The following is a 144179-nucleotide window of genomic DNA, read 5'->3' as shown; positions in this document are numbered from 1 at the left end:
GGGCCTTAAATGTCAAAATGGTTTCCGCTGATTATCTTGAAAAGTATGTATCACAAAGTCTTCATATTTCACATAGTGATTGGTCATCACTAGTAGATGACCCCTATTGATTTTGGGGTCACAAGGTCAAAGGTCAAGGTCACAGGGGCCTTAAATGTCAAATGGTTTCCGCTGATTATCTTGAAAAGTATGTATCACAAAGTCTTCATATTTCACATAGTGATTGGTCATCACTAGGAGATGACCCCTATTGATTTTGGGGTCATTAGGTCAAAGGTCAAGGTCACAGGGGCCTTAAATGTCAAAATGGTTTCTCGCTGATTATAATGAAAAGTATGTATCACAAAGTCTTCATATTTCACATAGTGATTGGTCATAACTAGTAGATGACCCCTATTGATTTTGGGGTCACTAGGTCAAAGGTCAAGGTCACAGGGACCTTAAATGTTAAAATGGTTTCCGCTGATTATCTTGAAAAGTATGTATCACAAAGTCTTCATATTTCACATAGTGATTGGTCATCACTAGTAGATGACCCCTATTGATTTTGGGGTCATTAGGTCAAAGGTCAAGGTCACAGGGGCCTTAAAATGTCAAAATGGTTTCCGCTGATTATCTTGAAAAGTATGTATCACAAAGTCTTCATATTTCACATAGTGATTGGTCATCACTAGTAGATGACCCCTATTGATTTTGGGGTCACTAGGTCAAAGGTCAAGGTCACAGGGGCCTTAAATGTCAAAATGGTTTCCGCTGATTATCTTGAAAAGTATGTATCACAAAGTCTTCATATTTCACATAGTGATTGGTCATCACTAGGAGATGACCCCTATTGATTTTGGGGTCACTAGGTCAAAGGTCAAGGTCACAGGGGCCTTAAATGTCAAAATGGTTTCCGCTGATTATCTTGAAAAGTATGTATCACAAAGTCTTCATATTTCACATAGTGATTGGTCATCACTAGTAGATGACCCCTATTGATTTTGGGGTCACTAGGTCAAAGGTCAAGGTCACAGGGGCCTTAAATGTCAAATGGTTTCCGCTGATTATCTTGAAAAGTATGTATCACAAAGTCTTCATATTTCACATAGTGATTGGTCATCACTAGGAGATGACCCCTATTGATTTTGGGGTCACTAGGTCAAAGGTCAAGGTCACAGGGGCCTTAAATGTCAAAATGGTTTCCGCTGACTATAATGAAAAGTTTGTATCACAAAGTCTTCATATTTCACATAGTGATTGGTCATCACTAGTAGATGACCCCTATTGATTTTGGGGTCACTAGGTCAAAGGTCAAGGTCACAGGGACCTTAAATGTCACAATGGTTTCCGCTGATTATCTTGAAAAGTATGTATCACAAAGTCTTCATATTTCACATAGTGATTGGTCATCACTAGTAGATGACCCCTATTGATTTTGGGTCATTAGGTCAAAGGTCAAGGTCACAGGGGCCTTAAATGTCAAAATGGTTTCCGCTGATTATCTTGAAAAGTATGTATCACAAAGTCTTCATATTTCACATAGTGATTGGTCATCACTAGTAGATGACCCCTATTGATTTTGGGTCACTAGGTCAAAGGTCAAGGTCACAGGGGCCTTAAATGTCAAAATGGTTTCCGCTGATTATCTTGAAAAGTATGTATCACAAAGTCTTCATATTTCACATAGTGATTGGTCATCACTAGAGATATGACCCCTATTGATTTTGGGGTCACTAGGTAAAAGGTCAAGGTCACAGGGCCTTAAATGTCAAAATGGTTTCCGCTGATTATCTTGAAAAGTATGTATCACAAAGTCTTTATATTTCACATAGTGATTGGTCATCACTAGTAGATGACCCCTATTGACTTTGGGGTCACTAGGTCAAATGTCAAGGTCACAGGGGCCTTAAATGTCAAAATGGTTTCCGCTGATTATCTTGAAAAGTATGTATCACAAAGTCTTCATACTTCACATAGTGATTGGTCATCACTAGTAGATGACCCGTAATGATTTTTGGGTCACTAGGTAAAAGGTCAAGGTCACAGGGACCTTAAATGTCAAAATGATTTCCGCTGATTATCTTGAAAAGTATGTATCACAAAGTCTTCAAATTTCACACAGTGATCGGTCATAAATAGTACATGACCCCTATTGATTTTGGGGTCACTAGGTCAAAGGTCAAGGTCACAGGGGCCTTAAATGTCAAAATGGTTTCCGCTGATTATCTTGAAAAGTATGTGTCACAAAGTCTTCATACTTCACATAGTGATTGGTCATCACTAGTAGATGACCCCTAATGATTTTGGGGTCACTAGGTCAAAGGTCAAGGTCACAGGGACCTTAAAATGTCAAAATGGTTTTCGCTGATTATCTTGAAAAGTATTCATCACAAAGTCTTCATATTTCACATAGTGATTGGTCATAACTAGTAGATGACCCCTATTGATTTTGGGGTCAAAGGTCAAGGTCACTGGGGCCTTTAATATCAAAATGGTTTCCGCTGATTATCTTGAAAAGTATTCATCACAAAGTCTTCATATTTCACCTATTTATTGGTCATAAGTAGTAGATGACCTTCATTGATTTAGATGTCATTAGGTCAAAGGTCAATGTCAAATGGGCCTTAAATGTCAAAATGGTTTCCGTAGATTTTTCCATAATTGAACACTTCAATGTACCCATTTTTGGCAAGTTTCTGTAATAAAATTACCAATTATGTGAGTCAATGGCTAGAAAGGGGGGTATATGTGTCGTTCGACATTCTTGTATTAATATTGGGATATGAAATAAAAAAATGAATAATTAAATTGAAACATTAGATTACAAATTGGTAAAATTCGTATAACATTCTATTTTTGTGAACAGTGACATTAACAATCAAAGTTTGTTGTCATATTTTATATTTTCTAAAAGTAATTTTCACAATTATTGTTCAAGTGACATTTCAATAATACATGAAATTTAAAGATAACATTTTCTTTTAGTATAATTTTATATACTCGTAGTTTATGCCATCTACCAGTTTCTACTAACAATCTCTGTGAAGTGTTACCTGGGTTATATGTAACGATTGTTTGAGAAAGTGTTAGATTTTTCATTATAATATTGATCTTGTCAGATATTGTCAGTATAACATTGATCTTGTCATAAAGCTCTCATCTGTCCCTTAAATGCAATATTATACTATACCTTACGTATAACTAACTTTGTCATATAAGTTTTCTAGAGTTAGATATTTTCACAAATCTGTTTTTTAACCCTCAGTCTGTGCCTGACATAGTGCATTTGATCATGGGCATCTTACATTATTCTATTCTTATACAAGATAAGCTACGAAGAGGTCATGCGACTTCTGTAATCGTGTTGATCCAACCATAACCCCCCCCCCCCTCCCCTGCCCCTACTTAACAGGTGAACTTGATAATTACTGTTTATATTAAGTTTTTATTTGAATTATTTGAAGCTGAATGTTGTGTGAAAATTTCTTTTAGTACAATTTCTTTGCACATTTTTGCATGTATATTTTTATCACATTTTATAGAATATGCCTTTTTATATTTGTATGATATTTTCATCACTTGTTTTCATATATTGATAAGCTATATGCATGTATATGAATCAATTATTACCTGAAGGTACTATTTGTTTATTGTTACACAATAAAGAGCTGCACTGAAACCCAGTGCAGAAAATAAGAAAATATGAATTTCTTTCATCAGGGTAATTTTAAGGCATTCTGCATAATTTGAATGATTATTCGAACAAAATAGAAATTTTGCACTAATTGTTTTGGTCAAGACTTACATCGAAATGGTACATTGTTAATCAAAAAGTATTTTTTTAACAAGTTTATTTAATTGAGCTATAACCTTATTGCAACACTCTCAAAAAAAATTAGTCTAGTCAGGTCATGTAAAAACACCATTCCTTTGCTCTAAATGTCTAGTAAGTATGTATTGAATATTCCCTAGAAATTTCTGTTAAGATTGTGGTTGCTATCCATTTTAAAGGTATTAACTTTGAAATGAATTACATGTCATTTTAAATTCTTATATCTTTTTTTTCCTTTTAAATCAATTAGTGGACCCATTTATGTTGTGTGGGTGAAAGAGTTTTATATGTGTTCACATAAACAGAGAGTATTGTATCAATTATTTTAATGGATAGTGTTAATAATACTAAGCTAAAGTCTCCCTGATTACTTATCTGTTTATATATGAAAATCATTTTTTTTTGGTAGTTTATTGTCTGCGTATGGAATAATACAGCAGTGGTCAATAGCTATAGACCCACACTCCTGTATAAATTAAATGTTTATTACCATGCAATGAGAAAATGGTTAAGTTTTACGGGAACCAAACAAGAAGTTGCTGCACTTTTGCGTGTCACTAAATTATCATTCCCAATAAAATCCAGCTCTTTTTTTATTGATTTTCTTTCTGATTTAAAATATTTCATGCTTAGTCGTTCATTGTCTTGTAATAAATCAGTTAGGCCTTCCCAGCCTTGCCCTTCATGATTATGTTCCAATGAACTTAATATATATGTAATTTTTCTAATGACAACGCACTCAAAATTGGTATATTTGTCATAATTAGATTTTTTTAAAGTTTTTATAGACCCACACTCCTGTATAAATTAAATGTTTATTACCATGCAATGAGAAAATGGTTAAGTTTTACGGGAACCAAACAAGAAGTTGCTGCACTTTTGCGTGTTACTAAATTATCATTCCCAATAAAATCCATCACTTTTTTATTGATTTTCTTTCTGATTTAAAATATTTCATGCTTAGTCGTTCATTGTCTTGTAATAAATCAGTTAGGCCTTCCCAGCCTTGCCCTTCATGATTATGTTCCAATGAACTAAAAATATATGTAATTTTTCTAATGACAACGCACTCAAAATTGGTATATTTGTCATTATTAGATTTTTTTTAAGTTTTTATGAAAACTTATATAGTTATGGAAGTATGTATTATAGAACATGTTGTAGGTTTCTATGGAAACTTTAATCATATTTACAGTTGGCTGCTTTAAAGCAATTTTGTCTAATGGTATAAAATTAGGAAAAAACCATCTAGTTCATGAAACTTTTAAAGTACATTTTTTTAGCAAATCTAGGTTGTATACATTGCATCTATTACAAAATGTCAAGTTTTTGCATAAATAAGTATAAATGATGTTAGAACACAGCTGTGTCCGGTATATATGTAATTTTCTGACAGATTTTGATTTTATTTCGGTTGTTGCAATATAAAAGAACAGAAATTAATCATGAATTTTTGTGTCCTCATTTTTTGTTATATCTTCGACATTAAACATCTTTTTTTTGTGCTATTCAAAATTTGACTTTCATATTTCACAACGTGTTTTTGAGTAGTAATGAATAATTTGTAGTAATTAATACCCTTCATTGAAAAATATTGTTGTTTTTTTACTAAATAAAGACAGTTAATTAATTGCATATTTTTAATCTTTCTCTGTTTTAGCGGTATTTCCTCTACGTTCAGTGACATTTAACTGTCTCTTACTGAGTGGCCTCTTACCACTTTGCTTTGAAATTGCTCAATGAATTCTTATTAAAAAACATTTAAGCTAATTGTATATTGTTTATATATTTCTGAAAAACTTTAATTTAGTATTTTGTTTTTTAGTTTCCAAAATGGTACTTTTTTGGCCATTTTGCTTAAATGTTTTAGTTATTTAGTATTTTGTACATCACTTGTGTTTACATTTTGCTACTTTTATGACAACTTAATACTTACTTTAAACAGCTTTTTTCGTATATAATCACCAACAATACTTAATGTGTTATCCACTCTAGGCTTCATTTACATTAGGTAAAGGAATATTATGTCTGAAAAACAAATATTTTTTTCTACTGTTTTTAGAGGACAAACATGGGTTTTATAATATCTATATAACGGTTTTAGAAGATGTTATATGCTATCACCTGTGGAAATTAGCGCTAGATGTGAAAATTATTTATGATAAAAAAGTAGCACAACTCATGGAATCGGAAAAGTGTTAGGGTAGTGTTAAAAGTAATTCTAGAAAAACTATACATGTATACTTTATGTAAATATTATATAGACGTCTTATGATAGTGTAAAAAGTAATCATAGAATAAAAAGGTACTTAATATACAATATATAGACGTTTATATATTAAACATAAAGTGTTTTTTATTTCTCTTGAATTACTTTTACACTATTTCATCACTGTGGAAGTACCTGTGATTTAAACTTTTACACATATAACTTAATCATTATAATTGTACTATTTCATAAAATATAGGCAATAGAAATGATAGATGGTTTGAATGGTTTTATTTACAAATAAGTAACTCTTTTGAATCTTTAAAAGGACACTATCAATAAGAAATAGGTTATGTGAATAAAATTATAGAATTTATTGGTTCATGTGAATGAATTCTTTTTTACATTTGACATTTTTTCTTTTCCATTCTTGGCCATTATGTAACTTTATCATGATTTTATACTCTTTATTGTTACACTGGTATTTAAAAAGAAATCCATTGACACATTTTGATCATGTTTTTGCCATGTTTTGTAACTTATAAACACATGTTTTTGTTGGTGGTATTTTATTTTTTACTCTCGCATTCAAATTCTTGACACAGTATTATAGGGAGTGAAAAATTCTTGCCTGCTCAGCAAAAATAAATATAAAAGGGAGTGAAAAAATTAAAAACTTATTTTTCATGTTTTTAAAAAGATAGAAAACAGCTTGAAAAGGGTTGTAGCGGGGGTTTTGGTGTTGCTTGTTTTTGAAATTTTTGTATTTGAATATATAAAGTCTATTGTTCAGACTAAATTTTGTCTTTTTATTTATTTTGGGAATTTAAAAAATTTTTTTTTGTACAAACGTTTGGCACTTTTCAGAAAGTTAACACACAAGATAAAGGGTTTAGCTCAGGAAAGGACACTGTCCAATTGGGTGTTTTTCATAAAAAAATCACTGATATTTGTTATTTATTCATGGATGCTTTTTGACATAATTGGACACACTGAGAAAATGAAAAAAGTTGTTAATGTTTCTATATTCTTTTAACATTCTTTATAGTAACTCATGGGTCAAAGGTCGGGGATCATATGTGAACCTGGTTAACTTGTCCCTGAAACAAACTCTGCTTGAGTCATCCCTGTTGGTCAAATCGTCTGGCGTCATTAACGTTTTGCTCAAGTTTAGATTGGCTTATTGACTTCAAATAGTGACAACAAAATATCATTGCATAATGATACAGAAAGACAGTTGTATATAAGGAAACTTTTGACTTATGTTTGTTATAAATACATATATTGTTTATCTGTACTACATGTATATGATAATGTCATGCGCTTATAGATCTCTTTGTATTTTTTATATATATATTGAGAGGAGTTTGTTTGTTTTAAATGATATAATATATTTTTGTGAGCAGGTGTTTGAACCAAGTTTGAATAAGATACGAAACTTTGAGATTTATTCTTATAGTTTTTCACTTTGATATATTTATAAATTCTATTTTTAATGTATTTTATTTGAAACTTGTTTAAAACCAATAAATCTCCTCTATTTTATGTAAATTTACTTAATGTATATAAAAGTTAAGGAAAAGTTTGGGAGAATATAATCAAAAACATTTTCTCAAAATTGTAGAGTTTTTTGTTTAGTCCTTGTTATGTACGTGAGATAGAATGATTTACGCCAACCTCCGACACATTTATGATAAGATCTATTTCTGTATCAGGTTCTATGGTGTTCAACAAATGTGATTGGTTTGTATCACCGCAAGCTTGGGTCAAAAATACTTTGGGTCGCCCCAAAAGGGGGATAATTTCGAAAATTTGGGAGTAAACTACTTAGGGTCAAACAAAAAACGAAAATCAAGGTAAATTGCTACATATTTTCACCATGTTCGTCAGTCATTTAAGTCATACGTTTATGTGTCTTACTGAACCAAATTTAAGGTTTTTTTTTTTGAAGATTTAACAAATGTTTCTGTTATATGTACCGCCCAAAATTACTGCTATTCTAAATGAGAAGGTATGAACTTCGTTCTTTTCTAAAATTATCTTAAACTTTAATGGACGTTAGTTTCATCTTAATATGCACTTATTATCTCGATCAGTGTGATGACTACTTATAATGTGGCATCAATCTTGATAGTCATCTTAGATTATTTATTTTTCTCAGTGGAGACTGGCTGAATACTTTTTTCAATGCAAGTCGTCTCCACAACATTCAACAGAGAAAGAACTGTAACTAATTGATAAATGTAAAATATATTACCTCCTTTTAAAGAACTTGAAATATGGTCAATCCTGCATTTTTGGATGTTACTATTTTCCGAGAGGTGGCTTACAATTTTTTTTAACTGAGGTCCTCTTAAAATAATATCTGTGAAATAATACTAAATCAAACCAATAAGTTTTACAGTTTTTTGTTCTATAAACAATGCTTTTTACAAAAAAATAATGGCAGAAATACAAAACAAAAAGGGAACCACTCACGTTTCTATGGTGTTTTCTTAGGGATTAAGAGGTATTGTTAGCTTTATATCATTTATATTTAGAATTATTAAAAGAAGGTGAGTAATATTTGGACACTAAATTCTAAATTTATATCATAATTCATTCAATTATTTTATACCAAAATCGAGTTTTGTATTGTGCAGTGTAAATTACATTACAATAATAAATCATTCATAGTGTCATAATTAGTTTTGTTTTATAAACTTTTATCAGCTGAACTTCTTAAATAAATTTGTCCAGTTTTGAAACTGACTATTATACATTTCTGGGGATATCAAAAACAAAATTGAAACATGAAATTGAAACATTAGATTGAACATTTTTAAAATTCGTATAACGTTCTAATTTTGTAAACAATGTTGTTAACGATCAAATTTTGTTGTCATATTTGATCTTTTCTAAAAGTAATCTTCACAATTATTGTTCAAGGGACATTGCAATAATACATGAAATCCATCATCTACTGCTAAAAGAGATATTATATTTTTCTTTCATTATTGTTTATGCCATCTACCAGTTTTTACTAATAACCTGTTATGTCACATATGAGCTATATGCAACGATTGTTTGAAGATTATTAATTTTTCATTATTTTTGATTTTGTATTAGCTTCATCTCTCCTCAGTGCCTAATTCTCTCCTACTTTAAAACTTACATTGTTTTAATTTTTTGTGAGAAAAATTTTTTTCCCCAAATCTGTAATTTTTTTCATGTAAGATTTTATTGTTTTGAATGTACAAATCCCCTCAAGCTGGCCTAACATGTGACTATCAGGGGGATTTTATAGCTTCTATTCTCCAAACGGGTGAGCTACAAAAAGGCTTGCTTGGAAATCATGTAAATCCACCACCCCACGCCCCCTGACCCCCACTTAAGAGGTAAACATAAGATTTACTGTTTAAGTCAAGGTTTTATCTGAAGCTGAATGTTTTTTTTGAAAATTTTTAATTGTACAATTTTTTTTGCACATTTTGCATGTATACTTTTTCTTCACTATATTTTATACAATATACATTTTGCTAAATTTGCATAATTTTTTATCACTTTTGAATTTTTTTCATAGTTTCATATATGTTTGCATGTATCTGAATTAATGATTACCTATTGGTGCTATTTGTATTTTGTTTAACAATAAGATGCACTGAGGTCCAAAAGTCTAAAAAAAACTTTAAAATTTGAATTTCTTTCTTACATTAACTTGTGATGGAAAAATATCCTAAAGATGATAAAGAAGTATGCTTGAATTTAAATTTAAAACTAAGCTTTTATATTTTTCTTAGACTAAATCTAAGTAAAAGCATCTGAACACCTAAAAATTGTGGGCCATTCTTCACAATTTGAATGATTATTTGAACAAAATATGGTGAGAAATTTTGTTTTCAATTTATTGGTCCAAACTTATATCAAAAGTGTATATTGTTATCCAGTTAAGGGATTCAGTTGTTACAAATTTATCTTAATTTGATTTTGTTGGAAGCTGTAAACTTAATGAAACACTCTAAAAAAGATATAAAGTCCTGTCATGTCAAAAAAGCCTCATTGGAGTTCCTTAAATCATTGACTGCTGGAGGGCTAAGATTGATAGAAGCAGAAATCCTTTTAAGTTGTTAACTTTTGTAAATGATATACATATATAATTTTGTACTTGCTTTATATCTATTTTTACCTTTCAAATCAATTAATGGGTTTATGTTATGTGGATGAATGTGGTGTATATGTGTTCACATAAATAGAGAGTAATGTATCATTTTTATGTATATTTTTAATGATACTTAGCTTAAGTCTTCTTGATTATTCTACCTGTTTATATATAAAGATTATTGTTTTTTTTCTTAGCTTATTGTCTATGGAATTATACAACAGTGTTGTCAATAGCTAAACTAAAAGATTGAATATTTATAGGTCTATAATACTGCAAATGAAAACATATTATAAACCCACACTCTTGTAGACATTATAAATAAAATCTTTAATTACCACGAAGTGAGAAAATGGTAAGATTTTACGAGTAACAAAAAAGAAACTGCTGCACTTAAAATTGCGTGTCACTAAATTGTCATTCCTAGAATTATAGTTTCAAAATTATCACTTAATTACTTTCCCATAAATTTTATAAGATTTCCTGGAAATTTAACTCTATTTGGTGTTAACTTCTTTTTTTATTTAATAAGCATATTGTTAAACCAATTAAATATGTTTATTTGCCTAGAATTAATCATGTACTGACTATAAATGACTCAGGTATTTTTTAATTAGTATCAGGTAAAGATATCCAGTATATTACCTCTCAGCTTACTGATGATCTCAGCAGTGTGAGTAAGTGGCTCACTGATAATAAACTTTCCTTACATCTTGGAAAGACAGAGTCTATTTTATTTGCGTCTAAACCAAGACTTAGGTCATGTGATCAACTAAATATTGTATGTAATAGTACTACAGATAACATCCACCAATAATGTTAAAATACTTAGGTCTGACCTAGATCAATGTCTATCTGGTGAGTCATATAGCAACCAGGTAATTAAGAAAGGCCAATGCAAAACTTAGTTTTTTATATAGAAAAAGTTCATTTTTAAATAGGTATAGCTAAACAACTTTTTTTCTTCATTAATAATAAGTCATTTTGATTATGCGTGTGCCTCCGTATTTAGGGTTGAGTCAAAATCTAAAAAATAGCTTTCAGGCCATCACAGAATAAGTTGGTGAGATTTTATACTTAATCTCAGTCCCCGTACTCATATAGGAAGGCTCCATTTTTTGAGGAAGTTGGTTGGTTACCAGTACATCTGAGGGTAAATTTCCTTATTCTTTGGTCAATTGTACATAAGATACATAACAATAGTGCACTAGTTATTTAAATGAGCATTTTCAAATTGCAATGAGGTACATTCTTACTCACTCGATTTGGGAGATAGTAACAGTTATTCTATTCAAGAGTTAAGGGTTTCGGTAAGAAAACATTGTATTAATGGTGTCAGGAATGGAACAGGTTACCAAACACATCTTAGGTGCATAAGCAAAGTCGTTGATAATTTTTAAAAAATCTCTTGAAGGAACATTTTTATGCAATCAATATCTGTTTAGTCATTTTAATCTAGTCATCTTACCTAGTTTTTATATATATATTTTTTATGTTTAGTGCATATTTTAGTAGTACCTATTCATTGTCAAACATATCTGTCATAATAATTATGATTATAATACATGTGTGATAAATTTTGTAATGGAAAATACTTATGTGCAATAATTGATATAAGAAATTGTAATTGAATAATATATGTGCAATACTTAAAAATTAGTAAATATTTTGCCTTTCTGGTGTCATATGATAAATTCTAAGGACCACAATGGAAATAAGTCGGCTTATGCCTTCTTTTTGTGTCATCCTTGGTATTGAATATATGGCATCAACACATGCACTTTCATGTTAACATGTATCTCTTGATGTCGACATTGAATTTGTAGTTGTTTTATGACATGTATTTTTACCAGAATAAAACTATCTATCTATAATGTATTTATTCTGATCAAAATCCATTTTTACTAACGAAATATTGGATAAGTTTTCATTTTCATTAATCATTTCAATAGTACTTGTGACAAAGTCTGTTAATTAAATAAGGAAAATGAATCATTACATGAAAACATTTAATTTAAATAAACTAGAGCACCTGCATACGGTGTTAATGCTCATTTTTAGTTAAAAGAGAGCAAAACTCCATAAATATTGCTTTAAGAATTATACCCCTTGTCGGACAACTGTTGCTTGTCATGATAAGTAAATATTCCAAGCTCTCTTTTTGTTGATGCCTTGTGAAAATTTTGAATTATGAGCTATATCAAAGATTTTTCACTTTGACAATGCTAACGCAGCGCTAGTAATAGCCTAATTATTGATCAGCACATAAATACAAAATTGGTATAAGTGGTTTTTGTACTAGTCTAGATGTCACTCAATTCCAGAAATAAATTACACAATGAATATAGTTTAATAACATGTTATAAAATTTGATATTTCTGAATTCAATAGGATCCGCCAGACACATTTGTGCAGGAATGTCATTTATTTATAATTCAAAATATCTTGCCATTATCAAAAATATTATAGAATTTACAGAATATTGCAATATTATACAATAAATGCAATATTAGGATTCGTTAAATACATAATCAAAATCAGATATCACTTCAAATTGAAATAAACGAGAGCCCGGTTTGAGCCTGGTGATGCTCCCCGAATAGGTTTTGGACACAGAAAAGTACACCTCTTGTAGTTTCAGAGTTATGTCCCTGGGAAAAGTTCAAATTGCAATAATTCCAAAATTACGCAAGGCAGAGTAACTGTTCTTTGCACTTCACTTCTAATCAATGTGATCTATCAATCTACAAAGTTTTTGATGATATCTCTTATGATTATCGAGTAATGTCCCGGACATCTTCAAAAAGTAAAAATAAACAAAGGGCAATAACTACAGAATTTGGCAAGACAGAGTTATGATTCTTATGCACTGCACATCTACCCATTGAGATCGATTCACCTACAAAGTTTCATGTTGATATCTCTTATAGTTTTAGAGTTATGTCGCGGACAAGATTTTTCTATAAGGGGAGATAATTTTTAAAAAATGGGCAAAATAGAGTTATGGTTCTTTGACACTGCACTCCCCCCTCAATGCCCTCTACCACTGTATGAAGATTCAACAAATTATCTCCAAGGGTTTTTAAGTTATGCTCCGGACAAGACAACGGATAGACGGACGGACAGAAAGACAAGGCGCCGATTATATGCTCCCCCGAAATTTTTCGGGGAGCATAAAAAATCACTTTGAAAATGAAATATCGATACAGAAAATGACCGAATTGTGATTCCAAATTAAACCTTTAGGGTGTTGATACATTGTTTTCAATAATACTTTTCATATTCCTGTTTCAGTTAAGAAGAGTGATTTCTAATCCGGACATTCAACTGGTTCTTTTCTTCTACATTTTTTTCCTTTTTCTACATTTCCTGCTTTGTTTCTTCTTTTTCCTTCTTTTCATTTTTGTCCTACTTTTTCATCTTTTTCCTACGTTTTTGCTAAAACCTCATACTAAATCAACATTTTGCATAGAAAATGATAATTGAGAAAAAAAAACCAATCATGTAAACAAGCAGTCTATAGTGGCCTGTATTTTTACCTTAACTTATTATATTTACTTGTTATAAATGACAGGAGTTTATTCTTATTGCAAAATATATGTCCATTATCATCAATCACCCACTAAGCTCAAAGGGAAAGCACAAGTTATGTAATCCAAGATTGTGTTAAAATTGGCACTAAAGTCCAGATAAACACAGATTTTTTTCTACACTATATGTAATTAGGTTGAAAACTCAATATTTCAAGAATTATCTCCCCTATGAACAACTTTAACATCACTACTGGTAAAAGTAAGATATTACTCGTGAAAATGTAAAAACACAGAAACAGAAAAAATGGTATTATCAATTAAAAATTCACAAAAGATATCAAGTTTGTAATGACCTTTGAATCTTTTTCTGCTTACATTGAAGGAAAAAACTAGGTAACCTTGAAGGAAAAAACTAACTTAGAGGAGATAATTTTCTATAATATATGAAGGTAATATTGATACAAGTACGTATACCGTCACCTTACTTCGCTTAGTAACAGGTCAACTCCTGATGTAATTTGATAGGAGTTAACTTGTTACTGCCCTAAGATGACAATACGTTGATATCTAATATTCATACTTATTCGATACCTTTGTATCCTATTTTACCCCTACTTTAAAAGGGTCTCTTTACATCTTGTTTAATATCTAAATGTTTTAAAATTTTGAAGATTAAAAAAAAAACAAAAAAAAACAAAAAACAAAAAAAAAACAACAAAAAACAGGAAAGTTTTCAAACAGACAATTTTTTACTAATGAAAGATTATGTGCTGCAGATGGCCATACATTTCAACTATGATGTATAGCAAGTAACAACAATCTTTTCCTCTTAAACATTACATAGATATTATAAAACCCATGTTGCTCTCTAAAATAACAAAACTATTTGTTAATATAATATGCCTTTAACCAATGTAATACATGAAGCCTACTAGAGAGGACTTTCTCATTCTTAAATCATAGCTGAATTGAGTATGTATTAATTTGACATAAAAGTAGCAAGAAGTAAAAGTGATGTACAAAATAAAAAATAGATTACTAAAACCTTCAAGCAATAATGCCCAGTAGTACCATTTTGGATGCTATAAACTGTGTACTAAAAGCTTTTCAGAAATACATTAAAAACACATATACAATTTACTATTTTCCTATTATACTATTTTCTTTTGGCCAAAAACTGTTTCCCACTTTTTGTATTGAGGCCAGTTGAAGACCGATTTTTTCTTTATTCTGAAAGATATTTTAATTAACATATTATTCATATATTAACTTTTAATGGATGATTATTGCTGTCACGAACCTTTTATCATGAATATCTATTTAATTTTCAATTACATAAATAAATTAAAACTGGTGATTTTAGAATAATATCTTGAAGTAGTGGTTTTGAATTAGAATTAGAATTAATATGATCATGAAACCTTTTAATTATCTTTTGTAACAGTTATTGTGTTCCACATTTAATTGTCATTATTGACCTAGAATGTTTTTTTCTATTATTCAAGATATATTTGAAAATTACAAGTTAATTTCTTTACCCTACATAAGAAAAAAAAGTTTGAATTTGAAATTAACTGTGAAGAAAATAGTTTCCGCTTTATAAAGAAACATTGAAAGTATGTTTACCTTTGACTTAGTTTTGATTATTGTAGGGTTTCCTTTTCTGTTATAAAAATGGTAAAATGAACATTGTGAGTAGGTGTATATAAGGTGTATTTATACAATATGATTATCTTTGGATCTTAACAAAATTAATCTAAATACCTATAAAATGTGAAATTCAGCTGTTTATTAAATGTACTTGTCAAAATTCTGTCATTACTGTCAAGATATGATGAGCACCACAAAACCAGCAATATGTTCATTTAAAGTTGGTTGGTGTTAATATTATCTAAGTGATGTGTTTGACAGTGTATATCATGGAATTGTATATGGTTTTAAAACTGGCTAAATTTAAATTTTAACACAACTGCCTGCTTGCGTCAACTGATTCTGACCATGACAGCACACACCAAATTTATCCAGCACATCTAAGGCCTCTGATCAAATATGCACTTTTTTGCTATTCAGCTAGTATATAATTTGAAATTTTTCCCTTAACATTAAATCTTTTTTCCAGATTGAAAGATGGACACTTCATTTAAGTTAAATAGCTCGGTACGTGTTTAAATTGATTATGTATTATTCAAAATGTAATAAGAAAAAATTAAGAGAAATGAAAATCTATGACATAGTAACAGTGTTTTTTGCAACTCCAAACTTCTCCCTAATAATTTTTGCATACTTCGGCAAGTTATATGTAATATATGTTAAAAGTAAGTCTTCTATAGCTATGCTAAATCACTGGCTGAAAATCTTGACAACATTGTACTCTAGGTTTCTATTTAAACCCATCACAATATTTTGTTAAGTTTTCATTAATACTTCTACAATTATGTAGGAATGTACTTTCAATCATTAAAAAGTATGTATTTTTAGCCGTCTCCACATGCTTTTTTTCACACAATATTCCCCTATTAAACATGCAAGTCAAGTGCATTATTACACAATATATGCACAACATTATATAGACAAGGAATGCTTTCCTTTCCTATGATGTCAGATTTGGCGTCAATTGATTATTGATGTCTATAAAATAACTACTTCGCTCAAAGAAATCCAACATATTTTTATTAATTTTCTTTCTGTTGGCATTTTTAGAGTATTTCATGCTTAATCGTTCAATGTTTTGTAATAAATCACTCAGACCTTATAAGTCTTGCCCATCATAATTATATTCCAGTAAACTAAAAAAATGTAATTTTGAATGACAACACATTCAAAATTGGTATATTTTTTCTAATCAGATTTTTTTTAAAGTTTTTTATAAAAACTTATACAGTTTTGGAAGTGAGTACTTTAAGTCTTTAGAACATGTTTTATGTTTCCATGAATAGTTTAATAATTCAGCAAGTTGGTAAGCTTCTTTTCAGAAATACATCTAGTTCTTGAAACTGTAAAAGTACGGTTTTTAGCAATTCTATGTTGTACATGTATAGATTTGTGTCTGTTACATAATGTCAAATAGTTGCATAAGTAAGTCTAAATGATGGTAATATACAGCTGTGTCCCTATATATGTAATTTTCTGGCAGATGTTGGTTTTTTATCGGTTGTTACAATACAATAGAACTTGGTGATATTATAACCAATTAATCTTTGTGTCCTCACTTTTTGTTATATCTATTAAACATCTTAAGGGGTGCTATTCAAAATTTGACTTTCACATTTCACATGCTGAAGGTATTTCAATGTTTTTGAGTAGAAATTAATAATCTGTAGCAAAACGTTTCAGCAGTATTTCCTCTACGTTCAATGACCTTTAATCTTATCTTACCTAAAACCTGTGTGATAATAACAAGTGCAGGGGCTAAGTAGTTAAAGTTTCTGATTTCAAACCACTTGTCCCTAAGCCTTGCAATACTTATTTGTATTGGAAAAAACATTTAACACCTCAAAAATTGTATATTGTTTATATATTTCTGGAAAAAAAACACTGTAATTTGGTATTTTGTTTTTTAACTTCCAACTGGTACTTTTGGCCATATTGCTTTAAAGATTTATTTCTTTAGTATTTTTGTTCATCACTTTTGTTTATTATTTGCTACTTTTATGACAACTTTATACATACTAAATACTTTTTTCTTTCTTTATATGATCACCAACAATGCTTTATTTTGTTTTTAAGAATGAGAAGGCCACTGTAGGCTTCATTTACATTAGTTAAAGGAATATCATATCTCAGAAACAAATGTTGTTTTCTTTTTTTAGAGGGCAAACATGGGTATATTATCTATATAATGGATTAAGAGGATGTTATATAGTATCACCTGAAAAAATGTGGAATTATTTATCATAAAAATGAGAAAAACACTTTGACTCTTCGGATAATGTAAAAAGTAATTATAGAAAAATATATACATTATGTAAAATATGTAGGCGTCTTATGATAGTGTAAAATGTAAGTTTTTGTCCTCTCGAATTACTTTTACACTATCGCAACACTGTGAAAGTACCTGTGAACTTTAAGTAGGATGTTTACTTTTACACAAAATACTTAATCACTATAATGGTACTATTTCATAAAAGACAATAGAAATAATTCTTGGCCCTTTTGTAACTTTATCATGATTTTATACTCGTGAATCTTACACTGGTTTTTTAAAGGAAATCTATTGACACATTTTGCTCATGTTTTTGCCATGTTTTGTAACATATTCACACATGTTTTTGTTTATTTTTGCATTTTAACTGCCACCTTTTCCCCCTCTTATTCTAAAGGCTTGGCACAGTATTAAAGCGTGTGAAAAATTCTTGTTTGTTCAGCAAAAAAAGAATTGGGAAATATAGAATTGGGGTAACAAAAATTGAGAATTTCTTTCAGTCTTGAGAATAGATAAACAGCATGTAGATAAGGGATTGGTGTAAGTTGTATTTCATAAGGTTGTATTGGAATATGTCAAGTGTATAAAGGAAGGCCTATCTTTTTCTTATTTGATAATGTCAAAATAACATGAATGAAGTAGTAAAGTGTTCATGTTATTTAAACAAATTTCCTAAGTGACTTTGTTATAATATCTTGTTTTGTGGAGTATTGTTTGCAAATCAAAAGTTTTTACTTTGGACAGGTTTTGATATTAAACAAATGTATAACGTGCTTAACTAATTTCTTTTCTATTTACGTGTATATATTCCATGAAGCTGCATTGTCAACAATACATACAGTGATTGTTATAAAATGGTGTCTTTATTTACTAGGTTGTAATTTACACAAACACTTTTATCCGCAGAGTGTAAATATATTTTATGCAGTCCGTCACCCCCTAACCCAAAGTACGAGGAAGCATTGAGATGATGTATAACACACAAGATCTATGTGGACTGTAGCTTAAAGGTCAAGGTCACACTTTCTCTATGAAGGATTTTTTTCATAAAAAGTCACCGATGTTTGTTTGTTATTCATGGATGCTTTTTGTCATAATTGGGTTCACTGGGAAAATGAAAAATTAGTTAATGTTTCTTTATTTTTCTAACACTTTTTAAAGTAGGTCAAAGGTCAAATGTCTGCTGGGCCATGCCTGGAAAAGCATTTGTGAATTTTGGTTAAATCAGCCCTAAAACTAACCTTGCTCGAGTCATCTCTGTGGTCAAAGCATCTGGAGCCATCAACGATTTGTAAAAGTTTAAAATGATTGATTGAATTAAAATACACACGTGTAGTTCTGCTTTGACATGACAACACCTAGTGATATGACTTTATAATTGCTCATCCATATGATCTCTAAGTCCCAAAATGATAATTGTTATACGTCCTGATTTTTTTTTATAAAACATGTATTGCATAATGATACAGAAAAACAGCTGTATGTAAGGAAATATTTTGACTTATGTTTGCTATTAATGCATGTTTTGTTTAACCATTATATGATTGTGATAATGACATGTGCTTATAGACCTCTATGTATTCTTTGATATATATTGAGAGGAATGTTGTATGCTTTGGATGACTATGATAAACAATATTTTTGTGAGCAGGTGTTTGAACCAAGTATGAAGCATAACACACTTTGGAATGCGAAATTTTGATTTTAGGTTTCTCGCTTTGATATATTTATAGATACTATGTTCTAATGTACTTTACTTGATACTTGCTAAAAACAAACAAATCTCCTATACTTTATGTAGCTTGAAATCATGTATTTGAATTTTAAGGAATAGTCGGGGAGAAAATGACCAAACAAAGAATTTCTCAAAATTATAGAACTTTGTTGATGAGTCTGTTTACAAGATGGCATGCAGCTTTTATTGTACATTATTTTGTTATTTTCTATTATTAGTTTTACGGATTTGAATATGTCAATGACCCATTATGGAATATGAAATATTGATTTTGTAAAGTAGAAAAATTTGTCAACGATTTGGTCATTGATATAACTTTTGAATAAACATTTTGTATTATATATATTTAAGCCAGCAAATTTATGTCATATCAATATTTATTCTCAGCATATCACCTTTTTATAGATAGCTAAATAAGAAACTTAATTTTTAGCTCATCTGAGCTTGCTCAGGGTGCGGTTTTAAGGTCATCCGTCCACACTTGTTCGTTAACACTCTAGAGGTCACTTGTTTTGTTCAATCATCATCAAACTTGGTCAGGATGCTTGTCTAGGTCATTGCTCGGATGATATTGAACATAGGTCAACCAGGATGAAAAACAAGGTCACCAGAGCTAGAAATAGAAAAACCTTGTTGACACTCTAGCGGTGACATTTTTGCTTCAATGATCATTTAACTTTGTCAGGATGCTTGCCTAGTTGATAGTTTGGATGATTTTGAACATGAATGATCTTGGATAAAAATTAGGTCACACGAGCTGAAGAAACGAAAAACCTTGTTAACACTCAAGTGGTCACATTTAAGCCCCAATCATTATCAAACTTGGTCAGACTGCTTGTCTAGAGGATAGCTCAGATTGGTTTGAACATGGGTTATTCCGAATGAAAATCTAGGTCAACGGAGCTAAGAATAGATAAACGTTGGTAACATTATAGCGGTCACTTTTTCGACTCAATCATCATCAAACTTGGTCAGAATGCTTGCTTAGGTGATAGCTCGGATGAGTTCGAACATGAATCATTTCGATTAAAAAAACTAGGTCACAGGAGCTAAAAATAATAAAGCATTTTTAACACTCTAGCGGTCACATTTTTGGCTCAATTGTCATCAAACTTGGTCAGTATGCTTGTCTAGGTAATTGCTTAGACTGTTTTGAACATGGGTCATCTCCGATGAAAAACTAGGTCACATGAGCTAAAAATATAAAAATTGTTAACACTCATATAGTCGCTCTTTTGACTCAAGTGTCATCAAACCAAGTCAGGAATCTTGTCTAGGTAACTGCTTGAAGTAGTTTGATTAAGTACTGTAGTTATCTCGGATGAAAAACTAGGTCACAGGAGCTAAAACTAGAAAAATCTTGTCAACACTGTAGTGGCTACTGTTTTGATCCAAATATTCTGTAAATAAGTCTGAAAGTTTGTTTTGATGATTTTAAGATCAAGTTCGATTGTTGGTTACCTTGGGTCAAAGACTAGGTCACACTGCCCAAATATGGGAAAACATTGTTAACATTCTAGTGGTCACATTTTTGACTCAGTTATCATCAAACTTGGCCAGGATGCTTGTCTAGGTAATTGCTCGGATCTGTTTGAACATGGGTCATCTCGAATGAAAAACTAGGTCACCAGAGCTTAAAATAGAATTTTATTTACACTCTAGTGGCTTCTGTTTTGATCCAAATATCCTGTAAATTAGACTGAAAGTTTGTTTTAATGATTACTAGGTCAAGTTCGAACAAGGATCGTCTCCCATGAAAAACTAGGTCATCGAAGCTAAAAATAGAAAAACATTGTTAATACTCTAGTGGCTACTGATTTGATCCAAGTATCTTGGAAATTGGTATGAAAGTTTGTTTCATGATTTGTAGGTCAAGTTCGAATATTGGTCACCTGAGTACTAAAACTAAGTTAAACTGCTCAAATATGGATAATCATTGTCAACACTCTAGTGATCACACTTTTGAGTCACCTGTCCTAAAATTTGTTCAGAATGCTTGTCTAGGTAATTGTTCGGATGAGCTCGATGGGTCAGGTAAACCATCTAGAGCCATTATGACCCTCTTGTTATGTTTAGTCAAGACCATAGATATCAGCCGATATTGAACCAATTAACGCATGCTTTATATTATAGTCCTGCATTTATAGTCAATTTAATTAAATGAAGATGAATACATCGTACATTAACTATTCACAAATATTTCGATTTTCTTTAGTGTGATTCCTGGCTGGCTATTCTGTTTACATGCAGACCTTTTTAGTTCTGGTGAAGTTATAATCAAATATTTACCCTTAATCTGTGAATTTGTGTAACAGATTTGCCAAGCTTTTAATTTGGAACAGGCCAGGCAAACTTTAAGGGAATTGAAATACATAGATTGAGCTACAAACAGTATAAATCCTGATTAAAATGCACATATGTATAGACTAGCATGGATATATATATACTTGCAACAAACAGAAATTCCAGTCACTAACCTGTTGCAACAAAAAACAAATCTTGAAATCTGTTGCAACTTGCTAATTATGAATAAAATATAACAAAAAAACATAATTTTCAATCTTTATTTATTGTAAATTCTTTTATATATCATTTCTACTCTCTTTAATAACAATGAATAGCCAGGTAATGAGATTTTTATTTTGAAATAATGACAAAGTATCTCGCAGATCCTGGTTTTTTTTAAAAATTTTCCCTCCATCAAAATAATACAAAGAAATAATATACTAATAAAGATGGAGAGCTACTATTTTAAGTACAGAGTAATCTATATATGTTTGACTTAACTTTAGAATGTCATATATCTGCCTTAGCCATCCATGATTGAAATTCTATATGTTTGATATAATAACAGGTGTGGATACATCTCTTTTATCAAAATCATGAATTTTGGTGACCACGTCTTATTTTGCATGTTATATTTTTTCAACAAACAATGAACAACAAGCGTACTGTTCATCATTCAATCTTTTCTGTTAGAATATCCTAACCAAGATTCAATGGTAATATCCGATATATGAACCATTCAAGACGTAATGGTAATATATCCAGAGATATGAGCCATTTAATATGTAATGTTAATATATCCAGATATTTGAGCGTTGTATGACCAGTTCACATTGTCGATATGACTTAAAATTCTTAATGAAATAAGCAAAAATCATCTTTACTTAAAACAAAAATAAAAGCTAAGATTTACGGAAACCACAGCCTAGTAGCAATGGCTCCAATCTCTCCTCACTGAAGATTAGGTTGACATTTTGCACTTTCTGTATAATATGCTTTATTAACGTCTAAAGGTTTTGTTAACAACAGCCTACGAGCGTTCATACCGGGTGTAAAAAGTCTTAACAACGTTGTTTTACGCAAGACTAAAATGACTCCAAAGGAATAGGTTATATGGAAAGGGATAAGTCAAATGCTGCCTAAAGAAAGCTGTGATGAATGTGAAATGATTTGTCTGGAAAGGATCGCAATGTTATTTTGACTTCAATTCAAAATACTAAGTTACCATAACTATACAAAGCGCCTTAAACCATCGGCAAATTATGGTGTATATCTTTATTATTTCCTCAGCAGAACTCGAGTGCATTTCTCCGGCTCCCTTTCATTTCACAGAAAACAATTAACATGCTATTAAAACATTATTTAAAAACGATATAAAACTCATAATTGCCCTCTCGAAAGAAGTAAACATTTATTCGTTTTTGAACATTAATGTGCCTTTGAGGTTGATATAACAAATACTGATATAGATGATTAAGTTCCTTACTTGTAATGTAATTTACACGGTGCATAAAAACAATTTAAATATAAAGATAAACAAAGTTCTGCCGCTATTAATCTAGAATTTATTCTGCTAGGCATTAAAGACGAACATTTTTGTAGACAATAAATTTAAGCTGGGTTCTATCCCAGATTTAAGTAAACCATTCAAGAGAAGTTGAACATGTGGCAAAAGCATGTGGTAACTTAAAGAGGGATGATCCAGAAATACCCGGAATTAAACTTTAAAATTCAATAATATTGATTAAATGTTTATATATCAAACTATCAAACACTTTTTCTCTTGTCGATTCGTGACTCTTATTTTTAAAATTAGCCCTTGCACAACAAATATCAGACATACAGACAGTGTATTTGGTGCATTTGTTAATAAATTCATTATCTAAAAGTTCAAAAACTTTAAATTACTTCTAAAAACAACCACTCAAAGATTAGAGCATCTGAACATGTCAACCATGACCATGATGACTGTCTTGCTCAGCTGGACACTTACCCATCGAAATCACCCTGTGACGTTATCAAAATATAGGCGCTCACACCAATAAATGCTCGCATGGTTATTTTCTGTCTGACATGATGAATATATGTTCAACGTCTAATGTAAATTCTTACAGCATAGTGATTTTTTTTGGCTTAATTGTAAGTGTGTTTGGTAAATTATAACATCTATATCGAATATTTTCAAGTTATTAGGTCATCAGCTGATTGTAGGGTAAGCACATTTACACCTGTTCAATTACACATCTAATGTCTAATAAAACTTGTGTAGTTTTCTGATGGTGTATGTCCTTGCAGAAGTATTTATACCAGACATTTATTTAGGTCACGAATTAATGGGAAGGCACGATCGATGAGAATAATGCATATACATTTATGTTTTTCTTAGCAAGCATAGTAATGCGCATACGGCGCAGTCTAAACGTTGTTACAACCTGATAAGCATTGACATAAAAAAAGCATTATATCCTGCAAAGGTTATGTATTTTATTTAAGATTTGTCAAAAAGTCTGAAAAAAGACTTGAAATATTTGCTTAAAAAATTTAGGAATTTACGCCAACCTCGACAAATTGTTGATAAGATCTATTTTTGTATTAGGCACTTTTGAGAACTAAATTTCAATCAACGCTGCGTTCTTTGAATTGCGCCGCATTAGCGTTATATAATGTGGCCTGAGACGGTACTGGCTGTCAGTAAATCAATTGTATTTTGCAACTGAAAAGATGAAACAAACTTTTCGCAGGTATATATTTAATGAAGCAAAACATGAAACTTATTATAAATATAAACGAATTTAGGAGAATTCATGATCATCCCTCGTATTAAAAGATGAATATGTTTTTTTATTTAAACTGTCTAAATGTCACTTGCATGAATTGTACAAGAATAAATTGCCTTGATCAACTGCATTGTTAATATTTATAACCAGGAAGATGAGATACGTTAAGTGTCACCGCACTTTTTAGTCAAAAGCACTTTGGGGTTCAACCCGAAAGTGCGGTAAAATTTCACAGCAAACTAAGGGGATGAAACGCACTTTAGGGTCAAAACCGAGAAATGAGCCTCAAAGTGCGTTAATGTGCTACATTACATTGTATTTTTGGTTCCAAATTTCTGAAAGTGTTAACTGAGTTCTACTGAACTATGAGTTCAACCATGGAATTATTCAGTTCAGATAACGTTTGATATTTTATGAATTACTATACAATCAATAATTCTTACTTAGTGTCATTTAAATTCTGATTTAACAGTAATTTAAAACTATTCTTTCATATTCTGATATAGCAGTAATTTAAAAACATTCTTTCATAGTGTCATTTAGATTCTGATATAGCAGTAATTTAGAAATAATCTTACTTAGTGTCATTTAAATTCTGATATAACAATAATTTGAAAATGTTCTTTCATAGTGTCATTTAGATTCTGATATAGCAGTAATTTAAAAAAATGCAGTGTTGCTTATTCAATGTAAGTGATAAATATTTCATGAATTTTGCCACAATATCACAAAATGTGATTTTATCAATGTATTTCTAAATAAACAGACGGTGACACACAAAAGTGCTGGCATCAATGATCCCAAAGAACCAGAAAAAATTTAAAACACTGAACTGAAGTACGGTGCAACTTTTTACAGCTGCAACACATCACTTGACACCTGCTGTTGTGAAGTATACAAATCTGGAAACAAGGTGATCCCTCGGAAGCATTATCACAACAAAATTACAAGAGAACTGCAGACTCGCAATCATTGAGTCTGTACATAAAATTGAAACATTAAAATGAAACATTAGATAAAAGTTGGTAATATTGGTATAACATTCTATTTTGTGTTTTGAAAACAATTCAAAATCTGTTGGCATATTTGATCTTTTTTAAAAGTAATTTTCACAATTATTGTTCAAGAAACATTCCCATAAAACATGAAATTGATCATCTACTTTTAAAAGAGATATTACATTTTCTTTCATTATAGTTCGTGCTATCGTCCAGTTTCTACTTATAATCTCTGTGAAGTCATCTGAAACCTGATAAATCTGTCCCAAATATAGCAATGATAAAAAAATCAGAAAAGTAAAAATCACAAAATACTACATTACGTATAGGTTTAAGTTAATTAGTACGTATCTTTGTAAATATATTTTAACAGTCAATTGACAAGACTGATTGACAGTTTGCCGTTTTACCGTAGTAAATGAGTAACGATTCATTTGAAATACTGCAGTCCTATTGGACAAAAAATAATTTCAAACTTTAAGCTTAAGGATTGTAACAAAAACGTAACAGTCTTATATAAATGTCCATTTACACTCGATGTACACTATCAAGTTCTTTGAAAGTCAATGCCTGTGAGGGAATTTGATAAGTGATATATAGCAGTGACACGATTAGCAAAATGACATAATAAAACATCAGATGAGTATATCATGTAACTGTGTGGCAGGTGAGTGCTTTGAATTACAATGAGAATAATAGAAAAGAAAAACGGTTATTTGAAAAATATCATGACTTATTTTTACAATAGATTGCTAATTTCAATACAGTTAATTTCACAATACACATGTTGTTCTAAAAGAAAACAGTCTTGAATCTAATCGTATCAATATAGCCTCGCTTTCATTTCCAGACTCCACCTCGCACCCCATGAAGTCTCGTGTTTTACTTTAATAGTATGAAATATCTTTATAAAATCCATATAATATTCAATCCGTTGTTTTCATTTTTTCGAGAATCCAAAAGTCCATATCTAATTCTTATTGTAACTGAAGTAAAAAGTGTCCAGTCAGGAAGTGTTAAATAAAGATAAACAATACTGGTTCTATTGACTAATGCTCAGCTGCAAAACCTATATTAGATAAGGCTAGATCCTCATCCTCCTATACAATACCAAATTTGCGTTTGAGATTTAAAAGGGCATGCAAAAAGGCACGTATAAAATGAAAGGTCAATAGTCAATAAAACTTAGCTTATTATTTTTGTTTCTATATTTTGATATACAATATATCGGAAAAGTGTGACCTCTGGGCTCACATTGACATATTTTTCTGATCATTATTGTAATATACAATTTGCATTTTACGTACGAGTAGTTCTGCCCTTGGAAATAAAACTCTTTCTCTATATTATTTGGACACCTACAAAAGCGAAACATTTCCATAAATAGAAAGTTCAGTTCAGTGTAATAAGCTTATATGCCCTTCCAAATTTATTCAACAATCATGTACATTATTCAAATTATGGTATTTTTGTCTTCCCTTGAAGACACAAACTTATATTCTCGACATACAATGTCTTGATAATAGTTAGTTCTGTACTAGAACTTACTATCTCTATCGACTTGTCCTTAGACCATCGAGAAAATAATCTATTGTTTTGATATGACCTCACGCTTTTTCCACTACTTAACATACACTAAATAACTAGACAGATAATGTCAGAAGATATTAGGAAAAGAAAGCAATTATATTTTCTCAAATATCAGATTTTGTTTTCTTAAGTAAACCACTGAAAAAAATAGAATATACCGTTTAGTGCTTGGATGTCATTGTGTGCTAAAAAGGTTAACCAAAGCAGATGATTTGTTTTTAAATCAATAAATAATATGTATTTTCATGGTCTGTTTTGACAATAAAATCTGTGGATAGTATACAAAATAAAAACACGGTAAAAACATTGTTTAGAAATCATTAAATTCCAAAGACAAACGGTTGGAATAGTACATAATGATATAAATTTTGATGTTGTGGTTGAACTGCATCTGTTAGTTTCTATTATTAACAAAATTCTCATGAAGGGACCTAGAACATTATTTATTCGATGAAATATCAGGAACACTTCACTTACTTTCAAATTAAATATGTTTTTTTTTTAATTATTCATATTTTTTTATTTCTCTTTATTCTACAATGCAAACAATTAGATTCAAGAAATAATACAATACTATCAAAATTGATATACATGTTATAACAGTGTCCTGAACTAAAACACACAAATTCTTACATTTGCAAAGCACTATATGTATTTTCTTATTATATGGTGTTTTTTTTAACTCTACACAAACGTTCAAATTTTTAAAGAGTTAAGGTACATAACAATTATAAGCGTCAAAATTTTCCAAAATATATGTAAGTGGTGATTATCCAATCTCGTGCTGAGTAAGCAGTAATTTAATATTTCCGATCTTTAAAAGCGGAGATAAAGAAGATACAAAAATTACAGGGGTATTAAATTGATAGATGCTATTTTAAATAATGTACTCTCAAGTTCTTCTGAATTGCTACACCGAGTGGTCTAAAAGGAACAAAAATAAACATCAATGCGGCTCCGAAACACAGGGTCAACCTTTTTCGAATTTGTAACATATTTAATAATGTATGTACATGTTTGTAAAAGCGGCAATTAAATACAAGACATATATGAACCCACTTTTCCGAATAGCGCGTAGTCGCAAAACAATGAGATCCCGGCTCAAGTTTACTTTTTTCTTTTATTTCGTGAATGATCTAGGTAATAAAATAAATAATGATATTGAAGGATTTTTATGAAATAAAACTGTTTGTTATTTTGTTTTCAGACGACGCAGTATTTTTGGCGCACACGCATGAAGCCTTTCAATGAATGCTCAATAACACGCAACTGTCTCTCTCTGTCTATAATCTGTTTATTGTTTTAATAATTTTGAAATAAAAGCCATACATTTCATAGGCAAATGCAGGCTTTTTGATAGTCTTGTTAGTTCTATTTTTATCATTGGGCTGAAGTATTTGGATGCATACAATCTCCGTACAAGCGCCGTAGCTAATAACGGCGTTTATTCGGCGATTCTTCTGCGCTTTCACTGCGATCTTGTTGCGTTGTAGGAGATGATAACTGAGTTGCTACGGCGTCTTTACTGCGATTCCACAGTGCTCTTTTCATAACGCCGTGTGACGGCATTTGTTTTGAGCATGCTCAAAATGCGCGCCGTCGGTCGGTGTTCTAAACGATAGTTATCACTGCGATGCTATGTCGATGCTGCGGCGATGCTTGCGATCTTACTGCGCTCATCTCGGCTTCCTGAATTTTCTTTGGTCGCCGTGAGAACGCCGCCCTAGTGTGTCAGGGGTTAAATGGTTGTAAATATTGTTTCATTTCTATTATATAAGAAAGGAACAGAATTTTTAAAATTAATTATATAAACAAGACTGGTATAAAAAATGAATAATTCAAGTTGGTTATCGTTCTATTGTATCAAACATTTGTAATTTTAACACACACATTAAAACAAAATTTTGTTGTGAGTGTTACAATTACAAATATGTTCTGAATTGCGTAAAAGCAACACCATTTAGACTGTCAGCAGATATTAATCCGACTGAAATAGGTAAACATAAAGGAACGAAATAAACTTTAAATGTCACATGAATGCAAAAGAAATTCCATCTTATATGTCCGAATTGTAAATACCGAAGGGAACAATATCTAACAAGAGCCATGTCAACATGGCCATCCCCCGCCGAATGTGTTTGCTCATTCGAAGAATGTATATGTAGTAGAGCAGAATAATTCCATTTTAAGAGGTCTTTTGGTAATGAAAACTGATGGCTATAGTGATTACAGATTTGAAACCTATGTGAATACTGATGGCTGAAAATAACAAAGGGCAATTACTGAAAAATAATGCAGGGTAGGTTATCATCCTTGTGTGCTGCATCCCTCCTCAGTAAAATCTATCCACCTATGAAGTTTCAAGTTGATACCTCAAATACTTTTTTGAGAAAAAATTGAATTGAACAATTAAGTATGAAAAATAACAAAGGGCAATAACTCAAAAATTATAAAAGGTACAGTTATCATTCTTGTGCAGTGCACACCTCCTGAGTGAGATCTATGCACCTGTGAAGTTTCATTTTGATATCTCAAAGGCTTTTTGAGTTATGCTCTGGACAAATATTAATTTTAAAAAAATAACAAAGGGCAATAACTCAAAAATAATGCAGGGCAGAGTTATCATTCTTTAGCACTGCATTCCTCCTCAATGAGATCCATCCACCTATGAAGTTTCAAGATGATACCTCAAATACTTTTTCAGATAAGCTCTGGACAAAATAGCATGAAAAAAACAACAAAGGGCAATAACTCAAAAATTGTATAGGGAAGAGTTATCATTCTTGCGCACAACATTTCTCCTCAATAAGATCTATCCTTCTATGACATTTCATGTTGATATCTCAAACACTTTTTGAGTTATGCTCCACTCAGGTGAAAAATTAGGTATGAAAAATAACAAAGGGCAATAACTCAAAAATTATGAAAGGAAAAGTTATCATTCTTGTGCACTGCACACCTCCTGAGTGAGATCTATGCACCTTTGAAGTTTCATGTTAATATCTCATAGGCTTTTGGAGTTATGCTCTGGACAAAAATCAATTTTGAAAAATAACAAAGGGCAATAACTCAAAAACCATGCAAGGTAGAGTTATCATTCTTGTGCACTGTACTCCTCCTCAATGAGGTCTATCCACCTATGATGTTTCAAGTTGATAACTAAAATACTTTTAGAGATATGCTCCGGACAAAAATTTCGGACGGAAGGACGGACGGACGGAAGGACGGAAGGTCGGACGGACGGACGGACGGAGACTTTTACTATATCCTCCGCCGAAAATTTTCGGCGGGGGATAAAAACATATTCCTGCAGTAGGCACATTAAAACAATTCAAATTACTGATGACAATCCTAGAGAGCTTATCAATTTATCAAAATAATTATTTTGCCTCTCCAAAAATTTGGTATAAAATAAACTGAAAATGTAACTTAAGAGGTTAATTGATTGAAACATTGTTTTGTACCACTCTTCTGTAAACAGTTTAACATTGTAACACGTTTATCCCTTTTAATATGTAAATGAACGTACATGTATATTGACTATGTTTGCTCATGCAATTTTATGCCAAATAAAGATTATGTTATGTTATTTGACTAACAACGCTATCACTTCTAATTTGATTGTCAGTTTTACCTACTTAAACTTATAATCAAGTAGAAATCTTAATCAGAGGTCAGCCTTTACTGCAGCACTATTTTCAATTCTGCCGTGTTGTACGACCTATTCAGATTTGATTTTGACAATTATGATGTTCACTAAGTCAAACTTTAACAAGTAAGAAATGATAGCTAAGTCGCTACCACCCATTCCCTAAGCGTTTCCTAGACTTATTAACCATTACGAAAGAGCACACCAATCGATAGCATTCATGAAAGATTTTAATACGCAAACAATTAAGATCATTCGCCCATTTTTCAATTTTGCCGTGTTGGTTATGCAAGTGCAAGTTATGTTCCTGGAAACACACAAAAGACATAAGTATGCTTTTAAGAAAACCCTTAAAGATTCAATATCACATAATTATGAACTGTCTATTTTCTTTTAACAATAATAAGAAATGTTCGGTAAGTCGCTACCACCCATTTCCTAAACGTTTCCTAGACTTAACACTTATTAACTATTAAGAAAGAGCACACCAATCGATAACATTCATGAAAGGTTTTAATACGCAAACAATTAAGATCATTCGCCCATTGGATCTTTACTTATTACTGACATTTCTCTCTATACATCTTTTCAGATAATTAAATTTATACTAAATACCGCCTCATCTGCCAATAAATTGATGTTACAGTTTCACACTGCTATAAATATAGTTGCTTTCCTTGACCAATGTATTATACTTCTTCTCACTAAAAGCTTACGGTACTGATTTAACAGAAATCAGATATATCCAAAAAATATTAACGCTCAAATACGACACGGATTTCGATAAACTGCTACAAGCCGATAAAAGTTGCTGAGACTTGCTACAGATATATAAAATGAATACTAATAACGAATACTTCGCAACGGTAAGTTAATGATATTTACAACCTGACTTTGTATTTGTTGTCCATTGACAAAACAATTATCGTTAAGTTTTGAATAATAATAAGTTTGATTTAATTGTTCAGTGTAAGCATTATCTCTTGGATAAAATATGTTTCACCAGTATTATTTAAAAGCAATACAAAAGTATATTAACAATCAATTTTTAAAAAAGTTTTTAGTTTATATATACATAATATTCATTTAAAAGTGTTAGAATCATATGAAAAATGTGGCATATTTTTGCGAGTTTTATATGGATTGTTATTGAAAATTTGTGGGTCATATCTTAAGTAAGTATTATATCTTAATGTCCATAATTTTCACATGTATTTTGGGCACTGTTCCTAATTTCAACCTGTTATTCTCGGGTCTATATAATTAAATATCAAAGGATAAATACAATGACAAAACAAAAATAACTGAAATTGCAGCATTCTTTAAATTTTAAAGATTTTGTTTCTTTTGTGTAAGATTTTGATACAATATGCACAGGGGCAATATACAATGTACATGTATATGTACTTGCAAGTTGATATAAGACATTCGTAGTAAATATAATTGATATTCATTTTTTATATTTTGTATCTTCTTAAAGAAAACTTCTTTGTTTTAAAAATAGATATAAGATAAAAAGTATACTGAACTCAGTTGGTGTAGTTTTAGATTATCCAGTTTATATCTAAAGATTTTTATATGAAAGGAAAATATAAAGATCGCTACAATGTTTTATTGAAATATAGGAAATCTCTCTGAGAAGATTGTGTTTTAAATGTATATTTTTTGTTCTATTTATTAAGCTAGTCATATTACATAGTTATTTTTATAAGAAAATCAATTTAAGTGTATTTCAAACTGTTCAGATAAAAGGTTTAGTATTTCGGTTATTTAAAAGCAGACAAATATAATGTTAAAATAATAGGCTCTGTTTGTATTACACATAGTTATATATACATTAAATAGCTAAAATTAAAGGTTATACCGTAGTTTAAGACAAAAATAGTTGGTTCATTTATTTTTACTCTTTTTTTAGTAAATATTGAGCTATTTTAGCAAGATAGAATTGATTTTTGACAAGCCTTTAAGATAATAGCTTTAATAACTTTAATCACGTTAAGTAACTCACCTATTTTAACATAAATGCACAAGCATTGTATAGAAAAGGATTTAAAGCAATAAGTATTGTTCTCAAACTGAAAAAACAACAACATTTTTTACAATAATATATTGCAAGAAGAAATTGAGTCAAAATGAGAATATACAAGACACAGCGTGGTTGTTTTCTACAATGTTTAAATGAAAGATTGAATGCTATTTGTTTCTTTCATTTCTCACAAAAAGAATTTTGTAAAACTTTAGTTAAGCGTCCATCGACCCTCGTACAATGTAGCTATTTAATATATATGGAATAGGGGAAGGTACCCTCTTAATTTTTATAATTTGTTTCAATGTCATTGAAAAATGTAATTCCACAAAGCGAATTCACGGGTCAATCAAACGCCCACGCATATTCAAGTATTAATGCTATTCAAATAAAACAATCCGAGTGCGATGAAAATCCACGAATTTATATTTCAATATAATCTCTCGTTTGTGTGTTATTATGACGACGTTTATTTGACTGCATATATATACTTGGCGACATGTTATATCTTATTTTGATTATTAAGTCATCTCCTATAACATATTTGTTACAATTCAAATTGTTTTCTCAATAATTTGTCAATATTGATATCAATTTCGTTAACTGTTTACAAAAGTATTCGCTTATAAATGTTAATAAAACTTCCCTCCCACACCAAAGAAAACATATAAACAATGTGCTTGACCATTATAACGTTGGATTCTGGTCAATAAGAAAATATTGGGCATAAAGTTGTAATGATTTATGGAAATATTATGATAACGATTCAAATGTAGTTAAGGTATTCGGCTAAATATACAATCCTTTACCGATCCCCTTTTAATGAATGAATGGATTTTGTTAACGTAAATGTCTATTACTAAGCATTTACAAAATTAAACTGGTCCCAAACGACGGTTTAATTTGACCGATTTGATTTGGTAAATGCTTACTTATGACCACTAACTTATGAAAATATTTTTACAAGCAGTCGATTTACTAGTCTAAGACTGAATAACAGTTTGCCGATTTATTTTACCAAAGCATATGTGTTATGATTCATCTGAAATACTGCAATCCTATTGGGCAGAAAAGAATTTCAAACACTAATGTTATTTTTAACCTTAATGTTCTGACATGACAAAAGCAAGGGTGTTTGTGTGCCTTTTTGCTATTCATTTCGTTTTTGGATAGAAAGACCTTCTTCCTTGCGGAATTCTACTTTCGATAAAATATTCCTTTCGTTTTCTGGTTTTTGTTTAAAAATAATTTGCTGTTTCGTACGACAATCACAAATTATCTGCGATTTTAAAAATACTTCTTTTAAAGTTACATTTAATAAATTTCATAAAAACAGAAATAGCAACATTTCATTAATAAATTGGGTTTTATATCGACTCCAGATGTTTTTATTTTGTGTCCAGACAAGCAAAAATGAGTATTATAAGCATGAAAATGGACAACCTCATTGTGGCGAATACGGAAGTATAATTTCTGTTTGCATGAGAAACTCCGCCTTCAGATCATCCGTACATCAATATAAAATCAACAAACATGACTATAAGTAGCAGTCCTAATTTTACGGTATATCTCTGCATTGTAACGATATTTTCATACAAATTTAATCTTTCTTTTATGAGATGATTACTACTGAACCTCAGGCCTAGCGACCGTGAAGTTAAACGGTTAAAATGTGTTTGCACAAGAATCATATTTGTTGTGTTCCGGGTAGCAGCTATAACACTGTGACGTAGCGCATAAACAAGCTGATTATAATCCTCATTAGCATGTTAAATTTCGTATACGAACTTTAGTGTTACCGTGAGGTTTTTAAAATCCTTATTTATGAACAATATTTGTTGAGATTTACAACAAGACTGTTAAAAAGGTTAATAACACTTTAGAATCCTTGGTTTTTAGGCCAACGACAAAATTATTTTTACATATATATTTAATGTAGCTTTAAGTAGAAATTAACATGAACGTTTCTTAGTTTTCAACATACTTGGTAGATTTATTAAGATCTCTTCCCCCATACTCGTATATGTATTCTATATAGGTTGCTATTAATTGTATACAGTATGTTTGCATTTTCATGCAATTTTAATTTGTATTTATTCAAAGCCGGTCACGGTCGACTGTATTTTGTAGAAGGTCCGTAAGGCCCCTAAAGATGAATGTATTTCTCAAAACATTTTTCTTTTTTTTTCTTTTTTTTTGATGTCCAAATGTAATATCTTTTTGTTCTCAATGTCATCAGTTTCCTCATTAACAAAGCGTTTCGAACTTTATCGCAAGATTTGCATTCAAACACTGAGTCTCTCAAAACGTACGATATGTTATGCTTTTGTTGTTTTTGTTTTTTGCTCTCGGTATTTCTATCCTTCAACGTTAATAAGGGTCAGTCTAGTTTTTAGCATGGATTCCTGGTAGGAACGATGATTTTGAAAGTTATGGGGGTGAAGTCTTTGGATTTATTAGATAAAAAATATATATGCGTATATCTGTCTGGAAGGAGGGTGATCCCTCGGAAGCAAGAATCACACCAAAATTACATGAAAATTGCAGACTCCGTTTGACTGAGTCTGTACATGAGGGATAATGAAAAAGCGCAACATCCTTCGTGCCCTTAGCACTACACAATTTCCGATGCTTAAAAATGCCGGAATCCCCCCGAAGGATAAAAAAATATAAAAACACTGAAAACTACAAGCTGAAGGCCATGTTATAGACACAAAGAATGGCAGATTTTACATCGCATTTCGGATACCAATAATTGACATGTTTTATTGGCACGTACAACAAAGTATTCAAAATAAAAGTAAAATATTTAGATAACTAAATGATTGAAAATACAATAATGGTATACAAATAATGACAAAACCGGGTGAGAATGATATCACTGGCTTGTCTTATCGACACGTACAACAAAATATAGAAAATATTAGTGAAAAAACCTTGATAATTAGATACTTTTAAAAAAGCAATTATAGAATAGAAAATAATTACAAATTTGAATAAGAATGATATGAATTGCAAAATGAACTCTAAAGAATCAATCTAGATTCTCTAATAAAAGAAATATCAAGTATTTATTGCGATTGTTTTTTGTCATGAAATTACATAAATGAAGATATCATCATCTGCTGTGTCTCGAATATTCTAGAATATCGGTAGTAAATCGTCTATAATCTCATATTACAAAACATTCTTATCAAATAAAAAACTCATCACAAAAAGAACACAACCACAAATAGAAGATCATTCTTAACACAGACACAATATGACATTCTGAAAAGATTAATACAATTGTATATACATCTAAAAAAATGTGCTGAAGTAGAATCATGGTATTATTTAAGGCACAATTTGCTCCTGAAACCAAATACATCAATACTAAAAAGCCAACAACGCCAAAAACCAACAACGTTTTTTGAAAAGGACACACATGCGTCTAATAAAGTCTAGATAATAGTTTTAGAGCATGTTAGGTGCTTATCACCTTGAGAAAGTAACGCTGAATATAAAATTATTTACAGTAAGAACAGTAATGTAGAAAAAGTAGAATTTTGGCTGCCATACAAAATACTAAATCAATATAACTGTACTTAGTACTAAAAAGTTATAAATTCAAAAGATTATTCAGGAAGTTGGCCAATGACTTTTTGGAATATATAAAGTTACACCAAAAAATTAAGATGATTTTAATACTTTTAAATAAATCATCCCTGAGGCATAATGGGCTTTTAAATGACATTGTAACAACTCAGACAAATGGCTAAAGGTAGGATTGTGCGTGTAAAAACAAAAAGTAACACCTTATTATATTTTAATGTCACAGTTCATGATGCTTGCTTAAGGTTGAATTCTCCTTATTATTTACCTCCACATTAGAGAGTATTTAAATATGCTTCAAATATTGTCGACTTGCCTTGAAACTGCGAAAGGTTTTTATTTAAGCTGGATGATGGACGTGTCTTATCAATTTATTTTAAGATATTTATCACTTGCAGTTTGACCAATCTCCTTCTAATAGAATATATATATCAATGTAGATGTAAAGGTTACATGACTCTGTTACGTAAAGATAACAGTTCCATTCGCGAAAAACAACATTTCTCGTCTGCAGCGCATAAAAGTGTAAAATTTAGCTGTCATAATCGTGACCTTGTAACTATATTATACAAGGCACGTGGTCATAGCACGTAAAAACTTGCAAATAAATACATTTGAACAATAAAGTGATATTGTGCGTAATACAATGTGACAAAATATCATGAATCAAACAAAAAGCATGCAAACATTACAACAAAACAGGCATGAATCTACCACATTTTCTGTAAACATAAATCAAAATCACTTACGAACATGAGCATTCTGCTATGCTATATTATATTAATTTTATAAAAGTGCACGTTTGTAACAACGGTTTCAATTGGCTATATTAAAGATGATTAAAGACCTTTTTACGACGTGGTTCGTTGCTATATTAAATCAACCGGATGTAGTATATTCTCACGCATGCGCAGTCTCAGTAGGGCAAAAAATCATCGCCCTGTATAAAAATGTAGTAGACGTTCATACGATACAATTCTGAGTTAGTTGACAATAAAAAGTAATATGTATATATTAAAAAGCTTTTAACTAAACACAAAATATGCCTTTAGAGTTTTGCAGCTATGAAAAGACAAAGAAAAGATGATATTTATTTTAAAAATCCCATTTGAGACACGTCGGACTTGAATGTCCTTGAGATAATTGCTGTAAAAAAACTTGAAATATGTTTAATATCGTGAAAAATGATCTACTTTCTATAGAAATAATTGATACAAAAACTACAGAAGTTTATATAACATAAAATCTAAGTTAATTATCATTCTGAAAATAAGGTCAGAACATGTTTTTAGTATTCAGTTTGCCTGGCTGATTTGACTGTGATGTCAAACCGTCACATATTTACATTTAATTTGTTTTACAAAATCTTGAGAAGTTAACAACATTTCATAGATGGGTAGCAAATAAAACACATTTTTATCCGGTTTATCGTAACACATTTTCAAAATCTAGGAAAATGCATCCCACACTATTTGTCACTTCACAAAATTAATTCCAAACATTGACATGATATGTATATGTAAGTTTTTTTTAATAACGATTATCAAAATTGGGTAGTAAGATTTGTTATGGTACTAAAATGTCCCGGTCGAATGATATTGTATGCTAGTTGAAAAAAAAACAACCGGTCATGTGCACATGACCATGTTTGTGTGACACGTCAATCAATGTAATCAAAGGAAGTGTAAACTACCAAGTGTGTAATATTACGCAATACACGGGTAATATATTTCAAGTCACTGATGAAAATGTCGTCTAATGAAACTTTAATACCTTAACCAGAGGGCTTTTGTACATGCACTTTTATATTAGTAAGTCCGGCATATTTTCTTATATCTATTATACATATCAAACCATCTATCATACATAACAAACCACGTTTTATGTGCTTTATTAATGCCAAAATTACTGTGTTTCGTGTGACATAACTTGAAAAGAAAGAGAATATTAACCATGTAATTCGCTTTCACGACAACTACCTTAGAAGTTCAGTGCTTTAATGATGACACAAGCATACCTTAACTGAAGACATATCCAAGCGACGCATTTCAGAACACTTAAATGCAAGACATGGTTAATTCTTATGCTTGTATACGAAGTTTTTTTGTCAGAATCGAATGCGACATTCAGGGTCTTTCAAATCTGAAAAACCCTGAATTTATGCGTTTTTAAGTTAATTACTTAATTTCACCATTGTTAGTTATTTACCAAAATAAACTATTCTAAACGTATGGTGATTAATCATTTAGATTCAATCAAATGGAAGTTACCGAATACTGATAAAATCAAATATTTTGTTGATGCTTTTTGACCTTCGCAGAATGCTACTTCCGTTTCTATGGACATATCGTATTGTGAAAAGGTCTATATTATCTATTTATACGGCTGTTGCAAATTCAAGAATGTGTTTTTAAGCCTTACCAAAGAATCCTTTTACCACTGTATGCAGTTTTATCATTTTTGTCTAGCTGTTTGTCTAACCATACAACTGTTTACACTTGACCATTTAAACTGTCAAAATGTATATCTTTTAATAACTTGCATTATAATTTATGAAAAAAAATCACAATATTTTCTTCATATAGATGAAGGGAATATCGCGCAAGTGTTTCATCATTTTGAACATTAAACCCAACAATATTTATAAACAAGCCAAACATATTTCTTCTGTTTATTTTCAGATTTTACTCGGATGTCTTGCCTTTGTGAAAACCCAAATCTGTGTAAGTATAATTAGAGTCACACACTTCCTGTAGCTTCCTTAATCAGCCAAAGAATGCATTAAAGCTTTTTATCAGGCACTGGTTGCACTGTTTATACAGTATAAGTTGATGGGAACAACTGTCTGAAACGATTTGCCACGTATAGCATATAGCATGCATTGTCTGTAACTACTTCCAAAATGAAAATGAATACTACCTGTAATCACTTTTAGGAAACAAACACATCACATATCTACTTTTGTTCTAAAAGTAGATAGTCAGTAAGTACCACTTATAACAAATGAAGACCGTCGTAGCTAACATTACTAGGAAATGAACACCGTCGTAAATAACATTACTAGGAAATGAACACCGTCGTAACTTACATTACAAAGAAATGAACACCGTCGTAACTTACATTTCTAGGAAATGAACACAGTCGTAACTAACATTACTAGGAAATGAACACCGTCGAAAATAACATTACTAGGAACTGAACACCGTCGCAACTTACATTACTAGGAAATGAACACTGTCGTAACTTACATTACTAGGTAATGAACACCGTCGTTACTAACATTACTAGGAAATGAGCACAGTCGTAATTTACATAACTAGGAAATGAACACTGTTGTAACTTACATAAGTAGGAAATGAACACAGTCGTAACTTACATTACTAGGAAATGAACACAGTCGTAACTGACATAACTAGGAAATGAACACCGTGGTAACTTACATTACTAGGAAATGAACACCGTCGTGTTACAGGAGTATCATTAACTCAAGATTTGACTGTGATATACATTTTTATGATTTATTAGTATTTTTAAACATGATTATATTAAGGTTTGCCTCTCTATGTCATGCCGCCAATACAAAGGACCACAATGGAAATAAGAGCTTTTTTGCCCTTTTTTGTGTTATCCTTGGTTTTGGTGAGCATGTCATAGTTTTACTCGTATGTGATATAGTATTTAATAATGCTCATTATTTTATCCTATGTTATATTGTCAACTATGTATATGCTTCCTTTGCCGAAATAAATCTATCTATCTATCTATCTATGTAACTTACATTACTAGGAAATGAACACCGTCGTAACTTACATTACTAGGAAATGAACACAGTCGGAACTATCACTTTGAGGAAATAAACACCGTCCGTAAATACTACTTTAAGTAAAAAAAACGCCATTAGTAAATGCCACTTAAAGAAAATGAAAACAGTCCGTAGCTTCTTTAAAAAATAATTATAAACATCCCATTTCAACTATTAAATGAAAATTACATCGTTTTAAACTACCATTGAAATTGTTTCGAACACCGTCCGTAAGTACGATTTTAAGAAAATTAACTGTACCTACCTCTTGTAGAAAATGAATACCTTTTTTCGGTGGCATTACATCTCTGTGATGAACATCCAGACTGTAATACAGTCCGACCCACTTATATTTTCTTGTTTTAACAACAGAAGTGTTCATCTGAGGACGTGGCTCTTTGAACATGACTTCATTAATATATTTTACGCCTGTAGTAATGTGCTTGGGATCCATAATGACTTTTAATGAATACCGAATTTCTTAATAACTGACTTTTAAAGTTTGACCATTTTTTCCTACAGGATTTGAACTGCGGTCCAGGATACCGATGTGCCTTAAGATTAAGCACGTGTGATTACCCACCTTGTCCTTCATTTCCAACCTGTGCAAGTAAGTCACGTGGACATCGGATGCGCGTTCTTTTCTGTTCTATATATAGTTTTTTGGTAGTATTTCATACATCAGTTTACAGCGAAATTGTGCTTTCCATCTATGTACGCTGTTCATGTATTGCTGTTGCTTCCTTTTTTTCTTTCTTTTTTTAAAGGTTAGATCTTTTGGTTTTCTCTTAATTTTATTAGATTTATTTGAAATAAATTCAAGACTTGGAATTTTCGCATTCATTGTTATACATGCAAAATCTGAACGTACATATTTTTAGATTATACTACCATAGGTTTAAATATGTAAATTATTATATGGGAATAAATCCAAGTTGCGTGCATTTCTGTTTAACTATATCTTAACAAATGCTTCTAGATTTTATTTCATTTCCGTTGCTTTATATTATTTGTATGCTTTTAATTGTTGTGCCAAATCAATTTATGAGCCCTGAATATCATAAGATTAGCTGATGAAATTTATACTTATTTGTAGTGTCATTTTTGTTTTGTTACTTCCCTGTGTGTGGTTTTATTTTTCTTTAATTTTATAGACGAAATGTGTCTATAAGACACCGCAAAGGTTTCAATACACATGAATTATTTGTTGTATTACACAAGAAAAGATTAAATTAAAGATGAGCAATTAAGAAGCAGGAATATTTTTTTTATTTTTTTTTCTATTAATTCTAAACTTTGAAAACGTGCTAAAATTTGTGTTTGCTTCATTCTCAAGTTTAACAATTTTCAAGTTTTCTACAGACAATGTTTGGGCTTACAACAAGCGACATTTTATGCAATGGCTGATTTTATACACGGAAGACCTCAAATAACACGCTCCTTATTGTAGAATCATTGAATATGCAACAGTTAAGGACTCATCAATGTTGATAAACAAAATTTAAAGAAGAGATGTGGGGCATATATATCACATTGGGCCTTTTTTTTGAAACGGCTGATAATGCTTTTGTATTTGTTTCATGGCGTTTTATACGTTTTGTTGCACAAGATATACAGGCTTATGGTTTATTTGTAGTGACTACGCCGCAACCACAGGGTCATGCATCGTTGATGATTGGAGGACGACATTCTAAAAGTTCGTATAGACATCAACATCGTCGTCGTCACTATAGTCATCATTCACTTATTGAGTCAGTGTCGTGTAAGCATGTTTGTCTGTCTGTCTGCCTGCATGTCTGATTTTTTTCTTTGCCTATTTATATATTGCTTGCCATTCTTTTAAGTGACTTTTTCCGTTTGTTCAGTGATTTTGATATACAAAATGTATTAATATCTACATTGACATCCGTTTCAGTCGTTCACTGTTTCAATAATATTTTGTCTGATAAAGAATGAGTAGATATAGTCCTTCATTTTTTAAAGTTATAAAGTTAAATTTTACCTTTATTATTGAAAAAGATTTCTTTCTCTTAAATTGTCACTGCGATATACCGTACCCCGGATATTGCTCAATATTATGAGGACTTTCATCCCATTTCGCGACTTTGAACGGGGAACGAAGGTAAGTTCAGCAACGATTTTTTCCAAACTAATGGCTATTTCATTTATCTAAACGGGTTTTATATATCTAGAGTTATTTTTGTAGCTCTAAAAGACATAAAAGTATTACAGGTATTTGTGAAATTGATTAAACTACCCCTAAACGATCCGCTGCTCACTAGAAAAAACTGACCGCGATGCTGTAGTTATTTTATAACCAATTTTAAAAAAAATTGAATCGAGCAATTTTTTTTATTCACAATCCAAGTATGCTTTGTCCAAAATTCAGGCAAAAATTGTGAAAGTACAAAAAGATACAGGCCAAAAAAGATACAAGAAAGTGTACCGAGTATTGATTTTAAGTGTACAGAGTATTGCAAAATAGCCCAATTTTAGTGTACAGTGTATTGCAAAACAGAATGAGCACATTTGTATGGAAAATCGATATTTTTGTCTATTATTTTTGTCTATTTTACGTCTGTTTATCGATTCCATCTTATTTTGCTGATAATGTACAGTTGATATGATATTTATTCAAATATTTCAGATTCAACAATGCATTTTCAGTGTTATTACTGTTCTTTTTCTACGGGCAAATACAGAGATTTAATTTCCAATTTGATTGAAAGTCACACTATGGGTGAAATAAAATGTGTGCAGAGTCGCAAGCAGGGTCGGGAGCAGGTAGAACCATCAAAATCTTTAAATACATGTCTCAAGAAAATGTGTGTCTGAAAAGAAGAAGAATACAAAACAAATTAAGATGACATCAATTATAGGTTTTTACAGGGCAAGTTTGCCTTAAGAAACATATCGACACACTTAGTAAAATATTGTCCCGCGGGCTTATGCCGTCCAAGTATGCCGGTATCGTCTTAACATTTTAATGCATGAGGATATTGCGAAAAATGGCTGTTTTCATTGAATTAAGCCTCCTGTTACAAGTTCAAACTGCTATGAAACTATAAAAAAAATGCTTCAATACTGATCAAGCTGGGCACAAATGTTGGCTGAACCATAGCCTGTGGAATAGCATGCTCAATTTCAAATTCCAGTTACCATGGCAACGAGAGGACGTCTAAAATTGCAAAAAAATCTCTATTTTGCGTTGTTTTCTTTTCCCATAAAAACTGATTTCAAGTGCAGCAACTTCTCAATTGATTGAGATAAAGTTTAAGTTAAGGCTTTTCGGCGTTGAATACACGGCACTTTTAAATCGATCTGAGGCCATTATACCCCCGCCCCACAAGTCCAAAATCTCGGCGATTAGAGGGGCTACTGCCCCACTTCAAATTCCCTAACAGAAGGGGCACATCCCCCCTGTGGCACCCCCTTGATGTACCTCTTTATTGAGGTTTTACACTATTTGAGGCCTCAAAAGGGGTGTGGTGTGAAGCCTTCACAACACGCATTTATGAAGTGAAAGGTTATAAGGAACATAACCTTTTTATTGCATCTGCTGTCCTTAATCATAATCTTATTAAAATCCATTATTCGGTTTTTGAGGTGTACATACGGTAACTCGTTGCTAATGACGTAACAATTTTCACGTGCAGACGGTCTGCCGTTGCTAGAGTGCATGTGCAAAATGACCGAAATTTACCTTTATATGGATTTTTGGCATAGTAGGAAGTCGGTTGATATTAGATATTGGCACATGTCATGGTTCAGAACTGTTCATTATTTCGGGATGATGATAAGAAAGCGGCGGGATAGCTCAGTCGGTAGATCTCGAGCCGCGGTACGGTATTCCAAGGGTCCCGGGAATTAGTGAACAGTTTTGAACCGTGACACACTTCCTCAATACCGTCTATTATTGAAAATCTTGAGGCAGCATACATGCACTTTGGATGCATTTCTTACTATTTAAAGTAAGATATGCAATAATTATTAACAAAGTCTGGAAAGGTTGTTCCTTCGATAGCAACGAGAACTTTGTAAACACAGAAAATTGCTGGGTACGTTTGACTGAGATTTTTCATCAGCAGAAAATCTGGATTACTTGCAGATGTTTCCAGTAAAGTACCTCCGAGCTCTGCCTATTCTGCACATATAGTATACACAATAAGATATATTTAAGATTAAATGTGGTAAATACTCTGTGTTTACTACTTGTATTTACTCTATATTAATAACCAATATTCGTTACACTAAAGGCAATACTCGTGACACCAGCGGGCAACTCCAACGCAATACTCGGTACACTGACAGGTGTATTTATTCTCAAAATGCACTGTCATCTGAGGTTCTATTGTTGATTGAACATTTAAAACATATGCATTATCATCATTAACACATTTCACTCGATTCAAGTTTTTCTTTTAAGGAAGTATATGCAGAAAAACATCAAATTTAACTGATCCGAGCTCATTTATCACGTGAGCAAAGAGACAAATTATACCTCCTTATTACATTTCAAAGCTATTACTAAACATTTTTGGGGTTTCAGTAACTAGAGAAATTATCGAAGTATCTGTTTTGCTATAAAATTTATATCAAACCAATTCAAAATGACTAAATATCGTCACTGAACTTACCTTCTTTCCACGTTCAAAGTCGCGAAATTGGATGAAAGTCCTCATTATATCGAGCAATATCCGGGGTACGGTTTACCGCAGTGATTGTAGTATATAATTGATTTTGTAGAAAAAATCGGACGAACTCACTCATTCAGTTCTTTAAATATGTTTCAAACAAAATTAAGAAAGATAATAAGAAAGACGTAATAATGATTAGATCACATGAAACTCTATTTATTCACAATAAAGTAATAATAAAGTTAGTTCATCTTGTAATTTGTTGCGACATACAACTTCTTAACAAGTTGTTCAAACTGTTAAAAATTATAATTTAATCAGTGAACGAATGAAATGGATGTCAATCTGTAAACATTTATATATCAATATCAAAATCAATGGAAACTGTTGAAACAAGGCGATATTAGTTCTACATCCAGTGGACATTCGGTAGTGATTCTTTTCTCCGGCTATTGTTAAATAATTTATTAACCTACCTAATAACATACTTTTCAAATCTTTGTAAAGAAACATTAAAAGTCGGAATAGAATATTATATAAATTAAGTTGGTAGTATAACTGAAAAAGAAAATATAGGCACGTTTGTTTATGATCGTGACTGAAAAACAATAGGTGTTAATCTTAGGAATAAGAGTGTATTCATATTTACTGCACGATTTCTGAAATGATCTTTTTTACGCGTGTCATTTAACATGAAACCGTTGTTGTTGTTGTTTTTTATAACAATAGTGTGCTCTCTGATTAGTAACATTTCAAAAGGGCACTTTTAACGCGGTACATTTACTTAAAGATTAACAATCTTGGTAATTCTATTAGATATAAATTGTTCTACAAACTATTTCCTTCTAACATTTTAATGACGACATTGTATACATTTTCATGAGCTATTTCATGTGGTCTAAAAATTAAGAAAAAAATCGAAAATGGAAATGACTTGAAATGAATTAAAAGGGGAAGTCCTTTAATGAATGTTACTTCTTATTTATTTGTTACAGTGTCTTTTTAATAGAAGTTGAAATGCTTGAAAATAAGGTGCCATGGGATGATATTTACTGCAATTTGTTACATCCCCATCATATTTCATTTGGGGCTCATTATAGCACCAACAATTCGGCGCGGTATGACCAGATATGTTTCATTGTTCTGTTGAACCCAAACAAACAATATGGAAACAAAACTGAACTGAATGTCTCTTTAAAGCATTTCTTATTTTGAGAAATCCATTTACAATTTCAATGATTGGTTATTTTGTCACAATTTATATGATATCTAAAGTGGTAACATTCATGAAAAAAAAAATATAACATAAATATATATTACATATAATAAGCAATAAAATTTGTTCAATACATTTAATTTTATTTTGTTTTTGATAATTTCTACATCAGAATTAATGATGGCACTTAATAAGATTATTTTGGCCGCACAAAAAAAAATATACATATATGTATCGACCGTCATCTTAAACTTCACCTTTAATATTTCAAGGATGCGGATCGGCAATAAGTCAGTACTCAGTTGACATCTTCAGAACAATTTAACGTAAAATGGAGTTGACATGTAGCATCAACGCACTTTGGGGTTCATTTCTCAGCTTTGACCCCAAGGTGTTTTTGACCGTATCTAGTGCTGTAAGGTTTACCTCATTTTGCGGTTGGATCCCTAATGCGCATGACAAATGCTTACAATGCTTAAGTTCTTTAAACTGAAAACCTTGAAATACTTAACATGGAGTTTAGGATGACGGTTGATATTTATAACTCAAAAATAATGTTTCTAAGCCTTAACCATTTAAAATCTGATGTAGCAAATATTGAATAAAATGTATTTGACGGTTAATAATTAATCGTGATACAAATTAATCAATTTTATTATTTATCTTATTATATCACGAAATCGTGACGATGTAACAAACTATTTTAATTGTAAATATATCCCTTATAATAGCACATGTTTCGAAGAGCATTCTGTTCCGACAGCCATTTAGAGATAAGTTTTGGTGCTATTAATTAATTGATTGGAATATTATAGATGTATTGTAGTTTACATCATCTCATTGCATCTTTTCAAACAATTCATTTCTGTTTGAATTACTTGTAAATGGCATTCATCATAATTTAGGGCTACTGCTGTAAATTTATTTCAAGTCCATTTCACAATTTACATTGTTTTTAAATATTTGAACCACATGACATCGCTTATGAAAACGTATACAATGTCAAATATCTTTAGAATTTTAGAAGAAATATATTTTGCAAATCAATGGACAGCTATACAGAATGACCATGATCACTGGATGAGTAAGTTCCGTTGAGTAAATGTTTTTCTGATTGCAATCTTGTAAAGTATATGTATTTCTGGTTGCCATTCTGTAACAGCCTGCCGTTTTGAAATCTTTTATACGTTTGTCAGGTATCAGTCATGTTACTTTATGAAAGTAACTACATGTTCTAATATTGTTAACTTTAAAGTATTCTTAAATATACATTAATATGTTTCGTTATGACGTATTGTAAATTCTTTGGCCATTTTGGACTCTGTCTTGTAAATTGCAAGACTGAGAAATTCAATATAAATATTGTTGAAAAACACAAGACATACGTGAATTTGATATAAATGTGCACTTATAATCTTGATCAGTATATTGAATTTATATTATTTGGCATCAATCTTGGAATCCATCTTCAATGTTTCATTTTTAATTGCAATGGTTGAAAGATGGCCTCAACGGTATTCTTTTCAATGAAAGTCTTTTCTACAACATTCAACAGAGAGAAAACTATAATAAATTATAAAGAAATGTTACACACCTTTCATATAACTAGACATAGGAAGAATCCAGATTTTAATGGGTCGTTTTCAAATCCTATGGTATTAGGAACATTGCAATTTGCAAAATGTGTGTGATACGCAACCGCTACACTTATCGGCCCATACTGGTGATTCAGATGCAATAGTCAAATACTATGTTACCTAATGTATTACACTCAATGTATATCAACCATATTCATGTACAATGTATATCTTACTTTTAGGCCTCGATTCTTTGAGACACAAAACTTAACATAAAAACAATCAATTGCAAAATGCAATACTTAGGTTTAACCAACATAATTATTTAAAATAAAAGAAAAAAAAAAGAAAATAACACAACACTTTTTTGTTATTCGACTTGATTAATACATTTCGCCCATTGGAATTAACTGCAAAACGTTACTCCAAAATATCACCAAAATTCATTTGTGTGTCTGATAATTTCAAATGTACCTGTGTAACTCACTTTGAGGTCAACATTTGTTTTGGGATTAGACCTCAAAATACGTTTGGTTCCAAAGTTCATTGATATGGCTCATTATTAATTTGTTACAAATAAAACAACTCTTGGTAGAGTCACCGACCTTTCGTTAGATGGTTGTTGGTTCTATACTCATAGTGGTCAGGGAAAAATGAATGTAGTTACCCAGAAAGATTTAAAAAAACAACTCTTTTTAGAACATAAAAAAACTATACATATTTGTTTAGACAGGCCAATTATGTCGGAACATAGAAAATGATCATCTATTTGTTGAAAAAGCTTTTATTTCTTCTATTTTATTTCATATTTGTTAATTATTCGTTTGCTGTTTCTTATATATATAAATTTGTTTATTAAGCAGCCAATGGTCTTCCAGCGTGGGGCCTTGCAAATACTGAGAGACCTGGGCGGTGCCCTACTTCCACTCCAACCGGCCCGTGCATTAATTCCTGCAGAATAGACAGTGACTGTCCTCAACATCAGAAGTGTTGTGAGAATGATTGTGGTCGAACCTGTAGAACAACCATTAATAGTAAGTATTATATCAATCCATATCATGCTTGTTATCTTAATGAATGGAACCGCGAACGGTGCAGAACAGGATATGACGCCACTGATCTTGGTCTGCATTGGTGTCAATGTGGCCATACCACGTGACTTTTCGGGTAATGTACACTCAGGTTTTTCACCGATTCAGGTAGGTTTTTCATCAATAACTTTGCTCTTACTCAACCAATTTTGGTCAGATAAGACGCAATGTACCAGGAATTATATCAGCTACCCAGAGTAAATCAACGTTTGAAAAAACCCTGAATGATTTTTGAAAACATTCGAGTACAGTTTTGTTTTCATAGCCGGGACGAGGTAACGGTACACAACAAGCGTTTTCTAGCAAGTCGTCCGTTCTTTTTGAAAAATATGTTAAATCTTACAGATTTACTTTGTTTAATGTATCACGTGAATGAAGTGATGTTGTAGCATATTTTCATATTGAAATGGTACTGAACACACTCTATGTTAAAAGGTACGGTACACACAAAATTTTAGTCTATTTGAAATAAGTCTGAAAAATATATGAAATTTTGTTTTAAATTATTATGGGAGTGTTTATTTATTTTTCAAATTTACTTATTTTATTAACCCTACGCGAGTCTTATGGCCCGTTTTACAAGATATCATTATACATACAGTTTGATGTCCACATGATTACTTAAAAACAAAAGAACGTTTTAATAGAATATCGCGCACAATCCAATTAAAAATGTTTTGCAATTAATAGTTTTGTTGTAACATGTTCATATTACAGTTAAGTTAATGTGGAAGACGTCATCAGTAAACATTTGAGAAAACAAAAGTAGATACATGTATTTGAAATCTAACTAAAAAAAAATACAATTTTAACATACACTTTAGATATCAATGTTTAACGTCCTTCATAATGAAATCATTTTGATTATCTTGTATATCAATGTTATTAAGGATGAATTTTGCTAAGAAGGTGAAGCCGGTTTTGAATCTATTTTTCATGATTGTGATGTGATTGTAACATGTGCTTTCTTCTGTGGTTACATTCTATCTTTTATAACATTATTTTTTTTCTTTGCAAAAATATTCTATATTTCCATACGTTGGAATAATTGTGTCGTTTGACTTTCAAACGACATTTGAGCCGCATCACGACAAAACCAACATAATGGGTGTGCAACCAGCATGGATCCATACCAGCCTGCGCATCCGCGCAGTCTGATCAGGATCCATGCTGTTCGCTATCAGTCTCTCTACTTGTTATAGGGTTGGTAAATATAGTGTAAAAATGCTTAGCTGATATGCTCAGCTGGCTAAGCAATCTAGCGGGACATTCCAAAATATAGTGTAAAAATGCTGCGCTAAATTGCTCAGCTGGCTAGGCAATCTAGAAGGGCATTCCTAAATAAAGTTAAAAATGCTCAGCTGGCTAAGCAATCCTGAGCATTCCTAAATATAGTGTAAAAATGCTCTGCTGGCAAGCTCAGCTGGCTAAGCAATCTAGCAGAGCGTTCCAAAATATAGTGCGAAAAATGCTCTGCTGGTATGCTCAGCTAGCTAAGTAATCTAGCAGGGCATTCCTAAATATAGTGTTAAAATGCTCAGCTGGCTAGGCAATCCAGCAAAGCATCTGAAAATTAGTGTAAAATGTTCTGCCGGAATGCTGAGCTGTCTAGACAAACTAGCAGGGCATTCTTAAATAAAGTATAAATTTCGTTGGTCTGCAACTGATTATTTGGCACTCGTAGACTTTCTGAAATATTTAGTGCCAATGCAGATAATGACATTTTTTACTTCTACGGGACCCTAAAGTGTCTACATTTGTATTTTTTTGGTCTCCGACTGATTCTTGGACGATCGCAGACTTTCAGGATTTTTTGGTGTTAATGCACATAATGACATTTGTGAATTTATAGGACCATCCTGAGTCCATTTCGTTGGTCTGCGAATGTTTCTGGAACACTCGCAGACTTTCAGAAATTGTCGGTGCCAATGGAGATAATGACAGTTTTACTTCGAAAGGACCCTCCTGAATATATTTCGTTGGTCTGCGACTGATTCTGAGTCACTTGCAGACTTTCAGGAATTTTGGTGTGAAAGCAAAAAAAATGATATTTCTGCCTTATTGGGACCTTTCTGAATCCATTTTTTTTTAGGTCTGCGACTGATCCTGAGACACTCACAGACTTTCAGGAATTTTTGATGTCAAGGCAGATAATGACATTTTTTACTTCTAGGGACCATCAAGGGTCCATTTTTTTGGTCTGCGACTTAATCTTGGACAGTCACAGACTTTCAGGAATTGTTGGTGCCAATAGAGATAATAACAATATATGTCATTTTTAATCATCCAGAGTCTTTTTCGTTGGTCTGCGACTGATTATAGGGCACTTGCAGACTTTCAGGAATTTTTGGTGCTAATGCAGATAATGACATTTAAGGGTAAAAATGCTCTGCTTATGACTAAGGGGTCCTTAAAAGTAAAAAGTCATGATCTGCAATGGCACTAAACATCCTGAAAGTCTGCGAGTCTCAAGGCATCAGTCGCAGACCCAAGAAATGTACTCTGGCGGTTCCCTTAAAGTCAGAAATGTCATTATCTCCATTGGCATCAAAATTCCTGAAAATCTGCAAGTGTCCCAAAATCAGTCGCAGACCAGCGAAATGAACTCTGGGGGGTCGCTAGAAGTCAAAAATGTCATAATTTCCATTTGCACCAGAGATTTCTGAAAGTCTGCGGATGTCCCAGATTCAATCGCAGACCATAAAAATGGACATCATCTCTATTGGCACCAAACTTTCCTGAAAGTCTGCGAGTGTCCAACAATACGCTGCAGGCCAATGAAGTGGACTCTAAAAGGTCCCTAGAAGTCAAAAATATAAATATTTCCATTGGCACCAACCAAAATATGAATATTTCCATTGGCACCAACCATTCCTGAAAGTCTGCGAGTGTCCAAGAATCAATCGCAGACGACCAAAATGGAATCTTGAGGGTCCCTAGAAGTCTTAATTGTCATTATCAGCATTGGCACCAAAATTCCTGAAAGTCTACGAGTGTCCTTCAAAAAGTCGCAGGACAATAAAATAGTCTCTAAAAGTTCCTTAGAAGTCAAAAATATCATTATTTCTATTTACACCGACAATTCCTGAAAGTATGCGAGTGCCTCAGAATTGCCTAGAAGTCGAAAATGTCAATAAAACTTTGGCAACAATAAATCCTGGAACTCAAAATCAGTCTGCCAACTGAGCATTCCACCAGAGCATTTTTTAACTATATTTCGGCATGCCTTGCTAGATTGCCTAGCCAGATTAGCATTCCACCAGAGCATTTTTACACCATATTTAGTAATGCCCTGCTAGATTGCCTAACCAGCTGAGCATTCCCACCAGAGCATTTTTTCACTATATTAAGGAATGCTCTGCTATAGTGCCTAGCCAGCTGAGCATTCCTGCAGAGCATTTAAACACTTTATTTAGTAATGCCCTGCTAGATTGCCTAGCCAGCTTAGCATTCCACCAGAGCATTTTTACACTATATTTCGTAATGCTCTGCTAGATTGCCTAGCAGCTTAGCATTCCACCAGAGCATTTTTACACTATATTTAGGAATGCCCTGCTAGATTGCATAGCCAGCTTAGCATGCCAGCAGAGCATTTTTACACTATATTTAGAAGTGCCCTGCTAGATTGCCTAGCCAGCTTAGCATTCAAGCAGAGCATTTTTACACTATATTTAGTCATGCCCTCCTAGATTGCCTAACCAGCTTAGCATTCCAGAAAAGTATTTGTTCAATATATTAAGTAATGCTATACTAAATTGCCTAGCCAGCTTAGCATTCCAGCAGAGCATTTTTACACTGTATTTAGTAATGTCCTGCTAGATTGCCTACCCAGCTTAGCATTCCAGCAGAGCATTTTTACACTATATTTAGTAATGCTCTGCTAGATTGCCTAGCCAGCTTAGCATTCCAGCAGAGCATTTTTACACTATATTTAGTAATGCCCTGCTAGATTGCCTAGCCAGCTTAGCATTCCAGAATAGCATTTGTACACTATATTTAGTAATGTCCTGCTAGATTGTCTAGCCAGCTTAGCATTCCAGAAAAGCATTTGTTCAATATATTTGGTAATGCTCTGCTAGATTGCCTAGCCAGCTTAGCATTCCAGCAGAGCATTTTTATATTGTATTTAGTAATGTCCTGCTAGATTGCCTAGCCGCCAGCTTAGCATTCCAGCAGAGCATTTTTACACTGTATTTAGTAATGTCCTGCTAGATTGCCTACCCAGCTTAGCATTCCAGCAGAGCATTTTTACACTATATTAAGTAATGCTCTGCTAGATTGCTTAGCAAGCTTAGCATTCTAGCAGAGCATTTTACACTATATTTAGTAATGCCCTGCTAGATTGCCTAGTCAGCTTAGCATTCCAGAATAGCATTTGTACACTATATTTAGTAATGTCCTGCTAGATTGCCTTCCCAGCTTAGCATTCCAGAAAAGCATTTGTTCAATATATTTAGTAATGTCCTGCTAGATTGCCTACCCAGCTTAGCATTCCAGCAGAGCATTTTTACACTGTATTTAGTTATGTCCTGCTAGATTGCCTACCCAGCTAAGCATTCCAGCAGAGCATTTTAACACTGTATTTAGTAATGCTCTGCTAGATTGCCTAGCCAGCTTAGCATTCCAGCAGAGCATTTTTTCACTATATTTAGGAATGCCCTGCTAGATTACCTAGCCAGCTTAGCATTCCAGCAGAGCATTTTTAAATGCCCTGCTAGATTACCTAGCCAGCTTAGCATTCCAGAATAGCATTTGTACACTATATTTAGTAATGTCCTGCTAGATTGCCTAGCCAGCTTAGCATTCCAGCAGAGCATTTTTACACTATATTTAGTAATGCCCTGCTTGATTGCCTAGCCAGCTGAGCGTTCCAGCAGAGCATTTTTTTACTAAAGCTAGGAATGCTCTGCTAGATTGCCAAGACAGCTGAGTATTGTAGCAGAGCATTTTTACACTATATTTAGGAATGCCCTGCTAGATGCCCAAAACAGCTGGGCATTACAGCAGATCATTACCTTCCCTATATAAATTGAAATGCCTTTTTGCTTAGCTCACTGTTCACTGCTAACTTCTCACATACCAAAATTTTGTGTGTATAGTACTTTTAAAAATAATAGTGTGTTCCGTGTCATTTCAATATAACTTTAAGAAAATATTCTAAAACATCACTGCATTGGATCCTGGATACAGGATACATTGGACATTTTAAATCTATAAGATTATGCATTCATTTTTCTAAGAAACAGTAAAAAAGAACGGACGACTTACTTGAAATCGCTTTTTGTGACAATGAGTGTGTATTGCTACCTGCAGCTGGACCCCAACTGTACACGAATGTTTTCAGAAACCATTCAGGTGTTCAAAACTTTGATTTACAGTGGGTAGCTGATATAATTACTGGTACTCTGCGCCTTATCTGATCAAAATCGGTTACGTAACAGCAAAGTTATTAATAACAAAATCATACCTGAATCGGTGCGTGTACCGTACCCGAAAAGTCACGTGGTATGGCCACATTGGTCGCCAGCATGCTAACAATTTTCAGCTAGTTGTATGATTAACTCAAAAGCGACAATGAACGAAACTATTACAGTTAAGTATTTTCGCTATCTATGCCTTTTTGGTGGCTGATTTGGTACACTTGTGTGCGTCGACAAAGCGCGAATGGCGCTTACGAAGCACACCAGAACAGTGCGTTGTCGTGCGGCATGTTGTCTCGATATCACATTGTCGCTCGATTAAATCAAAGGATTGGCTATTTGCATATAATATAAGCGAAGCGAAATGGCGACATTCTGATGACGCGCCGAACGACTACGCGTGTGCTTTGCTAGCGACAGGACGTCAAGACGACGGTGCGACAGCGCGACAAGACGAAAAGGCGATAGCGATATAGGTTGTGTTGTCGCTATCGACAACGCAATGCGTAAAGTGTACCAAATCAGCAACCATACACAAGTACATTGGTTTGGTAACGAGTTCTTCCAATTTAAGTTGTAAAGATGATAGGTTTTTTCACTCTGGAATAAGGCAGTAGGCCATACTGAACTTACCAGAGCATAGATCAGCCATCGCATCGTTTTTGGCAGGCTATGAAGGCATTCACCAGTACTAGTAGCCATCACACAAGGATCTGATACAATTAACATGCAAGAACAAAGGTACAGTGCGATTGATTGTAGAAATGATTTCATTGATTAGTCAGAACGAAAGGGACCTGCACCGTCCGGGAATCCGACCAAGATTGCCCGATTCAAAGTCCGACGCTCTGCAAGCTAATCGGACGGTACTCGAAAATAATTTAAGCCTTACTCATTTTTTATACTGAGTACTCATGTTTGTTATTGTTTTGTAGATGCTACCAGAAAGCCCGGCACGTGTGCACGGCGACTGAGTCACGTGACTGGCTCGTGCCAACGTGAGTGTGATGTCGACTCAGACTGCTTAGGATTAAAGAAATGTTGTACCACAAGCTGTGGTGCCATTTGTTCCGATCCTTGCTATTATTGGCTTCAACCCAACCAGAGGTCAAACAACTGGAAATTACCGTTTATATGCAGATATTAATCCTACCATTCACAACGATATAAGATCTGGCGGAACTGTTTCTTAAAATAATGATTAAAGGCACATTAAGTCTCAGAAAAAAATATAAAAAGTTTTTATTTCTGCAGAAATGGCAGACATGAGTTTTATAATGTTTGAATAACGGTTTTAGAGCATTTTACATGCTTATCATCTGAAGACTGGAGTGCTGAATGTAAACTTATTTGTCATAAAAGTAACAAAATGTAAACAAAGTGGTACTTTGACTTACATACAAAATAATAAATCAATTGCTATGAAAACAGAAGCAAAAGCTTGTTCAGGTTATTGTCCAATTAGTTTCTTTTTAGAAACTATAATGGGACATCAAAACTATATGGTTTTTTAGAAATTAAAAGCAATTCTTTGGGATTAAAGGCATATTAAATTATTAATAAGATGCCGTTTCATATTGTAGAGGAGATGATAAAATTTTTATTTTTTATAATCAGTTCAGAATACATTTTGTATCATAAAAGAGGAATAAATATACTTTGTACGTACATTAACATCAGCAAAAGTGCGAGCCGAAGATGTATTTAAAAGGTGCATAAGCGTTATTTGTGCATAGAAATATACGTCTGATTTTTCGTAATTTGCTTTTCTTATAAAGGAACCTGTTTGTCATGCTTTTTACGTGCAAATGCAATAGCATTTTACAGTTATGTTTTAATGATGACATAACCGTTATTTAAATCAGCTTTTTATACATTGTGCCTTGTGTCAAGCATAATTAAAGAACAGGCATGCAAAAATGGCTCACGCCTCGTTATTGCATGTTTTCTACTCCTTAAATATATTCTTGCGTGCGCAGATTTTATGCAAGAATAGCTGGCGTGGCATAGTTCACATGACAAAGTGCTCCATAGCATTACAGTGTCCGAACAGTCACGTCTTTCCGTCTGTCTTACAGGACACAGTAATGCTATAAGACCCGGAGTCTTGTCTACTATTTCTTATCTTAAACATTTAAAGATTGGGTTCTAAAGGGAAATATAGAATAAAATAATCCCTAAATTTATTGACCATGTTAGAATAGTATTACGCAATTAAATGCAATGTTATGCAACTCGTCATATAAATACTGTATGTGACCTACACTCATTCTATATTTGATACTTTTACTCCTAACTATTTTTTGTAATGTTGATATCCAATAGGCCAATAGGAGGCCAATTGGAATAATTTCAAGGGTACCACGTGACTAAAAATTTTGTACTGTTATATAGGTACTTTTCACAATGAAAATCTAAAAAATAAAAAACCTATAGAAACAATGTCCCAATTAAGTAATTGTTCGACGTAATAAAATAAATGACACATAGGATTGTGAGTAACAGCAAAAATATCACCCCGTAAAATAATGTTACCCGAGGAGTTACAGTATTTTCCTCGGGATGATATAAATCTTGCACTGTTAGTCACAAACAGACATTTTATTAATATATATGAGCCGCGTCTTGACAAAACCAACATAGTGCGTTTGCGACGAGCATGGGTCCAGACCAGCCTGCGCGTCCGCACAGTCTGATCTGGATCCATGCCGTTCGCTATCAGTTTCTCTACTTGTAATAATGTTGGTAAGCGAACAGCATGGATCCTGATCAGACTGCGCGGATGCGCAGGCTGGTCTGGATCCATGCTGGTCGCAAACGCACTATGTTGGTTTTGTCGTGAGGCGGCTCATATGTACTTTCTAACTCTTGAACATTTAAATCATCTAACATCTGAGTGGGCGAAGAACATATTGGTGTTGTTTTTTTTACTCTGCTCATATGACTTTTCTATCCATGTTAACTTGAATATACCAAGAAAAAAATTCAGTTGAATATCTTATTAATGTTTATGTAGAAAAAGAGCTCAAATAAATTCACTTTATAGAACGTAATTCGATATTCTAACCTAATATTTCCACCACAGTCTAACAATAAAAAAGTCGTTAAATAAGATAACTTTGCTGCTTGTGTGTATTTTTTTCTAAAAATCACAATTGCCTATCTAATTTGTCAGATGATATTAAACAAAGTCAACGCAACTTTCTGTATTTCGAGAGCATTATTCTAGCGACAAAAGTGTCTTTCTTTCAACCAAAGGGTTCGTAGGTTCGAATCTAAGTCAGATCACAACTAAATGTACCTTCCTGTTATAACATCATTTTCGGTTAGTTACAGGCATTGTCTAAGAAGAGATGAATTACAACATATCGATTCACAATAAAGCTAAAATAAAGAAGTTTAAATTAAGTTTTAATTCAATATGTTATAAACCTCTACCATGCTAACTTGTTCTCAATGGACGTATTCAGTTTTAAAGATGAACAAAAAAAAAATAAAGTAAATAATCTCAAAATGAGAGACCATTTTCTTTTGTGTGAAGCTTTTAAAAGAATCTTTATTATTTTCTTATACTTGTAATTCGCAAAGATTTGCGGAACAACTTCCGATTCGTGATGACGTTAATTTGAATCCGTTAGTTTGAATTATATAACATTTAAAGCAAAGACCTGCATTGTATTGTATCAGCCCTAGTTGTAGTACTGACTGAATAGCAGACAGTGCGGATCGTGATCAGTTGGCACGGTTTCCAATGGTCACATTAGTAGAATCATTTGTTGCAAACAGGCTCTCGGATTATATATATTCACGTAACAAGTATTTTTTCTGTTGCTCAATTTTATATGGATGTTACATATGTTATATGGGTACACCATTATGTTATATGGATATCCCATATTTATATGTACCACTGCGTTATTTCCAAATGAAGAACTTTAAGAATACAGAGATTTGAATATTATTTAGCCGCTAATGTTTTGTAATTTAAGTAAAACAAAGGGTTTTTATAATAGCAGTAATTCGAGTTGTCAATGGAAAGTATTTATTTTTCTAATCTTTGCATAGAAACAAAAATATTTGGATGTGCACGGACCGGGAGTGGCACCGAAGGTCTTACTGCATCAGTAATAAAGCAGAAAAACGCATTACGATACCGACTGTGTTAGTGAAACGTAAAGACAAACTGTTCCGTCACCGCAACAGCCACCCCCCCCCCCGCCCCCACCCACAAAAACTTACAAGCAGGCCGATTCTTTATGGGCGTGATGCGTATCATTTCTTGAGCGGTAGTTACTATATTGTGTACACTGAATATATCTATTTTTTATATAGATATATGTTTGAAACTATAAGAAATTGAAATATCATGTATTATGATCATTAATATATGTAGTTTAAAGTTTTAGATCTTTATTATGTTATTATAGCAGTTTTTATTCTTGCATTATCCAGTGCTTGACGGCCGGCAGATAACAAAACTTGTATAATTTTACAGTAAGCTCTAGTCTGTATCATGTTGTTGAAATAAAGAAGTAAAGCATTCATGAAGTTTACCTTTCTTTCTTTATTATTTTTTTCTGTATTCTTCTTTTTGCCCTAGATCTACTAGATCTATCAATAAGCCTTAACATAACAGATATGTAACAAAATTGATAACAATAAGTCATTTATTGTATCATAACAATACAATATTATAATATCTCATAACAAAACATAAAAATACAAAAAGCGGAACATGTCATACAAAAGTTAACGCGTGTGTCCTACTACATCTATTGAAGGAAAAAGGGAATATAAAAGAAGAAGCTTAACAGTTAAGCAATATCTTAAAAGTGTGACAAAATGACGTCAAATTAATAGTAAATGTAAACTATAAACTTGCAGGCGTTTGTCAAATGAAATATGACACGTGTGGACATGTGACCTAATGATATCATACTATATACTATACAAACGTCATAGAAACGTAGACGATCTTTAGGAAGGAATGTCGTATTGTGATCAAATGACGCCAAATAAAACAGAAATGAGAAACAAACATGGTGCCTTTTTATCAACAAAGAACTTCATAACCTTTCACTTGCAGACTTAATTAAATGAAACAATATTACTGATATGATTCCCTTTACTTATTATTCCTCTACAATACTGTCTTCCGAGTCAGATGAATCTATTGGCTGCGGCATCTCGGCAGCATCATCAAGGTATTGAGTCCAGTCTTGTACTCCGTACCTGTCAGACTGCTGCCTAGATGTGCCTAGATACCAAATCACCGCAGCCACATGTGAACATGTTCCAACTGTCCGTGCACCAGCCTTGCACTGGCAGTACCAAGCCTTGACATGGTCTGAATCATACTGAATCCAAACAAAATAAGACTTGGACGATACATGACGACTTTGAAGCCTTACCCTCAACAAGTCTTTTGATTCTTTATACACCAAAATATCACAATCTCCATCAAGGTACTCTTGTGCATATGACTGGCAAAGTTTCATTTGGTAGGTACCAAGAGTCAAAAGACTAAGAGTAAAATCATCTATGGAGGGGAAATTGTCAATTTCTTGCACTGCTTGCCATTTTGAAATATTTCGCTTATACAGTTCATTTTCTTGAACATACGATTGTAAGTGGTTAACATTCTGGATTTTATCTCTCATTCTCTCTGCTACAAGTGTGTCATCCATCAAATCTTTGGTTGCATTTAGAGGTGAAAGGTATTTGTTACATGTGGCACAAATAATGCGGACATAATCACCAATGTACGGAACTTGATTGGTAGGCAATACATGGTCAAGATACTTCCATCTCTTTATTCGAGCATTTGATGCTTCAACTTCCCATCTGACCTAGAAAAACAAAAAAATATATATCAATTATTAAAAACACATATGTGATAAAAAACTGCAAATCAATTGAATTGGTGTATTTATTCTAAAGAAAGTTGGATATCATAAAAAGAGCCACCGCAGAGCGGGGGGCAACGCTCGACTTTTTTACTTTTTCTAATGGCAAAAAAACAGTTAAAACAAATCTAAAAAAGAAAAAAAGGGTATTCCTTTTTTTTACATGTCTGTCTAGTCACACTTGTTATTTTGTTCAAGTATGAATAGTTCCGATAAATAATCTAAGATAAAATAATTAAAGAAAATATAAGCAAAATTTAATGATCAGACTTTGACAGTTAAAGGGACTCCACTGAGGTTTAAAAGCCTAAAACATAACATTAGAATTTCTTACATAAATTAACTGGGGCGCTTTAAACAGAAATATATGCAAAGATAGTTAAGAAATATACTTTAAAATAAATCGAAAATTGTAGTTTTATGCTTTTCTTAGTCTAATTTGAGTGAAAGCGTTTAAACGCTTTTCATTTTGGGTCATTTTTTTACAATTTGAATAATTATTATGGAAAAATCAAGTGAGCGAATGATCTGAACGGTTGCACAAAGATTCGGGGTCTACACCTATATCAAATGGTACATTTATCTGGAAAAAAATATTTTCAGTCCAATCATGTCAAAAAAACTCAGTGGAGTCCCTTTAAGTTCATTTAAGAAAATAATGTGGTAAACGATAAATCATATATACCTTTGTTACTAACCGACTGTGGTTAGCGTCCATGGTTGTTAATTGTTTGGCACCCTTCGGCATGAACTTTGGCATTTGTGCTTTTATTCCCATCTCCTCCAGCACTTGCAGGGAGTCACGAAATCCACGGTCTACAACAAATATATCATTTGGCTGAGCCCAATTTTTGATTTCCTCTATGTTATTCCTTACTGCATGGTTTAAAATTCCTGAATCACTATTTTTAGAATCTACAAGATATGGTCCTAATACGGAAATAAAGTATCCAGTGGTGCTGACTATTACCATAGGTTTAACAAGTGGCCGCCCTTTATGTACACTATAAGAACGTCTTTGGAATTTGAAGTTTGTACTTTTTCTAATATATATGTATGTTCCATCTAAAACAATTATAGCTTGGCTGGCATTTTCTGCAAGTAGTGACTGTGATAGGGAACGAGTATGGCTTTTTATAATTTCTTCTCTTGATATGTGCTGGAAGCCAAGATATTTAGGAACAAGTTCAGAAACAAGCACTTTTCTGATTGTATGTACTGCTCTTCTTATGCTTGATTTAGATACATCAAAAAGTGTTGAAAGAATTTTGTTTGATAATCCAGACTTAAGTTTAAACATAAATATACCCAGTGTAGTAATGTGGCTTCTAACTGGCGTATTTCTAACATGCTCTTCAGTAATAGAGCTTAAATCTAAGAACTGGTCTTTGTTCAAACCTGTAAGATTGCACAAATCTTCATTTGAAAAATGACATTCTTTTAGACGATGAATTGAGTATACACTGTCTGACATTATTTATAACATTCACAATTGTAGTCCGGTTTAATAAAACAGACTCTAATGTTTTAACGTTATCTAAAGCATTTGCTTGAAAACCCCCTCACGACTAATATTCAGGTGAGCAGGGCAACACCTACTGTCAGCTGTTATGAGGATATTATGCTTCACAAGTGTTTCTGTTCTAAGTTTTGATGGAACAACAATTAATTTAGATCCTACTTTCTTACAAATGAAACAGTATGAATGACTTTTTGAAATTGTTTTAAGCTCAAAGAAACCGATGGTGGACTTGGCAATTGTTGAATATCATTCTTTTCTGCTGTAACAGGAACAGGACATGCTGATATGATGGGTCTTTGGTTATGCTGAGAAGGATATGCCGGTCGGCTACATTTTCCACATATGTAGTCAGATTTTGTAGTTTCAAGCATGAAGGTTTTTCTAAGATATCTTATTAGATGTGGATTCACAGGCCTCCTTTGATGTATCTTTAGTCTTTTCCCGCACAAAACGCATGGAGTTGGAGCCATCCTAGAATAGAATATAAACATTATAGGATTTAATTAAATAAATTCAGTGTCAATTGATACATCTAGTTTAATGAAAAAGAACTATATTAAAAATTTCTCCATTATCAATTAAAAAAGATAAGTTAAAAATAATTGATTGTAGATCTAGTATTTCTTTGGTTACTAGTTTACCAACACCATTTCGTTTGTAGAAATTATGAAAATATTTTTTGAATAGGAGCCTTAAAATATTAAATCTAGTATGACAACAATGAGGAATAAAAAAAAGAAAAAAAAATGTACCTCGATCGAGGTTTTGAACTCTGATCCTCTCACTCGCTACGCCACCGTTACAACCACTGCGCCATGAAGGATTTCGTTAACCTATAAGAGATAATTATAACTATATAATTATTCTACCGTGTTTAGTTGAAATTAATTCACCTGTATAATTTATTTTACAGGCGATAATGTATTTCATAGATTGTTATTTGATCACAAATATCTATTCCGGCTGTATAACATTATTTCGTGGTTTTATACCAAGTCATATTTAACGGACAAGAATTAGGCTTATCGTCTGCAAGTTCAAGCAGATCAACACTTTTAATGGCGAAAATCTAATTAAAATGGCACAGCGAAAGAAAAAGAAACATGAATTTTATAGAGAATATGTTCAACATACCTTTACATGTCTACGTATGTCAAGTAATTCAACAAATTGCCGCATATAACAATGAAAATGTGCACGTTGTTTATAACAAAGTACTGTCAGTAAGAGTAGCGCCCCTTGCGTCGTGTAGACTACACTTCTAACGCATAACAAGTTTACACGGAATTCAATTGTCAAACTTCAAAATTCATGCGAGTGAGTAATGAAAATATCATTAATGCATGTTAGTTCTAGCTACTGTCATTTGTTTTATTTCATTCAAATAAAATTTACAAATACAATAGCAATCAATGAAAGAAAAGCCTGCAAACAAAAGCTTGTAATTCGACCCGAGTCACTCGTAACTTTGACCATCGGCCAAGTATATTACATAAAAATTAAGAATGAAGGCACGATTTCGACACCTTGAAATTTCGTGTGCCAATTAGTTGATATTGAAGTAAAGTATGTGTGAAATATCTAAGTGTCGGGAAAATGCCTTCATATTTTTTCCAGTTGAAAGATATGGCGAAAATGACGAAAACACGTGAAATATTCAACATAGGTGTTTTTATTTCGTATTTTACTCCTTCCAGAAATGAATTTAAATAAAATTTTAGACCATATTTAGAATGAATAAGTATCATGCTTGCGTGTAATGTTATTAGTTTTGTTTTATTGCAATCTTTATATTTTACTAATTTGCTGGGCCAATTCACATGTTTCGTGAATAATTTAACTGTACCACGTGACTAAATATTTTATACTACTATAAGTGAAAATCTGAGAAACAATGTCCCAACTAAGAATTTGTTCGAGGTAATAAAGTAAGTATTACATTGGTTTGTGAGTAACAGCAAAAATATCAACCCCGTAAAAACACTGTTATCCGAAGTGGTACAGTACAGTACTTTCCTCGGGATGATATAAATCTTGCACTGTTACTCACAAACATATATTTTATTAATATTTATGTACTATCCATCTCTTGAACATTTAAATCATCTAACCTCTGAGTGGGATAAGAACATGTTGTTATTTTTTTGTCTCTGCTCATATGACTTTTTTTATTCCATGTGATGCGAAAAAAGGTATTTTCGGTCGTTAACTTGATTATATCAAGAAAAAAAATTAATTCAATATCTTATGAATGTTTCTGTAGAAAAAGAGCTCAAATGAATCCAGTTTATAGAAAGTAATTCGATATTCCGACCTTAATGTATAATATTTCCACCCACCACAGTCTAACAATTTGCCGCAAACAGGCTCTATATTAAAGTCATAAGTAATTTTTTCTGTTGCTCAATTTTATATGGATACACCATATGTTATATGGATACACCATATGTTATATAGATACACCATATGCTATATGGATACACCGTATGTTATATGTAAACACCATATACTATATGGATACACCATATGTTATATGGATACACCATTATGTTATATGGATATCGAATATGTGCCTGCCACTGAATTATTTTCAAATGAACTTTCAGAATACGGAGGTTTAAATATTGTTTAGCTGCCAATTTTTTGTAATTAAAGTAAAATTATGGGTTTATTTGTAATAGCAGTAAATCGAGGTGTCAATGGAAAGTAATTATTTTTCTAATCTATGCATAGAAATAAAAATATTTGGATGTGCCTGGAATAATGCACGGACCAGGAGTGGCACCCCCCCCCCCTCCCCATAAATAACTGACAAGCAGGCCAATTCTTTATGGGCGTGATGCGCATCATTCCCTGGGCGGTAGTTACTATATTTGTACACTGAATATATCTTTTTTTTATATAGATATATGTTTGAAATTATAAGAATTTGAAATATCATGTATTATGACCATTTATATATGTAGTTTAAATTTTTAGATCTTAATTATGTGATTATAGACTATATTATTCTGTTTAAATTCTTACATTATCCAGCGCTTGACGGCCGGCAGATAACAAAACTTGTATAATTTTACAGTAAGCTCTAGTCTGTACCATGTTGTTGAAATAAAGAAGTAAAGCATTCACGAAGTTTACCTTTCTGTCTTTATTATTTTTTTCTGTATTCTTCTTTTTGCCCTAGATCTACTAGATCTATCAATAAGCCTTAACATAACAGATATGTAACAAAATTGATAACAATAAGTCATTTATTGTATCATAACAAAACAATATTATAATATCTCATAACAAAACATAAAAATACAAAAAGCGGAACATGTCATACAAAAGTTAACGCGTGTGTCCTACTACATCTATTGAAGGAAAAAAGGAATATAAAAGAAGACGCTTAACAGTTAAGCAATATCTTAAAAGTGTGACAAAATGACGTCAAATTAATAGTAAATGTAAACTATAAACTTGCAGGCGTTTGTCACATGAAATATGACACGTGTGGACATGTGACCTAATGATATCATACCATACAAACGTCATAGAAACGTAGACGATCTTTAGGAAGGAATGTCGTATTGTGATCAAATGACGCCAAATAAAACAGAAATGAGAAACAAACATGGTGCCTTTTTATCAACAAAGAACTGTAATCTTATCTTATATAAGATATTAAGCGTACTTTTGAGTGGTCTGAAGGGGACGTAGATATACGACGTTAATCTACGGCGTCTTAGTTGCGACCATGTTGATAAAACGCGACGTAAGCGTAAGATCGGTCGTACGCCCAAATCTTAGTTAAAACTGGGCATACTAACGTTGATTAAACGGCATCGCATCTTAATAGAATACGTTTGAAAGAGAAACAGGCGCTTTGGGATTTATTAAAAGAAAGTAGATTTTACCATAGCGACACAGATACTTGGTCTAATGACGTCATATCCGGAATAAAAATAACAAAGAGAAAAAGACATTATATCAAATTAAACGTGGTAAGAAAAAGCAGATACTATAGCTTATGACGTCATATTTAAGAGGAAATAATGACACAGTCCATAAATAAAAATGAAAAGAATAAAAGGACAACACAAATGCTGATCGTGATACGTTATCTGAGCATTTAAAGAAAGTTAACAATAAAACAGAATCTGATTAACCCATGAATATCATAAATAGACTTGTCCATCTTTCTATCTGGACATTGCCATTCATCTTATCTAGGAAAAAATCAACTAAAATGATGAACAGTGCAGAACATGACAAGAAGGATGTACCAGTTGATCTTGGTCTGCACTTGACGCATGGGTAGAATCAGTTACAGCCAGGGGTGTAAGCGGTGTGCTATGTAACACCGCAGTTTGTGATCAAACGCACTCTTGGGTTGGTTGGACCCCAAAGTGCGGTGTTACAGTGCTATAAGAACGAGACATGCTATGACTATAGCATTTGTCCATTAGGTTTAGGGTTCATTTTAATTAATTGCATTTTTCAAGCCCCATATACACAGTGTATGTCTAATACCGCTGGAAAGTTACACACAAAATAACTCAGGAAATGTGGAACAGTAGCTCAGAATTTGTGCACGGCTTTGGCAAAAACCAGTACAACGGTAAGTAAACGGACCAAAGTAGTTTAGAGTAAATCAAATTAAAAGAAAAGATTAAACGCATTTGACATGACTAGCGATTGCCTGAAAAAAGTGCAGGGATAACAGTTAGATTCAATGGAACATTAGGTGATTAGATGAAAATGAGATGTCTTTTTAAGTATGAAAATTATTTTAGAAACTAACGCTATATAGTTTTCTAAAAAAAATGAAATATTTCATACTTGTGACTTGGATATTTGCATTTATAAAAAGTGTATGTCAGTCCTCTCATCAGCAGAAAATTTCAATGAAAAGGGGTTGGGGTGAATCCTCTTTGAAGTCATTTTGCAAACGATTTGGGTGGCTACCCCTATATAACAAGCATTTTTATGTGTTAGGCATTTAATTTTCCTAGAAGAAAATCACCTCTTTAGCAGAAAAACTCAATTTATATATAAGATAAGCGGCCTTTTTCATAATGTAAGTCAATGAGAAAATCAATTCAAGATTCTGACATTCATGTATTTTAATTGATGGGCAACTAGCGTTGCTTCGGAATTGGCGTTATCTTTTTAAAATCGTCTCTCATTTTACTTGCTTTATCAGCGTTATATGACACGTTGTCTCTTGTATACCGTATATCAAACACAGTAATGTTATAAAAACTTTATTTTATAAATAGATATCGATGAAACACATATACGATAACCAGTTCGTTATTCTCACAAATAATCTTGAAAAATAAATCCTGCAAATATTCTTTAATGATGCTTACAGTTTTCACTTATGCACAAATTCATTTCTCTTTATTGTTTTCATATGAATCACACTGGATCATTTTTTTACCGAGTAGTTCATTTTTGGCCATGGCATTGAACAATTTTGCCCTGCGTTACCGGATCTGAGATTATAAAGAAATTATCTTAGCTCAAACTCAGATCTCAAGTATGTGATTGGTCAGTTCACGGACCAATGAAAACCCTGAGATTTGAGACAGCATTCTTAAAATAGTTAAATAACCCTGACTCCCTGAGCCCTGGATACAAACGGCGATATATATTAAAGCATAACGTTGTAATTTTAAACTTTAGCTGCCAAGCGCTACAACTTCAAAATATCTATATACCTTTATAGAAATACCTGTATGCTGTTTAAAATCCGTCAATCTGCTCTATCTTTCAACTTACTTGAATTTGGTGAAAGCACGAAAGCACCTGTTTGTTCCATACTGTTTCTATGCTTAGGTCTTACTTCATAGCTAATTCTAAAATCTCGTTATGTTTAAAAGTACACTATCGTTTCAAGTAGTTATCATTTTTTCCTTCCAAAGAAAGCTTTTATCTTCAAGAATGGCTCCTAATTCTTGTGTGAAAGGTGCATAAAGTTGTTCAAGAATGGCTCTGGTTTCATTGAGCATCTTGTTAGCTTTGTTTTTAGTGACATACTGCCTTTTTGCTGTAGCTATTAGATCTATTTCTTCTCCTGTCAACTTCCCTGCAAAAAACGAATAAACACTTTGGTTATTTTCCCGTTAACTGAAGCACTTTTTCCCTGTCACGTGACTTTAACGTCATTTTAATGTTAAACGTTAACAAAAGCCCGGTTTGAGCCGGGTGATGCTCCCCGAATAGGTTTTGGACACAGGAAAGTACACCTCTTGTAGTTTCAGAGTTATGTCCCTGGAAGTTCAAAGTGCAATAATTCCAAAATTAGGAAAGGCAGAGTTACTGTTCTTTGCACTGCACTTCTAAATCACTGTTATCTATCAACTTACAAAGTTTCTTGTTGATATCTCTTATGGTTTCCGAGTTATGTTCCGGACAACTTCAAAAAGTAAAAATAAACAAAGGGCAATAACTCCAGAATTAGGCAAGGCAGAGTTATGATTCTCATGCACTGCACTTCAAACCCATTGAGATACATCTACCTACAAAGTTTCATGTTAATATCTCTTATAGTTTTACAGCTATGTCCAGTACAACATTTTTCTAAAAGGGGAGATAATTCAAAAATGAGGCTTAACAGAGTTATGGTTCTTTTGCACTGCACTCCTATTCAATGAGATCTATCTACCTACAATGTTTCATCTTGATATCTCTTATACTTTTAGAGTTATGTTCCGGACAAAGTTCAAAGTGTTGAAATTAACAAAGGGCAATAACTCTAAAATTATGACAAAAAGAGTTATTGTACTTATGTACTGCACATCTACCTATTAAGATCTATTCACCTACAAAGTTTCATGTAGATATCTCTTATAGTTTTAGAGTTATGCCCCGGACAAGATTTTTTATAAGGGGAGATAGTTAAAAAAATGAGGCTTAGAAGAGTTATGGTTCTTTTGCACTGCACTTTAACTCATTGAGATCTATCTACCTACAATGTTTCATCTTGATATCTCTTATACTTTTAGAGTTATGTTCCGGACAAAGTTCAAAGTGTTGAAATTAACAAAGGGCAATAACTCTAAACTTAGGACAAAAAGAGTTATTGTACTTATGTACTGCACATCTACCCATTGAGATCTATTCACCTACAAAGTTTCATGTTGATATCTCTTATAGTTTTAAAGTTATGCCCCGGACAAGATTTTTCTATAAGGGGAGATAATTAAAAATGAGGCTTAACAGAGTTATGGTTCTTTTGCACTGCACTTCTACTCAATAAGATCTATCTACCTAAAATGTTTCATCTTGATATCTCTTATAATTTTAGAGTTATGTTCCGGACAAAGTTCAAAGTGTTGAAATTAACAAAGGGCAATAACTCTAAAATTAGGGAAAAAAGTTATTGTTCTTATGCACTGCACATCTACCCATTGAGATTTATTCACCTACAAAGTTTCATGTTGATATCTCTTATAGTTTTAGAGTTATGCCCCGGACAAGATTTTTCTATAAGGGGACGTAATTCAAAAACCAGGCAAAATAGAGTTATGGTTCTTTAACACTGCACTCCCCCTCAATGCCTTCTACCACTGTATGAAGTTTAAACAAATTATTTCCAAGGGTTTTCAAGTTATGCTCCGGACAAGAAAACGGACGGACAGACGGACGGACAGACAGACAAGGCGGGGAGCATAAAAATTATCTATTAGACACCATTGACAGAAACAGAACTGCTTCATTCCATTACTTTTGAAAGCAAAAATAACACACAAAAAACACCATAATAACAAAAAAAAAGAACATCAAACAAATAAACAACAACAACAAAAAGCACCGCCACTTCCACTACCACTGCCAACAACAACAGTCCAAGGTGATAATAAAGTAATGCCATCCGTTTCAGGGGTGTTTAACGGCTTTTTAAAATCGGTTTGGATTTTTCATGCCTAGGAATTTACCACGAAGGCCATATGCCTGAGTTATTAACATGCCGACAACTATACTCGCTCTTTGCAGGAGTAGGTTTCATGTCTGTAGGAATTATACATTCTTAGCAACATGCGACGCAAATAATATTTTACGGGCTGACAGCGAGAGGGCATTCACTATTTTTTATGTTTTATCAGTGGAAATAACTCCGATCTCAAATGTTATTTTTTCCGTCAACAGCTCAAACTATGTGTAAATACAAATACAAAAAAAAACTTAGAAAATAATAGCAAAACAAGTATTAAATTACTTAAAGTATTTCCAGTGAATGGACTGTCTCAATCATTCGTCCGTTCGTTCGTTCGGTCGGTCGGTCGGCCGGTCATTCATTAATTCATTCACTCCTTAGTCTGCTTGTCTGTCTGTCTGTCTGTCCGTCTGTCTGTCTGTTGTATTCTGTTGGGCTGTTTCATTCTGTCTTTGTTATCTGTTTTTGTTGACAAGGGAATTAGATTTTTATTTATATTTAAAAAAACTTATTGTTCATTTTCATTTTTAACAAAAGTACAGAAGTACTAACGTACAGTATAGATTAAATTATATATACAAAAGTACAGTATAATTTAAATTATATCCTATATAGCTATAACTGGGAACAAACATACAAACATCCATTTAAAGTTACAAACTCATCATCCAGCAATTTTCAGGGAAGTCAAATACATTAAGCTTACCATAATAACAGTTCTGGCACAGAACAAAAAAGGTTAATAACCAGTACAAGGCAGTGTCATAGCGACACTGACCTTATCTGGAATATATCTCATAAACTTTAAGCTATGAACTTCATTCAATCTTTATATTGGACATAAATTTTGTACTTTTCTTAGATTAACATATGTTATGTAGACAATAATTAAAAAATGAAAGCAATAATTCAAACAGCTCAATATGGGTGAATATACAGCTATTTCAGATGTTTAGACTCTCGTATATTAAAGACATATAAAATTTCTATTATAAGTAATGAATTTCAATTTCGTTAGATAAGCTTCTAAAACCAATTATTGTAACATTAGAAATAAATAAATAGATGGATAAAAAAACACAAAAAACGACTCTATCTTGTAATCTGATATGAAAACTGAAAGTACAATGTGAGAAAAAACAGCATTTATCTAATTTTTACTTTCAAGCAGCTGAACTCCAGAACATAACAGAAAAAACTACCGTTTCACAATTATTTCAAAACCTCTCTTCAAAAACATAATATGTTAAAAGATATCGAAATGACACTTCACATTGTTCATATTTAAACATTACTGCACTGAAAATAAACAGTTTGCTTTTCTGCCAACGGGAAATACCTTCTTTTATTCCCTGCGGGCTGGAGACAACAGGGTATTGGTACGCGGTATGGAGGAGCACGTGACCTGTTTTCAGTAGGTGTAGGAGCACGTGATCTGTAAACCGTACATGTTTGTTCGAAAACCTAGTTAACACCGTTTTGCGGTACGTTATTAATTTAGCTCTGGGGAAGTACACCTTATTATGTACATAGCACCATTGTGTGTATACTTCTATGATATCTCTATTCCTCTATCATTATTTAACCGTTGAAGGTGGAAACACTTGATGTTTTTGAAAATTATCAATGTTCCTTTGATATCTTACTCAAACTTTACAAAACATAAATTGTTTATAATGAAAATGTGTAAATTAAAACATAAGTAGTGGCATCTGTCATAATAAACAGAAATATTTTCTGCGTAAACTTGTGTTTACTTTATTTTTTGTATGGAATTATTCACACAATGGTATCTGATATTTTTTAGAGAAATATATTTTTACTTCACTTACATCCGAAGATTTAAAAAAATCATACAGATCGGATGGAGGACCTTCTAATCGACTGTCTCCGGTCTTCGACGGTCTCCGGTTTCCAAAGACCTTCTACTGATCGATCTTTTTCAACTATATTCGCTACAAACTTTTTTTCAAACAATTTTGAAAGAGTTAAATGAAACACGTTTTAATCATTAAACATTCCCCTCGCAGGAAACCATTTTAACTTGTTATACTTTCCGGGTTTTTTCTAGTACCACGTGATTGTACCGGACAATATCGCAACCTGTGGTCCGGAACGCATGGAATCCGGAATTGTATCAAACTAAGAGGGAAACGAATAACTGATTTTGTTTTAATATCTTTAGTAATTGATGGCACTAAAATCATAGTAATGTCAGATATTTGGTGAAAAAATCGATTTAAACTTTAGCTTGAAATATGATATAAAAGTCGAATTATGCCAAGGAAAAACACGATATATTGACGCTTTGGCAACATTATTTCTTGAATTAAGATGATTATAAAATCTTTTCACAACAATATAATTTATTATTTGTTTCCTAAAGAAAGACTAAACAGTAAATTTTCCAAACTCACTGCTCACTTCTCAGCAAAATAAAGATATTTGAGCCGTGTCATGACAAAACCAACATAATGGGTTTGCGACCAGCATGGATCCAGACCAGCCTGCGCATCCGCGCAGTCTGATCAGGATCCATGCTGTTCGCTATCTGTTTCTCTACTTGTTATAGGGTATGTAAGCTAACAGCATGGATCCTGATCAGACTGCGCGGATGTGCAGGCTGGTCTGGATCCATGCTGATCGCAAACCCACTATGTTGGTTTTGTCGTGACACGGCTCAATTTTGACTCCCAACGTGTGTCTCTGTACAGAGATTGTACTACTTAATACAACTCGTAAAATTATGTCCATGTAACCGACAATCAGAATCTTTGTAATTAACAGCGTTCTTACTTAGACCAAGGAAAGAATACACTTGTTTTAGAACAAGATCAGGGTACTGCGAGTACATCTCAGTTGTTACGATGAAAAATTGTTCCCGGGGAAACACCTTGAACCAGTCTTTCAAGAAAACAGAGTAGAATCCTAGATGAATTCTAGCCTGGAATAAAAATAAAGAAAATGAAATTCTAGATGAATATACATGTAATCTGAATTAAAAGTAACAGTAGCTGAAGTACTAAATGTCTTGAAAATGTTCGGATGCTGGGGACCGTTGTATGTAAATTTAAAAAAAAAAATGTGTGATTATTTCCGGTATGGTATTGTCATTTAAACGTTAATTTTTAGAGAAAGCAAATGACTATGACAAATGACTAGATATAATTATGGGGGCGTCCGTGGCCGTGTGGTTAAGGTCGTTGACTTCAAACCACTTGCCCCTCACCGCTGTGGGTTCGAATCCCGACAAGTACTTTGGATTCTTTCATGTGAGGAAGCTATTCAGCTACCTTACGGAACGTCGGTGATTCTGCTCAGGTGCCCGTTCGTGCCTGAAATAATGCACGGAAGGGAACCTGAGGTCTTCCTCCACCAGTAAAGTTGAAACGTCGCGATATGACCTACACTGTGTCGATGTTACGTAAAACCCAAAACAAAACAAAAAAACACAAGATATAATTATACAGATACATAGAAAGACAGTTGATCGATAGATCTTATACTCGAAGTCAACTTTTGTACCTTTAAATAGCCGATACATTAAAACCGAACAATCTTATACAATTTCCATACACGTAAGAGCTCATCGTGCCTCGGCGAGAATCGAATCCAGACAAGTGAGAAAGAAGAATCAATTATGATTTCCGTGTTGCTGTTTTTTCAAGTCTTTTATGAAAAGGGTTCGAGTCTCTTTGAATTGTGAAAATAAGCGCCGTAATACCATTATTTTTATATATATAATCCTACATCATAATGTTAAAGAGTAAGCAATGGAAACATAAAGTCATGTGATGGGAAATGCTTTCATTTGACAAACAACTGATTAAGTAAAGTCCCATTGATCCATCTCTCTGTTGTTTCATATCGTATGTAATAGTCACTTCTGTAGAATAAATTCAATTTGACAACGGTGAAGTTTAATTAATCAATTGTGAAAAAATGTCATTTCTGACTTTGTGAATTAGACCCTTTTTCGACCCTAAAAATGCGTGAAAATGCACGAGATTTTAAATACTTTCAATACTTACATTTAGTCCGACATGCAAATTCCTGTCATATAGACATCCTCGTAAAGTATTCTGTCTTGTACAAAGGTGAAGTTTAACGATGGACTTAACAACTTCTAAATGAAATCCCTCAACAGTCATAACACCTTGTTGCAGAAAAAAGTAGTCACTCAACAGCCTTCAATAGAATAGAAAAAATAGGAATTTATGTTATGTACGTATAAAAATCCTGCCAAAAAGAGTCAGTGTCACTTATATATGTAAATAACCTTAATGAAACTAATTAAGGTATCAACGACAAATGTTGGGTAACGATAAAAAATAAATCGTGTTTTTAGAATTTTTTTTTTGTTTTTGTTTATTTATTTTGTCGTACATTTTGTCACGTGACATGGTGTTTTCAAGTGTGACGTCATCACTTATAGCAGCTTAAATTCATGCCCTTTATGCCTTAGAAATGAATGTTTTCTTAAGGAAGAGGATTCAGAACATGTGCGGAACTCATCAGCTGAAGGAAATATCGCTGATTGCTAAATAGGTGTGATAAGATAGCAGGAAGTAAAGAAAATGGTATTTTGACATTTATATAAAATACGAAAGTAATTGCTAAAAACTTAGCTATATTGTTAAAGTGTCTCTTTTTAGAAATTGTTACAGTACACGAAAAATAACAGGTTCCTATTTTTCAGGTTCCGAAAAAAAATTGTATTTTTTCTGAATATCACATTCATTTTAAAGCTGCACGCCTCAAGATGAACCAAAATATTTCAAGAAAATCAATATTGGGAAAGAAAAATATATCAAAATTTAATGAAAAGTGAAAAAATTCAATATTCAAGTGATATCTACATGTTATATGCTGTTTAAGACTGCTTTTGCAGTATTTTATCACCATGTTTCTACTGCGTTACAAACGCAGTAAGGGCTGTTTTTGCATACATTGTCCAAATTTTGGTAATTTTCTTGGGTTGTATGTGGCGATTGCAATCCGTAAATTCCTTTATTTGTTCACTTCACAATATTTCACTTTCCATTTCCAAAATTTTCATGAAAATGAATCTGGAGGCTTCCTGCTTTAATGCCATTTTTAGCTTACATCTAAGTAGTTTTTCATGAAAAAAATGAAACACTTTATGGCCTTCAGCGCCTAGAATACCCTAACACACATGAGAAAAAATGTTTTATGTATTACCTTTCTATTGGATCTCTCAAAATTAGAACAAGTTTAACGTGCGGATTCATGTGTTTTATCAGATGCGGTGTTATGATGACTGGCTCCTTTAATCTACTGTTCTGTGGAATAACCTTCCATCCACTCATATCCCAAAAATCCATTGGCGTTGCATCACCTTAAATAGATACAAGAGCTTTTCACAAGACGTAACGCAAAATAAATGTAAGTAACTGCCCTTCATAATTTTTCTAATTTTGGATATAATTTCTATTTTAGATATATTTTCTATTTTCGATATAATTAGATATAACTTCTAGTTTTGATACTTTCTACTTATATTTTCTGATATAATTTTCGATATAATAATATATAATTTCTGTTTTAAGGTATAATTTCTGTTTTTAGATATATTTTTATTTTTGGATACAATATTCCTATTTTTAGATATAACTTCTATTTTTAGATATAACTTCTTTTTTTAGATATTCATTTTTTGGGTAGACATACCTGTTATGAGCCTCGAGCCAGTTTCAGATCTAATGGCGTAGGCGGCCTTTGTAAAATACTGTAAATATGTCTTAAAATTCTGAATGTCTCTGCTTTCTTTCAGCTTGTGACCTGCAAATGAAAACTTTGCGTCATTATAACGAAATTTTACCATAGATATCTGTTACATAAAAATTACTCGAACCCCGCCAGCTCCAAAATGTACAGAATTCTATTTCATTTTATTTTATAAAAAGAGGTGATTAGAAACAAGAGCATCGCTTGCTGTTTTAACGCTCGTAAAGGACTGTCAATAATCGATTTTAACAAAAGTTTAAAGGGGCATAGCATAACTTCAAAAATATAACTTTCAGAATGATGCCTTTTGTTGAACAACTGCAACTTATAATGATAATCAAGTTTTGAGTTGGTATCTTTTAAAACGTTTTTTGCCACAGGCACATGGTTTCGGGATAAAAAAAACTTTGAGAGGTTTGTAGAACTCAAATTTGATTTCAGGCTCTAATGCTGTTAATTGCAAATGCCGAAAGTAGTCCACTTTTTTGAAGCGGCTACTTCCCCTTGTACATTAACGCCGAAAAATTCAGGGGAGATCACTGCGTAAAGATGGTCAAACGACAGGCGCATTAATTTTTAAGCAAAATAATTCCCGAATGGTCGAAGATTTCTAATATTGTTTTATTCTTTATAGATATACATGCTTATAGTAAGCTCCATGAGGGGTTTGCGCGCTCGCTTTGGCAGCGAGAGGTCTGGAGTTCGAATCCCAAATAAGGCAACTCATTTTTTTTCAATTGAAATTGTTTAGCCAATTAACTACAATTAAAACGCTGGAAAGCATTGGTGGCACTATACAAAAACAAATTGGTTTATAATCTCACAACCTACACCTTTCTGACATTCGGAGACCCAAACAAATCTTGCGCTTTCTGTGCTTTGATTAAACGTAGATGTCTCATTCGTTAAAACGTCTTTTTGCGGTGTCTTTTAGTAACAAATGGCGGTATCAGTGTAATATCAGTTTGCCATTGTACCCCCAGATCTACAGATTATTCTTAATATGAAAAACATTGAAAGCGCTTTCGAATAGATCTTATTACAAAATCAAAGCTTTGGAAACGCTGATGTTGTTCGGTATCAAACAGACATTCACTTTTGCTAACTTTCCAAAACATACCTACCGTTCCTTACAAAATTTGAAATTTATGGCCCCTAAAATATTTACACAACTGCAATGTATTAAAAAGATTACCGTATCGCAGCCACGACCACCACATTGTTTCTTTCTGTAATATCCCCTCATTTCTCAGCACGTCTGGATGTTTGGCTATTTTGTCAAACAAATCTGTTGTCCCACTCTTATCGATTCCAATTATTTGGAAATATGGAAGGCATCGAAATTTCCCAATCAAGGAAAACCAGCATGGATTCTTATATTCGGGTAAGAATTTTGGTGCATGCTATAAAAATGGGAGATAAATAAATAAATATATGAATTGATTAATAAATAGATAAATACGTTACCTTAGCTTACCTTAAGCTACGTTGCGCTTCGTTACATTATATAACGTTACATACATACAATACAATACATTGATTGAGTGATTTATTGATTGATTGATTGATTGGTTGATTGATTGGAACGGTCTCTGGTAATTCTTTAAAAAGTACTCTCCTGCGTATCGGCCGAATGTTCCACTACCGTTTTCTTTCTTATAGTATTTGACGTTGAATTAGATCTAGCTGCTAACTAAGGGGACGTATATTCAGAATGGTAATGCATGTTTATTAAAACCTTTTTCTGTTTTATATCTTTGTTTATGTATTGAAAGAATATTTATAAAATCTGATTTTTAATGGCCTATAAAGTAGTTAATAAATTCAAAAATAGCCCTTAATGTGCAAGTCACGCAATCGAAATATGGTTATAGAATTTACAAAATCAGTCTTTACTCGCACCAGGGTCTTTCAAATATTTTGCACATACACCATAATTACTAACTTGAATCTTAAATAATTTTACTTTTCTTAACATCTTAGTAGATTTTTCTCTAGTTCTACTTTCTTGCAATAGCTTGGCTCATCTGTAGGCATTCACCTTTAAATGGCAATAATTCTTATTTCAATTACTTTAAAAAGATATGGTCTACCTACGCATTTTTTATGGCAGTATCACTACCATGTCTTACAAAACTTTACAATTGCCATGCGAATACAAGAACCTGATTCCCCGATCATTATACTTCTTTCGGAAGCATATCTATTTTGATCTTAACATTTCCTTATCCCCTGTTATATAGTTACTATACACTTTATCATCTTACGATTTAAATAAAATGTCTTTATAAAAGATAAATACATCTCCACAGATAGAGTGTTTTTTTTATATCTATAACAGTAAAAGAAACATAAACACTTGCTCCTCAACTGAAGGTCATAGCCATACTATACCTAAAAATGCTCAACGTAACATTTGTATGGGAGTTCTTGAAATCAAATCAGTCCATTAATAAAAAAAAATATTGACTCATTCAAAGGCACATTATATTATGCTTCAGAAACTAATAGCTTTGTCCTTCCTAAAAGGGGCACCCAGAGTTTTATAACGTTTAGATGCATATAAGATACTTATAATATGCAGAAATAAAGAATTGAATGTGAAATTATTTTTCACAAAAGTAGCAAAATGTAAACAAAGTAGTATTATGTAGTAGTATCATTATATCTGTAAATATTGCTCAAAAAACAACAGAAGGAACAAGAGCTGTCGGAAGAACAGCAACGCTCGATTATTCTTAGTGCTTGATAGTAAAAAAGCCTTGATTAAAAGGTAAAATTTTCTAAGTAAAGAAAAAGGCAAAACTTTTCTTTAAATCCATATTACAGGTATAGGCCTTGGAGAGAGTCCTATTATGCTCTCAAAGAAGATTATAAAATTTCAACAAGATTCAAAGCCTTATGTCAATAAATTTTGAAAATATTTGAGGTATTACAATAACTTTCACGTAAATTCTAAGTCGAAAAAGAACAAAATTCTGTCAAAATGCTTGATAGAGTTACCTCCTCCTGTCTACATGTAGGTGTGATGATGGTGAATAAGTGTGCAAAGTTTCAAAGCCATATGCCAATGAACTTTGAATATATATGAGGTATTACAAAAACTTTAACGTTAATTCTAAGTCGAAAAAGGGGCATAATTCTGTCAAAATGCTTGATAGAGTTACCTCCTCCTGTCTACATGTAGGTGTGATGATGGTGAATAAGTGTGCAAAGTTTCAAAGCCATATGCCAATGAACTTTGAATATATATGAGGTATTACAAAAACTTTAACGTTAATTCTAAGTCGAAAAAGGGGCATAATTCTGTCAAAATGCTTGATAGAGTTACCTCCTCCTGTCTACATGTTGGGGTCATGATGGTTAATAAGTGTGCAAAGTTTCTAAGTCATATGTCAATGGACTTTGAAAATATTTGAGGTATTACAAAAACTTTAAAGTAAATTCTAATTCGAAAAAGGGGCATAATTCTGTCAAAATGCTTGATAGAGTTACCCCCTCCTGTCTACATGTTGGAGTTATGATGGTGAATAAGTATGCTAAGTTTCAAAGCAATATGTCAATGGATATTGAAAATATTTGAGGTATTACAAAAACTTTAACGTAATTTCTATGTCGGAAAAGGGGCATAATTCTGTCAAAATGCTTGATAGAGTTACCCCTCTTGTCTACAGGTTGGGGTTATGATGGTCAACAAGTGTACAAAGTTTAAAAGCCATATGTCAATGGACTTTGAAAATATTTAAACTATTACAAAAACTTTAACATAAGTGGTTACGCCGACGCCGACGCCGACGCTCGGGTGACTACAATAGTTCTACTTATTCTTATCGAATAGTCGAGCTAAAAAGGATGGTTCAGGTAACTGGCCAATGTGGATACCATAACAGGACACTAAATACTTTAAGGTAAATAAAAACATTTGTCAGGCATATTAAGCCTTTAAGAATCAATAATTTTACTATGATATATGTCAATATCATGTGAAGTTAAATGACAAGTTCATTTCGTATGAATACAAAGCATCAAAAACAACAAAGTAAAGGTCAACGTATGCAAAATTCAATAATTTGACAACACAGGTCAATGTCATTCTAAGGTCAATGTCAAACTTGTGTTGCTAAACATGACGCATCCCTGCTTAGTGTTTTTTTTTCTAAATACGAATCAAATCCCTCCGATATAAACAATTCAATTAGCAATTTTAGCAGAATTAAACTTTTTGACCTTTCATGCCAATGTCAATTTAAGGCCAAGGTCCAACATAAGTTCATCAACATCAAGGGTTTGCTAAATCAATCTGTATATGAAAAATAATGGCCTTTTTTCGGACCCCAATTTTTTTTCGCTTAAAATGTTTCTGTTATCATATTCTAACAACATATCAAGTTTAAAGAAAATCTATATCTAACAGTTTTAATTTTGCCTATATGTCTATATCAGACTATATGAAAACTCCCGAAAATGTTCTTAAGCACATTAATTTAGATCTCTAATGTGAAAGTCATTCAGGGGTATTTTATGTAACTATTTAAATGTTTACTGCTGTAAATACCTATACAAGATGATACAAAACTTGACTATAAATGCCACTTACCATACACATTAAATCCTCTACGCCATGTTTCTTTCTCGGAAACGGCGGGCAATAAAAGTTACGTTTATTTCCCGCGTTCACAATATCGTCTGCTTCTCTATAACTTTCTGCTATGTCTGTAATCATCTGTGATACGTGACTGAGAGTTGTATTGTCAACTGTCGTCGTTTCACCATCAACAGCGTTCTTTTTGTCGTCTGCTCCATCGTTTATCCTCAAAGTCATGGACGTTTTTGTGACGAATTGGAATTTTACGTTACTTAGTATTAAACTATTTAAAAGAAAAATATCGATAAGTATTGTTGTTGTTGTAAGAATAAAGATGATGCGTTTTCTGACGTCACCTTGGCAGACGGATCTCATGGCCATTGATGTTTTTAAACAAACAGTAAAACTGGTTAGTTAATTTTCGCTCACATGTGGTGAAGTCTTCAGAAATGATGAGTCTTATTCTGTAAGGATATATTGCACGAGCAGGCAGCGTTCTTCACATTAACAGAAAACAAATCATATGACGTATTATAAGCTCACGAAGTGGTCTGAAAATAATATGATAGGTGCAGTAAATAATAAATAAATGATAAAATATGTTTCTATGACGGCATAAGTACGGTAGCATAAACAGGACACTAGTACTGGAAATCTTTTATTACTAAATGCGTACGCGAAAGCTAAAACGTGCCCACAGGATAGTTTACATGGCCACACGAGGTCTCACTCCGGTACGAATTTAGACCCAACCCGTTGAAGGCTAGAAAATAGTTCTATGGAATTTTAAAGTGCCCTATTTCAAGTCATTTTTGATGTGACTGGTTACATTTTAAGTGTATTTATTGTATCAGTGTAAATGTAGTGTCATTTCTGATGACTTTAAAAGTTGTTTTTTGTGTATTCTGCAGGATCTCATTTTTTGGTGAAAGGATTCGAGAAGTACTACACGCCAGCATACATGACATTTGAAACTTTGATAATTTGACAATGACTTAACTTATAAAGTAATATTGTGAAATCTAGATGGCTTACATAGGACATTTCAGGCTTCAACTGACTTGTCTAGTGTTGATGTTTAAAGTAATACAGAAATACATAATTCTGCTTATATTAATAGAATTCCAGAATTAAGCCTTAAATGTAACAGACTTACGAATAATCTTACTTGTTCATCTTGCATTCTGATTTTTACATCTTTGTTTCTTACATGTATATTATGCTTTCTGCTGTGTGCGTCTTGCTTACTTGTATATTGATATCGTTAATTAACTATCAATAATTTTTCATTTTCATTTGTTGATCTGGTATATTAATACTTAACCTGCAACTATTTATATTTGGGTCTAGGAATGACGAATGTCATAAGGTAGAATGACGCATAGCCGAAAGCCGAATGCAGCAAGCATAATACGACGCGACATCTGGTGTATTAATGAGTGACACCCAAATTATGCTTACAGGTGGCGCTACAGTTATATTCTCGGTAAAGTCCGTATTGCGGGTCGGATTCAGATTACCAAGTTACGTCCCTTTGTTTTAAAATTTACATTTCCATTTAAAAGTCAGAATGCAAGATGTACAAGTAAGAAAGCACGATGTACAAGTTAGAAAGCACGATGTAACGTAAGAAAGCAAGATGTAATTTTGGCATAAATAACCCTCCATATATCTACCATCTACCGCGTGGCTACTTAAAACTATCGTGTGTATAGTTCAGATTTTAAAAAAATATGGAATTTATATAATACATATTGTGCGATCACGTAATACCCCGTGCGGGCACTCAATAGCTATCACGTGCATAAAAGCCATTACATTGCCACGCGAAACGTTCTACGTGAGCAGCCATACGTAATACCTTTTTTTGCGTAGCCACGATTTCCTATAGACTGCGCACGTTGTAAACATCGCATAACCACGTCATACTACGGAATACCGTTAGGGCCATTGTGGTTATACGTTAACATACAGAGCGCGACAATGCGAGAGTGCGAGAGTGCGATGACGACACTGCGAAAGTGCGATGACGACAATGCGATAGTGCGATGGCGAGAGTGCGATGGCGAGAGTGCGACAGAGCGTTTACGAGAGTGCGACAATGCGAGAGTGCGACAGTGCGATGGCGAGAGTGCGACAATGCGATGGCGAGAGTGCGACAATGCGATGACGAGAGTGCGATAACGCGATAGTACGATGACGACAGAGCGATAGTGTTATACCACTGTCGCCATCGCACTGTCGCATTGTCGTCATCGCACTGTCGCAATGTCGTACTGTCGTCATAGCATTGTCGCACTCTGGTGCTTTACTGGTGGATGAAGACCTCAGGTGCCCTTCCGTGCATTATTTTAGGCACAAACAGGTACCTGAGTAGAACCACCGACATCATAGTTTCATAGCAATTTGAACTTGTGTAACAGGGGGGGGGTTCAATGTAAACAGACATTTTTCACAAAATGCTTATGCGGGAATGGGTTAACTGGTCATCAGATTCTAGTATACATGTGCACCTAAAGCACCGTAAGTTAAGTCTGCTGACCATATAGTATAAGAAGAAAAAAATATGGCATAAACCATAAACCAATTTTTACTCACATTGCAAAGTAAATTGAAACTTCACTGTAAATATAATAATAATAAAGATTCTAGATTTTATTTAACGAGCGAACTCATTTGAACAAATATATCAATCTTCCATGAGGCCCTCAACAAGGAACAATATAAATTTAACATATTCAAACTATTAAAAAACATAAAATTAATGTAAAAATATAAATATCATTTTCCTCTGTTCATAAGCAGTTTTTCTTTCTCAAGGTTGAGCTAAAATCACTTTGGCTATAAACAGCCAAATAATCAATGTTATAATAAATATGATAATAAAATAATAATAATTATAATAATAATAATAATCATCATCATAATAATAATAATGAATAAAAGTAATGATTATATAAATTATAATCGCATCATGGAATTTTATTCTTCTTCCTTGTTTTCATTATTATTATTATTATTATTATTATTATTATTATTATTATTATTATTATTATTATTATTATTTATCATCATAGTTATAAATACTTCGTAATCTCTTATTAAAAGGAAATCAAATGGATAACTGTGAAATAATTTGAAAATGAATCATTTGATGAAAATCCAGTTGGATTTTTTCCAATAACTTTTAATGGAAAAAAATCCAGTTGGATTTTTTTTCCAACAAAAATAATTGGAAATAAATCCAATCGGATTTTCATTTTTTTCAAAGCACCTTATTGGTAATTCAGCGTGTATAATTATGTTAATTTATATCGAAAACTATCATTTACCTTTAATTATTATCGCTTTTATACTCATTAAAATTTTTCTGTAAAAATCCAGTCGGAATTTTTTCCAGCTTTCAAAATGGGATTTTTTTATTTTAGAGAATAAGTTCTTCAAAACTAGTCAGAAAGTCATTAAAGGATGTATGAATGGTTATTTTTATAGTTTAAGCGTTGCTGGAAAAAATGAAATTCCCGTTGGAATAAATAATAATGTTGGAAAAAATTCCAATTGGAATATAAGTAAATTCCGACCGGACAGCATAATTCCGGGCGGAATACATGAATTTCCGTCCGGACATATTTTTTAAAATACACTTTTTGATAAGAAAAAAATTAAATTAGCTTCAAATGAAGTCAATTATTTATAATTTACATTAAATCTATCGGATGAAATGATTTTTAAGTGTTTAAGGCAAGTATAAATGGTAGTGAAGTTTGACACTATCCCGGTGGTGCAAAGATTTTCCGGTGGCTGTTCATATATAAAACAAGTGGACACAGAAATCAGGTATAATTATCTTTTATATTTCTTTTTTTTTTATTCAATCATATTTATTTACTACCTTTAAGAAATATAAAAGCGCTATGTTTAGCTATGCCAAGCACCAAAAATGGCTCGATCTTAGATATTGATAAAAATCTAAAGAAGCGTCAATTTGATAGGTAGTTGGTAGTTTGATATTCGAATAAACTTCTACACCAGCTGGTAGTTGGTTATTCTTAATTCTGCACCGGTGGGTAGTTGGTAATCCGAATTTTGCATGTTTCCCTAAAAAAAAACCAAAAAAAACAACAACAAAAAACTAAACAGTAAGAATTTTTTCGCATTAAATTTAATGGATAGATGGGTTTTTCAACATTGAAACACATTGTCTCACTATGTCCACCAGCGGAGTCAGTTGGGTATTGAACAATATGCTGACCAATTAAACTTATACATTGTAGTAGAATCTGCTGTTAAGTTACTCTTAAAGTGAAAATTGTTGACCACTTATGTTAGATATATAGAAAAAAAATATTTGTTGACGTAAATTTCTAATTACATGTATCTTTATTTACAATGTTAGTAATATAATAAATTATTCATCTTACAAAACAATAAAACCACTGATGACGATCAATGAATATATTTCGTTTGTCTTTTTTTATACAAGTAAAAACAATGATTTTATTTAATATTTTTTCTTCTTTTAAATGTCAACATAAGATCATTTTCATCAGAGGATATTAAAGTTTCATACAATTAATTGCATTTTCCGTCTATGTATAACTCTTTCAGTATTTATATACAAAATGATTCTTATTATTAATTTATGATTTCATTTAAACATTATAAGTATACAGAAAAAACAACAAATAAATAATAAAAAAGAAACAGAAAAAAAGAGAAAAAAAATTGACGGAAGTAAAATTATCCCATATTCTATACCGTCAGCTTAATCGCCAGCAGTTTAGAACCGTCCACCAGAAGGCGAGAGTCGACAATGCGACAGTGCAATGACGAGAGTGCGACAGTGCGATGACGAGAGTGCGACAATGCGATGACGACAGTACGACAATGCGACAGTGCGATGACGACAATGCGACAGTACGATGGCGACAGTGCGATAACACTATCGCTCTGTCGTCATCGTACTATCGCGTTATCGCACTCTCGTCATCGCCTTGTCGCACTCTCGTCATCGCACTGTCGCACTCTCGTCATCGCATTGTCGCACTCTCATCATCGCTCTGTCGCATTGTCGTTATCGCACTGTCGCACTCTCGCATTGTCGCCCTCTGTACTTAACGTATAACCACGATGGCCCTAACGGTATTCCGTAATATGGACAATTATCCTATGAAGTTTGAACATTATGTGACAAAAAGAAATTAAATTGAAAAATTATCCCATATTCTATACCGTCAGCTTATTCGCCAGCAGTATAGAACCGTCCACCAGAAGGCGATAGTCGAGAGTGCGACAATGCGATGACGAGAGTGCGACAGTGCGATGACGAGAGTCCGACAATGCGATGACGAGAGTGCGACTGTGCGATGACGAGAGTGCGACAATGCGAGAGTGCGACAGTGCGCTGGCGAGAGTGCGACAGTGCGATGACGAGAGTGCGATAACGCGATGACGAGAGTGCGATAATGCGAGAATGCAACAGTGCGATGGCGAGAGTGCGACAATGCGATGGCGAGAGTGCGACAATGCGCGATGACGAGAGTGCGATAACGAGATGACGAGAGTGCGACAATGCAAGAGTGCGACAGTGCGATGGCGAGAGTGCGACAATGCAATGGCGAGAGTGCGACAATGCGATGACGAGAGTGCGACAGTGCGATGACGAGAGTGCGACAATGCGAGAGTGCGACAGTGCGATGACGAGAGTGCGACAATGCGAGAGTGCGACAGTGCGATGACGAGAGTGCGATAATGCGAGAGTGCGACATTGCGATGACGACAATGGGACAGTGCGATGGCGACAGTGTGATAACACTATCGCTCTGTCGTCATCGTACTATCGCATTGTCGCACTCTCGTCATTGCACTGTCGCACTCTCGCCATCGCACTGTCGCATTTTCGTCATCGCACTGTCGCATTGTCGTTATCGCACTGTCGCACTCTCGCATTGTCGCCCTCTGTATTTTACGTATAACCACGATGGCCCTAACGTTATTCCGTATCATACCGATTGCGTCACTACGCAATAGATAACATGCACGTACGTAATACCTTTCGCGTGACACTTAATACTATCGCGTGTGCACGATATAGCTAATGCGTGCGCACGTCAAAAAATATAGATTTCTTACGTCAACTTCATATCACCGTACAATTCACAGATTCAGTATACATGCAATTTACTAGTATTCCGTGTTCCGTGTATCATGCAATCAGCAAAGTGAAACCCGGGTTCATGTGATTGCAGCAGCTGAATCAAACGCTGTACAGTTCGCCCGACAAGAATGTTCTATTATTCAATATTACGGAACTACTTTTCGCACCAAGTGATTCATTAAAAATCATAAGTCTACATCGACAATATAGTTCATTTAAATTTAGGTGTACTTATAAAAAAAATATGCTACTCGCGATGCTATCCATATTTACAAACTTTATTAGGGCAGTCAGTTGTTAACTATAACAAGTGATTTAAGCGAAAGTTAGTACTTACCTATTTTGTATAATACTCAAATGTTTGGGAAAAATGTCAATGACACGTTACATCGTTTTGTTATTATGCACTGACAAGTATCAGGTATCATGTACATTTAGTAACATTAAAGCGGGGCAATTAGTACACGTGTTTTTCTCCTGGCTATCGCGATCTGCGTGCAATTCGTGTTAAGCGTGCAAAACACTTTTTACAACTATAATTGAATTTATAAAGTACAGTTCCATCGTCATCATATAATTTAATCCTTATCTATACTGGTTTATGAATATCATGTGAAGGTTTAAAGGGACTCCACTGATGTTTTTGACATGACAAGACTGGAAATAATTTTTCGAGATAAATGTTCCGTTTGATGTAGGTCTAGACCAATAACTTATGTACAAAATTTTAGATCATTCGCTCACTCCGTTTTTCCAAAAATAATGATTTTTATTGTGAAAAAAATGACCCATTATTGGAAAGCGTTGCTACGCATTTCACTGAAATCGAACTAAGAGTAGCACAAAAATACGATTTTCAATTTATTTCTTAGTATATTTATTAAATAACTTTGCATACCTTTCTTTTTAAGTACCCCAGCTGATCTATGTAAGAAATTAAAATTGGTTGTGTGTTTTTTACACCTTTGAACCTCAGTTGAGTTCCTGTTAAACCTTTAAAGCTGTGTCGGACCGTATTTGGTACAAAAACGAATATGGTACAAATTTTTACCATATTCGGCCGAATATGGTACAACTGTCTAATTGTACCATATACGTATCTGCAGTTTTGGGGTAAAATGCCTGACCAAATATGGTACAAACTTTTACCATATTCGAATATGGTACACACTCATCATCGTCATCATCATCATCATCGTTATCTCATCATCATCACCATCATCATCATCATCATCATCATCATCATCATCATCATCATCATCATCATCATCATCATCACCACCATCATCATCATCATCATCATCATAACTACAATTTGCATCAACGTCATCAATACCATCATGAAAATAATCATCATCGTCATCTCATCATCATCATCATCATCATCATCATCATCATCATCATCATCATCATCATCATCATCATCACCATCATCATCATCGTCGTCATCGTCATCATCATCATCGTCATCATCATCATCATCATCATCATCATCATAACTACAATTTGCATCAACGTCATCAATACCATCATGAAAATAATCATCATGGTCATCATCATCTTCATCATTATCATCATCATCATCAGCAGCATCATCATCATCATCATCATAATCATCATCATCGGCGGCCGGTAATCATTGGCGTCAACATAATAAAAAACTTTTTTCATCATCATCATTATAATCATTATCATCGGCCGATAAACATCGCAGTTATCATCATCACAATCATCAAACCCCAATCATCATCACCATTGTCATCATCATCAATTACATCATCATCGTCACCATTAACACCATCATCATCATCGTCACCATTAACGCCATTATCATCATCAGCGTCATGATGATGACAAAAGTTTTGGCGATCAAAATTACCGTCATCATCATCATCACAAACTTTTATCATCATTGTCATCATCATCACCATCATTATCACCACAATCATCAAGGTCATCATCATCATCAACACCATCATCATCATCACCATTATCATCATCGTAATGAAGATCACAAAAATGTGATGATGATAACTGCGATGTTTTTCGGTCGATGGTGATGATGATGACAAAAGTTTTGTAATGATGATAACGACGGTCAGCACATCATCATCATCATAATCTACCTATAAAAATCGCCGTCAGCATCATCAAAACACATTTGTCATCATAATCATCATCATTATAATAATCATCATCGACCGATAAACATCGCTGTCATAATCATCAAAATACGTTTGTTATCATCATCATCATCATCATCATCATCATCACATCAATTATCAACACCCCAATGATCATCATCGTTGTTATCTTCACCAACACCACCACCATCATCACCATCAAAACCAACATCATCATATCCATTATCATGATCGTAATGGTGATCACAAAAGTTTTTTTTGTGATGATAATGACAGCGATGTTTTCGGTCGATAATGAGGATGTTGTGATGATGATGACGACGATGAGAATATCATCATCATCATCATCGGCCAATAAACATCGCCATCATCATCATCACAAATATTTTGTTATAATCATCATCATTATCATCATCGTCGGCCGATAAACATCGCCGTCATCATCATCTAAAATCTTATCATCATCATTATAACCATCATCATCGTCCGATAAACATCGCTGTCATCATCATCCCAAAACGTTTGTTATCATCATCATTATTATCATCATCATCATCACCACAATCATCAAACCCCAATCATCATAACCACTGTCATCATCATCACCACCACCATCATCATCACAATTTTTTTACCATCATCATCATCACAAATGTTTTGTCATCATCATCACATATTCATTTTACATTTTGTATTTTATAATTTGTTTCATTCAAGAGATTCAACAAACTTGTACTTTTTTCATTTATTGGTATACTGACAGGATTTTTCAAAGTAATATTGAAGAACATAGAACAGCATTTAAATTTTAATCCAACTGTAGCATTTTGACCAGACATAATATACATATATACATTCATTTTAGTAGCAGCCAAAATATCCCAAATGTGCTTCGTAAAAAGTTACCATTAAATGAGCAAATGACAACAAATTTCCGGTAGAAGAACATAACCATCAATCACAAAAATAACATAACAGGTTTCCAAACACCGATATACATGTATATTTCACCTGTAATGTCTGTACATGACATCTATGATATCATACCAACCGATTCCACTAACACGCAAACGCAGCCATGCGTTTGCCTATTTTGGCCCCTTGATGATTTCTTTTATTGCCGAAATAAGACCGTTGTTTCTGCCCGCTCTTGTTAATAGGAAACGAACGCTAACAGGATTTCTGTTACTAGTATCTAGTCCAATATCCGGCCGAATGTAAATTCTAGGTGTTTGCAAACTCATTGACCTTATTAAATCTCTAAAGGGTTTGCCGACCTTCGCATACACAAACTGGATGGACAGGTTTGATTGTATGCAGAACTTAAAAATTTCAACTTGAATGTGAAGTGGTAACATCAGAAATGGAAAAGTCGTTCGCCTCTGTGCCCTCCTATTGTTTATCATATCTTGAAGCTCTTTCAGGGCTGAACACACAGAGACGTCACCGTTGTCGCCAGAGTCACCGTTGTCGCCGGAGTCACCGTTGTCGCCGAGTCGCCGGAGTCACCGTTGTCGCCGGAGTCACCGTTGTCGCCGGAGTCACCGTTGTCGCCAGAGTCCGTTGTCGCCGGAGTCACCGTTGTCGCAGGAGTCACCGGTCGCCGGAGTCACCGTTGTCGCCAGAGTCACCGTTGTCGCCGGAGTCACCGTTGTCGCAAGAGTCACCGTTGTCGCCAGACGCAGCGTTGTCGCCAGAGTCATCGTTGTCGCCAGAGTCATCGTTGTCGCCAGATGCAGTGTTGTCGCCAGACGCAGCGGTGTCGCCGGAGTCACCGTTGCGCCAGAGTCACCGTTGTCGCCAGACGCAGCGTTGTCGCCAGACGCAGCGCTGTCGCCAGACGCAGTGCTGTCGCCAGAGTCACCGTTGTCATACGACTGTTCTAAGCGTGATATTATGTCCTTGTACACGCGTTGATTGATACGGATACTAACGTAATGCATGCCAAATCCTTCTGGGAAATACCCCAATGCAATTGTTCCAACATCACCATCGAACTTTCCATCTGCTGACACAATTGATGAGTGTTCTAGTCCTCGGGTAGAAACTACCAGGCACTGCAAATTATATTCTCTCATAAGTGCAATGAGCGTGAGGTTGTCGCCGTATGTCCCATTCTTAGACATATTCTTAACGTATTCATCAAATGTTTCATCATAGACAAAAGTTTCATAGAAATATCTGTTTTCTACAATGTGATGGACTGCTTCCTTACGTAAAGCATCTACGTCTTTGTATATACCAATTTTACCAAGTTGATGCGATATAGCAGCAAATTGACAATTTCCATCCGGATTTGGGTCCATGGCAATATTCACCCCATCCAACAACTGCAGATTTTCATGGTGTGTTAAAACATGATAGTACTTAGTTCTGTGATTTTGTTTCTCTGAGCGGTTCTGTTTTAATGAATGTTTTTTAATTTTTCGTTGTTTCTCTAACGCAACAGTTAGGCTAGTCATGTTTTCGACCCCAACCGATTTGCTTACGAATCCAAGTTCGGGTTTGTTCGGTACTTGAAATGACACGATATAAACACCATTTCGTTTTACTTTTTCTACCTTGCCTTCGATAACATATCTTTTGGTTGGCACCCTGGATTTTCGAAAGGGATAGCGAATTAATACTGTCTCTCCTACTTTGTACTTGCTTGGGGAAGTTGCGTTTTTCAACAGCGACCTGTAAGCCTTTTTATTTGCTCGCCGTATGGTTTTCTTTATTTCACGAGAACTATGACGTTCTTTGGTAAAAACATGACTTCTTCCGTAGTAGGCTTCAAAGGGCGTGAGACCCCCAAGAACTCGTTTGAAACTTGTGTTTATGGCATAGGCTAAATCTTGAAGCCCTTCGACCCAGTTAAATCCACGTTTACTTTTTGTTGCAAATAGAATCTTGGCCTTTATAACACTGTTTGACCTTTCACACTTGCCCTGTGATTGAGGATGATACGGCCTACTATTGATCATTTTGATGTTGTACTTGTTCAACAAAAGTTTCATACTAGGGCCTTTAAATTCCAGTCCGTTGTCACATTGGATGATGTCAGGGGCAAGGTTAACCATCAACACGTCCTCTAATGCCTTTGCAACTTCACGCGAACTCTTCGTTTTCAGGGGTTTTGGCATAACGTACCTAGAATAAACGTCCACGACTTGTAGAATATAACTGTATGTGGACCCCTTGTAGCTAACACTTTGATTTTTCATGTTAATTATGTCAATCTGCCATCTTTTGCCTGGTTCCTCTTCTGTAATTGTCTTTGGCGTTGGCTTGTTTGTAAATCTCGGATACTTCTCATGGTAATACTTGCTATTGTACAGTATTTCAAGGATAGCTTGTTCCGAGAACCCCGTGTAATTTACTTTCAGTTTGTTGTAAATAACCCTTGCTCCACATCCTTTGTTTTCCATGAACATCTTCTCAACAAATCTAGGAAGATCTTCTTTCACAAGGACTTGCTTTCCGCCACACAATAAAGAACCCCGGTCACCAAGCTCGAAGTCCTTACGTTTTCTAATCATGGCCAAACAATTATTCTCTTCAGGTGTCCGTTTCTTCACAGGGACATCGAACGATCCGTTTAAACATCTGACAATAATGTCGTACTTCGACCTGGGCAAGCACCCTAATTGCTTCCTTTTTCTCCTAATTGCTTCCTTCATCTGAAATAATATAATAAGTTATTATACATTTATACTTCATTAGTTAATAGAGCTTGTATTGAACACCGCGTGTCGAAAACGAATGTCTCACGACATGAGCTGAGCTAAAATCACTCGTCTGATAGCTCCGCTAAAATTTACAATCCGAACTTCCGGGCAATATGCGCAATGAAAGTAGCAAGTACTTCATGTAAAGTTTCATTGAAATCCAACCGAATTCAAATTCAGGGGAAAAATAGCGGGCAAACTTATGGCGGTCAACGGACAAACGGTCTGTAGAAACCAATGCTACGTGGATGGAAGGGATATAAAGAAGGGGCCCTGGGGGCCTAGGTCGCTCACCAGAAGTCACGACTAGGCAGGGTTCGAAGGTCAAAGACCTATAAACTCCATAAAATTTAAAATGTTCAAATCTACAGATTAAAGGAGCTCGATCTGATTTTGGTGGAAAATACACTTTCGAAAAAAATTGTTTCCAAAAGTCGCTATTAATGATTTTGTGAATTGTTTGGGTTAATCTAAAAATACTGACCAGAGGACATTGCATGACATCAAATACAATCCGAAAAAATAACAAGATTTTTTATTTTTCAATTAAAATACACCAAAATTGGTATTTTTGTCCTATTTATTGAATAGGAATGGAATAGGCCGAAAATATCGCGTTAGTAGATCTAACGCGAAATCCATTTTCCATGCATTTTCAGTTGTTTTACGATACAATTTCTTCGATATAATTCAATATCCTTTGGTCAGTAGTTTTAGATTAACCGAAAACAATTCACAAAATCATTAATACTTTAATAGCGACTTTTGAAACAATTTTTTTCGAAAGTGTATTTTTCACCAAAATCAGATTGAGCTGTAATAACTGTAAGGAAAATAAAGGCAAAAGCTTCAAAATTAAGTCACTTGGTCAAGGTTTAATTCATCAAAAGTCGAAAGTTCAATAGAAAATGTCACATAACAAATATCAAAGCTCTGGGCAAAGTGGTTTTAGAGAAAAAGATATATATTTTTAAATTTCTCTATATAATAATTATATAGTTAAACTAAGCGTTTTTGTACCAAATACTGTCCGACAGAGCAGGGCCAATTTTAAACCCAGGGGCAATATTCGAACAACCTTGGTAGAAGACCTCTAGAGAATGCCGTCTATTTCTTGTACACGCATACGCACCCGCATCCGTAGCCACCCGTATCAGTAACTGTATCCGCAGAGTTATCGTGCGGGTGCCATATTCCATGTACCCGCATACGTAATCATTTTTGTAAGTAAAATGTCTAAGCTGCCCTCTGTCTTAACCCTTTAATTACAGTATAAGTATTTCAAGTATGTTTTCATTTATTTTATGCTGCTTTTTACTTTAATTTTCATTTTACAGTGATTAGCGTTTATTTTCTGGGTTATATGGAAATCCACACAGTCATTTGAACGTAAATGAACTAAAAAAGCATTGCAATTTGAAATGCTAACGTCTGACAAGCTTTACCAGTCGGTATATAATTTATTTATGAATCTTTAAAATAAATGTCTGTTTTCATGGGCAAATCTTGCCCAATGTTTGGCTTGGGAGTTCGTGCATTTTGTTTTCAGAAGAAAAGTTAACAAAAATGAAACAGTAGAAGTATGCAGATGTATATTATGTAAATATTCAATAAATAGGACAAAAATACCAATTTTGGTGTATTTCAATTGAAAATAATTAACTAGGTGTAATTAGAATTGTCCGCAAAAAGGGTCCGCATCCGCATATCCGCAAACGAATCGCTCGCTGAGCGATTCGACTTGCGGATGCGGATGCGTATACGGATGCGTACTGCGGACTACGGATACATGGAATAGGTCCTCGAACTCTGAACTGTTTCGATTTTTTACGGATGCGGATATAATGTTATACTAGAACGTCATAAATAAATAGTTTTAAATAGAAATAATACATAATTCTATGGCCAGTGGGGCCGCCCTGCGTGTGCTTGGACTGTCCAGGTCCCGGTTGTGCGACTCCGCTGGTCATGGGTTACCGGTATGATAATACCGTAAGATTTAAATAATGTCTATTAGACATAGTGTCTACTCAAGGAGCCTTGTGTGCTTCCTAAATATGTACTTCAGTGCCAGTCACTCACTAACATTAAAGGCCCCATTCAAGTTCTTTCAGAGCATTCTGTCCTCTGACATATTAAACATTATAAATGGGAGTAAGAACACCTGACCTCTCGCTCAGGTGGCCCCATGCTTGGCCCTCCCTTAATTATAAGGCACCTCACAGGCCTGTTAAATATATGTGCCGAGGTGTCCCCCATTTATAAAATGCCCCCCCCCCCCAGGAATATGTGTCTGGCACTTTAGGAAGCACACAGACTCCTACGCCAATTTCGTAAATTTCGAACAAACCCAAATAGGAAAACTAGGAATAAAACAAATAAAAAAATGAAAAACTGAATGGTATCCGTGCCTCGGCAACCTCGCATCGGCCTCCCCCAAAAACCCACCATACAGCATCCCTGAACCCCAAACTTTAAAGGAACAGGCTCACCATGTACAATTAACATGCAGGTGGGCATGCAGAACTGACCTGAGTGGAACATACCCTACCGCAAACCTCTGGTCAAGTCATGCTGTTACCTAGGGAACAACGACCATTGTTTGTTTTTGGGTTTTACGCCGTTTTCAACAGTATTTCAGTCATATCACAGCGGTCAGTTAACCTACGCACCGTTCCTGGGCATGCTTACACTCTGGTGTAAGCGGGTAACCAGTACTAAGCAGATACATTCGCCAGTAACTGACAACTGCCCTACTTGAAACAGCGGTAGGGGAAGAATGGCCGTAGAAAGGAACAACGACCAAGTAAGTTTTAAATTTAACATGAGAAACAAGAGCTGGCCATGTCTTCATCTTCAATGATCTTATCACTACCCCTGTGTGGCAAAATCACCCTTGTTTTATAGTGTAAATATAGTATATATGTTATTAGTTACTCATTCTTTTTAACATGGTCCTGGGAAGGTGCCGTTTGTTATAAATATGTATATAGCACCGCAGTTGTTCAAATTTTAAAAATAAGATTTAACGTCACACAGGGGTAAATTTCATCATTTTATGTTCCACTGAATTATGCATCAAGGGAGCTGGATCTCAACGTTGAAGCATTAAGGTTACATTTCCAGCCCCCAGTGATTGAACGGTTTTAGTGATGCACTCTGTGCCATCATCATCATCATCGTCATCATCCCATCCTCACTTATCAGCCTTGGGGCTCTGTCTCCGGTCTGCTGGGAGGGGGGCCCTCGATGAGGCCCACTTCATATGGCGTGTTATATGAAACCGCCATATTTGTGCTGGACCTCCGGCCCCCCTCCCAGCGGGTTGGAGACAGGGTCCCAACACAGGCACGGGACGGTGCCAATTTTTACCCCAGGGGCATAATTTGAACAATCTTAGTATAGGACCCCAAAATTATGTCACATACCAAAATTATGTCACATACCAAATATCAAACCTCAAGGCCTTGCAGTTTCGGACAAGAATATTTTTAAAGATTTCACTATGATTTGCCTTTTCGTTGCCATGACAACCAGAGTTCTTCATGAAATGGAATTCTTTGAACAACTTTGGTAGAGCTTGATGCAAGGACTATTCCTGCCAAGTTTCATTGAATTTGGCTTAGCGGGTTAGGAGGAGAAATCGTTTGAAGAAATTGTTGACGGACGCACGTACGGACGCACGCACGCACGGACGATGGACAACTTGCCATCACAATAGCTCACCTTGATCACTTTGTGCTCAGGTGAGCTGAAATGTATCTTGAGAGCTGATGATGGACAACATTTTTCATGAAGTTTCATGACTGTAGCTTAAATATTTTAGCAGTTTAGGAGTTACGCACCCGGAAGGAATGCCACGGACAATTGGATAGACGGACGGACAACTGCAAATGCACTCTGAGGGGGGGGGGGCATAAAACATAAAAATCAATGCATGTTAAAACATCAATGCATATTAAGACAACTGAAAATTAAAATTATGTACAGTACTTACTGTCAAGAATTCTTTTGAAGGAATGACTTCTGAGTAAGACTCGTGTGCAAAATTCCCGCCTTTTTAAAGCGGCACGTTATCAAAGAAAAAATCGGAAACTTCAAAGCTTTGTCGGCTTCTCAGCAATATGACGTCGGAACGACAAATCAACTTTACAAAGTAAGGCCAAATAAAACATTATGTCTGGTTCCGGTGACATGCCCCCAAAAAGTAGGTAGGGTAGGTCGGCATTTCTTTTTATTTTATTTATTTATTTATTTTTACTGATGCTGAGTGAAAGGTGATATAATAACGTTATTTTAATGTATATTTTGTGTGATTAAAGTCTTCTGTGCGTGCAACACTAAGCTTTTTATGTACTGTAAACATGCATAGTGTGCAAGCTGGAGGAGTTTTTTATGCACATTTAACCCTATAGGTTTAATAATTGTTTCTTTCTGTACGTGTTATATTTTGAAAATATAATTCGCTATAAACGAGACCATTTTCGGTGCTTGCTATGACTAGTACAGTATTTATGCAATTATATGGCAAAATCATGGGTTGTAGAACATTTTAAATTGACTGAATATCAGCGTAAAAAGAAGTCGCAGGGAATGCTTTACGTTGAATGCTTTAGTGCTGTGCAAATTCGTACATTTATTTAAAAATATGAGGTTTTGATTCGAACCTTGCCACAAGATCTAGAGGGGACTGGTAATAAACCCAGTAAATAAAAGACTGTTTCATCTAAAACTCATACTGTGCTATTTCAGTCTTTAAATCAAATGGTTTTGGGTTTGATAGTTCATTATATTAAAGCTAACAACTCCTGTTCCAGAAAATAACCAACACTCTAACGCACACATCTGCTTACCAACCAAAAAAGATTGAATATCCAATGTTTCAAATTCAAATAATTGACACATACAATGTATTTCTATTTTCAAAATTTACTTTCCCTTAATCAAGACAACATATTATAGATTCAAAACTTAAACTAAAATTATTAAGTTTTGTTTTATTTTTAGAATGTTTACATGAACGCTTTAAAAACGTTCTTTACAATTCTCTTGAATATTGAGTAAAAAATCGGACCAATTTTTTCGTATTCAAATAAAAAAAAGTTTAGGGTCGGGCGAAAAAAAATAGGTAGGGTCGGGTCACCGGAACCAGACAATTTTTTTTTTTCGCCTAATGTTTAGGAATACAGTCACACCTGTCTAAAGCAGCCAGTCAAACATCCTTATTTTTGGAGAGATATATTCATTTAAAAGAGCTCAAAATCTCTTAAATCGGATTTTGGTGAAAATACACTTTCGAAAAAAAAAGTTTTAAAAATTTGAAAATTGCTATTAATGATCTTGTGAATTGTTTGGGTCAATCTAAAACTACTGACCAAAGGATATTGAATTATATCGAAGAAATTCTATCGTAAAACAACTGCAAATGCATGAAATATGAATTTCGTTAGTTATTTTTTCGGCCCAATTTCATGTTTATTTTTCGGATTTTCTCATGCAATATCTTCTTGTCAGAAGTTTTAGATTGACCCAAACAATGCACGAAATCATTAATATGGCTGACGCGACGTCATTCGACCAATCGAATGCGACGTCGACATTCCTGCAACGACGTTTGCTTAAAGCAATCATATCTGGACAAAACCTACCAATTATTATTAAAATGTATTAAAATATAAGCATTAATACCGAGTGGTATTAAACGATCAAATTTTCCAAGAAGCGCTGGCGCGCTTCATGGATTTGCTCGCCTACCTTTACCCTTACACGTTCACACTCTATGAACATAACCAAAATGCGATAATCCTCAAACTTTTACAGAGTTACCTGGAGCAAGCACGTCTCTAGTCTTAGAGTACTAGTACTTAGTAACCAGTACTAAGCAGATACATTCGCCAGTAATTGACAACTGCCCTACTTGAAACAGCGGTAGGGGAAGAATGGCCGTAGAAATCATTTCGTGACCAATCTCCACGAAAGTATCTGGCCCGCCCGGGAATCGAACCCAGGCCGCCTGCGTGCCAATCTGACGCGCAACCGACTGAGCTAGCCGGCGAAACAGTTACACAACCAGCAAAATCCATGTAAAGTGTGGTTAGGTTAGCTGTTTCTGTTACTGCTAGTTACGACGACGACGACGACGACGACGACGATGATGATGATGATGATGATGATGATGATGATGATATACTTTTGTCACTTCCAATATTAGGTTAATACAATGTATTTGAGTTTGAAAAAAAGTTTACACATCGGCAGACTATTTCATTTATTAAGAAATACATAATTTATGTACCATATACGTAGGCCATTTTCATTTTATGAGTTTTTTTTTTTTTTTGGTATGTACCAAATACGTTTTGGCGAGCATAGAAAAACTTATTCCAACCGAATATGGTACAATGTTTGTACCATATTCGGTCGAAAATTGTACCATATTCGGTCCGAATTTGTACATTTGTACCATATTTAAACAGAATATTATATTCGTGTAGATTCAATACTAATTTATTGAACTCGTTGAATAAAACAATATTATGCTCGCCAGAGGCTCGCATATTACGACTTTATTCAACTTATTCAATAAATTTAGTATTAAACTACACTCATTCAATATCCTCTATTTATTATAACTTTCATTATTTATTACAATTACTTTTTATTTATATCAATTTTTTATTCAAATTCCTATTATTTTCATTATTTTTGTTATTCTTATCATTATTTTCTTACTATTATTATAACAGTATTAACATTATCAACATTATTATTATTACTATTATTATTATTATTACTATTATTATTATTATTATTATTATTATTATTATTATTATTTTCCGAGTTATCTTAACTGTTCTTTAAAGTTACCGTGAAGTAATACCTAAGTGACAGTACTAGAATAAGATACATAAACCCGTATGAGTAGTTATTTTATGTCAATTACTCGAATAGTTTCTTATCTCGGTCGAGTATTCGACTTTGCCTTTGACGTTTAATTTTATTTTTAGAATTCAACGCATATTTTTGTTTTGTTCGCGCTTTGACCATGCATGAAGTTGAATATTGTGTAACCTCTTCCATATCAAAGGTTAACAAACATATTATGACTAAAAACAAAGTGTGGGTCATTTTACTGAGCAATGACCAAATGATTCCTATATTAATAACTTATCACTCTTTTTTATAAACATTTTGTAATCCAATGGTTTACAGTGAAATATAAAAATGCTAAATCTGCCTCCTAAATAAGGTTTTATAATAATTAAACATGTACAATTGTTTTGAAGGGGTTAAATAATGGCATATAGACATAATGGAAACTGTATATTAGAATTTATATGAACTCTGCACGATCTTAGAAGTTGATATAAGACACATTTTAAGCAGAAAACATGGGGGTAATCCATCTCAATCAACATCTTGCCTAGTAATTTTGCAAATCAAGAATTTTTCGCAAAATCAAACCATAATTTGGATGGAAATAGACGATAATTGGCGGTTTATATAAAGATTGTGTCACAGATTGAAATTATATGGTAATGGCAGCCGTGGCTTTCCATAGTTTTGTTTAAGCGGAAACATCGTGCACGCGCGTTTTTATTCGATTTCGTTTAGGTTTTATCGTATAAGTTTAACTTCCGGTATTGAATCGGTGAAAATCGACAATTTCCGTCAATGATGTACATTGTCGATCTCACCCGTGCAATATCGTGAACACTGGTCACTCTTTCTTTCTTGTAACTTATCCAATTGTTGTGTTTGTTATGAATGATTCTATGTGAGAGAGATATCCATTGGTTCTTTTAAATATTCTTTACTTCTGCGCACTGTTTGCTTTTCCTGTCCCGCTCACTCTTTACAGTCATCTCTTACGAGTCAGACATAGTAAAAACTTAACATTTATATAGATATACATTTACTTTACCTATTTCAATTTATATTGAAATAGTTTAATTACAGACGCTGTGGTAAGAAATTGTATTAAGATTAACATATTGATTGTAATCTTATTTATGTATTTTTGTATTTTCTTATTCCGCGTCGATTGTGTATATATATTGTTATTTCAATGTATTTTGTTTTTATATGTATTGTAATTGTAAGATGTATAATTATTTTATTATATTTTTAGACCATTTTTATTTGGAGTCATTAAAAACATCGAACCTACGCCCAGAGTTTTGTTTCTGTTCCACCGGAAATATTTGACCCTATGACACTGGTGGCCAGTGTGGTTTTTGAATGGTCACGGCGATCTGAAGAGTCCAGATCTAAGGAGGACGAGTGGTATCTTTTGGAGAGTCTCTGCTCCTTACAGAGCCAGGAACGAGGTTCCCAGAGGGTTACGTGGAGTGGATACGAATCCCGACGACATTAATATAGGATCGCTGACGTATATACGATTGTTTCACCACTTTTATTCATTCTTGGATACTTTGGAAGTTTTGGAAAGGATTCGGGAATAATAAAGTGAAAAGCGTATTTAAAATCTGATGCATCAGTGTTATTTGTTTATTTAAAAGTCTAGCTAGCTAGCAAATTCATTTGGAGGATTTTTGCGCGCAAGGAGGAATTTTATTATCTTGACAGATAACGCGTTCCATAGAAGTTTATCATTTTCACGACGTGTAGAATTTACGAGGAGCCGGGATGAGTCACCACCATGGAATGAGGATATCGTCTGAGGATATGAACAGTGAGCAGAACTTTTTATTTTTGAATACCAATTTAACGGGTAACTCCTGTTAAATTACCTTGTAAATATTTTTGTTTTGTAAATTATTGGATTTTATATCATTGTGTATAGTGTGAATATTGAGGTATGTGTATTTTTTGTGTTGACATGTAAAACGTAAATTTTTCATATATTTTCGCGAGATATTTTTTTCAGTAATTACTTGATCAGATATATTTTGACCAGTTAGAAACATTTTACAGTAAATATTATTGAGATGATTAGGTGACATATTTGTATTTTGATCAGTTTTGTTTTCACACAGTGTCGTAGGCATTTTTCTAGGAACACAGTATTATTTTTTCTTGAAAAGTTAGGGTGTTGATTTATTGACTTATTATCCCTTTCTTGGTCTGAATTATTCTTGCCCATATGGAACAAGATGTCCTTGAAAGGATTCGAACCTGTCCGAATTGCATAAGGAGAAAGACGCCACATAAACCTTCTGCCCATATGGTACCTATACAGACTTCTTATCCTATGGAGATTGTCTGTATTGATTATCTATCATTAGAGAAATCTAGTGGTGGATATGAAAATATCCTAGTTATTACTGATCATTTTACTAGGTACGCCCAGGCCATACCGACCAGAAACCAAACAGCCCACACAACAGCAAGAGTGTTGTTCGAGAACTTCTTCTGTCACTACTCTTTTCCTGCAAGACTGCACAGTGATCAGGGCCGTAACTTTGAAAGTAAGGTTATACAGGAGCTGTGTAGGATTGCAGGGGTGGAGAAGTCTCGAACAACACCCTACCACGCTATGGGTAATGGACGAACCGAGCGTTTTAACTCGACGTTACTCGGTATGCTTGGTACTCTGGACTCGGAGGGTAAGAGCAATTGGAAGGACTTTGTCAAGCCTCTTGTTCATGCCTACAACGCAACCAAACATGAGTCTACTGGCTACTCCCCGCATTATTTGATGTTCGGTTGGCACCCACGCCTAGCCATTGATGCATTCTTGGGCATCGAGCATCAACAGAAGTCGAAGTCCAGAGAGTCCTATGTTGACAAGTTGAAGAAGAGGATGGAGTTTGCATACAAGACTGCCCAAGAAACCTCCATCAAACAAGGACAGAGACACAAGACCTACTATGATGCTAAGGTTCGACACTCTACTTTAGATGTTGGTGATAGAGTCCTCATCAGGAACGTTACCCCTAAAGGCAAGTTAGATGACAAGTGGGAGAAGGAACCTTACATCATAGTAGGCATCCCCAATGAAGACATTCCAGTCTACAAACTGAAGAAAGAAGCTGGCAAGGGAAAAGAGAAGACCCTACATAGAAACCTCCTTCTTCCTCTGATGTCTGTACCGTACACTTACGATGAGACACAGAGTGAAAAGCAGGTTTCTAAAACAAAAACCAGACCAGAAAAGAGGGAACAGACTACAGGAGTTGTACCAGAGCACGAGTCAGACTCAGACTGCAGCACAGGAAGTGAAACTCCTAGATACATCCCACCCCATAGAAGACCAGCATCCAAGCTCCGTGTACTAAGACCGGTGCAGCCAACCAACAATACACATGTTGTTTGTGAGGATCAGTTGTCATCTACTGGTGGAGAGATGTCATCATTTTCACAGAATTTAGGGTCTCAACATGTTTCTCCAAATTTACATTTTAGAGATAATTTTTCTGTTGATAACCTATATTCTAATTTTTCAGGTGGAAACCAATCTAGTAGTTCCCATAATAATGCTATTTTATCAAATAGTAATTTAAATGATATTTCTAATGGTAACAATTTTTTCTCTTGTTACAGATGACCCCAGTATTGTTCGAAGGTCATCAAGGGTTAGAAAACCACCAGATAGGTATGGTGAGTGGGTTAGACCCATTACTGCAAATGTTGATTATTCTCAAAATCATGACATTTTGTATCCTCAATCTTTTGCAGATCAGGGGAGAATGTCACATAATAGGTATGACTTTTGATTTTCCATATAAATTATTGAAATATTGTATTTCAGTTTTGATTTATATGTGTTTTGTTTACTGAACTTAATTTCTGTGTTTTACATTACAGAATAGTTATAAAGTTTCAGGTTTAAACATGAAATCTATATCAGAAATCATTATTTCTGTGTGTGCAATTTACATTTCAGATTTTCGAGAGAGTACAAGTAAATGAAATATGTATATTGTATTTCGAAATGTTTAAGGAAATGCCTTTGTTTTAATTATTCATATTGAATGCATTTCTTTTTGATATCTTATCTGAATTTTGTGTCTGAAAATGTTATAGTTATCTTTTCAGAAAATATGGTGCAGTACCTTTAATGTTGACATATTTAGTGTTGTACCTTTAACATGCTAAATGTCATTATGTGCCTTTAATGTACCATTACTCTTGAAGTTGAATTTCAACTTTATGTTATTCTTATATATCTATTTCAGTATACATTAATGAGATAGAGTATGTTTTTAAATGTGTTTTATTATAGGTTGATGCAAATTGGAAAATGATTGTTGATATTTTCATTTTCAGCAAATGATTGTTGATATTTTAATTTTCAGCAGATGTATTATTTTCGCAATTGTTTATTGATTAGAAACTTTTCAGATGTTCAGAATCTTAACTTCAGTAATTGTTTTGGAAAATTTTGCCTTAAATACTACTCTTTATCTTGCTAATCTCGATTGTGAATTACCTACGTTTGAAATACATCAAGGTCAGATAACTCGAAAACGGGATCGGAGACGCCTGTTCTTTTTTGTATAAAATGATTCTATCATCATATTCTAAAATTATGTAAAGTTTTAGAAAAAATATTATAGTGACACAATTTTCCCATCCAAGAAAAAAGCTAACGTCAAACTTACTTCAAATACATAACTATAACTGCATTAAATTTTACTATAATTTTACTATGCACATTTATAAAATTAATATTTTTTGTCAAATGAAGCTTACATATCATCTCACATGTATTAATGCGACAAGTGTTGATTTTTTACCTTTTTTTCATTTGTATAATGATTATTTAAAGACTTTTGTACTATTTATAGTCAAATGCATGAAGTCAGCTGCAAATATGTAATAGCTAATAAAGTGGCCTAGTTCGTAGAAATTTGTCAACATGTGTGTAAAGAAATTTAAAGTCAATGACTTTCTATTCAAATATAGATATTTATAGAAATTACATATAACTAAAAATAAATATAAAAAAGACAACGCTTGCTTAAACCGGTTTCTTCCGAAATTTGTGCGGTTATTAATTACCAATAGCAAATTTATGATAGATTGTTTGACTTGGATGATGTTAAAGGTATCGTAATTTAATGTAATATTATACAGATATAGTAAGCTTAATCTGTAGGGAAATAAACCTAACAGTCATAATTTTAGTGTTCAATGTTATAATCATAAAGTAGTCTATATTAGAAAGAAATATTCGTTCATAATACCACAGTATGAAATAACACTCGTTTCAAAAATTTCCAGTAAGTAACCGTATTGCTCCTTTGAATTCGTCAACTGGTCCAATAGAGTGTAGAAAATATATTCACAAAAACATAAATGAGAATCAAATTATTAAGTGTTTTTCTAAATGTAACCCAATGCTATATTGAGTATCTTCTCGAGAAGAGTAATCTGACGGAAGGAGATACAGGCACAGAAAATATTGGAAACTGAATAATTTTTGCTACAGAACTAAAGTTAAGGTTTGTCAAAACATAAAATTGGCAATTATTTGATGCATTGTTTTAAATGTGTGCAAGAAACAGATGTTTTAATCTAAATATGTAATCTAAATATTCAATCTGCATTTTTTAATTATAAATTTCTCTATCTGCCATACATTACAGAAGTCACATACTTACCATAACTGTGCAGACATTATTTAACGGTAAAATGATCATATTTTGTTTTCTTTCTGATTTATATGATAATGAGTCGCCAGCATACAGTTTTGGGAATTTTAACACGTCATTAAGGATTGTCTGATAGACAGTCATATTGTTTGATTCTTTAGAATACCAATTGATCATTGTCAGGGCTTTATAATTTAGGACTATAAACGCCTCAGTCTCTATGATTTATGGCATTGCAAATTTATTGAAAATCTTATTACCACTCGTATTTTGCCAAAAAACATACAGAAAACTTTAAAAACAATTTTATTTGGCATTTCAATGGACTAAGTCATAAGTTTTAACAATCTACGTGTGTTTTAAAATAACGTTAAATCCTAATGCACCAGACTTTGATCTTAACAAACCAGTATTTATCTCAGATATAACTTTTAACTAGTGTTTAATACAATATTGACAAATAGATCAAAAATTTTCTTATCATTATTAAAGTATTTTACACGCCATTGATCGTTTTGAAATTATAGTTATTTTTTCAAATTTTATAAGTTACTTTGTATACTTGATATTAAAGAAATTGTAACAGATACTTATTTTGACTAAACGATCACACAATAATTTAAGTCATTATCATCACCTTAAAGCAGTAACGATTTAACTTCTATTAAATCATAGTAAGAGTTAACCCGTTTATGATCTAAGGTTACGTCATAGTTGATTTCTTTTTCATTTTTCGTTGCTCTCTGTTCAATAACTTACGGGTTTTTTTGTTTTGCTTTTGTGTATCTTTGTTATTTTTTGTTTTGGACGGTAAAACAGTTATTTACTTAACATGTGAATAATGTAAGTGAGTTAGTTAATTTGAAATTGAAATAAATTATTTTTTTACTCAGCTTTAAATTTAATTGAACATTTATTCAATTTGAATTAAATTGTTTATCAAAAATTATTCAGACAAAAAGAGCGAAATGCATTATTTTCTAAAATATTGCAAAACGTTGTATGTAACACTGTTTTTGTTGCAGTTGGGGCTATATAAATATACAAAGCGTAAAACAAAAGAAATAAGACAAACAAGCAAAACAACTTCGGAATGTAAATGTAGAACAATCTGAAACCATGTGTGAATTGTATATATAGCTTAAATTTTATAAATACAAACAGACGTTCATGTTCTGGTTTTTAATATATCAATTTAATACGGAAATTAGTGTTACATGTAGTAATCGGATCACCTGAGGCGTCATTTTATTTTGTTTTCTTTTATTTTTTAGTTTTATATTATAATTACTGTAATGTTTGTCTCTTCTTTAGTATCTCTTCTTGTGTATCGTTCTATGTGAGACCCACAATATGTTATACAAGTTCATGTAAAAACTCCTTCAGGAATAAATTTACAGTGAAAATAACGTTTAATATCTGAATATTTTGAATTTTTTAATGAAATATAAGTAACGAAATTAAGGTTTATGCGCAAGTGCTTTTCAATACGTACTTTTAACATATCTTATTAATAGAATAGTTGGCATTCTTCAAGAAGAATACAATTGACATAATATTGACCCTGTTATTTCAATAGTCACCAAATATTTCAGCTATGTAGATATTTTACCATTAAATTGGCAACGACACTTTGTCTGACCTTGTTGTCATGTTGTCAACTATTTAGCTGCCAACAGGACGGTTATAAACTCCCTTATATACTTAAGAGGGTGTTTCTAAATTCAATATCTCACCATTTTTATGTTTAAATATTGAATTTTGATTAAGTAGGTGCTTGGGGAGGGAATTGGAGGGATGGGGGAGGGAGAGGGGTTAGCGGACGGTAGCTTGTACGTCTCAGTACCGTCTATGAACAGGCTCATATCAAACCGAGCCTGCAGTATTTTAATATTCCCGTTTTGGGCGTTCTGTAGAGATTCATGTTTTTCTCAATTTGGGACGGAGGCAATCTTAATTCTAGTTCACTTTCTGTGAAAAAGGTCTCATATATATAAAAAAAAAATTCCTTGCTCACAGTTTGTTTATAGAAACCTATGATACAATTATAATAATGAGGCTGAAAATATAGCTTTCATATTATGTTATCCATCTTTTACGATGCAAAAGTTGTTCACAGATCAAAGTTCAAAATTTATGGCTATAAAATGAACCTCTAAGTCACTTAAATTTGACAATAACACTTTATGTAAATCTTGTTATTGTTATTGTATCATAGTATGGGGACACTTCTGTTGGAAATGTGTCACAGTTAAATCGTATACATATACACGCTCAATGCTTTAACTGAAGTGCAGGTATTAGTTACCCGCACTCCAGGGCATGCCCATTGATTGGTTCATTTTTTGTTGGGGTTTACTCATTGTGACGGCAGAGGAAGGGAAAGCGACATAAATATCACATTCTAATGCTCGTTCATTGGTCACTTTTTTCCGGGGTTTCGTGTTTTTATGTTTGACTATGATACAAAAGTTAAGCCAAGCCCCCCTCGTACAAATCAGATAGCCTCGTGTGTCGATGCTCTTTCTTTTACTTATCGCATGGTTCAGAATTTTTCTTTGTTCTATCTAACCCATTATATTCGGTACACTTTCATTGTGGATTTGAAAACCGTATTGATATATAACAGACTATTATAAGTGCTGTTTTTTCGTTGATTCAAATAGGAAAAAAACACAACTGATATATAACATGTGAGTTTGGGCTTTTTTGCACCTGCTATATATACGAGTATATCAGTGTAGTATTTTTGGAATCGGGCAAGGGTAACACTCATTTCCAGTAGCAAATAAAATAGATAAATCGGTTGAAATAACAAATGTAAGCACTTTTCAGAATAAAGAAAATGCCTTATTTCAGAAAGGCCCTGTATTTAAGAACAAAAATAATTTTCTTACTCCGAAGCAAGAACTCAGAACGTACTTAGAAATGACTTAAATTATCTAACATTAAAGTTTATGATGGTCAAGCCCGACGACTAATACTTGTTATTGCTCAGAAACGCAAAGCGTCATGATAATATTTTTTTTTAAAGTCTATTGTCTTGCCTTTAATCAAAAGTTTATCTCCTTTTCTACCAATTTCATACTCAAAATCATTAACAAAAAATTCAAACAATGTAATAAATGATTATGAATTTAAAATGAAATACAAACAACACTCTATTTTTGCAATTCCGCGATGCTGGTTTACAGATTGATTTCAAATAAGAACGGAAAAATATATTCGTACATGCTGACGGAACATGGGCAAATATTTGGTTCAAAATATTTTGTTTGAAACTTTTAAATATTAAGCGCTTACATTCAATTAGCCAATCAGATTTTGCGCGCTGTCTGACGGCCATTTGTTTATCGACTGTGTAAGGAGTTTAATTAAATATAATTACTTAAATATGTTTTTTCGGATGTAATAGTTTAATTATTGTGTTAAAAGGTATTTTCTCTTTACTTTGTTTCATGAATAGCACGAAATTAATATACTTATACGCTGACCTTTGTCTTAAATCGTTTCTTTTGGTTTATAAGCATTTTCGAAATTCATTTTTTTAAAGATGGAAAGTCTTTTTATATACTAATAGATTTATATCGAATCAACATTTGAAACATTTTACAATATCAACTGTTGGTCAAATATGCATTATAACAGTCGATCGTTTAAATTACATTGTCAAATTAGCTGAAGTCATAAGTGGGCGTTCGCACCTCAATCGTATTTCATCAGATAGATTTTTGGAACATTAAATTTACTAAAAATAGATACTTAAATAAGTGGTTTGACAAGTTTTTCTCAGGTTTTTGTCACCTTGTCACAAGGTTTCTACACGTAACTTACGGAGTACTATAAAACTTTAAGCGTATTTTGACGTATTGTAAAGTAATGTCTTTGAATAGTTTGTCCATTTAAATAGATACTACAGCAATATATACAGTATTATAGAAATTAATTAAACATTGCATGATTTAAAAATGAGAATAGAAACATTTAAAGCGAGAAAAAAAACAGTAAGGAGAAGAAACGGGGCGGGCATCGACCTCGTTTAACTGTGTGTTAAATTGTCATGTATAGTGTCCATTGAAGGTGTATTACTTTAAACAAATGCACCACATGTGTTTGTTCTTTTTTGAAATCGATGATTTCTGCTAAGGAAATCACTCGGTTATCCACTGTAAAACCGCTTTTACCCAGCAAATAAGACAGGACCCTTCATAACCATAGTGATCGTTCACAAGGTTTAACAGTAGACCTAATCGTTTCGGTCTTTCGGCCACTTTCCTGCAAAGATTCAGCTTCAGTACCATGAACGTTCTTCTTAAACAGCCAGGTGTTGAAATAGCTTTCGGGAGAAATAAATTTTAACATAAAATGTCAAGATGTGTTTATCAAATTACAAAAATGCCAGTGGACTATTTATCTCGTACAGTTCCTGTAAGAAATACACGGGGAGGGTTTTGTAGCTCCGTATATATACGGTTCTAAATATATCTCTGAGACTGAGCATGCGTACTGTTGTGCAGTATTATTCATGTATAAAAAAACTATGTCATCATGATATATTAATAATAAATGTGATATACTTGATTTTTTTTTCTTTGGCTCACAAATAGATATTACTTTTCAACACGTCATTCGGGTCGGCTGTTAGACAATCCTAAAGTTATATTCTTTTCAATTCTGCGTGACACTCGATATTAAGTTGAAATACCTAACAGTGTCGTCTGACATAAACTTTAATACTTCAGTTAAAATTATAGCTTAAATTTTATATAATATCTAAGATTAAGAATAATAGATAAATCTGTTTTATATAATATTATTATTAATTAATATTTTATAGATAAATATTTTTGTCTTAAATAACATGTTTGTACATTGTTGAAACTGCTTTTTTGTTTTCCGTACATATATTTATTTCTTAATGGCATCTTCAGTTTATAATCGTTCTCCTTATCACACGTAAATAAAAGAATTACAAAACATTAATGCTCGTACACGTATTAACATCTGCTTAGATCAGAACATATTTTGGAGGAGTCCCGGGTCTGGAATCCCATTCTTATAAAATTGTTCAGTTACTGCGTTTCAAAAATATCGAGTATTCCCATGAATTGGGCGGTGACGTTTTAATCAAACATTCATAGTCATCAGTCCTACAATACGTCAGATAAGTATATAAGCAATGAGTAATGTTTTCTCTTTCTCTAAATAAATTTCCACTTAAAAGATTGCTATTTTCGACTGTTTTGACGGTGTTGAAATGAAATTCGATACAAAACGATATGATATAATTATATAGCTGTTATATTACATGTTAGGATTGCATCTGTTTTACTTCGATAAGGTACTTGTTATAGATTTTGTCACTTACACTTATATTGATTAAAGGACTTACTTAGTAAACGATCACACAAAGATGAAAGTGATTAAACTATTTTTTTTCCAGACATTTTTTTTTATCAAAAAAGTTACTCCGCTTTTGTATTTATTAATTTCAGCATTACTGAATGTGTTAATAGTAAAGAAGTGAGCAAGGAATAAGATTGGATTTAATTTCATTCAACATAGGCAATTGAGAATAATTTCATTGAACTGAATTGTATTGGTGTTTTATATTACATTTATTAAATGAATTTGATTTAACTTTTACTCAATTTAAATTTTGTTAATTTAATTCAATAATTAACTGCAGGTGACTGAGTACATGGAGTAAGTCATAATATTTTAAAAGTAAATAAAAGCAATTGAGAAATCAAAACTGTTATTGGTTTTAGATAAACAATGTACATTTTTTCTTACAAAAAAGAGCGAAATACGTTTCTAAAATATTGCACGATACTGTATCAGTGGCAATTGTGCTCATTAAAGTTATAAAGGTCAAAACAAATGAAAGCTAATGTTCTGATTTTAAACAAATTGCGATAGACATAGTAAATACAGAAATCATTGTAAGAGATCGATCGGTACAACTGAGGTGTCATTACATATACAGTATATTGTTTATTATAATTTAAATTTTTATTTTAAATTTTCTTTTTCTGAGACGCAATTTTATCTCTTTTTGCATATAATTCTATGTTAAGACCCACATTACATAGATAAGAAATTTCGTTTAAATTCTAAAAAATCTGCATCGACGAATTCCCACGGCCAAACTATAGACATTTTTTAGACATTGGTTTTTTGGCCGTTATTCAGTCGATTAGAGGTGTGTCAAAGACAGCTTTTTAATTGGTTGCCTCACGATTTCCTGACGCGATTCAAACCAATCAAAGCGCTCATTCTATACGACGTTTGGTATTACAGACAAAATTGCGGCAACCAATAAAATAAAGCTGTGAAAAAATATTAAAACTGTAAAGTTAACGGTTTCAAGCAATAAAGCATAGAAAATTTACTGTTACTGACTGTTTTTACCTTCGCCATTGAAGAATATTAATTTTGTTAAACGCAATTTCATCTGTCGATATTTTACTCACTTGTCTATTGCTGTATATCATTCATTTTCGATTCCTTTTACCCACGGGAAGATGACATGTTATTCAACCGTGGGTTTCCAACGAAAAAGGTTAATGTGACAACTAAATTTCAAAGTATATTTTAACCAAATGAATAGAATAGCTTACATTCTTCACAAAGAAGATCAATGAAATAATATTGGAAGTGCGATTCTGAATGATTGCCAAATATTTCAACGCTATATAGGTATCAAATTGGCAAAGATTGACACCTGGTCTCACCTTGTTGTCAAATATTTGACTGCTAATGAGACGGTTATACACTCCCTGAAACAAAACTATGGCTGTTTCAAAATTTAAAATACCGTTCTGCTTTAACGGGTGCTAGGAGAGGTAGCTTGCAATTTCCAGTACAATCAAAGAACATGCTCAATCAAATCGAGCCTAAAGCATTTCACAATTTTGTCGTTTTGGGCGTTCTTTGGGGATTCCGTTTTTTATGTAGAAAGTGTTTCTGTTTTTATAGCGTTAACTGAGGCTACCTAAACTTTAGCTCACTTCCTGTGAACAATATGCAACCACTTGTATGTGTTCATATGGTAAGTAAAAATGAACCCTTTAATTATTAACATAATTTTAGGATAAAAACTTTTAAGAATAAAGAATTAGCCATTTTTTAACGGTCTTTTATTTACTTACAAAACTGTGTTCCGAGTTCCGAAGCAAGAACGCAAAACGTATTTAGAAATTACTTAAATTATCTAACTTTAAACGTAGGCTTGCTACGGCGGGGAATCTGTGTAAAAGATACCTGGAGTTGAAGTTTTGTTTGTTTGTCTTCTATGAAAAGTATGGATTTGGTGTTGTGAAAATAAATTAAATGCCTAAGAATTTAAAATATCAAACATCTGTTTAGAAAGTAATAAAAAAATTGATACAACTTGTTCTATTTAGTGTTTGAAATAATTTTTTGTCCAATAGAATTGCAGTATTTCAAATGAATCATAACACCAATACTTTCAAATTGTTAAATCGGATTAATTTAATCAGTCTAGTAAATTGATAATTTTATAGAAAGAATTTCAAAAACTAAATTCAGCCGTTTTTTACCAATTTAAGTTTGATCACTATGATCTATACTTAAGGTAGTTTCTAACAAACATTGAATCTTAAGCAATAATTGAGTGGTAGCCATGAAAAAACGTCTCAAACTTTATTTTGACTGGTCTCGTCAATGACTTTAAAATTGTTAATATCGAAATAATATCGACAAACGTGTATATCTAAAGATCTAGTGACAAGATTAATATTTTCATAATATGTTTTTAAAACGTTTTGTATTTATAAAGGAACGGTTTCGTATGTTATCTTAAAGATTACCATTATTGTTCGTTTCTTTCCTTATGTGTGTAACTTCAAATGTTCGTCTATTTATCGTCTTTTTACGAACTTCAAGTAATCTAGTTAAATTGGGTCATGTTAGCTAGTTTAGATTCAAACAAGGACATCAAATGCTCAGTATTTAGCAAAAGATCAACGTACACATTTTGTAACATACAAACCGATATACGAGCGCACAGGTGCTAGTGGCATTGATTTGACCTAAAATGTGTTTGACCTTGTTATTTATACAATAAAATATCAATATATTAAAAAAAAAAAAAAAAAAAAAAAAAATTTCACTGTTATATTATTATAGACAGGGTATGCAACATTAAGGTACGAAAATTATGGGTACGCCGGTTATCTGTGTTAAAAATTTTTCACCGGGCAGTAATATCGTCGGATTTTTGCATGGAATCAATGCACAATATATTTTTCTATTACAATTTACTATTTACAGATCCCCAATTAATCGCTAGTTAATGTTATAAAGCCCGAAAGTAAGAAATCACCCAGGTCCGAAAGATGAGACCGTCATGACATGTACATTGTAAGCTGGTATTTACGCTTGAAATACATCAACAAATAGATCAAACGGGTCGAACTCGCATGCAAACAACTGGATTTTACATACTTTTAAATGGTTTTATCCTCCACAAGTCGACATTTGTCTTATTTTTTTAATTTTTTTTTTTAATATATTGATTGGCGTCCGCGCCGAAGCGCGGCGCTCTTATGGAATGAAATCAGATTTTGTGAAAGGGCGACAGCAACTTCTCGAGCCTTTTAGCCGGTCATGATAAAAACCGATCATTCCGATCGGTATGAGGATGCTTGATTATTAATTAAGAATGAAATGTCGCGATATGTTACAATGAATAGCGAACTGGAGAATTTCGCAATGCAAACATTTTCAAATGAAATAACCTTTTCTGTCAATAAATCGCGCTCTTCGGGGTTTTTTATTTATCATTTTGTAGTACACAGTAGGTTATCATGGTATGTTATTGTTGTACATGTATCCTAGAATGATCAGTTGATGACCTAAATATTCCGAAAATCTATTTATAGATATATCTATTTATCACTCCTATCGGTAATTCCCGGTCTCTCCCGGTCTATTTTGACCGGGATTTTCTAGTGAACCTCATGTTTAGTGTCCGGTCTCTCCCGGTTTTGGAGTAGATGTTTGATATCGTTACAATTAAAAAAAATCCAACAACAACAACAATAGCATGTTTCATTTTATCTATATGAGATAAAAACAATAAATATGTACAATAATTGAGAAAAAGGTACATTTTTATGGTATTAATATGACATTATAAACTTTGAAACATTTTATTTAATTTGTTATCCGTGTTTAGTAAAGATGCCGAGGAATTATTCAAAGTTACAAATAAGATTTTATGAATTATTCAATTGATTGATAATTTAAAAAATTGATGAAGAAAAATACAATTGTACATGTACATGGTTTAAGAATAAACAATATTATATATTGAAAAATAAACCATAATTTACTGACTTTTTCCAGTTAAGTTTTGACTTATAATCGTTGGTCAATATGACAATTGAATTCTTAAAATTTATTTTACAATTTTAATAAAAAAAGAGTAGTAAACATAAAAACTCAGTATTAAAATAGCACATAAAGCACAAAAAAAGAAGAAAAGAAAACAATATTCATAAAATTTGTATTTTTTTATTAAAAGTAATAAATATTGTATAATAAACAATTATGTTCAACATGGTCAACATGGTAATATAACCAGTGTCATATTGTTACTAAGTGTGAACAGATACCTAAGAGGGGGTCTTCGCTAATAGCGATAACATAATAAGGGACAATTACAAAGGTGTGGTACGTGTTGATCATGCGTTACACATATGGATTATAACTAATGATTGTATACATGTATATCCGTTGCTATTAATAACCACGATCATAAAGAAATAACAAGTCATATTCTAATCTCTAGCAAGCCAATCAAAGTTCATAATGAACAATGTCTTTCGTCCGCTCATTCATAAGTGATATACATTTCTGGTAGTTTATAAGAATACCTTGTCATCATATGTCTACTAGTTCATCTTCACTTGCTGTATTTCTTGCTTGGACGTCCTTTGATGCTTTGCATCAATGCTTTTCTTGTATTTTATTGTATAAATAACAAGGTCAAACACATATTAGGTCAAATCAATGCCACTAGCACCTGTGTACGAGCGTACATTGTTTGGATCTTTTTAAACCAAAAATTAAAGTGAAATTTTGTCCATTCAAGGGAATATAATGAGTAAAAATTGACAGTCAAAATAATTTTACATTTTGCCATAATTTCATGTAACCTAATAATTTACTTTGAATTAAGGAGAAATATAACTATAACGTTCTCCAGGAAAGTTTTTGTAAATATCCATCGAAATTTACTTTCATATAACGTTCAATTAAAAAAAAAAGAGTGGGGCAGATTTTTATTTTCTGCGTAGATTTATATATTATCCTTAAAATTTTCCGTCAATTACAAATGAGCTTAACTTGACAATGCAAAAATGATCACAATGTCAATTTAATATCATACAAGCTTTTAAAAAAGCTAGTACCGACTCGCTTCGTAATTTTTTTTCAGGGGTGTGTTTAAATGTAAAAATGACAGTTCTGATCGCTGAAGAGACTTCAGCGAACATCAAAATAAAAGTGACAAATAAATTTATGGAAGCCAGTTCTCTCACTTTAACAAAGAGGAATATGAGTATATATGAAGATGCATGTAAACAGATAGAATGAAGTCCCTATGTCTATGCACATTTACTATATAGCCTGTTGACCGTGACCAAAAAATTGTTAGATAGGTAGAATTCATAAAAATGTCTTTTTATACGAAGTTAAGTTGTAATATGTTACTTAGTATTGGAATGAGTGACAGACACAAGGCCTAAAGTAAACACAAGTTGTCAATCAATTCAGCCAGAAAAGCCGGGATCGTATTAAATAATATAGGGATCCTGAAAATTGACCAGTCTAAGAAGATGTTTTTCAGATAAGCCGGGATCGTATTAAAACATATAGGGATCCCGGGAATGGACCAGTTCAAGAATATAGTTTTCAGAAAACCCGGGAACGTATTGAAATATATAGAGATCCCAGGAATTGGCCAGTTCAAGAATATAGTTTTCAGAAAAGCTGGGATCGTATCAAAACATATAAGGATCCCGGGTTTTGACCAATTCAAGAATATAGTCTTTGATTTTACCAATTACATGTATTAGGCATATAATTATAAGTATTGTGATTCTTGCATTTTAAGTTTGTTAATAAATAGCTCTAAATATATCTATATCCTAAGTTAATTTAATTTAACGTTCATTACATACAATAAAAAATGATATACGCCCCCCCCCCCACCCACCAAGTAAATACATACACTAAATACCGGAAAGGATATAATGACCGGAAAAAAAGAAAAAGAAAAAATGCACAGAACCAGATGTACACTGATGTTAATTAACCAAACGAAAACTTACAACAGAGAAAACAGGTGAAATCGCTAAATCAAAAGTCAGTGTAAATATGATTTATTGAAAAGAATTCATGAAAACAAACATTTTAATCATCATTATATCTTTGCGCTCAAAGCAATACTTGCTGCTTTTTAAAAATGGCGTAAAAATTTAAAGTTTTTTGACGCTACGAAGATTAAATTTGATTGGCTAAATAATTTTGGATTCCAGCCCTGACAGATAAATTTTGTAGAAAGCTGGAAGCCAAGCTTCGATTAAATTTTTGGATGGATTCGGAGTTTTAGGTTGTTTCTCAGTAAAATCTTAACGTTATACCGGCTCGCCGTGGCGAGCCTGCAAAATAACCCACTATGCTTGATGATTGGCTGTCTTCGGCATCCACGGCGAGCCGACAACACGTCATAAGTGGGCGTTGGCACCTCAGTCGTATTTCATCAGCGAAATTTACTAAAAATAGATTTTTCTCAGATTTAAGTATTCATTTGCAAATAATATCGTGAATACTTTATACTAGAAACTACGCATGTTATCTATGCAGTGTGGTAACCCAGCATTTGTTTTCCTTTCCTCAATTCGAGGTTTTGTGACTTAACAGTGCCGTCTCATATAAACTTAAATAGTACAGTCAATATAATTACTTCAATTATGTATAATATTCAACTTTCAGAATAATAAATAAATCTAAATATATCTGTGTCCTAAATAAAATGTTTGTACATTGTTGAGACATTATTCTTCTTTGTTTGCAGTACATAAATTTCATAATGGAATCTTCATTTAATAATCTTTTTTGTTGCAATACATAGAAAAGAATGCATTACTAAACTGAAACTGCAGATTAAATTCATAAATGCTCAGACACCTCAACTGTCGACATTAATTATATTTATATTTTATTTAAAGGGAAAACATGAAAAACAAATGACATTAAAATACGTAGCGTTGGTTTAGATAGGGTCATACTTTGTCTTTCAAATATTTATGCTCAAATCTAACGCTAATGAAATTATCAATTAAAAGATATATTATTACGGTGCCAAATTTACCGAAAATTCCTGTGCGCTAGACTGTAACGGTCTGATATATCTTTCAACATATTGTACTACAATTTTGGCAGTTAAACGCATATATTTCAAATAGTTTATATCATTTAATGATTAGTAAAGTATGTAACAAGTCATTGATCATTTTGAAATAGTTATTCGCCCCACAATCCATAATTTAGTACGGACGTTAGAATATCGATTAGGTACTTTGACAAATTTGATATAGATTTTGTTACTAACACTTATATTGATTGAAGGACTTATTTAAACGATCACACATAGATAAAGTAAGTAAACTTATAGATATCTTCTCATTTCCTTTCATTTTTATTTAGAAAGGTGCTTTGGCTTTTAATTTACAGGAAATTACTCAATATGTTAAAAGTAAATAAATGAGCGAGATTCATATAAAATAAGTGTATGTTGCAAAAATGTAACAAACATTGCGGTTTTTATTGGATAAATACAAAAAAGGCCTATTAAGGCATTATAAGACATTATTTTTAATTTTTTTCTGCAGTGTCTGTATAGAGTTTTATGTAAAACACACTATCTACTGTGTACGTAGTATTGCATTACCCACTGAGAAACCCTCGTACATCTGCGGATGTTTCAAAATTCAAAGTTTCCCTATTTTTATGTTTAAATGTTGAAATCTGCTTAGGCCGGTATTAGAGGATAGTTTTTCTGTAGAAATCTCATCTGATATTCTTAGCGTTGATTTAGGCTAAAATTTTAGCTTACATCCCGTGAAAAAAATTTCACTGCAAGGAAAAATTTTAATTTCTATTAACCTATAATGCAATTTAAATAAAATGGCACAATTACCGATTATATTTTTTATTCACCTACGTTTAACGCTAAGTCAAAGTTCAAAATGTGTTTCTATGAAATGAAACCTCCATGCAATTGTAACTTCAAATGCATGAATTCGGACAGTGGCTTTATATACATTATAATAAACACACCGTATTACCGGCGGCAGTGATGGCAGATCACTGCAGTGATGGCAGATATCTGAAAATTACCGATCGATACAAGTAGGTTATAAATTTGGTTGGTTTAATAATATTACACAAATACGGCCCATTTCATTGCTATAAAACTATTGTCCATTGAATGGAGATACTGTAAGGTAATTTTGGACTCGTTTTTTCCTGTTTTAAGATTATTTTGAGCAGGTGAAAAGTGACAGCCTCGGAAAAATCCGTGAAAATGTCTGTTTTCTGTTCAAAATATCTCAAGTTTTAAGTAAATGGCAGGATTTTCGGTTATCAATATAGACGTTCATCAACCAAATTTATAACCTACCTGTATCGATCTGTAATTTTCAGATATCTGTCATCACTGCAATGATCTGCCATCACTGCCGCCGGTAATACGGTGTAATAAAAGGTTACTTGAAAATTACAGGAATTGGTCATATTAAATTCAACGTAATGTTCATTCAATCCTGTAATTGTTATTGCACGAGAGTTCTAAATGATATTCTTCGTATTTTGGCAAATGCTTCTACTGTTATTTGTTAAAAGCAAATGGACAGAACATAAATAAAAGTATTGAAAATATGAAGAAATAAATATCCACGCAAACAATGTTTTAAATAGATGTGACCACAGGTATATATTCATCTCCAAAAATAGCAGAAAAAAGCAGCAATTAAACCTTATGAACGCATTAACGGATAATTATTTAGAATTTAAAAATTCGCACCTACGGATAAAGAATTGGCCATATTTAATAACGGTCCGGTATTTATAAACAAAAGTTTGTTTCGAGTTAGCAATAACGCAAAATATACTTAGAAATAACTCAAAATATCTAAAGTAGGCTTCCCATCAAGGCGGAGAATCTTTGTTACTGATGCTTCGCGTTTTAGGCTTTTTTTATTTGTTTTCTTCTTTGAAAAATATGGATTACAAATTATCCGTAGTGATAAAAAAAAAAGATTTTCAAATTTGAAATCTCTGTCTGGGAAATGCCAAACCTTATCAGTTATTAATCTAAATTATTAAAAGAGACACATGAAACATTTTGGTACTTCTGTTCCGAAAATAATGTACATTGTATAATTAATATTGGTAAATGCTGTTCCATTCAATTCAATCTTTTTTAAAGAAAATATTTTACAGCAGTAATTAAATTTCTTGACTTTAACAAAATAAGTTGCTTGGTTTTTAACATTTTACAATTAGAACAAAATGTCTTCAATTATTATTAATTTCTAGCCTTTTCTTACATATACATATAAATAATATACTTCTCGAATTGAAACCAATATATAAAGTACATACTTTTAATTCTTATAATGATTTCGAGTGTGTCATCTAACATGAATTATTGAACATACATAGTTATGAAACAAGTTAAACGTTTAAGTCTTCGTATTTTATTAATAAATTTGAGATAACAAAAGAACCTTATGTCTTTTTTTTATATTTCAGATAGAAGGGCTATTAGAAGATCAGTCCATACCAAGTATTAGAAACATGAATTATTTCATCGTTATTGCAATATTTATTGTACAGCTCCGCTTGACAACAGCTGTGAGTCCAGATTTAAATACTCAACAAGTGTTCAGTAGCTCTGAGTTGCCCTCAGATGTTGAAATATTTTCAAACTATACATTTGAAAGGATGGTGCAACCAGAAGACTGTTCATATAGTAATTTAACAAAATGTCATACCGACGAGGATTTGCATAACGATTACCATTTACGGTGTTACATAGACGTATGTCCGAGGAAACATTACTATTGTTTGGACAAACCTAACGACAACAACGTTCACATATGTGGAAAAGCTGACAAATGTCATAAACGTGAGTATAATCTACCTCTTTATATATTAAGTTATTTGTATTGCTATTTCTGTCCGATTTATCTTTATCTCGAAAATGTTTGAAAAGCACAAGTTCCACTGAAAGAAGTCAACATGATCATTTCTATGTTTTAGTTATTTCGCCTGTTGTAACTATAACTTACAGCTTTTAATTATAATCGGCGGGGATTCATATTATTCACACTGTCACGTTTAGCAGGAACATACTGAAGCTAAGAGTGAAGTCTTGTGCACAGGTAGCCGGTTTAAACTTCCTAATAGTGCCTTGCTGCTGACCGTTCCCAGTCAGCGACACTCTATCTTCCTGTATGCAAGTCTTGTTTATTGCTACATTCTAGTGTGTTGACACTTCTAGTGTCCGTTCTTAAATTTTGTCGTCAACGGCGAAAGTTTTTTTCCCTATTTTTTTTCAAATTTTGCCCCTGCACTCCCGGGCTCTCTGGACATCCCTTCGCGCACACCCTTATCTCGGTTTATGCTTTTAAAGTAATTACCTTTATTAAATTGTTTTAAAGTGAATTAGGTACGCCCCGCCCGTGTTTCGCCCTTTTGTCATCTCCGATTTTTGTTTGGTGCCTTGCTGGACTCCTTGCCTGGGGTCCTTTGTTGCTGGGTTTTGTTGGGGATGCGTGAATTGATTGCTGTACTTATTTATTGATCTTTGTTTTCAAATTGCACAGAAATGACCAGAAAGTCCTAATAGTCATACATAGAAATTTCACAACATCAAATTGTTTTTACAGAGCTTTTCAAAATTTACTTCATAATATTGTTACTAATATTGCAATGTAAGTAATACAAGATTTAAATCACACTTTTTATATTATAGGAGGAAGAAACATAGCTGTGACTACTCCAAAGGATATGGAAAATATTATTGTCTATAGCATTCCATGTCGGCCCGGATATGCCCAAATGAATAGTGTCAATTGTTTTAGCCCTTGTGAGAAGGACGACTCTATTATTGCTCGGGCGACAGCAGGGACAGACGGAAAACGAGCTTTGGCACGCTGTCACGCCGAAGAAGGCTATTGCAATGAAAAGTGCATAACGTATTTTCAGATCGGGTCAAGTGAAGACGAGTGCGTGGTTGCAGATGATGACCTTGGAATACGTTGTGACATAACTGAAGACTTAATGCCAGGTAAAGTGTTCATTAAAAATTCATTCATAGCATTATCAATATGAATATGTGTAAAAGGAGGCTATGTTTTGCCACATAAATATATGTTTTATCGGGATTCATTTTGTACAATCTACAATTCTTACGTCAATGAAAATAAGATTCTGTCAAATTTGAAAAGTCGACTTGAAAACTAACATGTTGCGATCATAAAACAGACTGCATGATATATTTTTTATAGATATGCACCAACATTAGGAGACAAAAGATCCTTTATAAAGCAATGACTTTCAAATTGTATTCAGCTAAACTTCATTTCTAACATAAACTCTTTTTTTTAAATCGGAGTGACAATGAGGATTGCAACCCATGTGGGACTTAACATTCACTGATGCATATTTATAAATCAATTACAATGTATATGAAGAAAAACGTACTTTTATGTTTAAGACTGTTCATGTACAACTAAGTGTAAATCTAATGAAGAAAGGGATTGGCATGAAAGTCTTATGTGCAAGCCTAAAGAGGAAATCCCTGTCACGTAAGTACCATTGAGAAAACTACATTGGAAAAAAGTATTTAACCACGTAAAAACTGTAAATAATACGCAATATGTAAATATATCCTTTACTTTTTTTAAATGTGGTACCACCTGAAATCGGAAAAAACAGGTATGGCTTGTGACTATCGAGTCATTTCAAAATATTTGAAAGAATGTTATTTGATACGAGGTCATACCAGGTCATAATTATTGGAATACCAAAATTTATTTCAGAGATTTTATCAGACGTATTGAATTCAATGCTATTTTTTTGAAAAAATGCCATTGCTTTTAACACAGATATACACATACTTACCTTATTTTTTATTTATACAGTAAGGACATAAAATTCGAAAAAAATACAGGGGTACGCATTATCATAAAGACAATAAGAATTATAATTATATACATAAAGGGCTGAAACAAATAGCATTCCCATAATACTCTCTCAAACAATAACGATTTCTCCGTACGCACCCAATTACGTAAACCTTTTAAAACTGTTGAAATAATTTTACGATTTATTTAATGTGATTTGGTCCTTAGTGAAAGGTCCTGAAAGCTCAAAAATACGATTAATAATTATGGCGATGTATTAAGTATTTAACGTGACAACAAAACCGAAAATTAAGTGTCTATGAATAGTGTTTGTTAGTGTGAGAAACATGATCAGCTATAAAATATCTACAATGTTTATAATCAAGGTAAGGACGTTATTCATAAATTACTAAGAACTCTATCACATTTTCTAAGAAATGTGACAGACAGTAATATCCAAATGATACATCTTTTTTGTTTTATCAATATTTGAAATGCTTGTTGAAACTAAATATGAATATTCAAGACCAGTTCATGAGTCCTCTTAATCTTTTTTCATCTACAGAGTATATCCTATAAACATAATGTACACTTACTAAAACGTTTGCTTTGATTTCAGCGAGAATGCACATAGTGTAGAGACATCTTCAGTGACAGACAGAATCACTCCCCCTGAAAATGAATCTTTTAGTGAGCATCAAACACCTTCGTACGAGAGGGAATCAATTCAACCTGAAAAAGACAAAGAAAAAGACAAAGCAGGTAAAACAATATTATTGGGATATTTCAATCTATTATTTCTGTTAAAATTTAAATTATTTCAAGCAAATTTGCTACAAAGGTTATTGTTTAGTTTTTTGTTCAATGTTTATGTTGTCGGCGGTTAAATTTATTATCAGTTGTTGAATATTTTAATTCTTTGATTTTGAAATTAACGAACATAGAACTGTCATAGTGATAAACAATATTTTACATTTTAGCTCCAGAACTAAGAATGGTATCGTCAAACATTTTTTTCTTTTTAGTAAAAATAAATGTACAAAATGGTCATGGTTTTCTTCTAAGCTACAAAGTACTAAAAGAGATGATGGTCTAATAGAATTATGCCTTTACTTCCGAGAAATATGGCTGACATAAAATATTCTAGACATTTTAATCATTTGTAATAGTTCATATTGTTCCACGTTTTCTGTTCATTCTATTTATGATAGTTATCATTATTAACTATGTACAAAGGTGTAATGGTCGAAAATACATAAAAGCATTGTGACAGTGATGTAGATAGTACATTTAGTTTTACTTTCTCACGACTTTGATTCCTGGAAATTAAACCTGTCTTTAACATTAAAATTATGTTTAACATTTTAACTCGAATGAAATAACTTTGATTTCATAATCATATAATTTCTATGGTAATTAAGCTTCTGTTATTTGTAACTTGCGACTTAAAGTTTTTGTATTTATGTAAAATGGAAGAATTTTGACAAACTAAAAAAGTAAGGTGTGGGGATTTTATTTAATTGTTGTAACAATATCTGGTGCAAAACACTAATACATTCTTTCTTGTTTCAAGGGAATTTAATAGCTTAAAAACATTAACAAGAATATCTAATGCAATGAGTATCCTAATGATTTTAATGTTGGTCCGTATCCATATAAAATAAGAAAGAAGTAAGTAACACGATAGATTTAGACTTTTTATGATATAATGAGGCGATCGTAGTAGATTCTCGTGTTATTAACGCACATGTGTCTAAACTATTTTTCTACATATTTATATATAAGTCAGCGAAATGCCACCTGGGAATAACAAAGGCCTCTCAGTTAAAATTTTGCAGAGTATATTAAATAAAAAAATAAACCTTTCTTGGAAGGTGCAAGGTATCAGGGTAGGCCAGGCATCTATAGTAATTTATTTGATGCAAGTCAAACTATTTTTATAATTTATTATGAAATAATCAGATTCAAAATAGTTCACTGAAAAGGAATGTACATTTCTATTATCATGGAAAGAACAAAATTCATAAGTTTCATGTAAGTTTATTATCTTATATATTTCTTGTTTTCTAATTTTGCAGATAACGACAGCAATAATTTAGGAACTGGTGCTTATATTGCCATCTTTGTCCTATTAGGTATATACAAAATACTTTGCTTTTTATTTTGCTAAAAAAAATCAAGCAAACCCATTCATTTTATTTCAAAAAGCTAAACAATTTATAATAACAAATGAAGGCCGCTATAAATGGTCCTATTCAATGGAATCTTGAAAACAACTATTATCGTTATACACATTGTATTATTTACTTACTGAATACTTCGATTTGAAACATTAGTAGTTTCTGAAGTTTACATGATTTCCCAAGCATTCTAAGTAAGTGATTTGTTTAAGATTGTTGACTTAAACATCAAATCAATGAATCGGCTGGTTTTTAGCTTATACGAGTATCAATATGCTGAAGACACTAAATATTCTTATTTCGATGATAATAAGAGTTCATTTATTATGAGTAATTGTTGACGCATGTCTTAATTGTGAGAGGATTGATTGTTCTTCTTTTGAACCTGCTTTCATTTATATGTGAAGCATGTATTGTTTTCATTGGCCTTAAAAGAATGTGATTTTTTTCTATTACCAGGCTTGTTATTCGTATGCATTATATATGTGACTAAACTCAAGAGAAACTCAAATAAAAGAAGAGGTATGTCTTCCTATATGTATTTTAATATGTAAATGTATTTGAACACGCACGATCTTTTTTATGCTTTCGATTATAAACGTTTTTATTAGAGTCACCCCCTAAATGATATTGGTCTGTATTTTCATTCCTCGTAAAGAGAACATATTTAATGCTTTATATAGACTCCGTACCAGTACTATAGAATCTTACCGATATATCCTTTCTATGCACAATGTGGGTGGCATTACTGGTAATAGAACTTTGACCGAAACCTGTTTTGTTTCAATTTTACAGTTCATTGCAGGCCTTCATCTAGTCTTATAAAAATAAAGAATTTCTCATCTTTAGTTTTAGGCCATTTACCATTTGTACCCATACCAGTTTGTTTTACCCGTCCCTGTTTGGTATCATACTTGGTGCCATTTCTGTGATCCTTTTCCTTGTTGGTCTTACTCTGCATATTAAACACAGCGTCCAATGTTAGAATGTCAACAAATAAACTGATCGATTTTTTGTATTCTAGTCTTAATTTCTTAATACTTTTTCAATACATTCAAGACCAGAAGCAATAGTAATAATTAAATTCCATATATCTTTCAACTTAAGACGTATTGTGACTTCTGTGTCGTAGATATGAATTATTCGCCTTTTGGCCGTATTGTTTGATACCTCGTAGATATACATTATTTTCCAATATGTCTCAGATAAACTTTATGGGTCGTAATAATTGATGTCGTTGATATATTTAATTTCCCGCCATTCTCACACACGCACAAGCACACATACACACGCGCACGCATGCACGCACACATACTGGCTTATATGATACTTGTAGCATAACTTTGAATTCATCTTGTACTGTTAATAAAATGTTTCTGCTCTTGTTTTAATCCTCATGTTATGAATTGACCAAATGTACTCATAGAGCTTTGTATTCACACACATACACGCTGTCTAAAACTCATCTCAAATATTTTATTTTCATGTTGATGTTCCTTATAAATATATATTCACAGTTGTGACCCTCCTAAAGAAGGAGTTTGTCAACAATCAATTCAATATACATAAATCAGAAGATGTGAAGTTAAATTTTGAATCAAGTGCACGTTCAAGTCATGACAGTCTTCTTCGGAATCAAAAAATTGATAATATGGATACACCTAAAGCAAACGACAGGGTTGCTCAGGAACCTTCATATGAAGAACAAATGATGTTGAATCTAAAGGTAACTTAGAATAAATGAATTTGCGGTTTTTTGAAGTTTGAAACATTTTCATAGATGTATTTTAGTATGTTAATGAAACTATTCAATTCTTCAATGTTGCTTTACCCCTTATGATAACTTACGATAACTACGTCATGCTACGCTAGTTTACTGATCATGAGAATTAATTTAAAGATCCTGTATGTTTTGTGATTGATATTGTTACTGTGTGTATACCACACTTGCAAAAAATTATATATGTATATAATTATGCAAATAAATCAATTTTCAAACATCGAGGAATATGTAAAATGTGTACTGCAAATATTTGTGCACATTATATTTAAACAATAAATTATATGCATTCATTTCTTATTGGAAAATTTCTAATTACCTCCCTTTATTTACATGAAATGTTTAATTCGGTAATATCTTTATAAATAATGCTTATTGGAACTTACAATATTGACAAATCTTAATTTCAGCATCATATTTATGTAATAAAACCATGAAAAAAATGTGTTACAGGATCTTTAAGCGTACTCTGTATTTTTAAAAGGACAAATGATTAGCACACGTTTGAACGATAATATTAGGAACCTACAAAAAGCAACCGCATATTAGTGAATCTTCACCTTGTCTTAATCTACTTCTGGCTAGTTCTTAAGTTTCTTTCAATATCTGTATTGTCCAATTATTCAAAATAATAACTTAATATTTAGAATCTCATCATGAAATAGTGAAATCTGTCTGTGGCAATATCAGTTGTTTAATTTTAGAAAAAAAAGTTAACCGGCGAAAATATTGTAGATAAATCATATATGTTGATTTAGTCATTATCAGGACGGTAGCATCTTTAAAATTTAGGAATTGTAACGCATTTTACACATGAACACGATGACACTATGTGTGTTTAAAGGAGAACAAACCCTTTTACATATATGCCTTGTAAATTTGGTCAACAATTTTTTTATAAGTTTATCTAGCATTATGATCTTTACAAATATGTGCTTGGTTTAACATAATATATTAATATCTATTATTTAGATACCACCAGATGGACAGAATGTAAGTGACAGTGGTATGTATATAGAGGATGAAACAACTGCAAAAAGACAGGACGGTGAGACACAAAAGGACGCGGCGAAGCTGGTTCAGTAACATTGTATTTGTGAACGTTTGGTACAAGTTTTTTATGATAGTAGTATCTATCTAGTAGCTACAGTTACAAAAGTTGTCGATTGCAAATCTGTTCACAGATGTTACACTCTTTCAATTCGTTCCGATTGTGCAATTCCACATCAAATAGTAGTTTCAATTTAGTTTGAAACAATAGAGTCGTTTTAATCGTGTGTGCTTTAACGTGTTTGCATTGTTAGACCTATTTTTGTAATAATTAAAGGAACTCCACTGAGGTAAAAAGCCTAAAAGCATGAAATTTGAAAATCTTACAAATATTAAGACAATCACTTAAAATGGAAAACTGTGCGACGGATAATCGTTAGATAAGATGAGAATATAATTGAAAATCGATTTTATGTGATGCTAAGTCGGATTTAAGTTAAAGGCGTTTCAACACTTTTTATTTTACTTTCATTTTTCCCTATAAAATGATTTTTGTATATTTTGCCAAGAGCAGTAGCTTTTAGGTAAATATTCTCTTCGTAGATCAATATAATACGGACAAGCAAGTAAAAAGTGATATTCCATTTCCACTACATTCATATTGCATTTTAAAAAATAGTTGATTTCTTTCTTGATCTTCAATCATTAATTTATGATATTATATTATGATATTTATCTAAAACGTGAAAGGGCTATTCTAAATTTACTATTTATTATACAATCAAGATACTTCTCTTTTCCAAACGTGTTTTTAATTAAACTATACGTTTCAAGTTTATTAGAATAATATATTTCAGAAAACCATTGTTGATAATATTGATCATATATACGTTGGTAGGCAGACTTAAGAAAAATAAAAATAGAATGAGGGTTATCAAATAAATAAGAAAAGCAAAAGTCTTGTAAAAGACATTTTACATTATTGGTCCATTTTTTAACAAACTGATTGTTATAATCTGTCATCATCATTAGTTTATACAAAAATGAATCTGGATTCTTAGCAGTTATAAACCCAAACTTTACAATACTAATCTTACGTAAAACAAGAAGGGGAACTCTGCCTAATTCACCATATACGGTAGCATTCAATATTTATTATCTAACAACTTATCAGTCCCGTCATGTCAAAAAACTTCAATGGAAACCCTTCATTACTAAAATTACTAACTGAATGTAAATAGAACAGTCATTTATTTACTTACATAGAAAATCTAATTTTCAACAAAGAAGTACATTTCCATGTTTGAATTAATAAATCAGTTTTATATAATGGATAAATGTATTAAACCGAAACTTTAAAAGTATGTTTCAATGTAAGTCCTTTGTTTATGTTACATGCCAGACAGTTGAGATATATTCATTCAATAGATGTGTATGACATCAGTTTCAAAACAATGCACACCTTTTCTATTTTTTCGAAACACTTCGTCAGATTATTTAATATTGTCAGATAACTTTTACAAACTTATGAACCTTTTAATAATTAAATATTGTAAAACACGTTTGGGATCCTTTTTTATGACAATTGTTATAAAAGATTAATAATATCTGTCATATTTTGCGGTTCGGATCGGAATATCCGTCCCGAGGTGATCCGCCCATTGGGCGGTAACGAGGCTTGCCGAGTTACCGCCCATGGGCGGGTGACCGAGGGACGGATATTCCGATCCGAACCGCAAACATATGTCAGATATTTTTTCTTGCATATTCTACCATATTCCATTATATTTTTAATTCTTTATCTTTATTTTCTATGAAAATTGATATCATTACTACCGTAACTACTTTCATTCAACAGCGTATGAATTACAAAATCATTCATAATGGTATAATGACGTCATCTTTATCGTGCAATTGTACAGCACGCGACTCATCTGGCACCCCCCATGCCAGATGAAATTTCCGGCATGGGTAAAACTAACGGAAACGCCAGTCTGATATGCAAGAAAAAACTATCGAAACTGCCGTTGTAATAACACTTCAAACCAATTAGAACAATACCTTAACTGACGCTCTGCTATATTTCGCTTTTGTAGAGTAATGGAGCGAAAAAGATCATTTGACTTTAATGAGTTAGCGCGTGTATATTGTTTGTACGATAAATACAGGAATTATTGCATGAGTGCTTAATGAGGGGTTGTTTCCCTTGAGTTACAACTTCACGAATTCAACGACAGCAATGCAATATTCCTAATTTTTCATTAATTGTGAAATGTGCTAAATAAGGTTGCTTGTTTTAGCAATGTAATGTTGTTGTTTTTTTTGTTGTTGTTGTTGTTGTTGTTGTTATTATTATTATTATTTCTTAAATTTGTTCGGCTAGAAATTAAATTGTGTTCTAAGTTATGTATAATAACAATTATAATTCATAGTATGATGATGATTATGATGATGATGATTCATGTAAGATTAACTTATTTTTACAGATTAACAATGCATCCAAGCATTTAAAATGAAACACACATTGCATTTGTTTTTGTTTATTATACTTACATATAAATGTAAACATTCAAGTATTTAAAAATATAGCTTTTAACAATTGATTTGCTTTATGAAAGTATTATATCATTTTATGATGACTCAAACGACTCTTTCAAATATGATGGAAGTCAATTACTCTCACCTGTTACGGCAGGGTAGACATGCTAAACGATGTGTAACATTTCAATATGCATGCGTATATGTTAAATTACCCGACTATTTTTCTAGTACTGAATAGTCCTAGTAACTTTGATCATTTTAACAAATTATACTTGACCCTAGTTTAACAAAATCAACTTGATTTTGTCAAGCATTTAGCAATGTACCATACATTTAAAACGAGTTCAATTTGAACTGAAGAATATTAACCTGTGTGTACGGTAACAGTCTTGCCATTTTTGTTTTCATAATATTTCTGTTGTTGATATATTATATCATGTTTGTCCCATATGTTTGTTAAACTGGATGCTACTGAATGGTTTATCCTATCATATGATAATAAGTTTTTCATAGATCAATTTTTCACTTTCAGCAGGGTACAACCATTTAGTTATCAAGTTTGCTCAATATTCATTTTAGAGCACAATAAAGAGTGGTCATAATGGAAATAAAATGTACTTGTGTTTTATATTATCGCATTCAAACATACACCTTGTAGGTTTATACATTAAATTTTTTTTCATCTTTTTAACTATTACAACCCCTTGATAAATCATAACACTACAATTGACAGTGTGGGTGAAATGAATCTCAGTTGTACAAATATCTAAACTCCATAATGTCTATTGTGTAAGTGTGATCTGAAAGACGGCCTGAAGAAAAATTTAATAATAAAAAGAATTTTTTTTCTATCACAATCTATGTCGAGCGGCATAGTCCGAAAGCTTTGGAACGATCAGGCTGCAATTTCAGGTTTGTGTGAAATCTATTTTCAGCAATATATTTATTTTTCGTATTGAAAAACAATGATGAAATGCCCAACTTTTACAGTATACGAGTATAAACAGTAGCAGCTTTCGTAACAAAAATGTCCAATTTTCCGGGGCCCGCCGTGCTTACTTATTAGCCCGATTATTTCTTTGCGTATTAGACAGTGCAGCAGCTTAGACTGTCCTATGCCTTTTAGCCTGCACGACGATTTACTCATTACTTTGTATAAACTTTTAGATTTTTTGTAAAAAAAAACAACATTGTCTGGAGGTAGTTGATTCCATTTAGGACGATACGTGGCGGCCTCAACATGCGTACTATAGGCATCTTAACCTGCGCGGTGATTTTCTTTTCTTTATATAAACGCTTTCAAAAAGTTGTCGGTACAAAGCACCACTTTCTATCTATTTATTGGTCAATCATTGATAAACTATATGAATTTTCATAAAACTAGACGGATTTTCGTAAAAAAGATCTTTATCCGGAGTCCGCCGTTACCTAGCTAGCCTACTGGTCTGATTTTGAGAATCTTAATGGGTCCGTGGACGGTAACTAAAGGCACTTAGTGCAAGTCTAAAAAAACATGGCCGCCAGATGCCGACGTAGAATGGTTGTAAGTCAAAGCGGTGATTTATTGTTTATGTATATAGAATATACAAATTTTCGTTAAAAGCGTTTTTTTCCTGATGAACCAACCTTGACCTATATATATATATTTTTTTATTTAATCAGGGTAACACCTTTCGACTGATAAATGTCTACTATAAAAACATATGTCAAAAACATACACTAGAAAATATCTACATTTACCAGTGGTCGCTTTTTTGTTTATCATTTTCATAGAGATTTTACAGCATTTACTCTATATTATGAAATGTAGGAAAACACTGGTAAATACATTTGACATAAGTTGGCGTCACTTTCTCCGATGATGGGCCAGATTATATGTAGAACAATGTTACAATCAGAGTTCGTTAGTCAGTGCGGAAACGTAACATTCTAGTATAGTGTATATGTACATGGTAATGTTTACAGTATTTTCAATTGAGATATTTGTGGTAATGAAAACATGTGTTCTAAAAGTAGTGAGAAATAAAGCTATTATTGAAGTCAATGTCAAACAGTTTTGATTACGTTATGAATGTTTGAACAATGAGGTGTTCTTGTTTAAGAATTTGAAGGTTCAATCGCACACATTTGATAAAAAACTTTTATGGCACGACTTCAAGATATTTAGAATATTTAACGAATGCCAGACCCATTTTATGACGTGACGACATATCCCAAAATAAAAAAGTTTAAACCTTTTATTGATTTATAAACTTGATTGGAAGAATAATGTAAGTATATTTACTTACATAGCGTGCGTTACATGTTGCTATAATCTCCACAATTAAACGGAAATTATAGAGCAGTGTACTGGGTTTTTTAATCTTATGCACGTTTATCAAAATTCACAGGCGGTGTTTTTTTTTTTATTGGAATGCAAATGTATGATCATAAGCATATGTTTACTATGTTATATCATAGTTTTGTTTGATTATATTATACAAATTTTACCAATTTAAAGCTACACACATTTTAAATGCATTGAATCTTATTTTTGAAAAGTTGTAGTAATCAAAAAAAAGATCCCTAAAACATCTAAGTAGCACAAGAAAATTTACGTGTATCACTTATACCCCGGTCACATATTCACGGAAAACGCCCACGGAAGAGCCACGGATCAATTCCGGCATCGTCCGTAGCTACCCGTACTGGTCAGTAGCTCTCCGTATTGTAACCGTAATCAATCGTAGTAGTCCTTGTATATCCGTAGCGATCCTTGACAATTTTTGAACATGCACAAAAATTTGCTACGGAAAAACCAACCGTAGCGTATCCCTATTAGCCCGTATTAAACCGTACTGATACGAAGTGGTCCGTACGAAAACCGTACTAGTCCGTACTGATTCGTAGGCCCCAATTTGTCAAGGAAACCCACGGTTTGGTACGGAGAACTACGTATTTGTACGGTTATCCTACGTATAAGCTACGGTTTTAATACGGATTAATACGGCATTGTCACGGAAAGCTACGATCGTAGTACGTTGTACTACGGAGAGGCAGGGATTAGCACGATCTTATACGGTTTATTGCGTTGCATCACGAAACGTTACGGAATGGTACGGTCCACCACTGTTTAATACGGATAAATTAAGTATCATGTACTTTTTGAAGGGTATAAATACTACCTTCTTGTTAAAAACAGACATATTTGTATAAACATTCAATAAATGATAATTGCAATTAACTGGCTGCAACTGTATATTGATATGGCTCAGAATGCGGAGGCAGTGGTCGAGCTGTTTGATGACATGCATAGAGGTAAAAAAGATGTTAATATCGTACAACGATGCATAAGTAATAGAATAACATTTTAATGTTACATATTTTAGTGAAATTGGAGTAAATATGTACATAAAACGAACTCATAGGCCTCGGACGCTGGCCCTTGGGTGATAATAAGATTAATCAACAAGTTTTTTTAACATATTCTTAAAACATAAATATTCACGATAGTTAATGTAATTGTAAAATGAACAGCAAATTTTAAAATAAAAAGAGAAGCAGTATTGATCAACTTTTTCCATTAATGATTACTAGTCCATATCTAATCAGGTAAGATAAGACAGAGGAGATGGTGGACTAGAGATGGGCTTTTACGAAGACCCCTTCATGTTTAGTATGAGGCTCTCATGGCCGAACTTGTTGAGGATGCGGCGTCCTTCTAGAAATTCACTATAATTGGACCTGATATGTATCGGGGGTCTGACGGGATGTGGCCAAATCCTTTCCGCCCAAATCATTGAACTCTGCAATTCGTTTTCTAAGTGTTCTTTTCTTGTGATGCATTTTGAAAATGAGCATGCAAGAGGTTGTGGACGGATAAAATAGGTCTGTATAGATCCGTGGCAATTCGTTCTTCTCCGTATCAATTCGTTCTTCTCCGTATCAGACCGTACTTATTCGTACTAAATCGTGCTTATACCGTAGCAGACCGTAGTGTATCCGTAGTGCGTCCGTCCTGATTCGTGTCGCTCCGTATCAAACCGTGTCGGTCCGTAACAACCCGTGTCGATCCAGTCTCCGAGCTCCAGAAGCTGCCGTGAACTAACACGGAAAAATACCCACCCGCCCTTCCCATTTGCTTTGCTGTTGTCTCTTTTTTCTGTTTTCAGGTAATTATGACCGCCGCGATACTTAGCCCTTCTTCGTCATGGCTGGAATTATCATTTCAACAGTCAATATTTGTTTTGCGACATCCGGAAATTTACCAACGTCGACTGCCAGACCCTTATCATTTGAATCCGACGTCGGTTCAAAATTTACATTTAACTGGCCTGTACATAACCATAAACATTTCGAACACCTGTGGGATGCAACTGACTTTCGGATATTTGTAGAATAGTCATTAGATAACCTGTAACCGATGTCGGTACAAAACAAAACACTGTTAATTAACTTAACCCATGTGTAAATAAAACACATATTGTCTTTAAAAAAATATTGATATAATGGTTATTATCATATCATTACATTGTTATACATGGTTTCAAGCAAGTTTACTTACATTATATATCACACTACTATTTATTTAAAATTATAATTTTTCTTATAAAGAACGTTTGTCTTTATTGAGCTGTATGTATTTTGTATTTTATATGTTTACTGGCATATCTGAGCAGGTCTGTTGTTCTATATTCCGAGGAATAGTCTGAGGAGGTTTCCTCCGTGCATGCCAACGGATGCTACGGTTCCTCTTAAAAAGGGGGTTTTACGTAGGCGGCCAGTATTCCTAAGACGAATATACGATCAAACCTGTTGAGTAATTGTCCTGGTTTGGAATGTCCTAGACATTCTATGGCAGTTTTGATCGTGATATGCTTGATAAATGTATTTATATATACAAATGGCTGTATCAGTCTTTTCAAAATTGAACTAATTTTTATTGATAATATTTATAAAACATATTTTATAAGCTTCGGATATCAAGTGTTTATCATATCTGGCATTGTCAGCACATTGTCTCTTTTTCGAAACATAATTTTAATTGATTATATCTGAATAAACATATTAAGCTACCGAAGCATATATAAGCAATATATAAAATGTCACTTCCGACTGTTAGGATATGAGTATTAGTCATATAATATTATAATTGATTGTTAATATTATTCTATAACAGATTGTCTGGAATATTTAATGCTCTTATTCAGCCGTCGATATGGCGAAAATCTAACATAAAATTACAGGTTTTTGCAATCGATGACGAAGCAAAACCTATTTTATAATATTCTATTTTATATAAAGGTTCAAACTCTATTAACTTTATGTTACTTAATGACCAGTCATGACGGAAATTTTATGCCAACCATAAATAAAATAAGTTAAACATATATGTTGCATTTATTATCATTTGTTCCTTTAAAGTGACTATGTTGGAAAAATAATCTACTTTTAATAAAAAAATATATAAATATATTAGCATTGTACATTGTGCATAAAAAAAGGAATTTATTTCTCACTTCGTTCATCCGAAAAAAAAAATTCTTTCCTAAACCATATAATCCAGAACACTCAGATAAGGTTTTATAGATTGGGGTTTACTAAAGTTCATTTTGTGGACATTTTTACAACAATACATCACACAATATAATGACATATCAAAAGAATGCCTGAATTAGTACATACATGTAGTATTCTATATATAGCAACAATGTTGATTATAATTATACTATACACATAAATGAATGAATTTGAAATCAATGGATCAATACTGTGAAATTGAAGTGGTTTTATTTTTATTTTTAATTTTATTTTTTATTCCAGCCGAACAAATATACAAAACGAAAAACAACCATTTAAGAATAATTATTCCGAAATACAGATTAATCATATGCTGCGATATATCATTTTTGTTTAAATAATTTATTGTTTAAAAGGTGTGAGGTAGGGGGAATTCAAAGCTCTGGCTAGCGAACAGGCTCTCCGCCCCCTGCTTTCGGAATATTCTTTTTATTTTAAAGACTTACTACACAACCGGATATATTTTAAGAAAAATAAATCAATTTGACAAATCCTCCCGAAACAATTATTGATCAGTCGCATTGCAACATCAAGTCTTTGTTAACTAACTTGAAATATTCATTTATAAAACATTCTATTATATACTAGTATATAACATCAACCGTCTCCTCACCCCCCCCCCCCCCACCTTTGACATACAATTTATGAAATTAAAGAAATTTCGTGAACCGTGCTGTATGTGTAAAAACCCCGAATGATTTAAAACCGCGAAAAAACTCATGAAAATCTCGTGTCCCCGTGCATTATTCTACCCAAATATAAACCAAACACTAAAAAGATATATAAAGTAGAATAAAAAGTGCAAAAAGAAAAGAGTAAAAACTTGTTTAAAATATCAAGGAAATCTACTTGATGTAGACTTCTTTATTACTTTTATTAATATTATGTTACTCTTAAAATTTTGAAATAAATACTTAACACATCAAAATCCCACGTAAAACTTTCAGTTAAAGAACGTTTTACCATAGCGCGCAAACAATTTGGAAAGTGAAGTCCCATTCACTCGTACATGACATATCTTGTATTCTGGCAAGAGTTAAATTCCTTATACAGTAAAATTCTATGCAAAAAAGACAGAGAGCAAATACTGATTATCTTATCTATATTTTTTTCTATATCTTTTCTTGTGAAATCTTATCTTATGTTACCTTATTTAATGTTTTCTTATGTTATCTTATCTAATGTTATCTTTACCTTATCTTATGTTAAGTTATCATATTTTACTGCTGTATGAATAAGAGCGTCTGTTAATAAAGGAAATAATAAAATTTAAATTGTTCATAATTAAGTGAATTGAACCAATTCTTCAACTACAAACTTGGTTTTATTGAGAAAGTGAAAAAGTTGTCAACTCCAGCAAAATATAGCAAGATACATTTCAACCAAATGTGTTACTAAAACAACAAATATTCATGCAAACTTTTCATACTTTCGCCTATTTGCAAATTTATTTCGAGAACCATTTTTTACACCCTCAGTTGTCCGATAATCCATTTTACAAATGTTTCATAGCAATTTGTTGTCTTTTTCTTTACCTAAGCAACCAAGGGAAACAAGGGTAAAAACGTTTTATTAAATTAAACAGTTAAAATGATATATCTGGTTAAAGCGTCACACAAAATTAAGAAAATCAAACTTCAGGAATAATGTGCTTAAATTGTAAGTAAAAATTTCTACAAATTCAGAAGTTTATAGGTTAGCAAATAACAAATATATATACCATCATCACATGTCACATCCGCTAACGCTAGGAAATTCTGATGTTTTAGAACATTGGGTAATAAACTCAGATTTGCGAGGATTTGATGCGACATCTTTTGGCAACATAATATGCTGCTAATTAGTCATAACACGCTTTTTTACTTCTGTGCCAAATGATTTGTAGATGTAAATGTAAATTAGAAGTCAATATTTTTAAAAAAATATATATGAAAGAAAAATATAAACATTGTACATATATTAGGTAAAAGCTTCAACCAAAAGTGGAAGTTTTTCATAAATTATCAATAAAAGATATTACAAATCATTGTAAATAAACATAAAGATAAAACGACAACTAGTTAAATAAATTTGAGTCAAATTAAATCATATATGATGGTAATAATTAAGATTATTCCGCGTTTATGTAACGTACATACTAATTAAAAAGGATGTGTTATGAAAATAATTCCAAGGATGGCATATACGAGGATTGTCCAAAAAATTCGTGCATTGCAGCTATTGTCGTGAAAGTTATTAATAAAAACAAATGAATAATGTGTCACTTTAAGTGGAAATCTGTTTTTAAATAAGAAAACAAAAGAAAAAAGCCGAGTTACCGGCGTATCGTGTAAAAGAATGAAATGGTCATTTAGTTACTTTTGTAACGTAATACCGTCGCACGACAAAAAATGGGTTAATTCATTTACATTGTTTGTTGCTTGTAAAGTGGCATTTGTTTTTTATAATATAATTTTTTTTATTGTCAATCGAGGATAAGTGATGCAAAGTATTTTGTAGTTTGTATTGTTCTTATGTAACGTACATCTAACATAAAAAACACATACATTCGACAAACCTCGTGACATGCTGCCTGACCGGTTGTCATAATCTACCGACTCTCGCCCTTCGACGGGGCGTTTGTGCCATTTAAAAACCAGCCGCCGTGACACAGAACTTGACCCGCTTGTCCTTTTGAGTTCTTTGTAGGTATCTGTTGGTGTTTTACCAATATTTGCACAAAATTTAATGATCATTCGTATTTCCAGACGTTTAGCGACTGACATTTTCGTGTTATTACAGTATTGACAACCTGTTGTTTACGACCGTTACAATAGGGCAAATGACATCACATTTTCTAGTGACTTTTCCCTGAATTTTATTGTATATATGTAGTGTTTAAAGGATACCGTGGTGCATCAATGTAATGAACTAACCCATTTTTTGTCGTGCACCGGTATAACGTTACCAAGATAAATGTCTGACGATTAGTTTCCACGACATGCCTGTTACACGTTTTTTTTTCTTTTGTTTTCTTATTTGAGACTGATCTCCCCTTCAAGTGATACATAATTCATTTTTTTCTATCAATAACTCTCACGACAATAACTGCAATGCACGAATTTTTGGACAACATTCGTACATGTAGTTTGTATGCAGTTTCATTTCTTAAACTGTGCTTTCTTGTATTTTAATGCCCAATATCAATAAAATCCGTTCTTACGATTGATGAATCGGTTACTCAACAAATCAAGCACCTAAAATGCAATACTATTTATATTTCATATTTTTATTACTTTTTTAATGTCATACTTTTTTAATTTTGTTGTCCCTTGCCGTTTGATATACTTGTACAATAATACCCTTTAATAGCAATATACCGGGATTTTCAGCAAAGGCTCAAATTAACCTTTTTAAAGAGTGAAGGGTACATATGTTCACTCGAGTCGCAATATGACAATAACTTCACCATTACTTTTTATTTGTTTTGTTTTTGCCGGGATGTCGAATGGGTACTTCCCTACGTTATATAACTTTAACATTACACTATATCTGCCATTAATTTCAGCAAAATCCCAAAATAATATCATCAGACTATACTCGTGCCTTATAATTGAGCCGTGTCAAGACAAAACCAATGTAATGCGTTTGCGACCAGAATGGACCCAGACCAGTCTGCGCATCCGCAGTCTTATCAGGAGCTATCAGTTTCTTTACTTGTAATAGGGTTGGTAAGCGAACAGCATGGATCCTGATCAGACTGCGTGGATCCATGCTGGTTGCACACCCACTATGTTGTTTTTGTCTTGACGCGGCTCAACTGATCTACCATTTCTTTCAGCAAAGTTGCCACATTTCTTTGACAGAGTTGGGTATACTTGTGTCTGGCCATAATACAAAAGCTCTGCCTTTATTTTCAGCACAATGTCGCACATAATCTTTATTGAGTTACTTCTATCTAAACTCAACAAAGTTTAGGAATGTCAGCACTTTGTATATTTCAATTAAGAATTAATTGAAAAGTGCCCGGAACGTTAACAAAGTGTTATCCTCATATTCAAAGTGGTATTGTTTTCACATTTGCTACTTACATTTTATAGCCTTTATACAATTTTTTGTATATCTGTCGGATTGGTTTTGTTCATTCTTAAAAACCAAACACACCGCCATTTGCTACATGAATTTCAAATTCTTACCAAACATTACTTTTTGTTTGATATATTTTACTCAATGCGTTGCCTATAATATTTTTCTCAGAATTTTTAATATCAATAATTATTCATTTTAAAAATGTCGATACGCTTATAATTTTTTACAGGGCTCTAACTTTGTTATATATATAATAGATAATAATACAAAAGTTATTGTCGCATATCGCAAAGTCATATGCATAATATATAAATCCACATATAACGACCCGTTTACATTATATCATAATCGAACAAAAGCAGTTTTTATGTACGTGTTTTCATAAATTATTAATACTCCTTTTTTATTCCTTTTTTATTCCGCAGTTTAAATTGTTCACATAGTGAATTCATAGCAATCATTCAAACCATGGTGATAAGGCAACAATTATTTAAACTATTTTTAAAAGCATGTCTCTAACCACGTATTTACTTAAACGCATTAACCCTTTCCCCCATGAGCATATTGTGAAAAATGGCCATTTTCACTGAAAAGCCTCCTGTTACAAGTTCAAACTGCTATGAAACTATGAAAAATGCTTCAATACTAATCAAACTTGGCACAAATGTTGACTGGACCATTGCCTTTGTAACGACATGCTCAGTCTTAAATTTCCTGTTACCATGGCAACGAGGGGACATCTCAAAATTGCCAAAAATCACTTTTTTGCCTCGATTTTTTCCATCAAAATTTATTTCAAAGTGCTGCAACTTCTCAAGGGATTGAGATAGAGTCAAAGGCTTTTCAGCGTTGGTTACACGTTACCTTATGATCGACCTGGGGTCATTTTTAAGCCTCTCACAAGTCCAAAATTTTTCTTGGGCGATGAGGGGACTCCGCCCCCCTTCAAACCCCCCAAACAGAAGGGGCACATCCCCTTCTGGCAACCCCCTGATGTAATATTTGGATGGGGGAACGGCGCCGAAAAAATGGTCACTTTTTTAACAACATTTCTCAAACAAAAGACAGTGTTTGGGGCTAAATAGGGCATTTTTTCACTGTTTGAGGCCTCAAAAGGTGGGGGGGGGGGGCAAAAAGCCGTCGAAACACGCTTATATAAGGGAAAAGGTTAACAAAAAATGATGGAAAACCTTGGAATCACCCAAAATCTAGTTTTTCCATGTTTACAGGTGATCTTTTACCTAATGTTGGTGAAAAATTATTGTTTTGTAACATTTATAATTTTTTTAGTTAACCCTTTCCCCCATGAGCATATTGTGAAAAATGGCCATTTTCACTGAAAAGCCTCCTGTTACAAGTTCAAACTGCTATGAAACTATGAAAAATGCTTCAATACTAATCAAACTTGGCACAAATGTTTGACTGGACCATTGCCTTTGTAACGACATGCTCAGTCTTAAATTTCCTGTTACCATGGCAACGAGGGGACATCTCAAAATTGCCAAAAATCACTTTTTTGCCTCGATTTTTTCCATCAAAATTTATTTCAAAGTGCTGCAACTTCTCAAGGGATTGAGATATAGAGTCAAAGGCTTTCAGCGTTGGTTACACGTTACCTTATGATCGACCTGGGGTCATTTTAAGCCTCTCACAAGTCCAAAATTTTCTTGGCGATGAGGGGGACTCCGCCCCCCTTCAAACCCCCCAAACAGAAGGGGGCACATCCCCCTTCTGGCAACCCCCTGATGTAATATTTGAATGGGGGAACGGCGCCGAAAAAATGGTCACTTTTTTTAACAACATTTCTCAAACAAAAGACAGTGTTTGGGGCCTAAATAGGGCATTTTTTCACTGTTTGAGGCCTCAAAAGGGGGGGGGCAAAAAGCCGTCGAAACACGCTTATATAAGGGAAAAGGTTAAGAGATTATTTATTTTTATTATTATTTTCGGTTTTTTATTATTTGTGTGTATTCAGGAAGCTATAAGCTTATTTGATATATTCTCGAATCCGTTTCTCGAAACAACGAAAGCTTAAAAATGAGTGTAAAGTGTCTTCCTAGAGGAAACAATGGCTTGCCCACGATGAGAGTTGAATTATTTTTAAATAACGAGCATGTCACAATTAATTAAAGCAGCATGCCTCTAGATTTATGGTTATTTACATGAAATTTTTTAAAATGCATTTAAAGTACATTATTGTAAAATGAACAAAGAAAATAATTTAAACACTGCAAACGGCACATTATGTTTACGTAAACTATCAAAAGTGGTCAAAATATGCAAAAATTACCATTATTGTGTTAGTCACGCAGTAGAAATATGGTTATAAATACTTATAATAAGTCAATAATTGTATATAACCTATAGATTATCACTTGAATTTTGGATCATTTTTCGTTTCTTCTAATCTAAGAACATTTTTCCTGAAATTTGATTTTTTTTACATATTTTGGCTCAACTTGAGGCATGCAGCTTTAAATCGGCACATGAGTGTAAAGGTTATTGTTAACAAATGTACATACAAGTGAACTTTAGTTTATTCCAGTTTTGGCTTCTCTAGATATTTCACTGAAGACAGATTTAAAACATATGACAAGTTGAAATAAATACATGTTTATACATTTAACTTATATTTGAAGCATCTAAACATGGCATTATTACTCATATTTTCATTCGTTCGTTCGTTCGTTCGTTCGTTCGTTCGTTCGTTCACTCATTTATTCATTCATTCATTCATTCATTCGTTTTAATTTATGAAAAGAATAGAAAACGAAAAATGGAAGTAAAAAACAATCTTTAGAATTTTCTCTGCATAAATTCTTATGTATATACAAAATTGTTAAAATTGTTTATTTATTAAAGTTTGATTTACTTTAATATATTCTTTATCTTTATAAAATTAAACTTATCAAGACAGTCTCTATTTTAATATTAACATACACAGATTGAAATTCATCTTCAATACAGCTATAACATACATAGCGTATTCTCATACTACTGGATTAGTAACAAACTAAATATTATTAGAATGATTTTTTTAAATAATCTTAGCAATACACGGTGGCTAATCTGTGCCATGTTATATTTTCGCTTAGCGGGCGATAGGCGGGGTGCAAGGCGAAAACACAAAATTGCCACAAAGTCTCCTGCCGCCCCGCGGAGCGGAAATACGATAAAGTATTTATTTTGTCGTATTTTCGAGTTTTGTATTTTCCAGCCATGGGTCGACAGGCGAAAACACGTGGTGACTCTGATGCATTATCGTGTTTCTGCCTTGCGCTCCGCAGATCGAAAGTACTACAGAGTGGTGACTGTAGTATTATCGTGTATTTCGTCCGGTACCCCGCGGAGCGAAAATAAAAGGCACAAATCAGCCACCATAGAAATACGGACCATGCTATTTGAAGAAAATGGTCGTGAAATGACATTGCAAATAGGCAGTACATTCGCACTATATACCTGCTGACGTACTCTTGAATAATTAATTATTAACATATTCAAAACGTATGCGCACGTTTTCAGGTCGCTGCATGATTGAGTTTATGAATTAAATATACTTTTATGCTTTGATTAAGCAAATTAGTACAATTATATATAGTTACACTGTTTACTATCGATACTAATTTCCAATAAATCGTTAAATTAGAAGTAAATATTTTGATAAATTCATTTCAGTGATGTTTTAATATTTGTTACTATTACGTGTGTCCTTTGAGGTTATAAATGGCTAACAACCCATGAGTACATCACATGCAATTAACTAGACAAAAATAGATACATAGATACATATTTATATATCATAATTTAGCTCACGTGTAAGTCATGCAGACATTTTAATTGCCATGTAGCAACTACCCAGCTAGTCTAGTGTTTATTTACTGACTTGATTTTCTGGCTTTAAAGCAGCATGCCTCCTGATGTATGTTTATTGTTTTGAAAATTTTGAAAATTATTTTAAAAGTGAAATATTGTGACGTGAACAAAGAAAGTAATTTACATATTGCAAAAGACACATTTCACGTAAATTACCAAAAACATGTCAAATAATGCAAAAATAATCTATACAGCGTTAGTCACGCAGTAGACATGTGATGATAAATACTGCAAAATCGGTCTTTAATCGCATATAGCATGAACATTAAAACTTGACTCATTTTACTTCTCTTAACATCTTAAAAAGTTTTTCTCAAGTTTGATTTTCTTGAAATATGTTGGCTCATCTGGAGGCATGCAGCTTTAACGTCAATTTTAACACAATTTTGTTTTGTCCTTATAGTTCCCAATTTCTCCACAAGTGGCCGAAAACTGGTGGAGGTAGACCTAAGGTCTGTCTTTCTGTTTAAATACAGGCATCGAAAATGAAATCAACTGACCTAGTGCATGTCGCATTAAATTATCAGCTTCCTCACGTGATCGCATGTCACGCATGGGCAACTACAAGGGTACATGAGATCCTTAAATGAGAAATTCAAATGATATGAGAAGATATAATAATATTTTGATATACATGTATTTGTTAAAGATAACATCAAAAGTAAAGGCTATTTTTGCATTATTTGACATGTATTTGGCAATTTACGAGAATTGTAAGCGCCGTTTGCAATGTGTAAATTACTTTTTTTCTTCATGCCACAATATTTTTACTTTTAAATTCATTTTCAAAATTTTCATGAAAATTAGCATGAATCTGTAGGCATGCTGCTTTAAAACATGTCCGTGGTCAGTTCCACAGTTTCATGGCCGCATCCCTGATAAAATTATTTATTATCGATTAGGAACAACGCTTTAGAATTATAAATACAATAAGATTTCTCTATTGAAACGAGTTAAATGTATAATAAAAATATACAAAGAATTATGTGCAAATTCAAAAATAATCATGAAATCAAAAACTTTTATTATATTATTATTATTTTATTATAAGTATAAGCTACGTGATGAAATGTGCAATGCAAAATAAAGTATCAGTAAACTATAAATGAACTATAAAGTATAAATAAACAATAAAATATAAATTAAAGTAAACATGTAAAAAAAGGTTTAATCTTAGAATAAAGCGTATATATTAACGATAAATAAACATAAACAGCTATACATGTATTAGTAAAAAGAGTTGCTCAAAGCCTCAAATGTATAAAATCATAAAATTTTAAAAATGAAGATGAATTTGGGCACTTAAAACGAAGAAAATATGAAAAAGGTAATAATGTAAATGACTCTGAATCAAAAGAAGATCGATATTGTGTTGGATTTTTTTTATATACCAGTTTGAGTAAAAAGCGCGTTTTTTTTGTTCTTTATCCTTTTTAATTTATGTTTCTTTCATATTATTTTTTTTATTTTTTTGGTCATTTTTTACAATAATAAAGTTTATTCTGGAATTGAATGATTTGAAATTTTGCGTCCAGACCGACTTCAAATTTTACATAAATCTCGGACAATCATTTTCCTGTCTAAAAAAGTCATTGTGGTCCCTTTTATCAATACACTCAATTATTTAAAGACAGATGCGTCAAAATAAACCACAATTTTTATTGATTATATTATATTTAAATGAAAT

The 144179-nt window shown here is 32.8% G+C and overlaps 4 protein-coding genes across 4 annotated transcripts; 2 read left to right on the top strand and 2 right to left on the bottom strand.

Moving 5' to 3' along the window:
• The first annotated feature begins 38954 nt into the window (after positions 1–38954).
• Positions 38955–55442, top strand: LOC132755674 (WAP four-disulfide core domain protein 5-like). The gene is made up of 5 exons (XM_060746568.1): positions 38955–38994; positions 40596–40683; positions 41710–41835; positions 48367–48537; positions 54950–55442. Coding segments are annotated over exons 2-5 (510 nt in total). The 5' UTR covers positions 38955–38994; positions 40596–40682; the 3' UTR covers positions 55162–55442.
• Positions 55443–59121: 3679 nt separating this feature from the next.
• Positions 59122–61394, bottom strand: LOC132755673 (uncharacterized). Its single transcript, XM_060746566.1, has 2 exons — positions 60606–61394; positions 59122–59863 (listed from the first exon to the last, which is right to left on the bottom strand). The coding sequence occupies exons 1-2, from the start codon at positions 61392–61394 to the stop codon at positions 59147–59149; spliced, it is 1506 nt and encodes a 501-aa protein (XP_060602549.1). The 3' UTR covers positions 59122–59146.
• A 4091-nt stretch (positions 61395–65485) lies between these two features.
• LOC132755659 (carbohydrate sulfotransferase 15-like) lies at positions 65486–86335 on the bottom strand. Its single transcript, XM_060746552.1, has 8 exons — positions 86197–86335; positions 79715–80253; positions 76313–76520; positions 75061–75171; positions 74572–74728; positions 73401–73557; positions 72166–72313; positions 65486–67518 (listed from the first exon to the last, which is right to left on the bottom strand). Exons 2-8 carry the CDS (start codon positions 80081–80083, stop codon positions 67325–67327), a joined length of 1344 nt encoding a protein of 447 aa, XP_060602535.1. The 5' UTR covers positions 80084–80253; positions 86197–86335; the 3' UTR covers positions 65486–67324.
• Positions 86336–119119: 32784 nt separating this feature from the next.
• On the top strand, positions 119120–129578 carry LOC132755658 (uncharacterized). The gene is made up of 8 exons (XM_060746551.1): positions 119120–119499; positions 120349–120663; positions 121093–121183; positions 122121–122263; positions 123580–123636; positions 124141–124203; positions 125199–125407; positions 126434–129578. The coding sequence occupies exons 1-8, from the start codon at positions 119169–119171 to the stop codon at positions 126545–126547; spliced, it is 1323 nt and encodes a 440-aa protein (XP_060602534.1). The 5' UTR covers positions 119120–119168; the 3' UTR covers positions 126548–129578.
• The last annotated feature ends 14601 nt before the right edge of the window (positions 129579–144179 follow it).

The sequence above is a fragment of the Ruditapes philippinarum genome, unplaced genomic scaffold (genome assembly GCF_026571515.1).
Source record: "Ruditapes philippinarum isolate M1 unplaced genomic scaffold, ASM2657151v2 ctg340_1_1_1_1, whole genome shotgun sequence".
Taxonomy (NCBI): Eukaryota; Metazoa; Mollusca; class Bivalvia; order Venerida; family Veneridae; genus Ruditapes; species Ruditapes philippinarum.
The sequence above is the reverse complement of the archived record's forward strand: the minus strand, read 5'-3'. Positions and strand labels throughout refer to the sequence as shown.

Coding starts and splice junctions, on each gene's coding strand:
- LOC132755673 (XM_060746566.1), bottom strand. CDS start 61,394: ATGTCAGACAGTGTATACTCAATTCATCGTCTAAAAGAATGTCATTTT. Junction 59,864..60,605: donor ACAGTCGGTTAGTAACAAAG/GTATATATGATT, acceptor TTGTTTTTCTAG/GTCAGATGGGAAGTTGAAGC.
- LOC132755658 (XM_060746551.1), top strand. CDS start 119,169: ATGAATTATTTCATCGTTATTGCAATATTTATTGTACAGCTCCGCTTG. Junction 122,264..123,579: donor CAAAGAAAAAGACAAAGCAG/GTAAAACAATAT, acceptor CTAATTTTGCAG/ATAACGACAGCAATAATTTA. Junction 123,637..124,140: donor TGCCATCTTTGTCCTATTAG/GTATATACAAAA, acceptor TTCTATTACCAG/GCTTGTTATTCGTATGCATT.
- LOC132755674 (XM_060746568.1), top strand. Junction 41,836..48,366: donor ACTTATTGAGTCAGTGTCGT/GTAAGCATGTTT, acceptor TTTATTAAGCAG/CCAATGGTCTTCCAGCGTGG. Junction 48,538..54,949: donor CTGTAGAACAACCATTAATA/GTAAGTATTATA, acceptor ATTGTTTTGTAG/ATGCTACCAGAAAGCCCGGC.
- LOC132755659 (XM_060746552.1), bottom strand. CDS start 80,083: ATGGCCATGAGATCCGTCTGCCAAGGTGACGTCAGAAAACGCATCATC. Junction 74,729..75,060: donor TGGCTCGAGGCTCATAACAG/GTATGTCTACCC, acceptor TATCTATTTAAG/GTGATGCAACGCCAATGGAT. Junction 72,314..73,400: donor ATTTGCATGTCGGACTAAAT/GTAAGTATTGAA, acceptor TTTTTATTCCAG/GCTAGAATTCATCTAGGATT.